At 44.0% G+C, this 144,179-nt stretch overlaps 2 protein-coding genes across 3 annotated transcripts; one reads left to right on the top strand and one right to left on the bottom strand.

Annotated features, from left to right (window-relative positions):
• Positions 1 to 23,157: 23,157 nt before the first annotated feature.
• NGLY1 (N-glycanase 1) lies at positions 23,158 to 82,113 on the bottom strand. 2 transcript variants are annotated; one of them, XM_024214552.2, is made up of 12 exons: positions 81,886 to 82,113; positions 80,277 to 80,391; positions 73,712 to 73,954; positions 56,024 to 56,186; positions 38,993 to 39,212; positions 37,743 to 37,864; positions 35,959 to 36,104; positions 34,843 to 34,953; positions 33,269 to 33,433; positions 31,737 to 31,925; positions 24,074 to 24,251; positions 23,158 to 23,548 (listed from the first exon to the last, which is right to left on the bottom strand). In XM_024214552.2, exons 1-12 carry the CDS (start codon positions 82,011 to 82,013, stop codon positions 23,373 to 23,375), a joined length of 1,956 nt encoding a protein of 651 aa, XP_024070320.1. In that variant the 5' UTR covers positions 82,014 to 82,113; the 3' UTR covers positions 23,158 to 23,372. The 2 variants fall into 2 exon arrangements, with proteins under 2 accessions (XP_024070320.1, XP_029766833.1); XM_029910973.1 differs by having other exon boundaries at positions 81,836 to 81,903.
• Positions 82,114 to 85,154: 3,041 nt separating this feature from the next.
• On the top strand, positions 85,155 to 93,507 carry OXSM (3-oxoacyl-ACP synthase, mitochondrial). The gene is made up of 3 exons (XM_024214550.2): positions 85,155 to 85,190; positions 88,743 to 89,759; positions 92,601 to 93,507. The coding sequence occupies exons 2-3, from the start codon at positions 88,774 to 88,776 to the stop codon at positions 93,001 to 93,003; spliced, it is 1,389 nt and encodes a 462-aa protein (XP_024070318.1). The 5' UTR covers positions 85,155 to 85,190; positions 88,743 to 88,773; the 3' UTR covers positions 93,004 to 93,507.
• Positions 93,508 to 144,179: the final 50,672 nt, after the last annotated feature.

Raw genomic sequence — 144,179 nt, 5'->3', positions numbered from 1 at the left:
GTAGCATGGCCCTATTTATTAAGGCTTTTGTAGATCAATAGAGAACCTTGAAGTAGGTCCAATGAATGAGAGGAATGAGTGCAGGTTGCAGAGCACTAGTGTACTATGTTCCCATCACCTCATCTTGCTTAGGAGATGGGCTGTGCTGTGTGTAACAAATGTATCTTCATTAACTTATCTAGACTTGGGTATTAAGTTATAGTAGTCCAGGCTGAGGTGGCAAACATCTGAACTACTATAGGCAGATCATTCTCCACAAATAATAGAATCTTCTTGATAGCCAGAAATAGAAGGTGATCTTGGCAACTGCTGTTTGAGTGAGCAGAGTCACAAGTGAGTGCACAGCCTCTGGGCCATTCAGAACTATCTTAACTACTGGAGGGGAGATGTTGGTTCCTCAGAGCATTTCTCTCTTCCTGTTAGCATTGGTTTTAGTCTTTCCTGGGGTAATCTTGTTCAAGTTGTTCTTCATCCGGGCTTCAGTTCCCTTCATGCACTGAGATAGCTGGGAGACGGTGCTGTCTGTGTTTGATGAAAGAGATACGTAGAGCTGCATGTCACTGGCATCACAGCTGGTTTGGCTCAGGATATCCCCCTTGGTTATATATATGTTGAGTGGTAGCATTACTGACTGCCCTGTGAGACTGACAGTGCTCTTGGGAAGAAGAAACAGCTGCCTATCATGACTTTTTGGGATTTGTTGTAAAGAAGTCATCCTAAATAAGTTTATGATTCAGTTGGCTCCTGCCAGAAAGAAATAGGTATAGTTAAATGTTACATTTAAAGCATGAGGTGAAATTTTCAGGGGAGTGGAATCTCTCTTAGGAGAGCCCCAATCCCCATAGACAAAATGGGTAAATCCACCAGCTTCTATTTTGTGGGGAAAACTTGACACTTATGTGTGAAATGTTTTTGTCCTTAAAATAATCCTCTGAGGTGACAAGCACGCCAAGTCCCACTCAAATCAATGAGACTTATGGTGTTCAGCACCTCTGAGGGTCAGGCCCTAAATTTGACCTTAATACAAACACATGGTCCCTATTGATTTCAATGACGATTGTGTGTTCATAACTGATGATGGAATTTTGATGTTTTTAGGCACTAAATTAAGCACTTAGCATAGTACTATTTTATATAGTAAGTTTAGCAATAGCTTTCATATTATAGACCAGTAAGATATTTTGTTAGTAACCATTAAGATCATGTGTTTATGGTATTTAAAAGTTTCAGTATGTTTTGTTATATACAGACTTACTATCTTTTGTAAATCATTTGAGTCTGACGGCTTTAGTTGCTTGCTATTTAATAAAACTGCTATTTTTTCTGTTGTTTTCTTGGCACCAGATTGAAGGGCAGGAAAACTAGTTTGATGTGTGCTGAGCTTGCCTATATCTAGAGCTATGTACATTCAACTATTCTGAAAACACACATTCAAATACTGGCATTTATCTGAATGTGTAATCCTAGTTCTTGCTTTCTGGAGGCTACATGGTTAAAAGTTACATGGCTAAAAACTATATAAATACAATGTTGTTTGAAATTTTAATCCAGAAAAATCATGATGTTAAGTTATAACATTGGTAACAACTGTAAATCTACCATATTGCACATAGCTGCAATAAGGTATAAGTGAACACCATGCATAGTAATACAAAATACTTACATTTACAAAAGGGAGGAGTTATGTCCTGATGTTTGTGCATTTAAAAATCTCAGTCAAAATGTGAATGATTATGGCGATCACTCGTTACCAAGTATCATCATCTTCCATGGGAGTTATGAGTCCTCAGGTGGCTAATAAGGCCAATCCTTGAACCACAAGTTCTCTTACAATGAGGGCAGATGTTTTCAGGCTCAGCCGGAGGCTGCTGACCATGACTGGAGACCAGTCTCTCCTTCCTCCTGCATCTCTTGTCCTCTTTGGCTTGTCGGTGAGCAAATTCAAAATGCAGGGGACCATCATGTAGGACTTCACTCCATTTTAAGCGATCCTGGGCAAGTGTCTCCCAGGTATCAATGTCAATATTACATTTTTTTAGGTTGTCCTTCAGCAAGTCCTTATAATGCTTCCGTTGTCCACCCACGTTACAGTACCCTTCTTTCAGCTGAGAGAACAGAACCTGTTCTGGGAGGCAATGGTCTGGCATCCGGACAACGTGACCAGTCCAGCAGAATTGCTGACGGATGATCATTGCGTCAATACTGGTGGTCTTTGCCTCTTCCAGAACACTAATATTGGTACGCCTGTCTTCCCATTTGATCTTCAGAATCTTACGAAGGCAGCGTTGATGGTGCCTCTCAAGGACTTTCAAGTGGTGTCTATAGGTTGTCCAAGTTTTGGACCCATACAACAGTGTTGGGAGAATAATGGCTTGATAAACAAGAAGCTTGGTGTCTGTTCGAATGTCGTGATCTTCAAAGACCCTGTGCCATAAACAAGAAAAAGCTACACTGGCACAGCTCGGGCGATGTTGAATTTCTGCATCAATATCTACTGTGACGTTGTGCAGTCTATATGGTTTTATAAAAACATGATAATAAGTGAATATAATGCAACTGGGATATGCTTTGTGCAAAAGGTCTCTTGTAAGGTATCATTACAAAGCTCATAATCTACTGAGTGTGATCATCCTATTTGTAGAAATGTACCACTCTTGTATCTAAAACTAGAAATATAAAACATAACTCTGAGGGACTATTGTAATTATGTAAAGTGTGGGCCATTAATGATGGTTTGGAATCTTGATGACTCCCATTAACCAGGACCATTGTCTGCAGATGGCTGTGTTTACCTGTTAGTCTTCCTGTATATGTGTGTGCTGGCAAGTGGGCAATGAAGTCTTGCAGTGACATATGATCATGTCACCTGAACTGGAATCCATCTTTAACCTGGTGCTTTTCCAGTGAGGGGGGGTGGAAACCCAGAGGGACAAAGGGTTCCCGCCTTATGCAAAAGATATATAAAGGGGTGGAAGAGAACAAAGGGAGAGAGGAGCCATCATGAAGAATCCCCTAGCTATCACCTGAGCTGGAACAAGAGCTGTACCAGGGGAAAGAATTGTGCCCAGGCCTGGAAGGTGTCCAGTCTGAGAAAAAGCTTACTGAAGCATCTCTGAGGGTGAGATTATCTGTATTCAGTTTGATTAGACATAGATTTGTGCATTTTATTTTATTTTGCTTGGTGACTTACTTTGTTCTGTCTGTTACTACTTGGAACCACTTAAATCCTACTTTCTGTATTTAATAAAATCACTTTCTACTTAGTAGTTAACTCAGAGTATGTATTAATACCTGGGGGAGCAAACAACTGTGCATATCTCTCTATCAGTGTTATAGAGGGCGAACAATTTATGAGTTTACTCTGCATAAGCTTTATACAGGGTAAAATGGATTTATTTGGGTTTAGACCCCATTGGGAGTTGAGCATCTGAGTGCTAGAGACAAGCACACTTCTGGGAGCTGTTTTCAGGTAAACTTGCAGCTTTGGGGCAAGTGATTCAGACCCTGGGTCTGTGTTGGAGCAGACGGGAGTGTCTGGTTCAGCAAGGCAGGGTGCTGGAGTCCTGAGCTGGCAGGGAAAACAGAAGCAGGGGTAGTCTTTGCACATCGGGTGGCAGCTCCCAAGGGGGTTTCTGTGATCCAACCCATCACAATCTACATTGGATGAAAGATGACTTCCAAGGTAGAAGAAATGATCGACATTCTCCAGTGCCACTCCATTGAGTCAGTCAGAATGTATTAACATAATTGCTAAATAACAGGTCTAATTTTATTTGATGAATGACAATACTGTGAAATGATGGTTGCTTATTGTATCTTTATTGGCTTAACTCTGAATGGAATTTAGAGAACACACTCGTTATGTACTTCAGACAACTAGAAAGTTTATTTATAAGAGGAAGTTTCAGGAAAGAATATCGTATTTGTGAGCATTGTTTTCTAGATGACTGCAGTTGTTTAACTCTTCACTGAATAATAATTTATATGAAGCAAACAAGATCTGGAAATGGCTGAATGTTAAACAGTTAAGAACACGCTGCCATTAATCACTTTTTATACTGTTAAACATTCCTAGCCTCCTGAGTTTTGATACTGTGTCAGTCCTAGTTACCGTACCACTCTCCTGACAGCTATATGTCAACTCAGATGACTGTCATATGCTGTTCTTGGGATGTTTCTTCTTTGTACTAATTCCTACCGTATTTACTGGGTGGAAAAGATTAAGTGTCTAAGCCAAGGGTTTTGTTTTAGGTTTTGTTCAGTTTTAGTCTGAATGCTCAGGCTCTGGTTCTCCTGTTCTGATTTTACTGTAACATTCCTATCTTGTCTTTCTACTAACCACTTCATACTTCCCTCCTTTACCACCGTAGACACTTCATATTTTCTTAGTACCTTCTTTTCTTCTTAAGTGGAAAAAGAAATCAAATTACCTAAGTCTTTTGCTGAAGCAAGAACATCTAGATCACCCTCAGTCCAGATTGACTGCCAGAAGCATCCCTCCCTCTGCCACGCACAAAGAATGTTGACTCCTCAACAGTCACCTATTGTTTTGGGAATGTTACCTATAGCTTCTCTTCTCATCTATAAAAGGCAGATAAACTACTCCTTTAGTCCTTAAAGTTAAGTATATGCTTCAGTGCTTTGTTGAATTTGGGCCTATGTCACTTTGCACTACCAGCAATTACCATTATACTTAGTGGATTTACTTCAAGTTATGTTATTATAAAAGATGCATAGCTATTTTCTTCAAAATAGATTGCCAAATGTACCACCTCTGCAGGATAGTCCCAGAATGTTTCACTCCATTCAGAAGTCCTGGTTTGGTAAGAACTCATGGAATTGAGTTATTCTAAATATAATGTCCAGTGAGAAATGAGAGAGACTTCTCTGAGCTGCCAGTCTTCCATCAGGATCTCCTCCAGACCTGGAGCTGGTCTCAGCAACCAGGTCCATGGCAGCCACCAGGGAGGGACGGGGAAAAGATCTCACGGAGCCCACAATCCCCAGCTCGGTGTTCAGGCGGAGTCCCTATAGGTGTGCCGGAGGTTGGTCCTGACAGGTACCACCAGGTTCGGAGATCTCCTGGACTATGACCGGAGGGACTGTACGGACTCCTGGGCACTCGGACAGAGCATGGGGCTCTCCATCCTTCTTGTCCCCTGGCGCATACTCCAGGAGGTGAGGGCAGCCTTGCTGACTGCTTCTTGGGCCTTCCTCAAGGGGGTCCTGCAGGAGGGTACTTCCTGTCCACCCCTTACCCCTGGCTGTCTGAACCTTGCCATTGGTCCCCTGCCCTGTGAATTCCCCCCCGGCCATCCCTCTGCATCACCCTAGCCTGCTGTGTGACTTCCTCCTATTGAGGGAGGGGGTGATTTTCATGAGCTTATGCTGTACAGTTCTCTGTGCAGTGCAAGACAATACAATTTTGGGTTTACACTCCAGAGGGGGTGTGCACTTGAGTGCTGAGAAATTCCCGATCTCAGTCTTCCCACGCAGAGCTGATCTCAGTGTCTGTGTCTTTCTGCAACTGGGTGTGGCCCTAACCTGCGTGTGTGTTGAAGGAAGCTTGAGGGCCTGGCTTAGCAGGACAGTGTAAGGGAGCCCAGGCTGATGGAACAGGCGGGCTCAGTGGTACCCCAGTACATCAGGTGCATCTTGGAGTGGGGGGTAACCAGTCACAGGCATAACAAAAACATGGATGTTTTCATCACTTCCCATGTAAACTTTTTAGAATAGTTGAAGTTAACTACTATATTTTTAAAGAACAGATTAAGATTTAACTCTTTAAGGCTTTTAAAACTGGCAACATTGCATGGAACTAACATACAGCACAATACCCACATATAAATGCACCAGTCCATCCACACTAAATGCAAGAGGTAGTCTCAGTATCTCTTTAAAGGCCTCTAGAAACTGACTAAACTATCCTCATGGTATTATCTGGAATGCTTACAGAACCTGTTGAACAACCCCATCTCTCTGGCACAGTTACATCCCTGGAGGCAACATCACACTTCTCATCAATCATGTGAGATCCCTTTATGAACAACATGAAAAATAACTATGTTTACTAGGAGTAGCACAGACTAAGGGCAGCTTGCCAGACTATCCAGACCTTCTTACTGGTCATGGAGTGCACTAGTGCCTAACTGATAGCTAGCTATCAGCTATGATCCAAGAACCACTCAATGCCAGCTGGCCATGGAGTTACAAAAATATCCTGATTCCAGTATGCACATTCTGGTTCACCAAAGAATGTCATGTGATGGGGCGCTGCCTCCTACCAGTTCTGGGGATTAGCTCTGCCAGGCCCATACCCCTTCCTGCAGTTGCTCTCTGTCCCTCCCTTTGTCGCTCTCAGTCCACAGCCCCTCTCTTCCAGCACAAATTGTCCTAGGCAGTCCTCTCTCCACTGCCTGGTCTGTGCCACTTCCCCAGTGTCTGGTAGGGGAACTCAGTCCCATCCTGTACTCTGGTTTCCAGCTCAGGGGCCCACCCATCAGCAGCTAAGGTCTGCCCTATCCCACACCTCACTGCTTTTTCCCCTGAGCCTTTCCTGGCTCTCCCTGCTCTCTGGATTTGCCAGCCCAAATTCCCTCTTCCCAGGGAGTAACAGTAGACCACTTGCCTCCAAACACACCTCTCTTCTACCAGGAGCAACTGCAGTATACTTCCCTACAGTCTCTTTCAGCTCCTGGGCTTTACACAAGCCCCTCCTGTTCCTGTCCAGCTGAGCCTCTCTAATTAATCCCTGCTCCCTGGCTCCTCCTCCAGGTGCAGCCCAGGAAGTTAATTAGCCTACCTCACCACTTTAACCCCATCAGGCTTGTGTGGGATGAACACCCCATCACAGATGGCTTAAATGAAAACCAAGGGCATACTGGTCATTACTATCATTGTGAAATACATGTACAGATGCTATGTAAGGAGTTTATATATAAATAAAATATACAAACACACATATATGTTATCAAGGCAGACTTGACAAACAGGTTTTCTGTCAGAGATGGGATGTTTATTCACCAGTCTCTCAGCTTAAATGTAAATTAAGTATTGTCCCATACACAGTGGGTCTCCCATTAACATCTAAACTGAATGCAGATGAAGGATTATAAGAATCTTAGATAGAAACAGGTAGAGAAACACAGTATGGGAAAAGAACCTTACCTTGAGATACACATCAAAAATTTGCTGGAGTATATTTGGGGAACAAAGAAGTCATCTTGGAAGTAAACAGGCAGTGCATTTACGTTCATGAAAATAGGACCACAACCAGCTTTGGTTGAAGACACTGTTAAAGGCTTTGGGTGAGATAAGCTTTATTAGACAGGAGGTAAGCCTAATAGTTAAATTTAGTCTCTAGAAAGCATGTTATGATTTTGTTTTATATGTGATCTTTTGTTTCCATTACCCTTACTCACTATCTCTTGAATCTTTGATAATAAACATTGTTTTTTCACTATAAATATATCTCAGTGCTGTGATATTAAGCTAGGTGCTCATCCTAAATTGAATCATACAAGCTGGTGTGTTCTCTATTCCCTTGGGGACAGCAGACCTGGTATTTTTGTGATGGTTCAGTGGATAAGTGGCTGGACACTACAGGGGAATGCTTCAAAGGGGTTCACGGACTCAGCTGCACCTACTGTTAACCTGCAAGACACAATAAGGGCTAACATAGCCCAGAGGAAAATGCTTGGGTGGCTCACAGGCTGGTGGTGCCAGGGAGCTGACTCCCAATTAGGCACAAGCAAGTCTCCCTCATGCTGGAGGCAAGGGGGTGTAAGGAACTGCCTCTGACAATCAGGCCTAGTGGTTGGAGTACAGGTCCCAGGTGGGCATAGGGTTGGGTCTGAGCCATGGCTGGTCCTAAAATTGAGATCTGGGGGCAGGCCAGGGTCAAAACCAAGATCAGAGTCTGTAGACAAACAAGAATCAGAAATGTAGCCAGAGTCCAGGTGCAGGCCAGAGGTTAAAGCTGAGTGGTCACAGTCCAAAGATAAGACAAGCTGATGTAAAAGCTGGAGTCCAGATACACACTGAAGATTGAAACCAGATAGTCAGAGTGCAAAGATGGGAGGGGGGGACACACATAGGCCCCACAGTCGCAGAGCACCTCCCCGGCCAACATCCTCCTCCTGGTATGATGGATGGCCACCTTGGCCAGTGCCAGGAGGAGGTTGACAAAGAGGTTTTGCGACTTCATGGGGCCACAAATGGGGTGTGCAAATATCGGGAGGTGTGGGGAGAAGTGCAGCCAGAACCTGAGGAGAAGATTCTGGAGGAGCTGGAAAAGGGGCTGCAACCTGGTGTATGCCAGGGTCTCCCTCATGCCACAGAAGGAGCAAGTGTCGGGGGGGGGGGGGGAGGGAAAACTGTGCCAGGTAGATAATGCACAGATTTTTGCCCCCCAGTTATGAATTGCACAAACTGGTTTAGAGAAAACAAAACCAAGTTTATTAACTACAAAGGATAGATTTTAAGTGATTATAAGAGTTAGCAAACTGATCAAAGTAGATTACTTAGCAAATAAAGCGAACATGCAAACTAAGCTTAATACACTAAAGAAGCTGGCTACAAGTAGTAATTTCTTACCCTAAATGTTGTTTTAAGCAGGTTGCAGAGTTTCTGGAAGACAAACTGCTCTTGCTTGCAGCTTAGAACTCCAGCTATTCCTTTCACAGGCCAGACACTTTCTAGCCTGGGTCCAGTCCTTTCTTCCCCAGATCAGCCTTAGGTGTTTTCAGCAGTCATCTTGGGTGGGGATTCAGTGAAGAACTGACCCTGATTAACTCACTCCCCAGCCTTAAATAGCATTTACATATGGCGGGAATTCTTTGTTTCCCAGTTTGATCCCCGCCCCCGACTAGTAGTAAAATACTAGCAGTCCAAGATGGAGTCCAGTACCAGGTGACATGATCACATGACTTTGCAGTGGCAAAGCAGCCATAAGTCCTCAGGAAGACCTCCCCGGATGTGGGAGATTAGCATCTTTAAAGTCCTATTGCTCTCCCTAATGGCCCATCCAAACTGATTGCATTCTATCTGGTGGGCGTTCCCCAGATCTAAACCCACTTGTAATTGTTACATAGTCAATATTCCTAACTTTAGATACAAAAATGATACATACATACAAATAGGATAATCGTATTCAGTAAATCATAACCTTTCCAATGATACCTCACATGACCCATCTTGCATAAAATACAACTTAGTTATGCCATATTCATATCACAACAATATCTCTATGAAGAATATTGGGCATAGTGTCACAATGCCTACTAGGAAACAATAGAAAAGTTAGAACTTTTTTGGGGAAAAAGAATGGGTGGGTCATTGAGTGGGATGAAATGAGTTAGCTAGAGGGTGGACTCAGCTGTCATTAGATCAGGGGTCAGCAACGTTCGGCACGCGGCTCGCCAGGGTAAGCACGCTGGCGGGCCGGGCCAGTTTATTTACCTGCTGACGCGGCAGGTTCAGCCGATCGCGGCCCCCACTCGCCGCGGTTCGCCGTCCCGGTCCAATGGGGGCGGCGGGAAGCGGCGCGGGCCGAGGGATGTGCTGGCCGCGGCTTCCCGCTGCCCCCATTGGCCCGGGACGGCGAACCGCGGCCAGTGGGGGCCATGATCGGCCGAACCTGCCGCGTCAGCAGGTAAATAAACTGGCCCGGCCCGCTAGGGTGCTTACCCTGGCGTGCGGCGTGCCGAACGTTGCCGACCCCTGCATTAGATGTTGAAGAGGGAAGTGAGTGAAGTTGTGGAATAGGTGAGAGGAAGAGGGCTTGGTTCAATAGAATATAGACTTTTCTGGAAGGTGAGCAAGGCATCTGATTTTATAAAACTGTCTGGTTCATCTTACTTTTCCCTTGTTAGTGTTGGATTCATTAGATTTTCTCACTTTCACATTTACTACAGTGCAAGTGGATGATAAATACTGCAAATGGGTGATGACTATTTAATGACTCCCAGACATCAGTGAATGAACTAGAATTTGCCACAAATGAGTTTTCCATTCGTATAATATTAGTATTACCATAGCATCTAGGTAGGGTGACCAGAGGGCAAGTGTGAAAAATCAGGACGAGGTGGAGGGTAATAGGTGCCTATATAAGAAAAAACCCCAAAATCGGGACATCTGGTCACCCTATATCTAGGAGTCCTATTCATGGACCAAGACCCAAGTGCACTAGGCACTGTATAAATACAGAACAAAAAGATGGTCCCTGCTTCAAGTAGTTTACAATCTAAGTATAAGACAAGAGATAGCAGATGGATGCAGATAGAGGAGTACAAATACACAGTGAGACAATGGATCAGCATGACAGGCAATGGTCTCAGCACACCAGCAGCCTACACCTCTGTAAATGTTGCTCCGGTGTGATTTAATGTGCAATTCTTGAAATGTACTAGTTCTAATTTTTCTTTAAAATAGGTCAACTTATGCTACATGATCTGTATCAGCAAATCTACATGTGTCGCACACTGAATTATGTTATTTCCTTTCCTTTCCCCTCCACCTACCCTATCTGTAGAATGATTTTTTAAATTTCTTTGAATCTGACTCACTCCTGTTTATTACCATATACATTGCATGTGTGTTCTGTGGGAAGGTGGACTTTGTGCTGGTGTTTTGGCACTGAATATTCACAAATGGCTGAGCTACATATGATTTCCTTATGATCTGTTACCGATACTGCATGAAAAGCAAATGCAATAAAATACAAAAACTTTACAAAACATAGACAAATTGCCTCGGGGCAGTGTTTCTTTCTGTTTAGTTTTTTTTTTTTTTTCTGTTTTCAATCATGGTTTTTTTTGGTCTGGGCAAATAATACAAGCAAAGCTTGTTATCCTCTGAAGGTTATTTATGCCAGGGTAGGCTGAATGCCTGTTCCTTTGCCTCATTTTGTCATTCAATAATTCCTTATTTATTAATAAAGAATTATATTATAAGACAGACACACCGTAAGTATCGCATTTTAAAAAATATCCTTGCAAGAAGAATTTTTTCAAGTAGACTATTATTGTCTAGTGGTAGGAGATCAGGTAGCAAAGGAGCTACATGTGGGAAAACAAAGTTCTGAACAGCTTGTGATTCATATGACAAAGATACACTTCTGCTTTTGCTATAAAGCAAGGGAATTGAGAACTGAAGAGGGACTACACGTTCTTTCCCTAAAGAATTCAGAATCTGTGATAGGCATCAAAATTCTAACAATGTGAAATATAGGAGTAAAATATAGATAGTAACAGCAAGTATGGCAAATCCCAAGGGGAGGTGGCCTCCTATCGGATAGAGCACCCCCCATACGGATCTCTGCTAGTGCTTAAGTGGTCTGTCTGGATATTCAGTTTATGTCCATCATTAGCAATCTTATTGGGCCACCAAAGCTTTTGATGCCCATGGGATAGCAAGCCATGTAGCTACATTCCCTGGTATGCATGCCCTGGAATCTGTTGGTCTTCCATTCGAATAATATGTCAATACTGAGAGCTGCCAAAACTGAACTACTGCTGTTGGAGGCAGTTGCTGGGTTTGGCTTTGAATATCCTAGTTTCTGATCTTGTCCAGCCACCTGATATGGAGCAGCTGACAAAGATGGCAAGAATAAAAAATGTTAATCTAGTGTTCTTCAGCCTTCCTCAGCATTCATATTTTATTCCTGGGGGAATTCTGTAATTGACAAATTTAAATTCTGCTCCAAAAAAAGTAAAAATTCTGCAATATTTTAAAATTCTTCAAATATTTTATTTGTCAAAATAACACAATATAATCATGCTGGTTTCAATTATTTTGGTAATTTAAATAAACTACAATACAACGGATGGAGAATGAGAGTGGGGAGCATTAGAGGAAATCCCCAAACCTCCTTTGTCTGATAGTAATGTAGCTAGGTTTGATCTTTATTTGTAGTTATGGCTGCATATATTTGTTGACTAATATGTTCAGTGTTACATCATAGGCAACCGAAAAGCAAGTGAGGGCTGGTGAATCAAAGTCATAATTTATATTGGCTACTGATGGTCTCCAGAAAGGTCAGTAGCAAACAGATCATGGAGCATATTTTGATAGGAAATGTTTTCAATCCAATAATTTAGACCAGTGATAATCACTAAAGCACCATAAACATTTATAAGCCATACTGTCCTTACAATAAGACTCCTTTACACCACTGTGGCAATATAAAGGAGCCTTAAAACCTTTACACCTGTTTTACACTCCGGGGGGATTCACAAAAACAATGGGAACAATTCACTAAGCAGGCAGGCTGCTACATTCTTCTCTGCCTGAGGGGACAGAGCCTGCCCCATACCTACCTGCTCAGCCACACCCAAAAGCCCTGCCTCTCCATGCCAAGCATGCTGCAATAGCATGCAAGGGGGACAGAATGGCTTTCTCTCACACACACGACTGCCCAGCCCCACCCCCACTGGTGATTTACGTCTCTACCAGCTGCTCCAGGCACCCATATTGATGGGCCTGAGCTGCCAGGGAGGGGTGCGTGACCACTCTTTAGGCTTCCCTTTGCTTCCCCATCAGAAGTCATTTTTCTGTGGAGTAGCAAAGAAATCTGCAGGGGACATGAATTCTGTGCCTGTGCAGTGATGCAGAATTCCCCCAGCAGTAATATTTTCAGTACTGTACAGTGGAGGTGGTATAACCATGGTTCTGTAGATTCACAGCAAGTAGGTAGTAAAAAACCAATCCTGAAGTCCTTACTCAGAAACTCCCATTAAAATATGATCCTTAGGTTTTGATCCTTGGTGAATGGTCAAATACTTTTACATTGAATTACTGATTTCAGTCACAATAGCTTTTCATACCAAAAAACGTAAAAAGTCATTGGACTTGAACTGTTTCATTTATAGGTATAGTGGTTTTCTTTGTAGGGTGCCATGACATTAATTTCCTTTCCTGCCTGAGAGAGTTGGAGTACTGACTTACTTTGCTGAACAAAAATCAGTAGTCATGTCAGTTTGCCATTCGATTTTCAACAACTTTTGAATGTAATCAGCTACAGGAACCAGTCTCCCCAACCTCTTTTTCTCTGGTATTTTGGGAATTCCAGTCTGTCATTTTACGTTTTGTTTACTCATGCTAGAGCTGCATAAACCATTACTACCCTTATGGGAGTTGCTGTACAAAGACGTAGGCAGCAAGTTCTTCTCAACAAACAAAACACCCAAACCAAAAACACTTTAGAACATCTTTAGTAACATACATAAAACAACACGGTTTATTTTCATACTAGATGGCATATTCTACAATGGGCATTATGTGAGGTGTGCCTCCTTGTGGCTGGATCTGGGAATTATGCCACATCGGGCACCCCTTTCTAGTAGTTGCACGCACTGTCACCCTTCTCTCTGTGTGATGCAGGGTGTGCCCTCATAATGACTTGGCCCTCCAGACAGGTCACTATACAGTCCCCTCCTTCCAAGATAAAGTCCCACTGGATAAGCTGTCCAATGCTGTTTCAGGCAGTCTGTTGTTCTGACTGCAGGTCCTGTGTCACTTTCCCAGTAACTGACAGGGGAACCCAGGCCTGCCTGCTACTTCAGGTTCCAGCAAGGGACCTATGCTTAGCAACCTAGGTTTGCTCAGTCTCAGTTGCTGTGCGTTGGGCTCCTTCCTACCCCACAGCTGTCTCCTTGCCTATCTCTGGGTTTACCACTGGTGCTTCCTCCATCCCCCCATGCCTACTGCACCCTCTAGGCCTTTTGTAAGACTCCCTATTCCAGGGCAGGACCCCAGGGCTTACTCTCTCCCGGTCTTCCTCATTGTCCCTGGCCAACTCCCTTGCTCTCTAGGGTTTGATTGCAGATCTCCCTGGAACTTCTTCCTTCTCGCTTTAATACTCCCCCAGCTGGGCTTCATCTGCAGTTAGTGTTTATCAATCCCTGGATTCCCTCCAGGTGTAGCATATAAGGTTAATTGGCCCCCTTTGACTCATATTAACCTGAGTTGTGGGGTGTTCAACCCACACAAACTACTTTTTCTGTGTTGTCTTTTATCTTTAGGAAGGGTAGTGGTGAAGTAGGGTGATTTCTTTTCTGTTTAAAGGCCTTATCCTGCAAGCTGCTGACCAGGATAGTTCAGGGTGCTCCAGATCTTGCATGATCAAGTCTAAAGGTTGTCTTTCTGGAATGACTTTTCTGTGTGTGTGTGTGTGTGTGTGTGCGCGTGCGTGCGTGCGTGCGTCCGTCCTTTGGACTTCTATCTTGATGCCTTAGTCCACTGAAGCTGGGGTGTAAATTTTAATGAGCACCACCATATTGCCAGGAGCGGCGCCAGGGTTTTTGTCGCCCTAGGTGGCAGTGCTCCTCCTCTGAACATTCAGGGGGCCTGGGGTCTTCGGCAGCGGGGATCCTTCTGCTCCACGTCTTCGGGGCACTTCAGCGGCGGGTCCTGGAGCGAGTGAAGGACCTGCCGCCGAAGACCCGGAGGGGAAGGACCCCCCACTGCCGAATTTCCGCCGAGGGCGGCAAAATGCCGCCCCCCAAATCCTGACACCCTAGGCAATTGCATAGGGTCGCCTAGTGGAAGCGCCGGCCCTGCGTATTGTGCACCAACTGCTCTGTGTAGACCCTGTTGGCATGCACTAAAAACACCTTAGTGTGTGTTAAAGGATCCACAGAGGCCAATTAGTGCACAACATTCTAGTGTGAATTAGAAATGTATGCCCCAGCTAGTGTGGACTAAGACACAGGGTTTTTTCCCTACATGGTGCCTTTCTCTGATTTCTGTTCATTGTCAAATACCTTTCTATTTGCTGAAAGACAAAAAGTTCAATCTAAATGATTGAACAGGATGCAATCCAGACAAATGTGTAGCTGTGTCACCCCTGCCCTGTCACTTGGGGTGCCCTTTACAATGCCTTGCTACTGTAGCCTCCAACCTGGACTGCTCATAGCCTCCACCATGTAAGTCGCTCCCAATTGTGACTGTGTATGCTGCAGTCGGCCAGCCACACCTCGGCTCTTACCAGCCTACAAGATTACCACAGGGTGACCACAACACACTCCTAGTCCCAGATTTCCCCCCAGAAATTTATGTCCTGTACTGCCCAGCCCTCTCCTGGACAGTATGACTGTATTAGGTCTATTATTCCTTTAAGGGAGTAATATGCATACAACTTGTTACCCAGACACTCTAACTTGAACACACTGGATTAGATAAAACCATAAAGTTTATTTACTACAAAAAGAGAGATTTTAAGTGAGTACAAGTAATGAGGCATAAAAGTCAGAACTAGTAACAAGCGAAATAAAGATAAAATGCTTACTTGTGCCTCACCTAACTATATTGGATTCAAAGCAAAGTTTCACATGCTTTCAGCAGTCTTACTGACCAAACTCTTTAGGTCAGAACCCCCCCCCCAGAGTCCAACGACTGCTTTCTTTGTCTCTTTAGGGGCAGTGAATGCGATGGGTAGGGAGAGAGAAAGGGGTATCTGCCCCTTCTTTTGTAGTCCTGTCACCCCTCTGAGAAGCATTTCCAGCTTGAAGCATGACGACAGGCAGTCTGTGTGGAAGGGAACTCCATGCTGTTTCTTTGCTAAGATGTAGATTTTTGCTTCTACCCCCTTTCCTGACAAAGAATGGCCACTTAGCAGGTAATGGCCCATCAGCCTTGTTTATACCTGGCTGAGGCATCAGCTTGCCCTTTGTCTCTGAGGAACTGGTTTAGCCACTCCCCAGACTTATCTGAAAAACATACTTTTAGTCATGATTTCAGCTTATTTTTATAATTTTAAATATAATGCTGCTACATGCATTTTATCATGATATTACTGGTCAGCAAATTGAGGCTTTAAATGATACCTCACAAGACATGGCTTGTACAAAAATTTTTACAATAGTGTATAGGGTGTGAACACAGGTATATTCTGGCACACCAAGCTTCACCAATGACAGGTAACTTGGAGACTGGGTAAAATCTCCACTGGGTTTCTTTCTGCATTACTGACCTCACTACGGTTCCCATATATCATGGAGATGATGTGCTTCAGTCAGCATGGCAAACTGTACAATAAGAGTGTGATCATTGGAAGGACTCCAGGAAAAGTTGTTTTTTGTTTATAACTTCTGACTCAGCATGTTTGAGAAAGAACTTGGTCACCCTTCCGTAACATGCCAACTCTTATAGTTGCACAGCTGCATCACTGAGTGAACCTAATTGTCAGATACCTGGCTTTTAACTTTGTGGCTTCTTTGATGTTAAGATTTTTCATCTCTGAGTCATGACATCCATGTACTGGTGTGTGTAGCTGGTGAACTGAAGGCTACATTCACCTCTCATTGTGCATGCCTAACTCCTTACCTTTTACTGAAGAATATTAACATAAGGACGGCTATACTGGGTCAGACTAAAGGTCCATCTAGCCCAGAATCCTGTCTTCCGACAGTGGCCAATGCCAGGTGCTTCAGAGGGAATGAACAGAACAGATAATCATCAAGTGATCCATTCCTTGTTGCCCATTTCCCAACTTCTGGCAAACAGAGCCTAGGGACACCATCCCTGCCCATCCTAGCTAATAGCCATTGATGGATCTATCCTCCATGAATTTATCTAGTTCTTTTTTGAACCCTGTTATAGTCTTGGCCTTCACAACATCCTCTGGCTAGGAGTTCCACAGGTTGACTGTGCAGTGTGAGAAAATTTGAGAATTTAAGGGAGCCTAGGGTAGCATCTCAAATTTGATGTTTTGTTTGGTTGTATATTGTATTTTGTTGTCTGTAATAAGAAGTCACCACAGTGTGAGAACTAGACCATGTCGTTCAGAGGCTAGGTCATCAGATCAGTTTCTGATCCTGCTGCTGCCACTAACATGCTGTGTGAATTTGCGTAAATCACTTCTACATGTGCCTCAGTTTCCTCATCTTTAAAATAGGGGTGATACCCGCATTTGTAAAGTGCTAGATGAGAGTTGATGGTGTTCCTTTCATTATCTGTCTAGTTAGCATACAATCCCTGTTCCATCATTTTGAGTGCAGGTGTTAAGTAAAGATATTGTGATTTGGTTTCTGCCAAGTCAACAATGACTATTTTTATTCTCTCAACCTCACCCACAGTTTAGACCCTTCACTCCTAACCTTATCATAACATGAGGCTGTACAATTCCAATATGGAAGCTGGTCCACATTAATGATCTACTAATACATTAACTGAACATCTGTCAGGAGACAGTAACATGGCCACAAATGAGGGCGGGGAAGGAGATTGGGGACTCCTGGTAGCTGACTGTCCTCATCACTGGCCTTCAAGGGAATTTCCATTGGTTTTCATTTCATGTTGTCAGAACTCTGCTGATGGGTGTTTCCAGGTTTCAGCGAGGGTACATACAGTCTGAGTGCCTGTTTTCATGTCATTGTACTGAGGAGACAAACATAGTTTATTTTCAGTGTTCTGTATTTCCTGATGTTCAGAATTTGGAGTATATTTCATTCTGAACCAATGTGTGGAAAAAGCTTTTACTGTTGCCTAATATGTAAAGGCAACAAAACATCATTCAGGATCAGCAGGGGTCATTTCCACTTTAGAGGACCGCCTGCTTCTCTATGTGAGCATTTAAGGACACATCTACATGACAAATTTACATCAGAATAACTACATCTCTCAGGGGTGTGAAAAATCCACACCCCTGAGTGACATAGTTATACTGACCTAACCTCCAGTGTAGACAGCGCTATTTCAACAGACGCGTGTCTCCCATCAACATAGCTACCGCCTTTCATGGAGGTGGATTAACCACACCAACGGGAGAAGGTCTCCTTCTGGGTGATTGGGGGATAAAATTTCAGATGAAATTCAATATTGATATGTGCAAATGAATGTACAGTGGAAAAAATAATCCCAGCTATACATACAAAATGATGGAGTCTAAATGAGCTGTTAACACTCAAGAAAGAGAGTCATTGTGGACAGTCCTCTGAAAAATATGCAGTGGCAGTCAAAAAAGCTAATAGAATGTTAGGAACCATTAGGAAAGGCATAGATAGTAAATCAGAAAATATCATAATGCCCCTATTTAAATTCATGGTACACCCACACCTTGAATACCGCATGCAGTTCTAGTCACCCCATCTCAAAAAAGATATATTAGAATTGGAAAAGGTACAGGGAAGGGCAACAAAAATGATTAGGGGTATAGAACAGCTAGGAGAGATTAACAAGATTTAGGCTGTCCATCGTAGAAAAGAGACAACTAAGGGTGGATGATATAGAAGTCTACAAAATCATGCATGGTATGGAGAAAGTGAATAAGGAAGTGTTATTTACCCCTTCACATAACACAAGAACCAGGGGTCAGCCAATGAAATAATAGGCAGTGTGTTTAAAACAAACAAAAAGAAGTACCTCTTCACACAATGCACAGACAACCTAAATACAAGTGGGTTCAAAAAATAATTAAATAACCTCATAGAGGATAGGTCCATCAATGGCTATTAGCTGACATGGTCAGGGATGCAACCTTCAACTGACAGAAGCTGGTGCTGGATGACAAGAAATGGATCACTGAAAATTGCCCTGTTCTGTTCATTCCCTCTGAAGCATCTGGTTCTGGCCACTGTTGGAGACTGGCTAGATGGACCATTGGTCTGACCCAGTGTGGCGATTCTTATCTTCTTATTGCCTGCAATGGGCTCCCTTCACGTACAGTGCCCCTGGCAAGTAGAGCCCTGCAAATCTGCGGATATCCACATTGGCGGATGTGGATATCCGTGGACCATGATTTCGGATCATGGATCAGATGCGGATATCCTAGGAACTTACAGCAATGCAAGATATTACTTTTTGTTACTTCTTTGGTGGCCACAAGTGACTGATAATTCCACAGCCCAACCTTGTTAATATTGTATTTTAACACAAAAAGACATATTATGATCAGCTGTAAAGAGATATGTCATACCAATAAGGCAAATACTATCCAAGAGAGAGGGACTTTCTATTCAGGTTGCTCATGTAAGTCTTTGAGTAGCAATGGCATTTAAAATTATGTTGCAAGTGTTAATTTGGCTATTTTTGTACTTATCAGAAGAACCTGTTTGAAAAGATTACTTTTGTTACATTTCCATGATGCTTTGAAGGTAGTGTAGGTATGCCATGTAGCTATATATTCATTTTTGTACACAATTACATAGAGTCTGTAATAGGTTGAGGTCCTACATATATTATGATTTGGCCTTGCAGCATTGGAACCTGTATTTTTTTTTCTGTTCACAACCCAAACTCTTAAAAAGCCATGTAAATGGTGACTTCCATCTACACATGGCCTAACAATTTCCCCATTTAACTCAATCAAGAACACACACCACAGTCGTCACAAATTGATACCCATACTTTTGAAGCACTTCATAGCATGGAACCTTTTTACCTTACAATATTTTAAGTCCACTCTAGCATAAGGTTTTGTCAAGGAATCATTGATGAAAGAAAGCAAGTGCTGTCACAGGAAGAAACTGGCATTTAAGTAAAAAAAAAAAATTGCCTTTTTAATAAAAATTGATCTGCACTGAAATGGAGATCAGAAAAAGAGGTCATTTAAAAGAATGTATTTGCTAAAGAGTTCAAACTATTCTGCCTTACAAAGGGTACTTCAGGGACACAAGAGGGAGTTCAATATACACCTTTACCCCGATATAACGCGACCTGATGTAACACGAATTCTGATATAACGCGGTAAAGCAGTGCTCCGGGGGGGCGGGGCTGCGCACTCTGGCGGATCAAAGCAAGTTCTATATAACACGGTTTCACCTATAACGCGGTAAGATTTTTTGGCTCCCAAGGACAGCATTATATCGAGGTAGAGGTGTAACTTTTGTATTTTACTTGTATTTAATCTTTGGGTTTCCCTCATCAAGTCTTTCCTAAAATAAGTATTTCTACTGATTGCTATTGCTATAATCAAAATGAAAGTAATACTTGAGTTGCAAATGTATTGTTGATTAACGAGGACTACAATATTTTAAATCTCCTCACTTCATTCAAACATTTTAATAGTGCACATTAACTGCTGCATTGCTTTGAGTGGATGACTCCCTCCATAGCCACTGAGACGGTCTGGCCAACCCAGAGTCCAAAATTGTGTGTGAAAATTGAGCAGGCATTACTTTCATCTTACTAATATTAAATCTGATCCACTATCTGCTTACCCAATTACCAAATATGGTTAGGGTTTTCTGGAATTCCTAATAACCCTCTTTTCAGTAACCTAATTATCTATATCTATATAGATATAAAATATAATAATAAAATTTAGGATATTGAAAAGAGAGGACTGTGTATCAATTTCTGACTTGCAATAACAACCCTATCAAGGCAGCAAAGATTACATAGTAGTAAGAGTTTTATTGTCCAGTATCACTAGATAGTCTTTTCTTGCTTATTGACTTCTAGTAGAATATATGGCCTGAACATTTTCTTTACTTGTTTTATCCTTAAATCTCATAACTAAGATCTGGTAGAAACTGACTAAATTTACATGGTTACAACACTGCAAACAATTTTGCCAATTAATTTTTGCGCTAGGTGAGTCTTCACATTAATTTTTCTGTAAAAATAAGTATATGTTTGGGGTTTTTTAAGAGCTCCAAAATTTAAATTAGGTTGTGAAATCCACATCTAGCTATACATTTCATTATTGAGATTATTCAAAAATTTTCACAGAAATACCAAGGCAGCCATTTTGGCTAACAATCACAATGATATCAATCTTAAAACTTTTGTGTGGGGAGAAGGCTACTCCTCTTACTAATGCCCCTTGAGAAAAAGCTATGTTAAATGTGGACTAAATGCAGGGCTAAGAAGCAACAGGTTCCAAGTTCAGAGTTACTAACTCCTGTGATTGCAAGTCTCTTTAAGGTTGTTTAAAAACAATTCATGACATCAGGGAAAGCTGAGGATTTTCTTGTAACTCAACATTAACTCCCAGTGTGTGCCCTTTGTGAGTGACACTGCACTGCTCTTGCTCACCAGGGGAATGGAGACCTGCAGAGGAGTATGCAGTCTTCTGCGGATTATGTCTGCCTCCATAGATGAAGGAGGTTGTGAGGCTTTGCTCCCTCCAAAATACACTTGGTCCTCCAAACCCATTCTGTTATGGTTCTGTTTTATAGGAAACTGTGATTTTTGGTTTGCCTGAGCATCATCCTGCAGTAAAGGAATATTTCTGCTTTTTATTAGTTACTGATGTAGGGATGCTTCATCACTTCTATATCAGCAGTCATCTTTTGTGTTACAAAACATTGCAAACCCTTTTCAATCCTCCTTATAATAAGCCCTGATTCAGTGCCATTAAAGTCAATGGGAGTTGAAGCCCATAATTTATAGAGAAATGGTCTTGTAACATGTCCACAAACATAATCAATTTATTTCCCCTCTTTACTGTGTCCTGATAAGATCCTCATTGCTACTAGTTTTCCTAATAGCTTTGTAATTCTTGCTGCTCCCGCTGTTCAAGCAGAATGTAGAATATTCTACTCTCAGTTTATTCCTTCTTCTTTTGAGTATTTTCAATTGATTCTACTTGATAATTAGTTCTTTCGAAGTCTCCTATCTTCTGTACAAACCCTTTTTCTACATGGACTATTTCCTTACCCTTTAGCTCTGTCTTATACTTTATTCCTCACTATAAGAACTTTTTGATTTTTTTTTCTTTGAAGCTACAGGTTAATCAAGGCATGATGTCACATTGTACTAGGTGTGCTTGGGAGTATATGTGTGTATATTAATATTGTTCTGTTAGGTGCAATTCTGTGCATTTCACTTGTGTTGAGTAGCTCAAGTGTTCTCTACATAGGGAGTGCAGAGTATCTCTTCCTAATCCCCCACAAATGATCAGTTTAAATCCTGAAGTCTCTTCTTAGTTTGCATAACTACACAGGTAATAAGGTAGTCCATCACTTTTTAAAATCCCAACACAGTCCTTCAGATGTTTGTTTGATTGTGTGTTTGGGGAGGGAGGGGAGAAGGAGACAGAGTTACACAATTTCTTAATAGTTCATGGAGGCTGTTGAAATCAAGCAATCACTCTCCAGTGGCTCATTATACTGCATCCACAGCACTCCCAGCCCACGACAGGCCATGGAGCTAGACCAGGACTGAAAATCGAAGTTTGATCTCCTGAATTGTAGTGTTGGTTGTGTTTGGGGCAAAAAGTTAAAAACTGAATTCTATGGTCTGAAAATTTTTACGCATCAAGGGGGAAAAAAAGCACCTCATGTGGGGGATCGTTCAGTGGTTTGAGCACTGGCCTGCTAAACCCAGGGTTGTGAGTTCAATCCTTGAGGGGGCCATTTAGGGATCTGGGGCAAAAATCTGTCTGGGGCTTGGTCCTGCTTTGAGCAGGGGGTTGGACTAGATGACCTCCTGAGGTCCCTTCCAACCCTGATATTCTATGATTCTACTTCTAGCACCAAATCTGGTGCATGTGACTCAGACTGACACAAGATAATAGCTTCTTAAAAAGTGATTATGATCTATCAGCTCAATAAGCAACTTAATAAAAAGGGGAATAAATATGGATTTATACAGTATAAAAATATGTATAACAAACTAGGCATTTTCCAGGATAAAAATTATGTGTTTTTACTCAATTTTAAATCTCTATTTTACATGATAGACCATAACAGAATTTCTAGGTACATGTTGAACATGACTTTCACATAAATGTATTACCCAGTATACTATTATACTCCAAAATATGTTTATTACTTAGACCAATACACACATATATCTAGGCCATCTTTAAAAACTGCCTTAATATTTATCCAAAGCTGCTTTTCTGGTGTATCATGTAAAATAATATTGTATCTTTTAAAATGCCTAAATAGTATGTAGATTTAACCACAGGAGATGTTAGAGGCTAATATTATCCTTTATACAAGTCTTTTAAAATTAAAAACAACATAACACATGCTGCCTACCAGACAACTAAGTGCAAATTTTAACTCCAAATAACAGCAGAGATTGTGAAACAAACCAGCCCCCAAATTCAAAGTTAAAACTGCTGTATGTGCCTCACTCAGTTTTGCTTTCCCATCATTATTTCCCCCTCTCACTATGAAGCAAGTTTCGGATGGAGCATCAGTTGTAACTCTGAATACCTTAATTTCCATGTTTTGGATGAAACACATTTTTACTTTGACATTTCCACAAAAATAAAACCTGCAAAATTCCAATGTTTCTCTATGGTCCATAGTATAAAATTTATTATTTTCATGATGGCCAAATTAAAACTGGCAAATGGGAAAAAAAATGCCAGCGGTATGAACTATGGTAATTGACAATCAAGTCCTCACATTGTATCCACAGCATATTTTATACAATAAATCCCTGTTGCCAATAGCATTTCTCCTCTGCTTAGATTCTCAGAGACCAATGAGTTTTATAATTATCTCCAAACAATTTTCTCCAGAGTTACTTAAGCTCTCTCTAAACAGCTGGGTGTGCTGCCATGCAATATCACCATCCCCTCCACTTAGTTCAGCTTCCAAAATAACTTCTGTTGCATCAGAGAAATCTGAATAGGAGCGAAGAATTTTATCTGTTGGGGGAGAAAAAAACCCCAAACAATTAAAGTTCTGCCACAGATCATTTATTTTGCTAGAATACATGTTCAAGAGGTAATTTGTAATGAACATTAAAGTGTTTGACTTGCAGATAATCAAATTATTATTTATTATTTGTATTGTGGTAGTCTCCAGAGGCTCCAGTCAGGATTGGGTGCCCCATTCTGCTACATGATGTACAAATATAAAGACAATCCCTGCTTTGAAGAGCCCATATATCTCCTGTATCCACGTCAGGTTTTGCTGGATCCTAATTTTATTTTCCCCAAATATGGAAAAATGTGGCAGGTTGGAGTTATATATTGATTGTTCTCACATATTTCCTTATCCTTGGCAAAAAGCCTGAGTGGGAAAAGGTTAAAATGCAATTGCATTTTAACTTTCTTTATTGCTTACATTGTTTCTCCCACCTCCACTTCCCTGCGTACTAGTGCGTTGCATTTGCATTAGCACTTATACCGCATGATTTAAAAATAAAATCAATCAGATTTCACACTTACCTCCAGTCAGATCAACTTCCGCTATGTTGGAGCGCAATCTCCACCTTATTCTTCCACTGTGAAACGTCTGACTGTTCGTTCTAATGGAAACATTGTCTATTTTTAGATCAACTGACCCACACTCAAACTTCCAGCAGATGTAAGCAGAGGATGACCCTTCTTTTCGGGCTAAATAAACCTAAATGGAAAAACATCATGGTTAAGGTATTGAAAGATGGATGCTGAACATAGATCAAATGAAATGTCTTTAACTGTTGTATAAGGGCACTAAACCTTGGCGTAAAAAAACTTTATTACGTTTTTTAAGTCATTGAAAAATAAGTTTGTACACAATAAAACTTTGCACAGAATCTCCTTCTAATACCTTATTCCTGTTTTTACCGTGATATTGGGTAACTGCACATTTTCAGTGAAGTTTACTTCATTGAAATAGTAGGGGAAGCTCTTTAATGTGCTGCGTGGTATTTTAGTGACGTAGACTCATACTGTTTTAAATATGTAGGGTTCTGCTTTTAAGTAAATACAATGGGCCAGATTTTCCATCCTGTTTTGGCTCCTTTGCCCTTCTATGGTAGCGCAAATGGCCTGTGTAACAAACAAAGAGATGTGTGGGACTCAACTGGTGCAGCTGGCTTTGTGCCACCCTTTCTAGGCCTTGGCATGCCAGGAGTCAGAGAGGGGATGACTAGCGTCCACTACATTCCAGCAATCCCAATCACTGTAATGATCCTTTTGGGGCCATCAGCAGCTGGCATATCTTGAGTAGACCTGAAGTTTCCTGCCTACATTACATAGCCTCCTTATTTGTGCTACCTATACATACTGCTACCCTTTACTGAAAGAACTGCAAGCAGTCTGAATCTAGAAGGACAAAATCCAGTTTACATTCTTACCCATGAATGCAAATTTTTTTTGGAAGATGGTTAGTGTAGACTGTAAGAAAGAACCTGAGGATACAAGGTTTTAAAAATCCAATGATTTTAGATGAACAGGTTCTTAGGTTGCTCCTTACATTGTGCTTATTAGCACCATGTGCTGCAGATGGTTCTGGGGGAATTTGGCCTATTAAATTCTAGTTTTCTTCAGTTGGTTCTAGGATCTAATTCTATGAAGTTTTACCTCAGGGACATGTTCGTTTACAGCACTGCACTATATAAGTAAGATGGCGATTACTGCTGATTGGGATACTAAATAGAGGATCAGCAAATCCACTTTACCTGCATCAGTTTGCCTTTCTTATCTTTCTGCTTTGCACTGCAGTTGGTATTTCTTCTCTACTGCTTTGCACTGCAGTTGGTATTTCTTCTCTACAGCTTGTGGACTGAGATCCATAGTTAGCTTTACGTTAAAAAACAGTTACCTACCTTTTGTAACTGTTGTTCTTCGAGATGTGTTGCACATGTCCATTCTGATTTAGGTGTGCGAGTGCCCCGATCACAGCTGTCAGAGATTTTCCCCCTAGTGGTATCCGTCGGCTTGGCGCTGGTGCCCCCTGGTGCAGTGCGTTCATAGCGCTGGTATAAGGGGCCCCCACCAAGCCTGGGGAAGTCTGTCTTTGTCTTTGACTTTGTTCATTACTTCCCACATGTTGTAATCATATCAACCCAGCAATGCCTGCTGGTTCGCTATCCTCAACTGGAGTCCCCCCATCGAATAGGCCTTCCTACCCAGAAGGTCCATTTTCCTGGGCTCCTTTGGATTGGGGGTAAACCCCGTCTGACCTTCGCGGTCCTTTTTGTTGGCAGCCGCCACAATGAGGGATCCCAGAGAAGGATGAGAGAACAAGAACTCACAGCCTTTTGCGGGCACAAAGTATTTTCCTTCTGGTCTCTGCTGTGGGTAGAATGGAGGCAGGAGTCTGCCAAATGGCCTTAATACGTCCCAAAATGGATTTGTGTAAGGGCAGGGCCACCTTCGCAGGGGCTGCGGCCAACAGAATGTCTAGGAACCCATCTGATGGTTCCTTGACAACTTCTGCCTGCCAAGATTAGAGGCTACCCACTTTAACAAGTCTTGGTGGGCCCTTATGTCATCCTGCAGCGGGGAGAGCCCCTTGAGCATGAGCTCGTCCTCTTGAGACGATGAAGAAGAGATGTGCACTGCCATAGTGTCCACTGCAGCCTCTTCCTGAGGCACAAGAACTTGGGTACTGGTATTGGTTCTGATACTGGCATCAGTACCAGGGAGTATCCCTTGCTTAGGCAACGGTGTTGGGACATGCTCTGGCATCAGGACCGGTACAGGGGGTTGGCTCCAGAGTTTCCCTGTGTGCCCCTGGTGCCACAACAGTCTCTGAGCGCACCAAGTAGGAGCACCATGAGCTGGTCCCTTGGCCTGGGGGAAGCCCCCACAGGTTCCAAAAGCCCCATTGTAGGGGTGCCAGACGCCATGGGCCCGGCGCCTTGGGTCATCCCTGCTCCCAGCATGCCCAATGGTACCACTGTCTGTGGGGGCTGACGCAGTGTCTCCCTTTGGTGCCGGTGTCTTGAATAGTCGGATCCCGAGTCCGGACTCGATGAAGAAGATGACGTGGAGGTGGAGGACCACGGTGGGGCTGATCGGTGCTGTGGAGACATCTCTGGCGAGGCAATGAAGGGGGTTTCCCCCTGGAGGCTGGTCTTGAAACTGGCTTAAAGGTGGTTGATGCTGCGGTGCTACTGAGTGGCGCCATTGTTGCTGCGTCCTGTCTCCCGTCTGGGCTTGGTATCGACAAAGTCATCAGCTCAATAGCAGCCGTGTAGGCTTCTGGGGTCAAAAGCACTACAAACTGGTCTGCCCGGTGCCAACCAGCTGGTTGGTTGAGCGCTACTGGGGTCTGTGGCGCCGGTGCCTCTGCCAGTGGTTGCCACGGTGCCGGGGAGGGAGAGCGGCCCAGCCTGGATCTCGCTCTATCCCAATCTGCTCGCTTGTCTCCCTTCAGTGCCAGCAAGCAAGTCTTCTCCCGGTGGCCTCGATGTTTCTTCTTTGGTACCAATGAGGAGGACCAGTGCCAAGAGCTCTTAGCCACCAGCGGAGCACTTTGTACTGACGCTGAAATACTCAGTGCCAAGTCTGATCTCTGCTCCAAGGCGGGTCTCAGCGCCGCCTCCATAAGTAGGACTTTCAACCTTGCTGCTCTTTCTGCATGTGTGCTTAAATTCCCAGAAGATGTTGCAGCGCTCTTTCCTATGACACTCTCCCAAACACTTGAGACAACTCAAGTGAGGGTCACTAGTAGGCATAAGCTTGCCACATGAAGAGCACTGTTTAAACCCTGGTGCCTGAGGCATGTCCCAGTACCAGGGGAGGGACAGAGCGCATCTCTGAGCATGGAGAGGAGTCCCAGTCCTAAACTATGACTACTTAAATGTACTGAAACTACTAAACTATCAAAATCTAACTATTTACAATGAAAAATAGTGGAAACCACTAAACCACTTTGCTCAAGACAAAGAGGTGAAGTTCCAACAGCTGCATGGGCAGTCAGAAGGGACCGAGGAGCTTGGGCTCGGCGGGGGCCCCTTATACCGGTGCTATGAGCGCGTGGCACCAGGGGGCGCCAGCACCAAGCCGACGGATACCACTAGGGGAAAAATCTCAGACAGCTGTGCTCAGGGTGCTTGCATACTTAAATTGGCATGGACATGTGCAACAGATCTTGAAGAAGAACTTTACTTTTTGAGTAGCCTTTGTTGGTTTCCTCTCCCTTCATTCCAAATTAAAGGATGAACCTATTTTTTTTCTTTTTATTTTTTTTATGAAGGCTTCTCTGGCTGAAGACTTTCTTGGACAGCTGTTTAGCTGGACTCCAACTTCTTAAGCTGTACATCTGCTCAAGTTAAAAGACTGAACATTCCACAAGGTGGCATTCTATAGATCTGCCACGTCATAGCTACAAGCCTGATGGGCATCTGGTCAGTTCTCCTACCCACCCCCAATTCTTCCAACTTCATGGAAGAGCTGCTTACTGCTGGTAAACTCTTCTTGCTCAGTCACACAAATCAGTGCTCCCTACTCCACTTGTTACATATACCCAGGGTAGAGAGCTGAGCAAAAGAGCAGATATATGTATTTGAACAGAGCACTCCCCTGATTAGTGGCTAGTTTTTTCACCTGACCCATATGTTTCTGGCAAAAATGGGAAGGCTGATTATATGAGTATCTGAAGGTGGGAGGTATAGCCACACTGTTAGTAGACGTGGGTGTCGCAACCCTATGCTCTGTCATGACGTCTGGATGGCCAATTGTCGGTCAGAAGGTCACATCGGTGTCATGTGCAGCACCTTGGTGCCGTGTGCAGCGCCTTGGTGTTGTGTGCAACACACTGGGGCTGTGTGACCATTCTCGAACCTTCCGCCTGGTGAATTGTGGGTCACATTCGTACCGTGTGCTACAATTCCGGCGTGCCGTGTGCATAAGCTTAGCGTGCCGGGTGCAGTATCTGTTTACATAGAGGGCACCAGCTCGGAGCCTGGTTGGTGTAGGAGCGGGGAACCAATCAGATGCTAGCACGAGCAAGGGTCTTCGAACAAAACTATGTCCCTCGCCTAAATCAGCAGGAGTGTCCACGTGTTAGCTGGAAGGCCTGATCACCCTTTCAGCCAGGATCTCCTCCGGATTTAGCCGACTCGTGTCGTGTCATCTCGGGTTACATCTCGTCATGTCCCTGGTGTCTGTACTGCTGGTCAGCTGCGCCTGGAGTGTGGTATGTACATATTAATTTTTGTAGATATTCTGTTTTTTAGGCCTTTTTTCTTTATGACTTGGTACCAAATCTCATGTATAGTGTATATAGGACGAATTATTACAGTTTACTCAGTTTTGTATGTTTGTTCTGGCTTTTCAGTAAGCAGTTGGTTGTAAATTATCTGATTCCTTGTTGTTAAGTGTACATAGACTGTTTTATATTACTGCCCTGGTGATATTTTTGGTTGGTTACTTGTTCCTATTTCAATTGAATTTGTGTTGTTAGTTCGTAAAGGTGCTCCTCCCCAGCCCAAGTTGTAATTCATCCCCCATTAATAAACGGCCACCTGTTTTGAATTATAATCTGCCTCTGTCTCAATTTTCCTCTTCCACTCGAATCCTCATTCGAACCTGTATTGGTCTCAGACAGTGGGAAGGCTGGGGAGTGCCTAGTCTGATCTCTTACCCTTCCCTGTTCTTCTTCCTCCACTATCCCACTCTGCTGCATCTTCTTTTACCCTTCATCTTCCACTCTAGCTTTTTCTCTCCTTTCCTCTTTGTGCACTTCCCCATCCTGTTCTCCCATGGTGCTCTGACAAGCTGTTGTATACAGGGTCAGCACAGCAAATTTCAGAGTGAAATTAACTTCTCTGGTAAGCTTCATTTTCCATTGTGGATAGGAGGCAAAGCCTGGCCTATGTTGGTGGTATGACTGGACAGAGGGAGCTGTCAGGCTAACAAGATGTTAGGGAGAGCAAAACAATAGTCACTAATATAGAATGCTCAGCTCCATACTTGGTGGTTGTTTGCTAGTAAATGTCTCCTTCCCCAGTTTAGCCTTAATTCCTCTCCCTCTTTAGATTTGGAGTGCATGATCCTTCTGTTGCTCAGTGTATCAGCAGATGGGAAGGGTTTAGGCAGGGTCTTCAATAATCTGGGTAACTGACAGCTTTTTCCCTTCTTGCAGATGGAGCTGTAAGGTTTAGCATAAGGAATTTTTTCCTTTTTGTCTGTGCAATGAAGAGATATGATATACTACAAAGTTATTTCACCACTGCTGAAAAAACAATTTAGACTCTTTGAAAAGAAGTATTCCTTATTAATACATGCAGTATTGTGTGTGTCCATGTGAACACAGGGGGAAGGGTATCAGAGGGGTAGCCGTGTTAGTCTGGATCTGTAAAAAGCAACGAAGACTGTGGCACCATATAGACTAACAGATGTATTGGAGCATAAGCTTTTGTGGGTGAATGCCCACTTCGTCAGATGCATGTAATGGAAATGTCCAGAGGCAGGTATAAATGTGCAGGCAAGAATCAGTCTAGAGATAACGAGGTTAGTTCAATCAGGGAGGATGATGCCCTCTTCTAGCAGTTGAGGTGTGAACACCAAGGGAGGAGAAACTGCTTTTGTAGTTGGCTAGCCATTCACAGTCTTTGTTTAATCCTGAGCTGATGGTGTCAAATTTGCAAATGAACTGAAGCTCAGCAGTTTCTCTTTGAAGTCTGGTCCTTTGAAGTTTTTTTCGCTGTAGGATGGCTACCTTTAAATCTGCTATTGTGTGTCCATGGAGGTTGAAGTGTTCTACAGGTTTTTGTATATTGCCATTCCTAATATCTGACTTGTGTCCATTTATCCTTTTACGTAGGGACTGTCCAGTTTGGCCGATGTACATAGCAGAGGGGCATTGCTGGCACATGATGGCGTATATAACATTGGTGGATGTGCAGGTGAATGAACCAGTGATGCTGTAGCTGATCTGGTTAGGTCCTGTGATGGTGTGTATGGATTGGTTCCTGAGTTAGAGTTACTATGGTGCGGTGTGTGGTTGCTGGTGAGAATATGCTTAAGGTTGGCGGGTTGTCTGTGGGCGAGGACTGGCCTGCCTCCCAAGGTCTGTGAAAGCGAGGGATCATTGTCCAGGATGGGTTGTAGATCACTGATGATGCATTGGAGAGGTTTAAGCTGAGGACTGTAGGTGATGGCCAGTGGAGTTCTGTTGGTTTCTTTCTTGGGCTTGTCCTGCAGCAGGAGGCTTCTGGGTACACGTCTGGCTCTGTTGATTTGTTTCCTTATTTCCTCGTGCGGGTATCGTAGTTTTGAGAATGCTTGGTGAAGATCTTGTAGGTGTTGGTCTCTGTCTGAGGGGTTGGAGCAAATGCGGGTGTACCTCAGCGCTTGGCTGTAGACGATGGATCGTGTGGTATGTCCGGGGTGGAAGCTGGAGGCATTAAGGTAGGCATAGCGGTCGGTGGGTTTTCGGTATAGGGTGGTGTTAATGTGACCGTCACTTATTTGTACCGTGGTGTCTAGGAAGTGGACCTCCTGTATAGATTGGTCCAGGCTTTAAAGGTAGGCATCCTACAGCAAAAAAACTTCAAAGGACAGACTTCAAAGAGAAACTGCTGAGCTTCAGTTCATTTGCAAATTTGACACCATCAGCTCAGAATTAAACAAAGACTGTGAGTGGCTAGACAACTACAAAAGCAGTTTCTCCTCCCTTGGTGTTCATACCTCAACTGCTAGAAGAGGGCCTCATCCTCCCTGATTGAACTAACCTCGCTATCTCTAGACTGATTCTTGCCTGCATATTTATACCTGCCTCTGGAAATTTCCATTACATGCGTCTGACGAAGTGGGTATTCACCCACGAAAGCTTATGCTCCAATACATCTGTTAGTCTATAATATGCCACAGGACTCTTTGTTGCTTTTTACAGGGGGAAGGTAGGCCATAAACTTTAGTGTTCCAGCAGGGTTCTTGTTATCTGCAGAGAAGTCAGTCATCCCATTCTGAAAGGCAAGCTGACTTTATTTCCAATTTCTCATATCAGTTAACAATCCTATCTGAAGCGGGACAGTAAAATCTGGCAACTCCAACTGAATCCTTAAGCATTAAGAGAAATTTGATGCAAAATATGCTTAGTAATATTAGACTTTATTGGGACTATTAATAATCTAGAAAATTCTACAGAAATTTCTTTAATTGCAATCCTTACCATTTTCCAATCCGTTTCAACCTTTCTCCATAGAGACTCCGTCTTCCACACACCTTTCTCCCAGCCAGTGATTTTTTCATTATTATTGGAAACTCGTGTATAGCTATCTTCCACTATATTGTAACTGAGGTGGAAGAGTTTAGACGTCTTCTCTTTCCCAGATGGAATAAAAATGACTTCTTTTCTCATCTGAACAAAACCAAAAACTATATATTGGTGTTTTGCAATATATTTGAAGGGATCATGCTAATTTTATTTTTGCTTTTTGTTTAGCATAAACATTTGGCAAATATATATATTTGATAAAGTAGATCGCCATGCCGTTATCTATTATATAAGCAGTATATCAAAGAGGTTCACAGTTCTTTATGAAAAACTGTACAGCAGCCAATCTAAAAATACTAGAATTTTTTTTTGCCATTGAAAAATGTTTGCCCCACCTTAGAAATTTTACATTACTTTGCTAGAATAAATATAAATCTTCCACAGAGAAAGGGGAAGTAATTTATTTTAAAATAACTAATACCATGAATCTGTCTACAGTAAATAGTTGTTTACAAAAGAATTTTCATGCTCGTTTATGACAGGGGGCTGCAGGAATTAGGTGTGTTAATCAGATTTAACAGACTGACAAAAAAGCAAATTGTTAAGCTATATTAAGAGAGCAAGCATAGCTCAATGACTAAGCTGCAACTTTCAGCATAACTATAGCAATGTACAGAACAATGCCTTTCTAAATCTGATAGGGAAACAAAAATAAAGGTGGGCTTTCAAAATTAAGGTTAAGTGTGAATGTCATAAAGATAATTAGAAAACAAGGGAAAATGAAGTATATGCACTTAAAAATAGATTTTTAATCATCCTTCATATCATGAGATTCAGTAGACAGAAATAAAGTCCCCTAAAATATGTATAGTTGAAATAAACACTAGTATCTCAAATCTGAGCATTGCTATGAAATCCATTAGTTCCACTTAACTAGCTCTAATTCGGTATTTAGATTGTCATCCTTTTTACATCAAATGACAAGATCACTCTGAAAAGGATGTGCAAAATGGCAGGAATAATTCATACCTTTGCGTACTGGCCTATCTAGAGGGATTGTTTTTAGGAAATTCTGTCTCTCCACATAAGGAATTAAGAACATAAAAAAACTCCACTTAGCCAAGAACCTTGAGGTTAGGGGGGATTATGTAAACATTAATTAATCTCATTTTGTGGGAGTTGCAGTTACACATTCACAGTGGGTTCTGATTTACATTTTACACACACACACACACACACACACACACACACACACACACACACGTAGAAAACTGCTCTCAAGCTTAATTAGATTCCCCAGAATTCTTGAGGCAATTCTCATCAACCTAATGTGTTGATTTCCCAAACACCTTAATTTCAGTTTTCTTAAATTTCCTGCTTTTGTTATGTTGTAGCTTTAATCAAAAGAATGTCAGTCATGAGCCTATAATTAAGAGACAAACAATTTAGACACCCCTAAAATGATCACCAGTTCACAAATTAAATACCTCTGAACCAATTTCATCTCTGGCTACTCTCCAAGCCATTGAACCAGATATCCTTCCACCAAGTTCACCAGGTTTAGGAGTTTTGGGAGAAATGAACTCAACAAGCTCCACAATTATCCTCTCCAGGAGCACTCTCTTTCTGCTTTCTGACAAGGATTGTTGTCTCTGTAATAATTAAAAAAAAGTGCAAAAAACCTCAAAGAAAAAATAATCTTTCAGATTAGTTCCAAGTGTATCTCAGTCCTAGAATGATACCATGCGGAAGTAAACATGAAAGAATCTAGATTTAAACTGATTGTTAAAACACTAAACTGAGATCACATGCATTAATATGCCTCAATCCTAATTGTATAGTTACTGCATGGCATCATGCAGTGACTTTAAAAAATGTTTGAGTGCCCTAACTGCATATGTCCACACCTTAATCTGTTTGGATTTCTTTTAAAGTAAACTCTAATTGAATTTCATGGTATTATAATGCATGTTTTTGCATCATTAAAACATCCTTGTAATGTATTTTATTCTAAATTACTGATATGTACTCTCAATCTTAATGTATTTTTTTGTCTGGGAATAGAAAAAAAACAGACTTGACCCAATAATCATATCTTCTACATCGTGGACTGTTCTGGTTACCAGAAGTCCTGGTTTGGTGAATAAGTCTAAGCATAAAAATCATATCATGCTTGAAAGAGTAGATTCACATTGATGAATGTCATTACAAATGCAGTATGAGTTGCATATTTTTAAGAAGCAATAGAATTGAGTAAAATCATACCATTACATTTCAAGATAAATCAAGTGAGCCTAAAGAAGTCTGGTATGTAGAACAAGAATTATTATATAACATACTTTTACCATATGATTAAAAAGGCTGGGTTTTCTTGAGAAAGTGACTTTAAGATGCATTGGACTGAGAGTCTATTTTTGTCTCAATGATTTCCATGTCAAATGTGCTAAGATGACATGTAACACTTCTTATTTCTTCATGGACAGTCCTGCAAGCAGCCTGAGAGTTGAGTCAGGCTGAGTTCTTCTCTCACAGCCAGTAAAATAAGTTCTGCAAAGTGAATTAGGCCCTCTCTTACAGCTATACAACCTTATGGTCTTAAAATTATGGTCTCATTGAAGTTGTGAAACTCAACTGTTTGCACAGGTATAATTGATTAAATTTATTTGACATATCTGTTGATGCACGAGAGAGAACAGAATCCAGCTCACTTTCTCTGCAGAGCCAACAGGAGTAAAAGGTAATAATTTCCTTTTCCCCAATCAAAGTAAGGAAATATGACTGACTATGCAGAGAACAGACTGGTATAAGTAGGTGACACTTTTACAGTTACTTCACAGAGGAGAACTACACTTTAAGAATTCTCAACTGACAAAACTGTTATACTGTGACTGGTCCTGAAGTGGTCTTATGTAAAATCAAAGAACGTATAAATAGCAACATTTAAATTCTTTGTAGTACACAGAGACCTTTATCAGGACTGGGCTCCCTTGTCCAAAGAATTTACATAGTCTGTTTCCAATACATGTCATTTTAACAAATCAGTTGAGGTAAAGCTACGTACCAGTTTATTAAGCCTCTCTATGGTTTCACGCAAAGCTGCTTCTTTGACCTGTGTCCTTCTAGAAAGTAATTCTTCGTGTTTACAGGAATATCTCCAGGTGACATCAACAACCTCAAGTATAAGTTGCAGAAGTTAAAAAAATACATATAAACTCTGCCTCTTAAATGTGTGTATTTTAAATAGACAATGTGATCAAGAGACTGTCTTCCCTTACAATAATCTAGTACAGGCGCGGGCAAACTTTTTGGACTGAGGGCTGCATCGGGTTTCGGAAATTGTATGGAGGGCCGGTTGGGGAGGGGGTCGTGGCCCGGCCCTCACCTCCTATCTGCCCGCTGCGGGACTCCTGCCCCATCCACACTCCCCTGCTCCCTGTCCCCTCACCACCCCCGGACCCTCGCCGCCCCATCCAACCCCTCCTCTCATTCCTGACGGTCCCCCCAGGACCCCTGCCCCATCCAACCACCCCTTCTTCCTGTCCCCTGACTGCCCCTGGAACCCCTGCCCCTGACTGCCCCCTGCCGCCCCATCCAATCCCCCCTCCTTCCTGACTGCCCCCCTGGAACCCCTGCCCCCATTCAACCCCCTATTCCCCCCCCCGACCGCCCCGACCCCTATCCACCCCCCCACCCCCTGACCACTACTTCAAACTCCCCTGCCCGCTATCCAACCCCCCCTGCTCCATGTCCCCTTACCACGCTGCCTAGAGCACCGGTGGCTGGCGGGTGCTACAGCCACGCTGCCCGGCTGGAGTCAGGCCACGCCGCCGCCACCACCACGCAGCACAGAGCACTGGGTCAGGCCACGGCTCTGCAGCTGCGCTGCCCCAGGAGCTCACAGCCCCACCGCCCAGAGCATTGCGCTGGCGGTGGAGCGAGCGAGCTAGCTGAGGCTGCGGGGGAGGGGAGACAGCAGGGGAGGGGCCGGGGGTGAGCCTCCTGGGCTAGGAGCTCAGGGATAGGGCAGGACTGTCCCGCAGGCCAGATGTGGCCCGCGGGCCGTAGTTTGCCCACCCTGATCTAGCAGATCCCATTAAAATGGTATATGATGCATGGCTTCTTTCTCAAGGCAAATTTGTATTTTTATTTCATAGCATATTATTATCCCTACCCCTACCTCATCCTTGGAGAATGCAATTACATAGGAGAGCTTCTTTCCCCAGCCAATCTCATAGAGAAGAGGTTTATCACAGACATTTTCACAAGGGTCACAATGAAGCCATCTCTGCTGGGATGAAGAATATACCTCACTCCACACATGATCTGCATGAGAGACAGGCCGAGGAAAACACTGAATGTTTTAGATGGGTTTTCTATTCTTACAGTTTGAGATATTTAAACTCTTCCAAATCAATTAAATGGGGAGCATAACATTACTCTTGAGGGCATTCTGTGCCAAAACATTAAATTCTGCATAAAAAAAAATTAAAAGGTCTGTGCACAATATTTTAAAATTCTGCAAGTTTTATTTGTCAATAAATAAATGCAGAGGCTCCAGCATGGCAGTGGGGAGCACAGGCCACTGGCTGCACAAAGGTTGGGAGATCACCCTGCAGCCTCCCCGCTCCCTACCCTGGGGACATGCACTTAGGGGTGAGGCTGCACCCGACCCTGACACAGCATAAGGCCTGGGCCTGCCCCAGAAACACCCTGGGGCACTGCCTCTCTGCGCGAGGCACACCAGGCGTGGGGCAGGCAGGCTCAACCAGGCAGGATCTAAGTGTGGAGGGGCTCAGTGTGGGGGGATCCAGGAGTGGGGTGAGAGGATTCTGTGTGGGACAATCTGGGTGTAGGCAGCTGAATGGGGGATCTAGGTGTGTGGGGGGGTGGGGGGCGGTTCCAGGTGCCATGGCAATAGGACTCTGCAGGGGCTTCCGGTGAAAGTGGTTGAGGTTCAGCAAAGGGGTCTGGGTGTGGGGGTCTCATCAGGGGGGTCTGGGTGCTGGGGAAGTGGGGCTTGTTGTGGTGGGGGTCAGTGGCATGGGGGTCTGGATGTCGGGGTACAGAGGGTTGGGCTCTTCAGGGTGGAGGTTTAAGTGCAGGGAGCTCAGTTAGGGGTGGTCTGAGTACAGCGGTGGGGGTTCGAAGGCAGAGGGTCTGGGTGTATGAGGTGAGGCTTGATGGGGGGTGTCTGGGTATGGGAGATTCGGATGCACGGGGGTTGGGCGGATGGGGGAGCAGCTCCCTGTACAATGACCCCTCCCCTGCAGCTGAGCGATGGGGGCAGGAAGCAGGGGAGAATGCTGAGCTTCCTGCAACTGGGGGAGAATCCTGGGGGTGAGTCTGACACAGCCCCAGCCACTCAGGGTAGGAGCCACTGGCTGGGGTGTCCCAGCCCCGCGGTGATTTACCTCTCCGCTGCTGCTCTGGGTGCATGAAACAATGTACCTGCGCAGCTAGGGAGTGGTGCGTGACTGCTCTTGCAGCTTCCTTTTGCTTCCCTGTCAGAGTCATTTTTCTGCGGGGAAGCAAAGAAATCTGCGGGGGATATGAATTCTGCACACACACAGTGGCACAGAATTCCCCCAGGAGTAATAACATGGAACTGTGAAGAAGGAAGAATGCATTTTCTGTTCATATTCCTTCAGAAACATCTCCTTTTAAATGTGAAAGCAAAAACAATGAATTCTGCTTATTTTTATTGAAAGTAGGAGAACCTGAATGTAATATGTAATGTAAGATATAAAGATTTCATCATGTTGAAAACAGCAGTCTAACTTCATTTATAGAATATTTCATGTAATCAGACAAGATGGAAATTTAACCTAGATTTTGTTCATAAGATACTGTGAAACTTCAGAGGTTACCAGTTAGCTAACATGAACACACACATCTAATGGTTGTAAATCCCATTTTTATGCATGCTTATACTAAGTTTAAGGTGTTCTAGAGCACTGATACCTGTTGAATCCCAGACATATCTAGCTTCAAATCCTATAGCTCTGCAGCACAGTGTAAAACAGTTAGCCCACTCTCCACAACGCCCACATCTTGTTTCCAGAAGTTTCTCAGGATTATTATACCTAGAAAAATTAAACTTTATTCATTGTAAATTATGTGCTTTGTACACGTTAATGGACTTTAACAGGAATATATATTTCCCTCTTCTAAATCTCTGAACCATTATACAGTAGAACCTCAGAGTTATGTACAAGAGAGTTACGAACTGACTGGTAAACCACACACCTCATTTGGAACTGGAAGTATGCAATCAGACAGCAGCAGAAAAAAAAAGAAAAAGAAAATACAGTACAGTACTGTGTTAAACGTAAACTACTAGAAATAAAGGAAAAGTTTTAAAAAAAGATTTGACAAGGTAAGGAAACTATTTCTGTGTGTTTCATTTAAATTAAGATGGTTAAAAGCAGCATTTTTCTTCAGCATAGTAATGTTTCAAAGTTGTATTAAGTCAATGTTCAGGTGTAAACTTTTGAAAGAACAACTATAACGTTTTGTTCAGAGTTATGAACAACCTCCATTCCCGAGGTGTTCATAATTCTGAGGCTCTACTGTAGTCCTCTTGATTAACAGGATATCTGTTCTCAGTGCCATTGAGTTCACACTTGTTGCTGAAGATGATTGTTGCACTGGACAAAATTAACATTTGGCTGACCATCTCCTTGTTTCTAAGAGAGCTAAAATTTACATGACTGTTCTTATTTTAAAAAAACTCAATGTAAGTAGGATTTTTGTACCCTAACCTTATTGACAGATGTCAGCACAATTCTGAAATTAGTACATATCTGTTGCTACAGTCAGCAGAAGTATGCCCTTTTGTGGGCTCCCAAAAAAAGTGCAATGGTTTCTTTCTTTCTTTTTAAAAACCACTTTGATAATGGCATTTATTAATTAAAATAATTATATACAGAAAATACACTTGGTAAGATCAGTCAAATATTTAGTATAAAAACAGGGCCCTCTTTTTAAATGCAATAATTTTTTTAAAATTAAGCATTCTAGGCTGATTGGTGATAAAATATAAATATCAGAGCCCACAACAACCCCATGGTACTGCTTAAAATGATCTATGTATGTATTATAGTAGGGTTTTCAATCTATGTAAAACAAAATACAAGCAACGACCTCCCAATAATTTACAAAATACACAAATACAAAGTAGAATTTTAGAAAATCCAAGGTTATGTGCTTACCTTGGGAATCTATTGCTGAACTGGCACTGGTTACAGTGATGATTTTCAACTTTGTTTGCATTCCATCTCAGATCTTCATCGTTAGGTGATAAGATACCTTTAGATTCTGTCTGACCACCACACTTGCTGCAAGGAAGGCTATTCACCCATTGGAAAAATTCACCCTTAAACCACTGCAAGAGCTCCAACAACAAAAAATCATCTTCATTCACATGGGTTCCTATAACATTAAAACATAGTAATTCAAACAACATTAACCAAGTTCAGATTCATTTGACCTTTCCAATATCTACATAATTACGATATCTGGACCTTTATCATAACTTAGAGTTGAAGTATCAACCATGAAATTATTATATAGATGGTATTTTTCAAAAAATTAGGTTTTAAAGACTGAATAATGGTAAATAATGTTTTTTAAAAAGACAAACAGCCAAAAAGAAATTAGAATAAGGAATTGAACAGAAAAGGATTGAACACAGAGAAATTTAGCATAGAACGTAATAACTCTTATATTTTTCCAAAGGTATGGAAAAAACGGTTACTCACTTTCTCGTAACTGTTGTTCTTCGAGATGTGTTGTTCATGTCCATTCCAAGCAGGTGTGTGCGCGCAGTGTGCACGCCAGCTGGAAGGTTTTCCCCTAGCAGCGTCCATAGGGTCGGCCTGGGCGCCCCCTGGAGTGGTGTCTTCATGGCGCACAATATAGGGCCCCGCCGACCCTCCACCCCCTCAGTTCCTTCTTGCCAGCTACTCTGACAGAGGGGAAGGAGGATGGGTATTGGAATGGACATGAACAACACATCTCGAAGAACAACAGTTATGAGAAAGTGAGTAACCATTTTTTCTTCTTCGAGTGATTGTTCATGTCCATTCCAAGCAGGTGACTCACAAACCAAAGCTCAGGAGCTGGGGTCGGAGTCATGTACAGATTGAAGCACCGCCCAAAGGCCGCATCGTCTCTGGCCTGTTGTGTAATTGCATAGTGCATCGTAAACGTATGTATCGAGGCCCACGTAGCTGCCCTGCAAATTTCCTGAGTGGGGACTTGAACCAGGAACGCCGCCGAGAAGGCCTGTGCCCTTGTGGAGTGGGCAGTAATCGTCGGGGCGGGCACCTTCGCCAGGCCATAACACTCCCTAATGCAAGATGTGATCCATGACGAGATACGCTGAGAGGACACAGGGAGACCTTTCATTCTGTCCGCCACAGCCACAAAAAGTTGGACAGACTTCCGAAACGGCTTAGTTCTTTCTATGTAGAAGGCTAAGGCTCTACGTACGTCCAGTGAGTGCAGCCTGCGCTCCCTATCGGAGGAGTGTGGCTTGGGTAAAACACTGGGAGGAAAATGTCCTGGGCCATGTGAAACTGGGAAACAACCTTAGGGAGGAAAGCAGGGTGAGGGCTAAGTTGGACCTTGTCCTTATGAAAAACTGTGTAAGGGGGCTCAGACGTGAGGGCCCTGAGCTCCGAAACCCTCTGAGCCGAGGTAATTGCTACGAGGAAGGCAACCTTGAACGAGAGATACAACAAAGAGCAGGTGGCCAGTGGTTCAAATGAGGGGCTTGTAAGTCTGGACAGGACTAGATTGAGGTCCCAGGCTGGGACAGGCTGACAAGTGTGTGGGAAGAGCCTGTCCAAACCCTTGAGGAAGGGACTGACTATAGGGTTTGCAAAATCGAGAACCCATCTGAGCTCGGATGGAAGGCGGAGATGGCGGCTAAATGGACCCTTATTGATGACAGGGACAGATCTTGATGTTTTAGGTGCAGGAGGTAGTCCAGTATGAATGGTATGGGGGCGAGAAGAGGCGACTGATGGCGTTGCTCCACCCAGATGGAGAATCGTTTCCACTTGGCAAGGTACGTTGCCCTGGTGGAAGGCTTTCTACTACCCAGGAGGACTTGCTTGACCTGGTCCAAACATGACAGCTCCACGGCGCTTAGCCATGCAGCATCCAGGCTGTGAGGTGAAGGGACTCCAGATTTGGGTGCCGGAGTCTGCCTAAAGTGAGTGGAGCCACTACTGACATTTCTAGGAGCGAGATGAACCAGTGTTGGCGCGGCCACGCCGGCGCTATGAGTATAACTCGAGCCCGGTCCCTGCAGATCTTGAGGAGCACCCTGTGGATCAGCAGGATAGGTAGAAAAGCATAGAGCAGGTGGCCCGCCCAAGAGAGAAGGAAGGCATCCCCGATGGACCCCGGGCTGTGACTCCTGAGGGAGCAGAATGCCTGACACTTCTTGTTGCCACGAGTGGCGAAAAGGTCTATCTGGGGAGAGCCCCAGAACCGGAAGATTGAGTTCACCACATCTGGACGAAGGGACCATTAGTGGCCCTGGAATGTCTGGCTGAGGCTGTCCGCCAGCGCGTTCTGAACCCTTGGGAGGTATGACACCTGAAGGTGGATCGAGTGTTCTACGCAGAAGTCCCACAGTGCGAGGGCTTCGCGGCACAGGGGAGAGGAGTGTGCACCCCCTATTTGTTGCTATAGAACATCGCCGAGGTGTTGTCTGTGAGGACTGAGACACACCTGCCCGTTATGTGGGCCTTGAAAGCGTAGCATGCCAGATGCATCGCTCTCAGCTCTTTGACATTGATGTGTAGAGCGAAGTCCGTCTGAGACCAGAGGCCTTGAGTCCTGAGGTCCCCTAGGTGAGCTCCCCAGCCCAGATCTGAGGCGTCTGTCACCAAAGAGAGCGAGAGGGCTGAGGGATGGCAAAGGGCACTCCCACGCAAACTACTCGCGGGTCGAACCACCACAGAAGGGAGTCCAACACAGGGCGGGGCAGGGTTACAATGCAGTCCAGAGCATCTCGAGCTGACCGATACACCGACGCTAGCCAAGACTGGAGTGAACGTAGTCTGAGCCTGGCGTGCTGCACTACGTAGGTGCACGCAGACATGTGCCCCAGTAGTCTTAGGCAGTTCCTTGCTGAGGTGGTGGGGAACTGTCTGAGGCCCTGTATGATATCCCGAAATGAGCAAAACCTGGCTTCTGGGAGGTACGCTCGGGTAGAGTCCAGGACCGTGCCTATGAACTCTATCCTCTGCACCGGGGACAGGGTAGATTTCTCCTCATTTAGGAGAAGACCCAGTTCGAGGAAGGTCCTTCTTATAAATTCTACCTGAGCCTCCACCTGGGCTCTTGAGCGTCCCTTGATTAGCCAGTCGTCGAGATAGGGAAAAATTTGTATCTGGCGTTTGCGCAGGAATGCCGCAACAACTGCCATGCATTTCGTGAATACTCGGGGGGCGGTCGACAGTCCAAATGGGAGGACAGCAAACTGATAGTGGCCTCTGCTAACCACGAATCTGAGGCAGCGTCTGTGATGTGGGACTATTGTGATATGAAAATACGCATCCTTCACGTCAAGGGCGGCGTACCAGTCTCCTGGATCCAGTGAGGGGATAATGGAGGTTAGTGAGACCATGCGAAACTTGAGTTTCTTTACATGCTTGTTGAGCTGTCGCAGGTCCAGGATGGGTCTGAGGCCCCGCCTTGGCCTTCAGTATTAGGAAATACCAGGAGTAGAAACCCTTGCCCCTTAGCTCCTGAGGAACCTCCTCCACTGCCCCTACCGAGAGGAGGGACTGCACTTCTTGAATTAGAAGTTGCTCATGAGAGGGGTCCCTGAAAGGGGACGGGGAAGGGGGTAGGTGAGGTGGGGGGGTATAGAATTGGATGGAGGACCCAGCAGTCTGAAGTAATTTGGGACCAGGCACGGTAGGTAGAAAGGGGATAGACAGGATGAGAAGGTAAGATGGGAAGGATCGGGGGAGGGATAGCTCAGTGGTTTGAGCATTGGCCTGCTAATCCCAGGGTTGTGAGTTCAATCCTTGAGGGGGCCATTTAGGGATCTGGGGCAAAAATCTGTCTGGGGATTGGTCCTGCTTTGAGCAGGGGGTTGGACTAGATGACCTCCTTAGGTCCCTTCCAACCTTGAGATTCTATGATCCAGAGATCGTACTGGAAAGCCGTCCTCGACCGCACCCTCAAAAGGGTGGTCTAGGCCCAGGTGGGGGTTTTGGCTGGCCAGAGTTTTGCCCAGAGGAGGAAGGTTGTCTCCTCCTAGTACTCCTGTTGCGCCAATGCGGAACATCCTGGTGGTTTTGTGGTTGATAAGGCTGAGGGGCAGGCTGAGGCCTAAAATGCCGGCGCTGAGTAGCCAGCGTGTGAAGTCCCAGCGATTGAAAGGTAGCTCTCGAGTCCTTCAAACTATGAAGTCTCTTATCTGTCTTTTCAGAGAAAAGAGCTGATCCTTCTAAAGGAAGGTCCTGGATGGTCTGTTGGATCTCGTGTGGTAGTCCAGAGACCTGCAGCCAGAAGCCTTGTCTCATCACTACCCCTGTGGCCATCATGCGGGAGGCTGCATCCGCCGCATCCAGAGCCGCTTGTAGCGATGCTCTGGAGACCAGTTTCCCCTCCTCCACGAGTGTGGAGAACTCCACCCGAGTTTCCTGGGGAAGGAGCTCCGCAAACTTAGCCATAGACAAGCAGGTGTTATGCCCGTAGCAGCTTACTATAGCCTGCTGGTTGGCTATCCGGAGCTGCAGGCCCCCAGTCAAATAGACCTTTCGGCCAAATAGGTCCAGTTTCTTGGTGTCCCTGTTTTTTGGGGTGGAGCCCTGAAAACCTTGGCGTTCTCTCTGATTGGCCGCATCGACCACCAAAGAGTCCGGGGGAGGGTGGGTATAATGATGTTCGTAACCCTTAGAGGGAACGAAGTAGTGGCGCTCGGTTTTCTTGGCGTAGGCGCAGTTTTCTTGGGGTTTGCCACAGATTCTTAGATGTGTCAGTTATAGTTTTAATCAGTGGCAACGCAACCCTGGATGGGCCGGAGGGGGCCAGGATATCAACGACAGGGTCTACATCCTCCTCCACCTCCTCTGCCTGTATCCTCAGGCTTTGGGCGGCCCACATCAGGAGCTGTTGAAGAACACGGTTGTCCTCCAGAGATGTCAATGTAGATGTCCCTGCAACCGCTTCATCAGGCGAGGAAGAGGATGAGAGAACAGGTAGCGGGCTCTGTTCGCTATCCTCGGCACCCCTGGGGTCCCTCGGCACCCAGTGTTCAATCCGTGGGGCCGGAGCTGATGGAGAGTTCGGCATCGCTGTTGGTGCTGGGGCCGACAAGTCCGGCAGTACTGAGGTTGACAGTGTCGGCTGGGTTCGAACTGGAGCCTCCAGCGGTGCCGTTGTCTGGAGAAACGGTGCCGGAACTGTCTGAGCCAGCGGTGCTGCTCCTCCAAACGGCGGTGCCGGCGCTGACTGTGGGACGAAGGATGCCAACAACACCGATGCAGTTCTGGACCGCGGACAATGGACTTGGCCCTGGCTCTGATAGTAAGCCCAGGGTGTCCAAAAGGGCTATTGGGCAGGAGGATGCCATTGTTATTGCCACGGTGCTGGGTATGATTGGTAACGACCTGGACCTCCTGCTCCGCGGCCTGATGGAGCGATTAGAGTCTGCCTCCGACTCCGAGGTCTCCGAGTTGGGGCACCGATCGTTGGCGACTAGGCGATAGGGGGCGCGCGGTTGCCGGCGATTTATCCGTCATTTGCGGGGAGGACGGCACTGGGAGGCACATCAAGTCCAAGGCTGCCTCGAACGCCTCCTGTGTCGATGGTGGCTGTATGTCCCCTTGGTCCGGTGACCGGGGGGTGGGGAGGGGTTTGGTTTGGACTCGACTGGACCCCGGCCGGGGCAGGAGTCAACGAAACACTGGGCGGGAGCAAGGAGGAGCGGTCTGTCCCAATCTGCTTGTGGATGCCACCGATTCTTTACGTTTCGGGAGGGGTGAGCGGCACATCACTGGCCTCTTCTTTTTTACTGGCACCAGAGATGGTGAGCGGTGCCGTATTGAGGCAGACCCGTGGCGGTGCGGTGGGCTTTAGAGTCTTTAGCCGGGCCCATTTTGTGCGCCGTTGGTGCCGGAGCGCTGCGCACCGAGGAGGAGGTGCTCGGTGCCGGATCAGTGGGTCCTGGGTTGGACTGTGGCCGCAACGCCGCCTCCATTAGCAGGAGTTTTAGTCTCTGCTCTCAGTCTTTAAGCGTTCTGGGGCGGAAACCCTTGCAAATGCGGCACTTCTCCTTCTGGTGACTCTCACCAAGGCACCGCAGGCAGGAAGAGTGAGGATCACTCTTGGGCATAAACTTGCCACAGGCCTCGCAGAGCTTAAACCCCGGAGACCTGGGCATACCCGAGGAGGGGGAATGAAACGTCCTAACAACCAACTAACTATAACTATAGGGAAACAACTATTAACAAACTGAGAACTATATACAACTAAGATCTATCAGACACTGCTAAGGCGCTTGCTGCGAGAGCGAGAAAAGTTCCAGCTAGCCGTCACTGGCGCTAAGAAGGAACTGAGGGGGTGGAGGGTCGGCGGGGCCCTATATTGGGTGCCAGGAAGGCGCCATTCCAGGGGGCGCCCAGGCCGACCCTACGGACGCTGCTAGGGGAAAACCTTCCGGCTGGCGTGCACGTGGCGCGCACACACCTGCTTGGAATGGACATGAACAATCACTTGAAGAAGAATAGCTTTTAAGCAACGAATAACAATTGTTTTAACTCCTAAATCCCAAAGGTTTTTTTGTTTACCAGAAGCTAGTGGGCAAAAAAATGTGCCAAATATGTTTAGTACGAACAGACTTTTATAAGTTGTACAGCACTGTGCATATTTTCCAATAATTAAGGTTTGTGAACAAAGTTTTGAGTTCATTCATAATTCATTCTTAAGCAAATGTGTCCTTTCAGTTCAACTTATCCAAACTAGAAATTTGCTGTCTGGCCCCATATCTTTCTATTGTCCAGCCAGTTCCCCTATGCTTGAATAACAGAGTCTTCTGTCCTGTTTTTCTGTCTATTTGCAGCAGGTGTTAGAGCCTTCTCTCCTACTGTTGATATCTATCATCTGGAACAGCCTCATTGCACCTAATTGACTGATTTTTAAAATCCAATTTTGAGACCCATCTCTTCTTTGTTCTGATTCCTCACCACCTTTAACTTAAAAATATTTTGAATACTATGCCGAGTCTTCCTCTGTCCCCCATTCACAAATGTTCTCCATAAATCTGACATTTGCTCCTTCATAACCTAGATCACATCACAGTCACAGACGTTAATGCCTATACAATATTTTATCTGTTTGCTTGTTTGCATTTACAAATTGGACTAACTGTAATGTGATATTTTTATAACAAAGATGCTATACAAAACCAAAGTTGCACCCTATTTTCAACATTCTGAAAAAAAGATGTGGTGTGCAGAGATGATCCATGTTGATGAACTAGAGTGATTCATACTAAATGAGGATATTGATATAATAGGCATCCCAGAAACTTGGTGGAATGAGAATCATAGAATCATAGAATATCAGTGTTGGAAGGGACCTCAGGAGGTCATCTAGTCCAACCCCCTGCTCAAAGCAGGACCAATCCCCAGACAGATTTTTTTGCCCCAGATCCCTAAGTGGCCTCCTCAAGGATTGAACTCACAACCCTGGATAATCAATGGGACACAGTAATACCAGGGTACAAAATATATTGAAAGGTCAGAACAGGCTGTGCTGGTGGGGGAGTGGCACTATATGTGAAAGAAAGCGTAGAATCAAATAAAGTAAAAACCTTAAATGAAACAAACTGTACCATAGAATGTACGATAGAATCTATATAGATAGTAATTCCATGCTCGAATAATAAGAATACAGCAGTAGGGATATACTACCAACCGCCTGACCAAGATGGTGACAGTGACTGTGAAATGTTCAGGGAGATTAGAGAGGCTATAAAAATAAAAAGCTCAGTAATAATGGGGGATTTCACCTATCCCCATATTGACTGGGTACATGTCACCTCAGGACAGGATGCAGAGATGAAGTTTCTTGACACCTTAAATGACTGCTTCTTTGAGCAGCTAGTCCTGGAACCCACAAGAGGAGAGCCAATTCTTGATTTAGTCCTAAGTGGAGCACAGGATCTGGTCCAAGAGGTGTATATAGCTGGACTGCTTGGTAATAATGACCATAATATAATTAAATGTAATATCCCTGTGGCGGTAAAGTTAGTTAAACAGAAATTAAAAGGTACAGTGCCAAAAGTGAAATCCCTGCAAGCTGCATGAAAACTTTTTAAAAACACCATAATAGAGGCTCAACTTAAATGTATACCCCAAATTAAAAAACATAGTAAGAGAACCAGAAAAGTGCCACTGTGACTAAACAACAAAGTAAAAGAAGCAGTGAAAGGCAAAAAAGCATCCATTAAAAAGTGGAAGTTAAATCCTAGTGAGGAAAATAGGAAGGAGCATAAACTCTGGCAAGTGAAGTGTAAAAATATAATTAGGAAGACCAAAAAAGAATTTGAAGAACAGCTAGCCAAAAACTCAAAGTAATAGCAACAAATTTTTTAAGTACATCAGAAGCAGGAAGCCTGCTAAACAATCAGTGGGGCCACCGGACGATCGAGATGCTGAAGGAGCACTCAAGGATGATAAGGCCATTGCTGAGAAACTAAATGAATTCTTGGCATCGGTCTTCACAGCTGAGGATTCCCAAACTTAAGCCATTCTTTTTAGGTGACAAATCTGAGGAACTGTCCCAGATTGAGGTGTCATTAGAGGAGGTTTTGGAACAAATTGATAAATTAAACAGTAATAAGTCACCAGGACCAGATGGTATTCACCCAAGAGTTCTGAAGAAACTCAAATGTGAAATTGCAGAACTACTAACTGTAGTTTGTAACCTATCATTTAAATCAGCTTCTGTACCAAATGACTGGAGGATAGCGAATGTGATGCCAACTTTTAAAAAGGGCTCCAGAGGTGATCTTGGCAATTACAGGCCAGTAAGCCTGACTTCAGTACCAGGCAAATTGATTGAATCTATAGTAAAGGACAGAATTGTCAGACACATAGGGGAACATAATTGTTGGGGAAGAGTCAACAGGGTTTTTGTAAAGGGAAATCATGCCTCACCAATCTACTAGAATTCTTTGAGAGGGTCTTCAAGCATTTGGCCAATGGGCATCCAGTGGATATAGTGTACTTAGATTTTCAGAAAGCCTTTGACAAGGTCCCTTACCAAAAGCTCTTAAGCAAAGTAAGCTATCAGGGGATAAGAGGGAAGGTCCTCTCATGGATTGGCAACTGGTTAAAAGATAGGAAACAAAGGGTAGGAATAAATGGTCAGTTTTCAGAATGGAGAGAGGTAAATAATAGTGTCCCCTAGCGGTCTGTACTGGGACCAGTACTATTCAACATATTCTAAATGCTCTGGAAAAGGGGTAAACAGTGAGGTGACAAAATTTACATATCATATAAAACTACTGAAGATAGTTAAGTCCAAAGCAGACTGCAAAGAGCTACAAAGGGATCTCACCAAACTGGGTGACTGGGCAACAAAATGGCAGATGAAATTTAATGTTGATAAATGCAAAGTAATGCATATTGTAGTTCTCTGAAAACATCCACTCTGTGTGCAACGGCCATCAAAAAAGCTAACAGAATATTGGGAAGGAAGAAAGAAGAGCAGCAAAATAGACCTTGAACTTCAGAAAAGCAGACTTTGACTCCGTCAGGGAACTGATGGGCAGGATCCCCTGGAAGGCTAATATGAGGGGGAAAGGAGTCCAGAAGAGCTGGCTTTATTTTAAAGACGGCCTATTGAGAGCGCAGGATCAAACCACCCTGAGGTGCAGAAAGAATAGCAAAGATGGCAGGCGACCAGCTTGGCTTAACAGAGTGATCTTAGGCTAGGTCTACACTACAGCCGGGGGTCGACCTAAGATACGCAACTTCAGCTACGTGAATAGCGTAGCTGAAGTGGCGTATTTTAGGTCGACTTACCTGGCTGTGAGGACGGCGGCAAGTCGACCGCTGCCGCGCCGCCGTCGACTCCGCTACCGCCTCTTGCCGCGGTGGATTTCCGGAGTCGACGGTAGAGCCATCAGGGATCGATTTTATCGCAATTTCATTAGACGCGGTAAGTCGATCCCCGATAGACCGATTGCTACCCGCCGGATCGGCGGGTAGTGAAGACGTGCCCTAAAACACAAAAGGGAAGCTTACAAGAAATGGCAACTTGGACAGATGACTAGGAAGAAGTATAAAAATATTGCTCGAGCATGCCGGGGTGTAATCACAATTGGAGTTGCAGCTAGCAAGGGATGTGAAGGGTAACAAGAAGGGTTTCTACAGGTATGTTAGCAACAAGAAGAAGGTCAGGGAAAATGTGGGACCCTTACTGAATGGGGGAAGCAACCTAGTGACAGATGATGTGGAAAAAGCTGAAGTACTCAATGCTTTTTTTGCCTCCATCTTCACAGACAAGGTCAGCTCCCAGACTGCTGCACTGGGCAGCACAGTATGGGGAGGAGGTGAGCAGCCTCCTGGTTAAGGCAGGGGTGGGCAAACTACGGGCCGCGGGCCACATCCAGACCATCGGACCTTTTAATCTGGCTCTCAGCTCCCGTCAGGGAGCGAGGTCAGGGGCTTGCCCAACTCTGGCACTCTAGCGCAGCTTCCGGGAAGCAGCCGGCGTGACCTCCCTCCGGCTCCTACATAGTACGTGGAAGAACGGCCAGGGAGCTCTGCGTGCTGCCCCATCCGCAGGCGCCGCCCCCACAGCTCCCATTGGCCGTGGTTCCCAGCCAATGGGAGCTGTGGGAGCAGCCCCTGCAGACAAGGCAATGCGTAGAGCCGCTGGGCTGCGCCTCCGCATAGGAGCCGGACGGGGGACACGCTTCCAAGAGCTGCTTGAGGTAAGCGCCGGCTGGAGCCTGCACCCGAGGCCCCCCTGCGCCCCAATCCTCTGCCCTGATCCCCCTCCCGCCCTCTGAACCCCTTGGTCCCAGCCCGGAGCACCCTCTTGCACCTCAAACACCTCATCCCCAGCCCCACCCCAGAGCCCGCACCCCCAGTTGGAGCCTTCACACCCCCCACCACGTATCCCAACCCCCTGCCCCAGCCCTGATACCTCTCCCACCCTCCGAACCCCTCAGTCCCAGCCTGGAACACCCTCCTACGCACCAAACCCCTCATCCCCAGCCCCACCCCAGAGCCCGCACCTCCAGCTGGAGCCCTCACCCCCCCTCCCCGTACCCTAGTCCTCTGCCCCAGCACTGATCCCCCACCCACCCTCTGAACCCCTCGGTCCCAGCCTGGAGCATCCTCCTTCACCCCAACGCCCTCATCCCCAGCCCCACCCCATAGCCCGCACCCCCAGCCGGAGCCTTCCCCCCTCCCACACCACTCCCCCAATGTTGTAAGAATTCATGGCCCGCCATACAATTTCCATACCCCGATCTTTGAAAACTCGTGGCAATCGGGGGAGATCCTGGATGATTGGAAAAAGGCAAATATAGTGCCCATCTTTAAAAAAGGGAAGAATAATAATCTGGGGAACTACAGACCGGTCAGCCTCACCTCACTCCCTGGAAAAATCCTGGAGCAGGTCCTCAAGGAATCCATTTCAAAGCACTTGGAGGAGAGGAAGGTGATCAGGAACAGTCAACATGGATTCACCAAGAGCAAGTCATGCCTGACCAACCTGATTGCCTTCTATGATGAGATAACGGGCTCTGTGAATATGGGTAAAACGGTGGACGTGATATACCTTGACTTTAGCAAAGCTTTTGATTCCGTCTCCCACAGTATTCTTGCCAGCAAGTTAAAGAAGTATGGATTTGGATGAATGGACTATAAGGTGGATAGAAAGCTGGCTAGATTGTCAGGCTCAACGGGTAGTGATCAATGGCTCGATGTCTAGTTGGCAGCTGGTATCGAGTGGAGTGCCCCAGGGGTTGGTCCTGGGTCTGGTTTTGTTCAACATCTTCATTAATGATCTGGATGATGGGATAGATTGCACCCTCACCAAGTTTGCGGATGACACTAAGCTGGGGGGAGAGGTAGATATGCTGGAGGGTAGGGATAGGGTCCAGAGTGACCCAGACAAACTGGAGGATTGGGCTAAAAGAAATCTGATGAGGTTCAACAAGGACAAGTTCAAAGTCCTGCACTTAGAATGGAAGAATCCCATGCACTGCTGCAGGTTGGGGACCAACTGGCTAAGTGGCAGTCCTGCAGAAAAGGACCTGGGGATTACAGTGGATGAGAAGCCGGATCTGAGTCAACACAGTACTGTAGGTGGGGGGGGAACAGGGGAGCGGCCGCTCCCGCACCGAGCACAAGTGGCGCCTTTTTAATTTTACTCACCCGGGAGCGGGGGGGAAAAAAGGCGCCACCCGCTGCGGCGCTTTTACTGACGGGGCGGCGCTCCGGGACCTTCACTTGCTTCGGGTGTCTTCGGTGGCACTGAAGCTTCATCGCCGAAATGCCGCCGAAGACCCGCGGAGCGAGTGAAGGTCCCGCCGCCGAGGTGACGCCAAAGACCTGGAGCACTGCCCCGTCAGTAAAAGCGCCGCAGCGGGTGGCGCCTTTTTTCCCCCCACTCCCCCTCTTCCCTCCACCTGGCTACGCCACTGAGTCAACAGTGTGCCCTTGTTGCCAAGACGGCTAACAGCATATTGGGCTGCATTAGTAGGAGCATTGCCAGAAGATCAAGGGAAGTGATTATTCCCCTCAATTCGGCACTGGTGAGGCCACATCTGGAGTATTGCGTCCAGTTTTGGGCCCCCCACTACAGAAAGGAGGTGGACAAATTGGAAAGAGTCCAGCGGAGGGCAACAAAAATGATTAGGGGGTTGGAGCACATGACTTATGAGGAGAGGCTGAGGGAACTGTGCTTATTTAGTCTGCAGAAGAGAAGAGTGAGGGGGGATTTGATAGCTGCTTTCAACTACCTGAAGGGGGTTCCAAAGAGGATGGAGCTCGGCTGTTCTCAGGGGTGGCAGATGACAGAACAAGGAGCAATGGTCTCAAGTTGCAGTGGGGGAGGTCTAGGTTGGATATTAGGAAAAACTATTTCACTAGGAGGGTGGTGAAGCACTGGAATGGGTTACCTATGGAGGTGGCAGAACCTCCATCCTTAGAGGTTTTTAAGGCCCGGCTTGACAAAGCCCTGGCTGGGATGATTTAGTTGGTGTTGGTCCTGCTTTGAGCAGGGGGTTGGACTAGATGACCTCCTGAGGTCTCTTCCAACCCTAATCTTCTATGATTGTATGAATCATTAAGAAAGGGATAGATAATAAGACAGAAAATATCATATTGCCTCTATATGAATCCATGGTACACCCACATCCTGAATACTGCATGCAGATGTGGTTGCCCCATCTCAAAAAGATATATTGAAATTGGAAAAGGTTCAGAAAAGGGAAACAAAAATGATTAGAGGTATGGAACAGTTCCATATGAGGAGAGATTAATAAGATTGGGACTTTTCAGCTTGGAAAAGAGACGACTAAGGGGAGATATGATAGAAGTCTATAAAATCATGACTGGTGTGGAGAAATAAATATGGAAGTGTTATTTACTCCTTCTCATAACACGAGAACTAGGGGTCACCAAATGTAATTAATATGCAGCAGATTTAAAACAAACAAAAGGAAGTATTTCTTCACACAACGCACAGTCAACCTGTGGAACTTCTTGCCAGAGGATGTTGTGAAGGCCAAGACTATAACAGGGTTCAAAAAAGAACTAGATAAATTCATGGAGGATAGGTCCATCAGTGGCTATTAGCCAGGATGGGCAGGGATGGTGTCCCTAACCTCTGTTTGCCAGAAGCTGGGAATGGGTGACAGGGATGGATCACTTGATGATTACCTGTTCTGTTCATCCCCTCTGGGGCACCTGGCACTGGCCACTAATGGAAGACAGGATACTGGACCTTTTTAGCATTATACAAATTAAAAATGTTCCATAAATGATTCAACTGAATTAGCATCTACTGCTTATATACTGGATATGCTTTGAGTCTATTTTACTGCTACCTTTTCTCTGAGCTGTTTGCCAGAAACTAAATGAGGTAATTTCAATCGAAGGACAATTTTTCTTTCTGTTGGTTAGTGGTGAATATAATGATGCCCCTCTATGGAAAGAAAATTGCTACTATTACATAAATATTGTTCTCTGAGTTCATAAAGTAAATCCTGCATAAAAATAATGACAAATATGATCTGTTTCAACAAGAAATGATTGTTTGAAAATACCCAGATATCACAGAAGTTAAAAGTATGCACAATTCTGGTCAATTTACATTGCTAATGCCGGTGGCCAATGAGGATAAAGACAAGCATTGTAATCTCTTGTTCAAATGACCATAACTTTATCAGAGTAGTCTTTATGAGCCAAAATGCCTATGACTTTTACTTCTTCTTCAAAATCCCAAAGGTTTTTTGGATCTGCCTGTAATAACTGTTCTCCGACAGCAATGGTAATTTCTCCAGGTGGCTGTCTTAATACAACAGTGACAGATTTACAAGGAAACAGGAAGGGTAGATTATTTCTCAGCAACAGTAGCTACTCCCTTCCATACAGCCCATTCTCAATGGAGTCTGTCTTTCCATACAGCTTTTAAAATTAAAGTTAACACACTACCTCTGCTTTTAAGTTGTCATTGCCTAACAAATGGCAACTTTTTCCCCATATTCTTTTACACCTGAGTTTAAGGTGCAAGGTCTGAAACCTTGAGTGCTGCTTTGGACACTTCAGCTGTAGAAGCTGGGATCACATGAATACAAGCCCCATCCCCCTTAAAGCAGAGTGGATAAAAATCATTATTTTAAAAAAATATCAAAAACATCAATTTTTTGGTTTAAATCAACTGTTTAAAGTTAAATAATATTTATTGTTTACATGTTACTAGTTAGTTCTTTCCCTCCATTTTAGTTTCAAATTGCTATAGCGGATGTTTTGTAGTAATTTCTTTAGTTTCCTAATTGTTAGAAGAATTTCATATTTTACTTAGTGATTTCTTTCTTTTAGGTAATTCCATACTTTAAATGCTCAGTGAAAACATTTTAGTAATATTATTATGAGAACACAATCTCACACATAAGACTTATAAGCGAATACCCCATCCTGTATTTGTAGGGCCATACCAAATTCACGCTCCACTTTGATCAATTTCACGCTCATAGGATTTAAATCTGAAATTTCATGGTGTAATTTTAGGGGTCCCAAAAATGAGTTGTGGGGGGGAGGGTCGCAAGGTTATGTAGGGGGGATTATGGTACTGCTACCCTTACTTCTGCACTGCTGCTGGTGGCTTTGCGGCCTTCAGAGCTGGGCAGCTGGAGAGCAGCGGCTGCTGGCCGCGAGCCCAGCTCTGAAGGTAGAACTGCCGCCAGCAGCAGTGCAGAAGTAAGGATGGCATGGTATGGTATGGTATTGCCACGCTTACGTCTGCACTGCTGCTGGCAGTGCTGCCTTCAGAGCTGGGTGCCTGGCCAACATCTGCCGCTCTCCGGTTGCTCTGAAGGCAATGCAGAAGTAAGGGTGGCAATACTGTGACCCCCCCCTGCAACTCCCTTTTGGGTCAGGACCTCCTATATGAGAAACACTGGTCTCCCCCGTGAAATCTATAGTATAGGATAAAAGCACACAAAAGACCAGATTTCATGGGGGGGAGACCAGATTTTACAGTCCGTGATGCATTTTTCGTGGCCATGAATTTGGTAGGGCCCTATGTATTTGTAACCAACATAACCTTGTAATATACTAAACTTCCACAAGTAAAGAAAGCTGAAATTCTCTGATACTCTTCCATCAGGGTATACAGTTTGAAGTCAATAGGACTTAGGAACATAAGTCACTATGGTACTTTTGAAAATCCCACCTTTTGGTGCCTAAATCTGGGTATGGAAGGCTAATTTTACACTCCTTTTTTTTTTTTGGAATTTTTTGGCTTGTGTGCATAAAAATTCAAAATAAATTTCTTAACATCTTGAAAGTCTAACTTTTCACTGTTAAAACTGAAGCAGTTTTGTTTTGCAGTGACAAAGATTTTATGCCACAAAGAGTAGTTTTTATTAAAAATACAGTTTTAGATTCTGATGCTGCAAACACATGCATGCGCTTCACTTTAGGCATGTAATCAAAAGGATTATTCATGTGAATGAAGTCACATACTTGTTTTCAGGATCAAGGCCTTAACTTCCATTATTTTGGTTTTTGCCTATTGTATTTCTATAAAATTTAGAAAAGACAGACTACCAAAAGTGGTGTTTTAAAAAGAAACAGCATTTGTAATTTAGTTCATTATACATTTTAAAGTAAAGTTAAAATAGAACAAGTTTTCAAATTAATTTTACACGGTCTCAAGATGACCTGAATCAATGATTTAAAAAAAATAAACAGTGATTTTAATCAACGATTTAAATTGCTTTGCCTTTCCTTAAAAACAAACATTTATTATCTTCATTAAACTCCAGATGCAAGCAGCTAAGCAATATGTACAGAATCCTGCTGCCTCCAATGCTATTTGCTGCTAGTTCAGAAATCTGGATTCAAGTACTGTAAATTTCCTTTGCTCTCTCATCCCACCTCCTTCCCCAGCCATGAACAGATGGACAGCAGATGGACATAAAAGAAAAGCATGTAAAGGAAGAGAAAATACAAAATTTAAGATATCAGTGAACAGAGGATGAGGAGAGGACAGATGAGAATGGAAGACAGGACAGAGGGTTAATAAATTTAAGAAATGGTTCAGCTGAACTGAATTTATGAAACCTCTCAAAGCCCCATCTGTACAGAATACAGACTTTGCTTCAGCCCTGTGCACACATGAATTTTGAATCCATAAGATGTGCTGGTACTCAACAGGTTAATCTAAAGGACAGAAGAAATGTGAGCCTCAAAATTTCATCTAATATGATTGTAAACAGAGAAAACAAACCTAAACTGAGAATTAGCATTAATTCTCCAAGCCCTTTTCTTTTTTGACAAAGATGATAAACTAATAGAATAACATGGCATACTACATACATTCTGAATACTAGTGTAGTTTAAAACTAGTACTCTGAACTCACAAAAATATGACGACAATCCTAGTCTATAAACATGCACATTATGCCCAAATGTTTAACCTAATATTTTTAGTGTCTCATAAATTGTCAGAACTAATACCTTCATCCACTTTTTTGGCTTGTGCTAACTTTTCTTGAGCTCTCTCTTTCAATGCTTGGACTGGAATAGAAGCCAATGCTTTCTTCTGAAGAGACTGGTTCTCATACACTTGCACATGCTGAAAGTTTGATTGAAGGGTTTTAAAGAAGATTGTTTCAGCCTCCTAATATGGAAAAAATATAGGTATTATTACAATCTATGCAAACCATTTTCTAGTAATTGGATGATTTCAAAACATCTGGTCTTGGTTCATTAATGTGTAAGCTTGTTTGTATATTTATTATAGAGTTTCTGATCATGACTCCATAGTTAAGGTTGCATTACAGATTTCAGTTAAAAGGAGTTTTAAACTGTAAAAATATGAATAACATGGCTAAAATTAAAACACAGAATGTAAACTTTGAGCACTATTTGAATTTTTCATGATGGTTTGATTGAAAAATGGACTAGATACAGACAGGGCCGGCTCTAGGATTTTTGCCGCCCAAGGCAAAAACAATTTTGGCCGCCCCCTCCCCCCTCCCCCGTTTTTTAATTACCCCACCCCCGGCCCCGCCTCAACTCCGCCCCTTCCCTGCCTCCTCCCCCCAGGCTCTCAAACCTGGGAGGGAGGGGGAGACTCCGAGTGGCAGCGGCGCGCGAGCGGCACCGGAGGTGAGCTAGGGCGGCTGGGGCACATTTTTAGGGGCGGCATTCTGGCGCCGTCCATGCCGCCCCTAAAAATGTGCCGCCCCAAGCACCAGCTTATTTTGCTGGTGCCTAGAGCTGGCCCTGGATACAGAGAGAAGTAAGAACTCAAAAATAACCCTTTTGGCAATTTTTAACTGGATTGTCTCACTTTTCTTTGTATGCCCTTTCCAAGGAATCTAAAATACTCAGATTGTGGGATCTGTCCTTTGTGCACATTGTTGCTCCTCACGTGCTGATTCCCAGAGTACCAGTTATACATAGCTGTGCTTGACTAGAGAGCGTTTTATAGCTTTTTAGCCATAATGGAAAATGTATGTGTCAAGCTGAAGCTGCTGAATTTGACAACATAGCAGCCACAGCACAAATAATGCAGTGAAAGAGAGTGAGTTAGCATACCTCTATAACCAAGGGGATAATTCCCTGAACTAGGAAGGAGGAGACCAAGAGTTTAAAGCTAACTGTTCTTTGTATTTCCATGCAAGTCACAACCAGCAAAGAGCTGCTGAAAAAACCTTTATTGGAAGTAGTGATGCCTATTGTTAAGGCTTCTGAGCACTTCTTGTTATAAGACCCTGAGTGCTGGAATGAAACTCAGGAGACCTGGATTCTAATCCCAGATCTCCCACCCTCAGTTTGTTCACTGTAGCAGATTGACTAAACCAGTTTTGGTTATTAACCACTATAATTTCTAACCACTATAATTGCACTCCCCTCTTGTTGGGATTCCCTCTGAAACCTCCTTCCACTCGGCTTTCCTAGAACTTAGTTCAACTTCAGATTCTGTCACTCATATTTTTAGTTGGCATACAGCAAAGCTATGCTGAGATGATCACACTCAAGCATAGTGGGTTGGTATAGGGCAGGAGTTGGCAACCTTTCAGAAGTGGTGTGCCGAGACTTCATTTATTCACTCTAATTTAAGGTTTCGCGTGCCAGTCATACATTTGAATGTTTTTAGAAGGTCTCTTTCTATAAGTCTATAATATATAACTAAACTATTGTTGTATGTAAAGTAAATAAGGTTTTTAAAATGTTTAAGAAGCTTCATTTAAAATTAAATTAAACTGCAGAGCCCCACGGACCGGTGGCCAGGACCCGGGCAGTGTGAGTGCCACTGAAAATCAGCTTGCTTGCCGCCTTTGGCACGCGTGCCATAGGTTGCCTACCCCTGGTATAGGGCATACCACACATCCAAAGTTACACTGCAAACCTCTTTCTTTATATACATTTATACATTATATTGCATTTACTATACATTGCATCACATATTTTGGGATTGACTTTGTAGGAAACAATCCCTGTACAGCACACACTGTCCATACATGATTTACTCTTTACCTCATCTTATATTCCAGGCTCATTTTAGTTAGTTATTTTATCCATTATAAATGGTTTCCTGGGGTTCCCCCTTATTTTAGCTAGTACAGACATCCTGCTTTCAGCCTACTGATCCTAATCCTGTCTCCCAAAAAATGAAGCCTCACCCATGTCCAATTAGTCATGTCAAGCCAGGTCTACACTTTTCAGAGCCAAGTACAGAATCCAGGATTCCTGATCACCAATATTCTACTGCTGACTAGTAAACAGTTGTGTCAGCCACTCAGAAAGCACATGTCAAGTTCTCATTCAGTGACTAATCCACAAAGTGGCTAGCAATTATTAGCCACTGAATTGGCCTAAGATAGCAATTTGAAGATCAAGGGGTTCAAAGCCTGCTGCTGATTTATACGGGCAGATGGCACTGTGTGGTTCACACAGTGAAAAGACTTCTTTTAACTTTGTACTTAAATTCAATCTATAAATTATGGTGGGAATCAACAAAATATACGTTTCACATTTCAGCTGTTTGTCACACATTTTGCTTGTATGATGCACTAGTCAATGTGTGGGTTGTGTGCCTCTCCATGCCCGAGGCTCTGAGTCTGATAGCTCTGAACTTCAGAGGCTAGTTCTTCAGCATAAACTGTAACCGTTCATGTTTTTAGCTCTGGAGTTCAGCCCTGGTGTCAATCACGATGGTGGTTGTCACATATTGGCAGGTTTGAAGGTTGAGAAGCATGCTCCAGGCATATCATAGCCTCTCACACCCTTCAGGAGGGTCAACATAGTCAGGGGCAGCTTTAGCAACACAGCTTCTCCTTCCAATTCCCAAGCAGCTGCAGCTCCCTTTCTCCCTGCTTCTTGGCAGCTATCCACTGAGGTACCCTAAAGCCTATATAAAAAACCTAGGAAATCAACTAACAAAACAATGTTTAGTAGCAATTAAGGGCACACCCCAGCCACTTAGAACCTTAAAAGCATGGATATAAGAAGTTACGGTAGAAGTCTCTTGTATGCTCTGCCACCTTCATTGCCTACAACACAGTTGATAGTGGACTCCAACACACCATAAGGCTTTCACTTCCTCATCCAACAAATACCCAAAAGCAATATATGTCCCAACTTCATCAAACTTGCACTCTTAGGGATATGCATATTATAGGCATTAGTAACAACATTACTAATTTTCTTTCTTGTCACCAGGGGGAAGGGTGTTGGACAGTTATTCTAAAAGCAAGACTAAAGCATACAGCAAGGCCAGCATAGTCCTAGAGCTGAGGTGCAAGCGATTTGGCATTGACAAAAGTGGTTCATGGCCATTGCCACAGTCACAATGGATAGGCTTTACATACTTCTTCCTTTCTGAGAGAGAGCTCAGATTAGAGGTCCATTTTCCCATACTGTATGAAGGAAATAGGAATGGGACTTAAGGAGCATGACCGTGTTCATTTTTGATAGGGCCCCTGACCTGGTCACTATGCCCCCTGGTCCACAAATTATGGAGTATCCCAAGATTGGGTGTATGTGTGTCAGTCATCAGTTGATGCAGAACTCATATAAGTACCAGGGCATACAGATACTCATGTCCTTCTGTTTCATCTATTTGTTGTGTGGGATAGGGTGAAGATTACTGGGGTAATGGTGGGAGACTATCAAGCTCAACATTGCATTTTCAACTGTCTCTTTTGGCTCAAGAACTGGCAACATGGCTTGGGGCTGGTCTCCGCTGGTGCCATCTAGCTGCTAGATTTGAGACTTTAATTCCCCCTACCCCCCATGCACATTTACTAACAATGAAGGATCAACACTGAATTAGCCTGCGTGGCAATTCCCATATTATTCTGTCTACTTTAGCCTTCCTCCCCCCACAACAACCTTATGTTTTGTGTGGCTGTTCACATCCTTCCTTTCTCCTCTCCCAGCTCCAATAAAAGCCAAACAAATAAATAACCCATAAATAAATTTAATAAAAAATGTTCACATTAAAAAAAATGAACAAAACAAAACTGGAGATGGATATTTGAATGATTAATTTCAGCATGCTTTTGGACTTCAGACTTGTGTTCTTATGCCTCAACATCTATGGTGTCTTTGCTGAGATGCTCCTTCCTTATCTCACATTTGCTGTCAGACTGCATCTGTTCCTTCCCCTCTTTTGTATAGCTTTTTTATGGCTCTGCAGGAAGGAATGATGGTTGAATCAGAGGGCTCCTCCTTTAGGAAGGATTATAGGGCACAGTATGCTTCAGGGGGCTTTCAAGAGGGTAGCAATTTATTGGCCTGCATCATAGATGGCCTTCACCTGGGGGACATGGTTAGTTTTGGTGCATGACCAACTTATCTACAATTTCAGCATCAGCACTCGCTCATATACATTAAACCTCACTGTCCCTTGGCTTATAGACATCAATGTGGTCGTGGACAGGGACATTTAAGCTACTAATCTAAAATAAATGGGTCTGCTGCCTCCACTGAAAAAGGCTGTTACATCATCTGTACTACTCTATTAGGCAATCTGCTGTTAGTTTGGTTAGATACATGCAGACTGGTAGTTGCCTGATCAAAAATATCATCAAGTTATGAAAGCTTTTTGCCCATTCAGCCAGGAGCTGTGGATGTTGATGCAGAAGAGCATCCCTTCCGATTACCTCCAACTATTGGGTCTGAATGAAGTACATCTCTTGGATGTTGGGAGCTGATGTCATTATTTCCATGGTTTATTTCAGTGCAATGTTCTACTGTTTCTCTTTTTGGCTTTCATATCTAGCTAGAATCCAACTTCTATAAACTCATTCTGTGTCCTATACATAGAATTATATATTTCTGAGATTACCTGTTTGTCCTAACTCCTCCTTAATGATTTTGTTCAATCTGGCTGTTTCCTAGGAAGATTCTGTCCTGAGTTATTGGGCTCACTTTAAAACAAAGTCCTGTGTAACAGGATGGTTTGCTCCTTCAAAGGTCAGAGCATCTGGGGCCAGAGGCTCTTTAACAACAGGTGTTTGGGCCTCGTAGAGGTGTTATCAGACCCAGCTGGGAAGGAGTCAGGTGACAGTTTGATGAGCCTCTGATTCCCATAAAGGCTGAAAGAGCTCAGTTAAGGAGAACTATAGAAGCAAGCTGGTGCTTGTTCTGGGGGATGCCCAAGCAGACTGTTTCTAGACTGGAGAAGAGCTGCCAGGAGGAAAGCCTGTGGGTCGGGGAAAAGTTGAACTGCTTTTTTGGGAGATCTGCTAAAGACTGTCAATACAACCAATAAACAGTGCTCTGACAAAAGGGCCTGAACAGATGCTAGGCGGGGCATTAATCCTTTCTGTGATGGGGAGACAAGTCAACAGACTACATGCTAAGACTCTTTAATAAGGTATCTAGATTACAGATGTTATTGCTCATGTCTGGACTGTATGAGTATTCACAAAGCACTCATTAAACTCTCCGAAGTCCTGTCACAGTATGCACTATGCTCACTGCTAAAACTAGAATTAACTTCCTTGGGGCAATCACTTATTCAATTGTTCTTGGTAAGTAATCTGGAGGGGATAGTCCCTCGACATTATAGGCAGCAGCAGTTTCTCCCTGCAGAATGGAATTTAGAAGTTTATCAAAGCAATTCAATGAGCTCTAGGTCCTGTGCAGTCAGATCTGATTCTCAGCTGCCATTCAGTGTTCCACTGACTGAGATGTAAACTTCTGGCAAAAATTAAATAGTGCTGAAGTGGATTATCTGGATTTGAGTTGTTGGACATCTTGCATTGGCTTTCGTCTGTTCTGAATGACTTGCAGCCAGATTTACGTTCCATAACATATGGAAGCACGGTTGGTTCCTCCAACCATTCTGTGGCCTCTCTCTCTTGTTTTGATCAGCTTCCTGTGACTTTGAGTATGACTTATTCTTGCCATTTACATAGAGATTTGGTGTCATATGGCATCAGCTATCTTGAAGGAATTTCTTGGTGTCTCCAAAGGATTCTCAGCTCATGACCTTGGGAAAGTTTTTGATTCCTTGAGAGATATTGTGCTGCCTCAAGGAGTTGTCTTATTACCAAGTGCTAGCTTGAGCAGGTATTATCTCCATGAGAGATGGTCCCTTAACTTGAGTAACTTCTAACCTCCAGGAATGTCTCAGGTGAGCCACCAGTATTTCTGGAGTGCATCTGATTGGGGATGGCTACATTTAGAGATGTATTCCAGAATGTTTTGACTTAAGTGTCAAGAGATGCTGCAACCTCTTTGACATTTTAGTGTACCATATTCTGAGTGCTAGATAGCTTGTTCTCCCCTCAGTGTGTCAAGCCCTGAAGGCGTGCCATGGTGGTAGTTTCAGCATCGTTCATGCTCTGTAAATTGACAAGGAAATTTAATGCTGAAATCTATCTCTGCACTTTGACCTAAAAACAAGACATTCTAATAGGCACGTGTCAGTTTGAGTAATTTAAGATCAAGTAGCAGCTGAGCATGTTTCCTTTACTGTGTAAATATAGTTAGAGTTCTACACTATTACAGCAAAAAAAGATATGCAAATTAGATGTCAATTGCAATTAACTGAGGAAAAGTGCTGTTTCCTCCTGGCACAACATGCAGCATTGATTGTGTACATTATGGCTCTTTCATAATGTGGGTTGTTGAGCCAACCAATTGACCTTTAGGCAGAATAGTGTGCATTGCTGGTATGCCTCTCAGGAACTGCTGAGCTTCACTGTTTGAAATATGTAGATAAAATAGAGTTCCAATTCAAATATAGGTACTTGTATCCATGGATGCCAGGTTTGTATAATTTTTGGTGGTGCCCAAAATGGGTCAAAGCAAAGCTGTCCCCCCCCATAGGATGGACTAGGGCAACCACCCCGGGCCCCACGCTTTGGGGGGCCCCGTGCTTCAGGGGGACACAAGGTCCAGGGCGGCCTGGAGGTTTAGCAGGGTCCTGGTGCCAGCAGCAGCAAGTGACCTGGCCCCAGCCCGCCCCGTCCCGCTCCACCCTGGCGTCGCTTGGAGGAATGACATCATAGCTACAGATTTGGGACTGGTTAGAGGTCGTCTCAATGGACAGTTGTCTCTCTTTCCCAGCCAATCAGATTGGTCTGGAGTAGAACTACGGGACAGCAATTTTGTGAGCATTCTAACCTCAGATCACATAACTTTGACTTTAATAAGGATGGTTTTGGGGCTTTTTTTTGGTGGCTAGCAAGTTCTACCAATCAAACACTGGAGCCACTGGACTTTAAGAATGTAGCATTCTTACAGCTTATTGTTTAAGACAATGGCAGGTGAATAACTGTCTTCAGCATGAGGAAGACTTATGCGAAAGCCTCAGAAGTTCACTAAGCAGACAAAATACCAGCTATGCAAATAGTAGGTAATATCAATCTCAGTATCAAAAAGGAAACAATGTTTGTGGTGTTGGCCTTTTCCCTTAACTTAATTTTTTGGGAAGCTGCATGTACGAAGCACTAGTAAGTCAAGGCAATATTGTGTTATGATACCTCCTCATGATGTTCAACAATGTAATTGAAAGTGACTCTATCTAAAATGACTGCATAAGATAAGAGTGAGATTTCACCTTACATAGGGAACATTGACTGTCTTGCAATGGGTGGGAAGGCCACCTGTTCACACAGGCCTAATAGTGAATATTGGATCAAATCAACCTGTCCTATCACTTAAACCCACTCAATTTAGCTGCTCTGAATGGCCTCTGTTCTCTAAGCCTCCAATATGGCATTTGTTTTCCACTAAGCTGGATATAAAGAGGAACTGATTTATATGACTATAGAAGCAACTCCCTGTATGGGCTCGGAGCTGCAGACTTTTTTCTCCATAGCTCTATTTTCTCCTCTCTCACTAGTATGGTCTGTTTTTGCTGCTTTTCACTCAAAATGATCATATTTTCAGAGTTATTTTATTACCTGCTGCCTATGCTGGCATCAGACTTTATGCTGTTTCTTATTGAAGTTGATTGGGTCTTGGAGAGAGTGTCACAAGTGAGCAGAACTGTTAAGGTCAAATGCTGTCATCTTGGGTCATGCAACCTCAGCATTTCTTTATTCACCTCCTGTGAGTTCAGTATGTGCATCTCTCACAGAAGAGAGATGTGTGGATTCCAGCATTCCTCCTTCTGTCCACCACCCCAATCCTCCTGTAGCTCCCATGCCACCGGATCAGTTTATTCAATACTTCTAATGCAGCCAAACCGATTTGAGTGATGACATCATAAGCACTTTCAGTTCACTTGTGCAGATTTGAGGAATGCTCCTCTGATCAGCACTCAGCTGGGTCTGAGGTTAGCATGTTTCAGACAGACTGTTTCAAACAGAGCAGGGAGGATTTTTTTCCACAGACCCTTGTCTGGTAGAGGATACTCTCTGGCCAGGACCAAATGCTGTGGCTGAAGAATGCTCAGGTGAACTTGATCATTGTCTAACTGGCTGCTTGTCTATCTCACATGCCCTAATTGATCTCCTGGTTACAAATTTTTTCCTGATATCCAAATTAAACTTCCATTTGCTTGCATTCATTCCATTACAACTAATTAGCTCCCCCCCCCCCGCGCCTTCCTACACAATTCCTTTACATCCTTCCAGTATCTGGAGATTATTTTCCTCTCCTCTTAGTCACTTGGCCAACCAAGTTATACATATCTTGTTTACTCACTCTAAATAATTACTTTCCCCCCCTTATTTTAATTGCTTTTCTTTGAATACTTTCCAACTTAACATCTTTCTGGTGATAAAGCATTTGGACCTGGACTCAACACAGTAGCTGTGGTCTCACTGCTGGTGTATGTAGTACATCCTTGGCTCCTGCTAAGGCTGATGATTATTCGGTAAATTAGAGCACACATGGTCATTTTTAGCATAAGTCCTCTTTCACAAGTGCCTTTAATGTACTAAATTAACTGGAATAGGTAAATTGTCTGCCAACAAACCACTGCATTAGGCAGTTTAGCACAGGGACATAACTGATACACAAGATAGGAAATGCAATAGTTATATAGAGATTGAACTTGTGAAAACACCTTGAGCATGATTAGATGCATTAATAATTTGTCACCATGAAGATAAGAAACTGCAACTTGCTAAGGTAAACAGAATTTGCTAATGGGAGGCTTGGTAATGAAGTATGGAACCTTTTACCATTCACTAGTCAAAAACTGCCTAAATGGGCAGTGATCAAGTGTTTTTCAGGCTAAGAAAGCTTGTTAACTGAGCTGTCCATGGACTACCTACAGTGGAGTTGCATCATAGGTGCATTTAACTTACGCGATTTTAACTATACGCGCTGGGCAGAACAAAAAAAACAAAAACAAAAAAAAAAAAGAGAAAAATAAATACTATACCTGTAGTGCGGGCGATTTCGCCTGCCATTCCATTCAATGAGCGTTTGACTATACGCAATTTTCGCCTTACGCGCTGACTTCAGAACCTAACCCCCATGTAAGATGTGACTCCCCTGTATTTGCTCATCAAGTATGGTTGTCTAATACAATGCTTTCCCACTTTTTAAAGCTATGTGTATGCCCCACTTGTCTGACATTGTATGTATGTTTTCAGTTAGTCCAGGTGTAAGCAACCTATGGCACGCTTGCCAAAGGCGGCATGCGAGTGTTTTTCAGTGGCACTCACACTGCCCGGGTCCTGGCCACCAATCTGAGGGGCTCTGCATTTTAATTTAATTTTAAATGAAGCTTCTTAAACATTTTAAAAACCTTATTTACTTTACATACAACAATAGTTTTAGTTATATATTATAGACTTATAGAAAGAGACCTTCTAAAAACATTAAAATGTATTACTGGCGCGCGAAACCTTAAATTAGAATGAATAAATGAAGACTCGGCACACCACTTCTGAAAGGTTGCCGACCCTTGAGTTAGTCACTGGCTCGCCTCCATTTCTGAAAGCTTGTCGGCAACGTTCTAGGTTCTCAGAACGTTGTACCTTGTAATAAACAGAGCGTGATGTTATAGCTAACTAGACAGGGGACCAAGATGTGTTGTATGGTGAACCTTCTACTCTAATAAGGAAAGATGGAGAGTTTTTTGGTATTGAGCTCAGAGGTGAATATAGGAGAGTATGGCAGGTCGCTGCTGCCTGTCATCTAAAACCAACCTGCCATCTGGATGCAAGGAAGATTCTTGTATGTTCCTTCCTTCTAGAGGCAGGTGCTGCTCTGACATATACTTAATGAGTGCACCCAGGATTTTTTTTTTTTTTTAGTAGCATATCTAACTAAACAGGAATTAATTCAGGCCTGTGCTATCAAGGAGGTCAGACTAGATGATCACAATGGTGCTTTATAAATATAATGGATGAAGATGGGAATTGGCCTCCCCCAGTCAGTTTCGCTAAGTACCACTTAACAGCAATTACACCCTGCTACACTGATAGCACCTTCTTTTCTAAGGTAATTAGCTGAGGAATTTAGCAAAGTAGTAGTTGAGCAGACAAAAGCATTCCCTGCCCTCCCATTTGGCATAGCAGGACAAGGAAAGAGAGATGGGAGAATTAAGTTAAGGGCTGTCCAGCAGGCAGCAAGTCATTCAGTTTTTGCTTTTCCAGACCAGATTTTTGGTTGCTCCAGTTTTCAGCCAATAGACTTTTTCCTGGTCTAAAGTGATTACTATTTGATAGTTATATGAGGAACTATATAAAATTTGTGGTCACATGAAGAGCCTCTGCAATAGCTAAGGTTTCATGTCTGGGCATGAAAACTAAACTTATGGCAGAGGCTGTCCTTCCAGAATATGGTTAAACACACTCAGGGAAGCATGCAACACTACTGCTGAATCTTTTCTGAGACTAGCGCATTCTACAGTGGTGCTAATCTAGCATTTTTCATTAGCAGTGAGACCCCTATGTATGTACTCCTAGGGGAATTCTGTGCCGAAAAATTTAAAATTCTGCGTACAATATTTTAAAATTCTGCAAATTTTATTTGTCTAAATAACACTACATAATCATGCCAGTTTCAATTATTTTGGTAATTTATTTCAAAACCTGTCAGCAAGTATGTCTGTAACAATACACAGAGACACAAAAATTCCCCCAGGAGTAGAGAGTTAAAGAAACCCCTATGACAACACAGTTCCTGCTTCTCTGCCCCCTCCATCCCAGAGCCCAGCCACGGGCCCCCCATCCCAGATTCCTGTACCCCCTCCCCTTCAGAGTCCAGCTGCAGGGGCCCCCTAGCCCAGATACCTGCACCCCCTCCGAGCCCAGCCATGGCCCCCCCATGGATCCAGAAGGAGAAACAGCCTGATGCTGGGTCCCAGGCTTGCAAGGAGTTTCCTGCGTGCCGCTGTCTCCTTCCCTCAGGGCGTGCGGGGAATTGCAGCTGCCAGGAACCCTCTAGCTCTCTGCCCAGCAGTGTCTTCTATGTGCAAGCTGGGCTCTGCCAGGTCCAGCACCCCTAGTGGCGACCAGCAGCACTGCAGCCCATTTCTGTGTGGGAAAGGAAATTCTGCACAAAAAACATTAATTTCTGCAAAATTCTGCATTGCTCAGTGGCGCAGAATTCCCCCAGGAGTAATGTATGGGAGACCAAGAAAAAATGTGACATTGTAGTTGGGTAGGAGAATCCCAGGAAGATAGCTTCCTTCATAGCCTTATTCTTAAACTCGGGAGTGACCCTTTTGCTGCAGGACAGTACTACAGGACCAGTCCGAACTTTTCATAACTATTGAAACAGGGCGGAACTGGTTTCGCTCTTCCTGGAGCTCATCAGCTGTAGGTAACTGGTTTAATATAATGGGCCAAACTGTGCCCTGATTCACCTCAATGCAGTTGCATGGAGCATAAGTCATGGTAGAATTTGGGAAGCACGTATTCTCCACCCTCCCAGGGATGGCATGGTATTGACCAGAGAGAGTTTTCAAGCAGTAAAATCATGGTTTTTACCACCCTGGGAAAAATTAGTTAGTCCCAGTTTAAAACATTTTCTATTTTAAAAACGGTTTCATTAATGCACACCACACTACACTTAGTCTTAGTTATATAGTCAAATTGTGGTGACATAAGGCAGTAGATTCATAGATTAATTTATGGTTACACAAATAAGTAAAATGGAAGTGGGTGTAATACTAATATATGTAACTAATACTGAACATCTGAATGTCTGTATACATTTTGGTTTGGTATTTTCTCAAGGAAGTTACAAGTCATGACTCATTTCAGTTTGCAATATTATATAAACAAAAGTCATTATATGAAAATGACAACAATGCTGAGTTGTAGGGCTTGAAACTTTAAGCAATCAGAAGCATGCAGAGTTGCAGACTGCCAGTGCAGGTCCATTTGGCCACATAGCAGTCTGCAGCAGAAGAACAACTTTGATGTAGTAGATAGACCAAGCCTATTCCTCAGTTTTAAATGGATGTATCCAATATTTGAAAAGATTCATTCTATGCTTGCTGAACTTGCTGGACATTGGTAAAATAATTGCATCAGATTTCCTGTTTAAGGCGGTTTTGCCAGTGCCCTGTCCTAAACTAGTTTTCTCCCAGGAAATTGCCAACCCTGTACCCACACCTCATGGCCTCATTAGAAGGTTTTTAATAACTTATTTTAAAAAGCCTGTTTCAGTCTGTAAATGGCTAAATATTGTAAAGTTTTTGAAAAAAGCTTCATTTATAATTTAATATTTTATTATTGTATTCAGAAGATGTTCCATCCCAGAAACAAACATTTCAATGCAATCATATGCACTGAGAGGTGAAGGACAAAAGGAATCTAGGACTCCTGGTGGTGTACAGATTTCCAAATGGAAACACGGTCAACTTTCCTACAGGTACGTACAGAGCTGCTGCTTCCCACCCTAGTTCTGGAATCCCCAGATTCCATGTCTACAGTGACCAACCTTCACAGACCACCTCAGTAATACAGTAGCACTTGACCTCATGGCCTATGTGGAAACACTCGGATTTTCACAGGCATTCCCTGAACCTATATATGCAACTGGAAATAAGCTGGATCCTATCTTAAACCTAGGATTTGGTACTGGAGACATCAACATACCACTCTTTTGGTATGATCATCACCTCATCTAGGCAGAGATCAGAGCCATCCTGCTTTCCCACTAGGGGAGTGAGCATCCAAAACTATTCCAGCCCTGAAAATTCCTAAAGTCTGTAGGTTTTCAACTCACCCTAGGAAAACAAGCCACCCAAACACAAGGCAAGGGTGCTGATGAGTGAGTACACCAAAACAATCACTTGTCCACTACCCTGGCTCCAAGCCATCCATTTTCCCCCCACACAGACCCTAAAGATCACCAAGAACTATGGCAGGTGAAGTGCAGAAGCAGAAAGCTAGAAAGCGAGTGGCACAAAGATCATTCTGAACCTGTCCGGAAGCAGCACAAACAACAGTCACAGGACTGTGCTACTGCAGTAAAGGAGGCAAAACAAGCCATCCACTTTTCTGCAATGAGTGCAACAGAAGCACAACCAGCTGAACTATTTTGCAGCAAACTGTCTAATCAGCCCATACGGTATAGCCCAGACATCAGACCCAGAACTGACCACTGTGAAGAGCTCTCACTGTATTCCACTGACAAAAATCAATCAAATGTGTATGGAGCTAACTGGGAAAAAATTCCACTTTGACCAGAGAATATTATCTACCCCCACCACCCTTGACTTTGGCTCCATCACTCAAGACAAAGCTCAAGAATTCCTAAGAAATATTAGAGCCACAATCTGTGAAATGAATCCATATCCCTCCTTATGGAAATAGTCAAGCCTCCTTCAGAGAAACCTCTACCAAGCTCCTGGAAAAAATACAATAGATCACACAATCCTCAAGAAGCCAACACTCAAACCCTGAAGATCTCTCAAACCACCATCATGTCCCCAACCTCCTGTTCCTGAGCAAAATAATTAAGAAAGTAGTAACTACCAAGTGCCAACATCCTGGATGCCTCACAATCAGGTTCAGACCAAGGCACAGCATAAACTGCTCTTATGGCACTAAAAGATGATTTCTTCATGGCCATGGACATGAGTCTTCGGCTCTTGTTTGACTCCTTGTTAAGCCTGGATGATCAGGTAACATCACAATTTCCAGAAATGCCTTCTTTCACCCCCAGCTTGCTAGGAAACATCGTCCCTTCTTCCCTGATGAGCACCTAGCCACAGTAATCCATCTATTTGTCACCTTCACGTAGGATTCCTGTAATTCACTGCAGCTGAATCTGAACGTGAAGGCTGTGCACAGACTCCAGCGGTACAGAATGCATTTGCCCACCTTCTCCATGGATTAAGACACTGAGTACACCCAGGCCTGTGCTCACGTCGTTCCACTGGCTCCCAGTCAGCTTTTGATACCAGTTTAAAGGCCTTGATCCTAATTTTCAAAACAATCAACAGATCAAGCCGCAGCTACATCAAAGACCAAATGTCCATCTATGAAACATTGCAACAGCTGCACTCTTCTTTATGATCTACATTGTCCCAGATCAGGATGAAGCATCTGAGAGCTGGGGACAAAGCATTCTCTGAGAGGACCTGGCTATGAAACAATCTTGCAGAGATCAGGCAATCTAGTGTCTGACCATCTCCTGAGGGAGCAGGCCTTGACTTCAGCTGAGCATTGCTCTATCCAACAATAGGTAGCTGAATGCCCGTGCCACAGGTCATCAGGGTAGCTGAGTAATATAAGGTGCTGCGTTCAGGTTGCAGCCTCCTCCGGAGGTATGGGTTTGTATCCCATCCCAACATTATAGGAACGCTCTCTCAGAGAGGAAGCTTTTGCACCATAAGTGACACTTGCAAGTTGAACACCCCCGCCAACTCCTTCCGTCCCATCACTTCCACCAAAAAAAGCCTACCCAAAACAGAATTCTGACTGTATAAAGGGTGAAGAGAAAGAAAACCCATGAATCTACTAGAGACTTTGCTAATGATTTTACCTGGAAGATGCTCAGATCCTACACCAACGTGAGGCAGTATAAAACCCTAAGGTAGGTAAGTAGATAGAGGTAATATACAAAGAACATCTCTTTGAGAATTAAGCCATTTGGTACTTAAATTATCTAGGTCCTTTTTGTAAATAAGGTAGAACAGAAGAGCTAAAGTCAGGACTTCTTGGGTTTGGTTCTACCATTGGGTGAACTTAAGTAAGTTACTTAACCCCCACTGGGCTTCTGTTTCTTTATTTGTAAATAGGTATAATACTCTATGTACTGGCATATTATAAGGTTTAATTAACATTTATAAAATCAAATAATCTGAAATGAGCTATACTATTAACGATCATTGACCTTTTTACAGAAAAACTGAGTTTTGCGCATCCTTGGTGCCTTTTCTAACTATAGTCAAACTGACTGCTTTCCATGTGAATGGACATTACGCATACACTGACGGATAAAGCTTAAAGATCTGATATTCACCTGCAGCTTCCATTTACTTCAGATGGATTTGTGGGTGCTCAGCACTTCTGAAAACCAGGACCTTAAATGATCTTTTCTGGGTTGCTTTTAATTAGCTCATGAAGAGGTTTGTAAATCAGCAGAAGTTCCCTGAACGTTTGAATGTCAAGAATGAGAGTAAGGACAATTCGGACAATTATGGTCCATCCTCTTAATCTCACATGCAAAAATTGGATTCACTTTGTCTGAAGGAAACCACTCAAGAGTAGATTGTTGTGAAAGTGAAATGGGCTATATTCAACATTTGAATCACATCCCAGAAAAGCCTTCAGGGGGGAATTAGTCTCAATGTATGAATGAGAAAAAATGAGATAGAAAAGAAAGGGGCTTTGGTTTCAGGCACTGGAAAACTTTTAGGGAAGGTTTCCATCTTAAACAAACTGCTGGCAATGAAGTTAAAACGGGTGGTGGGAAGAAATTTATTAGAGAAGATGGGAAAACAGAATAAAATTTTAATAAGCAGAAGTCAAGTTACATGTTCAGTAGCATGGGAATCAGTTAGCAACAAACAGTTGCAACAGAGAAAAGGGAAGGAGGGAAACTAGGAGTAATTTTAGCTAAACTAGATATATTAAAATAAGCACATATTTACAAACATGAGTCTGTTCATTTACCAATGAGAAGCTTAAAAGCGAAAATGGATGAACTAAAATGTTTGGCATTGGGGAAAGGACCTCTACATAACTGACACTTTTGAAACATGGTGGAATAAGAACCATCAATGGGATACTAAAATTCCTTGCTTCAAAAACTATACAAAGAAAGGATGGTTAGGTTGTTTTCCTGAGAAAGATCCTGAAGTAAAACCGTATATGGCTATATATGCAAGATCTTAAAAATATGAATACAATAGTGGGGGTATACTATCAGGTAAGGATATGATTTTGTTACGGAGGTCATGAATTCTGTGACTTTAACGGACCTCTGTGACTACTGCCCCCACCGCAGCCCCCAGGACTGGAGCAGCAGCCGACGGGACTCAGCCGGTTAGTCCCTGTGTCCCTCTGGTATTTTTAGTAAAAAAGTCAGGGACCGGTCACAGGCTTTAGCGAATTTTTGTTTATTGCCTCCGACCTGTCCGTGACTTCTACTAAAAATACCGGTGACAAAATCTTAACCTTAACTATCAGTCTCTAGATCAGAGCAGCAATGATGAAGTTTAAGACAGTTTAAAGAGGCAATAAAATCCACAACAGTAACAGCAACATCCAGCCAACCCAATATCGTACAATGGTTGAAACATCACTTAAACACAGTTTGGAAAAAAATTTCTTTGGACAGCTTGTTCTGAAGCATACAAGCGGAGAAGCTATTCTAAACACAGTCCTTAGAAACAGACTTGAGTTAATTCAGGAAGTGTAACTGAAATTTAAAGAATGGGGATACGGATTTTTAAAGAACTGAAGTTAAAAAAACCAAGATTACCTGAAAAGCTAAGCGTCCTCCATACTGATTCCACTAATGTTAACTTCTTAAGAGTTAGTCTTAGACAATGTAATACCCCAGGGCAAAGCATAAAAATATCCTACAGGGTACACTTCCACAATATATAGTTAACCAACTTGTGGAATTCACTGGTGGTCAGTAGAGAGCTGGCTAATCACACGATGTTGGCTGTCTTCATTTCCCGCTGGTATATTACATACAAACCAGTTAAAAATACATAATACCTTCTTAATATTTACTTCTTGATGTAATTGCTGTACACAATTATGTATTTATTAACAAACGAATGTTATGAATGCAAATACTAGGGAAAGTGACCCATAAGATAAGAAGATGGGTCCACACTATGAAAAAGCGGAGAACCTCTTGCCTATCACAAACAGGATTTTTTTTTAAATTTGAGTTTTCTTCTGAACTATTCTGCATAGGTCATTCTTAGCTAAAAGTTATTGAGCTGGATGGACTGTTGATTTGTGGAAATTCCATTGTTACTTTGGAAAAGTTTTCCATCTAAAAAACATACATTCAGTGAATTGCACACTCAAAGACCTTTTCTGTTGTGTCATTTGTTTGTGCTGGGCCCATAGCACATTCAGCTGTAAGGCTGGATGTAGACAAAGAACTTCCACAACCTCATTAAGGTAATGGGAAAAGATGTTCCCAAGAAAGTTATCAAGGGAATCAAATTTTCAGCTGTCCCCAGTATTCTAGTTATTTCTACTTCTGCCCTCATGAAAGTTTCTCCAAGTCTTATAAATACAATCCCTTTTACAGGATAGGTATTATAAGAGGGTTTTAAAAGGTGCTTACCATTGCAGCAGATTGTGCAGTTGATGTTTGTAGTTGCCTATTGACAGGGATTGGGGTTGAGTCAACAGCTGTTGAAGACTGAGGTACAATAGGCTGCATGCTGGTTACAGTTTGAGAAGATCCTGATCTTTGGGTTTGACTTGATTCACTTAATCTGCTATTTCTCTCTCCAGCAATCAGATCTCGGATTTTGTGTAGTTGTTCAATTGAGGCTTCCTTAGGAAAAACAAGATGAGTTTCTCCCTGAAATGTAAAAAACATAGAAAAGTTAATTTTTCTGTATTTAGTGCATGCAGATAGAACAATGCAGTTTAACCCTTTCTCTGCTGGCCTTGCTGCAGAGAGAAGAGGCATCCTTATCCATAGAGACCCAGGGAAACTGGAACAAGATCTCAATGTTTCTAAAAGAATTTGCCTATCTTCAGGTTGGATTAAGAGAGGAGGAGAAAAGGGGCCTCATGTTTTTATTTTTATCTTATTACTCCATAAGTAAGGGGAAGTGTCCAGTTTCTCCTCTAAACAAGGTCTTGTGCAGTAGCTGTGCAATGGGAAGGCTGGTAAGGAAACTGCCAAGCCTGAAACGAAACCCAGAAGCAGTGAAATGACCATGGTGCGAACATGAAGAGTGCTGAGCCAGAACAGCCTAAGCGAGATGGGGTAACTGTAACTTGGATTTCTTCCCCTCTCCAAACACCTGAGAAAGATGGACTAGCATACAGAGCTGGAACATACACACCCTGCAGATGGCTACTGAAAATAAGTTTGTGATCTCCAACCTTGATTACCACAACTTGTATAGAGATGAAGCAGCATACTCTCAAAGCTCTAACTCATACAAAATACAGCAGCAGTTTATCCAGTAACACAGGTTCCCAAACACAATCACTGTGGAGTTCAGTTATCTACACAGATTTTCCATTTAATACTGTGTCATTCAAGGTGTTATCCTGGACCTCTTCATGAGATTAGCCCTAGAAACCTGAGACACTAACTCTTCCTCTGCAATCAGGCTCTCCCGTGACAGCTACTTTCCATCAGGGCAGTTATAATATGTGACCAATAGAGGGAGGCTCAGAAGTGCAAAAGACAGAGCTCCCACCAGCACTGAACATAGATTAGAGAACTCAACCCCACAAGAGATAAGAATGACAATGGAACTAGCCAAATTCAGCTCTGAAAGCAAAACTTGTTTTTTCAGTTTAGCTTTCCCTCAAATATTCCATACACAAATTAAAACTAGAAGCTATTTCTACTTCTATTTCTGCTACAGTGCCATATTAGCACACAAGGGATGAAATCCTGGCTCCACTGAAATCAATGGTAAAACTTCCATTGACTGCAATAGGGCCAAGATTTCACTCAGGATGTTTTTTTTACCTTAACTCTACAGATTTAAGATGATGCTTTCCTTAACTTTCATGTTATTTGGCACTAGATATTTATGGACAAAGTAAAGATATGCAAAATGAAAGGAAAAGTGCTACTTAAACTGCAAGTGGCCAGAAAGTAGAATCTGATGGAGTCTCCAGTCAAGCTCAACGGATGAGCTAATCACTTGTTTCAGGCCCCACAACAAGACCATAAACCAATTCTGGATCTGCAGCTCCAGGTGAAGGCAATTGTAGATTAACATGCACTGCTTTTAGCTTTATGCCTCGCACATTTCTCCTTGCTTGCAGCAATTCAGATCATGCGTTAAAAGCTCCCCGATGTTGAGGTCAACTCTGCAAGATTGGTGTTTGGCCCCTTTCAGTGTTTTTGTAACATTTTCTTGGTCTGCCTCTAAAATGCGTTCCAGTCTGCAATTCTCTGTAAAAGACAGCCTTTGGTATTCTACTGTCAGACATGTGGACCATATGACCACAGCACCTCAGTTGTGCTCTCACTATAAAAGCTTAAATGTCTGATGTTGCATGCAACACTCAAAGACCTCGGTGTTTGGAATCAAATCTTGCCATTTAATTCCAGTTATCTGCTGTAGAAATCGTAGAGGGAATTTGTCCAAGCATTTTATGTGGCATTGATAAGTTGTCCATATATTGCAGCCATAGAGGAGAGTAGTGGTGATGATACATAGTGGTAAACATCAATTATGGTTTGCCATCTGACACGGTGTTCATGCCAGAGACAACGCTAAAATTCTCTGAAGGCATCACTGGCTGCACCAATACATTTCGTAATGGTATTGTCATCATTGTATTTCAAAAAACAACACTGTGTAGGTAGCAAAATTTATCAACAACCTTGAGTGGTACATAGTCAATAGGCAACAAGAGCAGTTGCAGTATTTACCAGTGGAGCCTGGACTGTCACTTCTGTCTTCTTTAGGCTGATTGTTAAGTCAAAATATTTTGCTGCACATACAAAGCAATCAGTGAGCAACTGAATGTCCCTGAGGTTATGGGCCACTAAAGCACAACCATCAGTGATAGCAATTCATGAATAGTAATCTTCATAACTTTTGTCTTCTCACACAGGCAATGCAGACTTAAGACACCTCCATCCATATGGTACTTCATATAAATACCACAATCAAGGTCTCTGAATGCATCTATTAGAACAGCTGCAAACATGATGCTAAACAATATTAGGGTAAGAACACAACCTTGTTTTACTCTTTTGGTGACAACAGAGGAAGCTGAGAAGCAGCATTGGTCAAGGACACGAACCTGAATTCCTGCATGAAAAGATTTAATAATGCTGACAAACGTATAGGGGGAAAACTGAACTTGTGGAGTCCACAAGCCTTCTCAATTTACAGAGTCAAAGGTCTTAATAAGATTGACAAAAACTACATATAGGTCTTGATTCTACTCACAACATTTCTCCTGTATTTGCTGGAGTGAAAAGATCATGTCTGAAGTACCATGCCCAGGACGGAAGCCACGTATGCCTAAACGCCAATCTTCTCTGCAAGTTGGTCAGTTAGTTAGTTTCGCATGACTCAGGCGAGTATCTTTCCTGCAGTGGCAAGAAGTGAGATGCCACGATGGTTATCGCAAGAAGCATGACTGCTTTCCTTTTGTAAAAGTGGATAATGTTGGCCTCTTTCAGCTCCTGTGAAATAGCCTCCTCTTCCCAAAACTTTAAGCAGAGGCCAGTGAGCTTCCTGATCAGCTGCCTTCAAGTCCTACAATTCTATGTCCCTCACATTTGAAGATCTCTGCAGGAATACCATCTGTACTTGATCCGTTGCTGTTTGACAGCTTTCCATACTTCAGATATATTTCGTGGAATTGAGAGTTGGTCTAGAATTGCAAATTGTTCAAGATCATCAAGTGCTGATGCTAATGTGGTGTCTGGGCAGTTCAGAGCCTTATTAAAGTTCGCCTCATCATTGCAGAATTTGTCCACGATCAGTCAGTGACAGTGAGTCATTTATATTCCAGATGGGGGTAGCCCATTAGATTGCAGGTCATACAGTCTTCAGCTCATCAAAAACCTGTTTGGAGTCTTTGTCTGTTACTGATTGAAGGTGGTTGGCTTTCATTTTCCACCAGCTATCTTTCATGTGGCGAAGCTTAGTTTGCACATTACACTTTATATGTGAATAAGCCATCTTTTTTAATAGATGAGTTTTTATAATTTATCTATGTGTGAAGAACATGCATGGATCTCAAGAGTTGCTTTATCTCAGCATCATTTTTGTCAAATCATTCCTGATGCCCCCTCTTTAGATGCATTGAACACGGTTTCCTTAAAAGATGACCAGACAGAGTCAGCATTTATTATGTCTGACTCAAAGTGTGATGAGAACTTCATGAAGTTTTTTAAACAAGCTTTGTACACATGAGCTCAGATTTTAACACATGCACACTGAGCGTGGGTATTGGAGATTGACAACACCTGCGCTGTTTCAACTGGAGGATCAGTGTCACTTTACATCTCATGAGCTGACATCAGACTGCATGCAGCTCCCTGCATTGCAGAGGTGATTTTGACATCCCAACGATTGCCTTGGTATACAATGGAAGATGCATCCATGTTGTTTTGCATTTCACTGCTTGTTGAAATATCATGTTTGTGGTGACTAGCTAATTCTCCATGCACTTTTGTGAGGAATAGCGTGCCATTTGTACCCACACCTCATTAACCAATTTATTTTAGGCAAAGCTTTGTGATTGCAACCAACTCGGATGTTAAAATTGCCTAGGATGATTAATTTGTCGCACCAATGAGCTGAGTTTATGGCATTGTCAAAGTCTTCATAGACTTTTTCTTTGACAGTGTCAGAACATATCATCATCGGTACATATGCACTAACTGTTACATGACATGCAGATGTCAAGCTGAGGTGAAGGACAATAAGGCAATCATTTATTCCTTTTGGTACACAATCAGATGTGTGCGTGCAATAGACATCCAAATAGCAAAGCCCACTCCCGATAGTCTCCACTCTTCTGCGGACATGCCTATCCAGTAAATGTGTATCCAGCACAGACCCCTTCAAGTTGGGACTTGCCTGGGAGATGTGTCTCACTTGGTGCAGCTATATCAATGTTGCATTTGGCAAGTTCTCTTCCAAGGAGTGCAGTGTACTTTCCAAGCCCACCAACATCATCAGAAAGAGTGCAGACATTTCTAGGTTGCAAAGTTCAGTGTTATGTGCGTGATGCTGCTTTTTACGCACATACTGCATGACCAGCTAGTCATAGCATACTAGTAAATTGATAATGGAGTGAGATATTTAGGGATCCATTTCTCCCCTTTCCCTGCATTAGGGAGAGCAGCATTATCTTTAAAGAGGGCTGATCTGTCGCATGAGAAGGATATGGATTCCAAGATCGCTCCAAGTCAACAATAAACAACCATCATGCTGGCGCTGCCTGACTGCATGTTTGTGACTAGGGACCCCCTGTTCCCATCACCACACTTTCCTGTCACCACAGGACATTCAAAGAACAGAATGAGTGAAGAGATAGCAAGGAATAAGGGCTATGGACCTGCACAAAGAATTGTTTAAAGTGGTACTAGGTTGTGCATGATTAGTCACACTCTCGTCCTTAAAAACAATGAGGAGTCCTTGTGGCATCTTAGAGACTAACCAATTTATTTGGGCATAAGCTTTCGTGGGCTAAAACCCACTTCATCAGATGCATGGAGTGGAAAATAGAGTAGGCAGGTATAAATACACAGCACATGAAAAGATGGGAGTTGCCTTATCAAGTCGGGGGTCAATGCTAATGAGCCAATTTAATTAAGGTGGAAGTGGGCTATTCTCAACAGTTGACAAGAAGTGGTGAATACCAAGGGAGGAAAAAATCACTTTTGTAGTCCTTGTTGCCCATTTTGTCCACTGGTGCAGAAGACTGCAACGCGTGGATTAACAACACAGGTCTTTGCAAGGTGCAAGTGAAACAAAATTGAGAAAATTGCTTGCAGAACCCACTGAAGGCCAAAGTGACCACAGCCCAATGCCCGGGCTGTGCAGCAGTGCCAAAGACAGCTTGCTAACACCACTGCAAATTGAAGCAGAGCGTGGCTGTTCCACTAAAGTCCATGGGCCATGATTGGCTAGCAGGTCGGACCACCTCAGTTTGAATACAGACTATACCTTCTCCTTAGACCAGCTGCCTACCAGGGCTAAGGAGTCTGGTTAATCCCAATAATGGACTTTTTGGCTGATGTCTACCTTCTGACTTCTGTCCAGTTGCAGTGGCTCTACCAGGAGTTAAACTACTACAGCAGAGGTGGGCAAACTACAGCCCACGGGACTGTTCTACCCGGCCCCTGAACTCCTGGCCCAGGAGGCCAGCCCCCAGCCCCTCCCCTGCTGTCCCCCCCCCCCCTGCAGCCTCAGCTCGCTCACTCCGCCACAGGCACAATGCTCTGGGCAATGGGGCTGTGAGCTCCCGGGGCAGCACAGCTGCAGAGCCCGGCCTGAGCCGGTGCTCTGTGCTGCATGGTGGCGGCGGTGGCGTGGCCTGGCTCCAGCCAGGCTTCACGGCTGTAGCGCTGCCAGCCACCAGTGCTCCAGGCAGTGCAGTAAGGCGACATGGAGCAGGGGGGGTTGGATAGAGGGCAGGGGAGTTCAGGGTGGTGGTCAGGGGCAGGGGTGTGGATAGGGGTCGGGGCGGGAACAGGGGGTTGAATGGGGGCAGGGGTCCCGGGGGGGCCAATCAGGAATGAGAGGAGGGGTTGGATGGGGCGGCGAGGGTCCGTGGGCGGTCAGAGGACACGGGTCCCAGGGGGGTCGTCAGGGAATGGGGGGGTTGGATGGGGCAGGAGTCCCAGAGGAGGGGGAAGGGGCAGATAGGAGGTGGGGGGCCGAGCCACAACCCCCTCCTCTAACCAGCCCTCCATACAATTTACGAAACCTGATGCAGCCCTTAGGCCAAAAAGTTTGCCAGCCCCTGTACTACAGCATAGCTCTCAAGGTCACTGGACACACAAGCCTTTCCACCATGTTAAGGTGCAGCCCTAGAGAAGGCCCTATAGCTTTGCAATTGTAATGTTAAGCGTGAACCAGAAGGAGGACAAATCACCTATTATACTGTAGATGTAACTTCAGCAGTGTTCTAACAGGATAAAACAAACCTGGAAAACAAACATCTAGAATACTCACCTCTTCAAATCCCATTTCAAACAAACATTCAACTGCTCCTCTGACAGGTAACAACCTAGTCGAAAACGCTGGATTTCCAATCCGAATAGACCTATATTTTTCTTCATTTGGGTGTCTGATAGGAATTTAAAAAATTAAAACAATTATGTCATCAGCTAAAAAACTTGGAAACTTACAGTGTGGGTAATGACACCTCTCACTGGATTTTTCAGGGTGTTAACATTTTTTAGAAGCTAAGAAACTTAGACTTGCTTTTCTATACAGAGTGTAGGCAGCCCATGAAAGGTCATTTCTAAATCTACATCCTACAAAAAACTTGACAAAGGTTAGGTCACTGCTGTGCTGACATCACTGTTCATAATACTAAGGGTATGTCTACACTACAGGATTAATCCGAATTTAGATAATTCGAATTTGGGAAACAGGTTGTATAAATTCGATTGTGCGCGGCCACACTAAGCACCTTAATTCGGTTTTAAACCACATTAATTCGGTGGTGTGCGGCCACACTACCCCATTAACTTAAACACAGTAATTCGGTGGTGTGCGTCCACACTAACCCTAATTCGAATTAACAAAATCGATTTAGGCTCTACTCCGTTCGTCGAGGTGGAGTACAGAAATCGATTTAAAGGGCCCTTTAATTCGAATTAACTGGCTCTGTAGTGTGGACGGGTGAAGGGTTAATTCGGATTAAGGCAGCTAAATCCGAATTAAAGTCCTAGTGTAGACCAGGCCTAATACTCTCCATTGTTTCCTTGTCCTCCCCAATCTGTCTTACATTTACATTCGTACTCTTTGGGCTAGGGGTCCTCTTTTTGTGTGTGTTTGTACAGCACCTAGCATAATAGGGTCCTGCTCAATGACTGACTAATTTGGGATGAATGGCCATTTACTGTACACTCCCCACCATGTCCCACATAGCAAAATACTGTGCAATACATGAATACCATGATGCTAGAATACCACAGTGATAGGCACCATTTAAACACCCAAACCGCCCACAGACTGCACGTGCACCTGGGGGACAGGTGTGAAATGCACAAGACCTGCACCCTCACGGTGGGAAAAGCCACTGACTCATTCAACGTCAATCTCCTGCCCTCACCCTGTCCAGCCCCAGGAGATGGGAGTAAAGGGCTGCCAGGTGGGCCCGTCCAAGCGGGTGCCAGGGCAGGGGCGAGGAGGCAGGTCACAAGGCCTAGGCCCAGGCCCAGCAGGACGTGGCAGCCAGAGGGCAGCCCCGTGCGGACACAGCAGCGACACGCTGCTTGGGCCGACACGGCGTGGGGTCGAAGGGGGAAGCTCTGCCCCCCAGCGGGAGCTCTGCTCTCTAAGGGAAAAGCGGGTGCAACTGACCCAGCGGAGGGCAGAGTTCTGGCGGTCAGTGACTCAGCACAGGCTGGGCTAAGCCACCGCCTCCCCTGCTGAGTCAGCAGCTCTTCCCGCTGGGTGCCCGGCCCGAGCTCAGGTCGTGCCCTCCCGCGGCACCCCCCGCCAGCCCGCAGACCGTGAGTCCGAAGATTTATACCCGCCACGGGGACGGTGCCCTGACTGACCCCGCTCGGCGCCTCCGCCGCAGCTTCGCGGGCCCGTCCGCCCTGCTCACCTGAGGATATTGTCCGCGTAGGTGAGCAGTAGCCGTGAGGCCTCCAGAAAGGTGTCTCGGGCGTTCTGGCAGAGCTCACTCACGGCTCGAGAGTGCAGTGGCGCGGAGGGACCCCCCGCGGCCGCCATCGTGCTACTTTCCTGGGGGCGGGGGATGGGAGGGTGTCCTCCCCAGTGAGCGGGCGCTGCCGTCTAGCGTGCGCGCGCCCGCTCGCTTGCTCCCAGATCCGGGACCCGCTGAACCACCCAGCGGCTGAACGTGGAGCGGGCGGGCAAGTTTCCCTTTCAGTTTCAACAGCGATTATAGTCTCTCAGTCAGTGCCTTCATAGCTAAATTGCATTGAGTTTTTCACTTAACTCTAGGACTCAACGTCTTTGTTGTCTATGAACAATATAGTGCCTCTTTCCCCAAATTTACCGCACATCAGCTGAGTAAATTTTGAATTTTCTGAGAATTTTCAAATAAATCTGTTAGATTGAGTAACATTTAATTAAAAATGGGTCCTTTAAAAATATATTCTGGTGAGTCTCGCCCTTTTTTACCCCTTTAGCTAAAAATGTATTTTATGGGTCTGATTTTCAGATGTACTAACCTTGGGCAGGTTTCAGAGTAGCAGCCGTGTTAGTCTGTATCCACAAAAAGAATAGGCAGTTTCCCTTGAGGTTGCGGTGTGTAGCCTCTCTGAAAATCAGGCCCTAGGTGTATGTAGTGTACAAAATACAAAATAATTTGTCTTGGTCAGTTTCTACATGGTGTGGTCTGATTGCTTTGCTTTTAAAGTAATGTTGAAGCTGCTTATCCTTTTCTAATTCTGTGGTCCTATAAAGCCCTAAAATGGATAATGTGCAAGTACCCTGACTAAGCCCTGGCTGGGATGATTTAGTTGGGGTTGGTCCTGCTTTGAGCAGGGGGTTGGACTAGATGACCTCCCATCAGTATGGCACCCCATTTAATAATTTTTGCCAAAAAGCAAGTACCAACAATGTATACATATTTCACTTTTGTCTGTTTGCATTGAACCTCTAGGGCAGGGGTCGCCAACCTGTGGCTCCGGAGCCACATGTGGCTCCTTGTATAGGTACGACTCCGGGGCTGGAGCTACAGCCGCCAACTTTCCAGTGTGCCAGGGGATGCTCACTGCTCAACCCCTGGCTCTGCCACAGACCCTGCCCCCACTCCACCCCTTCCCACTCCCTCCCCTGAGCCTGCCGTGCCCTCACTTCCCCCCCACCCCCCGCAGCCTCCTGCGCGCCACAAAACAGCTGATCAGGAGGTGCGGGGAGGGAAGGCGCTAGCAGCGGGGGAGCTGATAGGGGGCTGCTGACGTATTACTGTGGCTCTTTGGCAATGTACATTGGTAAATTCTGGCTCCTTCGCAGGCTCAGGTTGGCTACCCCTGCTCTAGGGATAATTGTACACACAAGTTTCTTCAGATTCTTCTCCGAAAGATCACCAGGGTCTTTGAACTAGAGCAGCTCATTTACACACTTGAGAAACTTCCTCCTACCAGATAATATGCATTTACAGGTGCTTTTATCCAAGAAGCTCGTAGTGTTTTATAAACACAGCTTGGTTTATTAATCATTAGCACCCCTTTGAGGTAAAGTGATCCCCATTTTATAGATGAGTAAACTGAGGCAAGAGCACAGGGTGAGTCAGTGAGTTTATTATAGGCAACGCAGATAGCAACATCCATCATTTTAACGTTGCCTGGACACTTTCCATTATAAAACCCTGTTTTCAGTTGCTTATAACTTTGCCAAATGTAACCATTTGGGCTGAAATTTTCCATGCCGGGGTGCCAGCCTCAGGCTGAACTATTTTTGGAAAATTTCAGCAAAAACAATTCTGTTGTTTCTCAGAACAAAATTTTATGGAAAAATGTTTTGCCCAAATCTGTGAGATTTGTTAAAAAAAAAAATCTTATGACCATTTTGATGAGCAACTCTAGTGCCTCCATACTTTGGAGTAAGGACATGAAATTTGGTGGGGGCAAGTTGCCCTGGTGTCAGGGATGTGCCTTTTTGCCATCCCCATGAAAATCTGCCCAAATTTGGTAAAGTTATGAGCTTCTGAAAATCTCAGTTTGCACGCGCTCAGGGGAGTTTGGCAGCTCACGTCTCTGAAGATTCTATCTGCTGTGGGCAGACTCCACCAGAGGGATGCAGTCAGGCTGAGCAGGACTTTCTCAGTTGGTCCTCCCAACAGTTGGAGATTGCTGAAGTGCCAGGCACAGGAACTGAGAGCGAGGATCCTGTTTTTCCTGTGCTTTTAATGCCTCCCTGCTGGCATCCAGGCAGAGAGGAGGAGGAGGAGGAAGCTTAGCTACCTGACTGGAATATGGAGGAATAAATTGCCAATCCAAGGGAGTTGGTGAAGTGGAGAGGGTGGGGGTGGGAGAGAGAGGACGGGGATGTGACACTCAGGGATCTGGGACTGGAATGAGGAGCTGATGCAGGAGTGGCATGTTAAAATGGGACTGGGGGCACGGACATGCTGTGCAACCTTAATTTGGTCCCCTTGTGCATATACTTTATGATCCTATGTAACTGTGTAATTAAAGACTATTTTTGTGAAAAGCAATATTAATTCTAGCATTTCCTAACTTCAGAATTTGTAACCCTAATGTTCTTTTTAATATAGTTTTATGTGTGTAATACTAAATAAGATGATGTGAAAAAAAATAAAGTGAGGGAAAGTGAATTTTTGAGTTCTTGGTGCTCTCTTTTGCATGTTTTCTATTTCTGGATGTGACTTTTTCCAGAGTGCTTGGCTCTTTTTTTATTAATTTCCTTTTCAATATAACTTTATTCTGTGTGGTTTTTTAAAATCTCTATGACTCCTCCTTCTAGGGCTCTGCCTTGCTGTTTTTGTTCTGACTCCTCTTTTTGGTCTCTGTAGATAATCCTAATAGCTCTTCGATTCTGCTCACGCTGTGCTCTAAGATAAGTAGGGAGAATATTTCCACCACCTAAGAGCAAATTGAAGAAAGGCTCCGCTTATTGTCATGGGTGGGATTCTAACCGGTGTCGCAAGCAGAGTCTGTGAGATAAACACACCACCCATCTTACCCTGCCCCAACCTCACAGATAAATAGGCGAAAGCGAAGGAAGCAGCAGGTCACATGCCCTACCAATCCAGCGCCGATTTCTAGATTGGTGCCGGCGCTTCTGACCAATCGAGGAATCGGCAGTCGATTATCAAGTTGTCGAGGTTTGAGACCCCCCTTTTTTCCTCACGTGGTTTAGCCCACCGCCATTGGAGAAAGGGAGGGAGACAGAGCTGACCACAGAGGAGAGGGGGAGGTGAGATACAGATATGCGAGGAATGGGCCTGTTTCCGCGCCTGTCTCCGGGGTGGGATGGAATGAAAGAAGGAGGTTCGGGAAGGGTGCGGGGGGAAGGAGCTTGCCCCCCCTGGAAATGGGCCAGGGCTGTTTCCCCCTCTCCTAGATACTAGGGGCGGGGAGGTTGCCCCCGGCTGGAGCGCGGCTGGGGCGCGGGGAGGGGGTTGTACTCACACCCAGGAACAAGCCGGGAGGCTGAGCGGCGCCCCCCGCCCGAGCCCCCCAGCAGAGCTCTGCCATTGCCGGTGAGGGAGGCGCGGCCCCAGCGTCTCCTGTGCTCGCCAGTCCCCTCTGCCCGCCAGGCATCGCGCAGCGTTAGAGCTTGAGCTGGGCTCACTCCCCACAGTGCGTGGAGAGAGGCCTCCACTCACTAGGCTGTGTAACCGCTTCCCTAGCCCCCAGGTGTTTACAGGCGTGAGGCTTGAAAATCCACCGTTGTTTTCAAATAGGGGTGCTAATTTTGGTTGGATGTATTCATCCCATGGCATAAACTTTAATTAAAGATTAATCTTGTATTCCTGGAGACTCCAGGACAATCCTGGAGGGCTGGTAACCCTATTTTCAATGCTGTGCCTAGGGGCTGGCAGTGAAGCCAGGGGAGGGAGCAAAACGGTAAAATATCCCCTAGTTTTATTCAGTTTGGAGGGCTCCACTCCTCCTTTGGTGAATCGTTGAGGTTTACCCCCTATAACAAAATAGTCTTCTGTGTAATAATCTCAGCTACTCTAGCAGTATTGCCAACCCCAAATGTTAAAAAAACATGAGTCAGGCACACCAAAATCACGAGATTGGCTTTAAAATCATGAGATTAAGTAAAATAATAGCTTTGGTGTTTGTTTTGTGTGTGTGTTCTGCTTTACGAGCCTTTAGGGTGCACTGGGGGTCACACATTTTGAAGCTTTCTCGACAGCCAGAAGGGCTAGAAACTTGTTGGTATTGTAACACAAATAAATAAGAGCCTTCACTTGAGTATCCCTCACTTTGCACTTTTATAGAGATTTATACTTTCAGTAGGCTGTAAAAAATATTAACTAATCCTGTGATGGCCCTTAATGTTAGTTTAACATTACTTTATTTCTTTTTATAGAACATTAATAGCCATTAAATAAAGGTGGTGACTAAGCATTGTTTTTTCAGAACGTACCTTGTTATAAGGTTTATTCTGACAATATATTCAGTGGTTCTCAAACTGTGGGTCAGTCGGGTCACTGGGGCTGACTTAGGCTTGCTGGGGTCTGGAGCCAAAGCCCGAGCCAAACTATCCAGGGCCAAAGCTGAAGCCCGAGCCCAACTGCCCAGGGCCAAAGCCGAAGCCCAACAACTTCAGCCCTGGGCAGCGGGGCTCAGGGTACAGGCCCTCTCCCCGTCTGCTGGGGTGGTAGGGCTCCCTCTTTGGCCTTGGCCCCCCCACCTGGAACAGCAGGGCTTGGGCAAGCTCAGTCCCCCTTTCTGGGGTCATGTAATTTTTGTTACCAGAAGGGGGTTGCGATGAAATGAAGCTTGAGAAACCCAGCGTATTATGCCACATACTGAAGTCTGGCTGACAAATATGCTGACTGTTGACCCACAGCAGAATATAAAAAGGAAAGCAGCAGCCTTGAAGTTACAACATGCTGCTGCTGTGAATTTAAAACCAATAGTGTTTTTCAGCCTGTTGTCACAGGAAATAAAATTACCGTACTTTCAGTTTTTCCTTCCACTCATTCCAACTGGAAAAGATATTTACCAAACTTGAAGAAGCTACATGCAAAATATAAAATAGGTTTCCCTGTCCTTTCAGTGCTCTTCATTTTTGCCTTTGGCCATATGTATGAAGGGGAAACATTATAAGAAAAAAGTGAGAAAAGTTCTACTAGTACTTGTCCTTGGCAAAAACAACAACAAGGCCAACATCCAAAATATCTAGTGTTATACAATCACATGTTTTTATGCATATAAAATAACATCACACCATTAAACATTTGGCACAATAGAAATAAAGGCACTAGAACCAAATGCTGTCACAGGATTAATACTCGCTGTTCAAAAATAACCGTCGAACTCTATCTAGCAGCAGGAGTACGTAATAGCATTCTATTACAGTGATATTATCTCCAAGTGCAGTTCTCCTTGGAAAAATTATTTGGTAAAAAAATGGCATGGGGTTCCAAGTTTATTTGTTTCTCATGGATGTCAAACCAAATTTGCTCCATTTAGAAGAGAAAGTGGTTATTTTCTAATTGGAAGCCCTGCAAACTCTACTTGGACACTTAATAGTCAAGTTGGGTTATTTCTTTTTTGAGTATCATCACGGGTAATAAAGTTCCTGCAAGCCAAATAATACCCTCATGAGCACCTACACAACAGGAATACAAATTGCCAAACCAGATCAGACCAATAGTCTAGTATCTAATTCTTTAACAGTGATCAATACCAGATTCTTCAACTGACGGTGCACTATAACATTAATATAATAATGCAATGTTTTATGATGCTAGATATGGTTATTTTCAAAGTGAGAGCTATTAATCCTGTCACAGCATTATATTCCAGTGCATTTATTTTCACTATACCAATACAACTAATGGCATAGATGTCATTTGATGAAGGCAAATACATTTGATTGTGAGACATATGGTGTTTTGGAGACACTTCAGATAATTGCTTAAAAAGAGCAAATGGCCATGTTTCATGGCTTTCTAAATCGCAACTGTACTACATTTTTAATAAATGTAAATTAACTACTTCATATGCTCAACAGTATTTTGATATATACTATATGACTAAATAACTTTTTTCCCCAATTAGCAACAATTTAAATTAGGGACTAATTTATAGAATGTCATGATCTAAATTTATGGTTAAAGTTTAATCAAACTATCTCAAATGTGAAAAATCTGATTTTATTAAGTTGTTAAATCAAAAATGGCTTGATAGAGCAAAGGAATTTTTGCACAATATAAATGGATATTCATTCAAATACAATGTTAAACTAACATTAAGGGCAATCAAAGGATTAGTTAATATTTTTACAGCATATTGAAAGTATAAATCTCTATAAAAGTGCAAAGTGAGGGATACCCAAGTGACGGCTCTTATTTATTTGTGTTACAATACCATCTGAGATTGAGGCCCAAATGTAATAGGTGCTGTACGAACATGTTGTAAGAGATCCCTGTCCCAGAGAGCTAACAATCTAAATAAACAAGACAGACAAAAGGTGTGAGGGGAAAGAGAGGCATAGAGCGGTGAAGTGACTTGCCAAGGTGTCAGATCTGTGGTAGAGCTGGAAACAGAATCCAAGTCTCCCAACTCCCAGTCTAGTGCCCCATCCCCTAGACCATGCTGTCTCCCGTAAAGGTTATGATGAGGTCCTTAACTTACTGTAATAAATAGCCACGATAGGGCACAGGGAACACCATTCTCTGCAATTTAGAAAACACATGCATTTAAAAGGCAAGTCCTAATTTTACTGTACCTTAAATGCTTTTTACATCAGCTATTTCATTGTTACCTTTTTTACCTGTTACAGAAACGTATTTCAGGTAACCCTGGTCTCCACCATGATCTCACAGTGCTTACCAGATTTCTTAAAAATTGTAAATTTTCATCACCGGAGTCCCAAATTACATCAGTGTTTAAGAAGTAGCAAAAATGGTTTCAGCACCAAGTCACTTTCCAAACGTCAAAGGCGAGTAGTTGTCACAGGTATTGGTTTAGTGTCTCCTCTTGGCGTTGGGACTCAATTCGTGTGGAATCGCCTTCTCCAAGGAGAAAGTGGGATTATCTCTCTGGATGGGGAAGAATATACAAGTGTTCCATGTAGAGTGGCTGCTTGTGTGCCAAGAGGAAATGGCAAGGGTCAGTTCAGTGAAGAAAACTTTGTGTCAAAATCAGAAAGCAAATCCATGTCTTCTGCCACTATCATGGCCTTGGGTGCTGCAGAGCTAGCAATAAAAGACTCTGGCTGGCATCCACAGTCTGAACTGGATCACTTAACTGCTGGTGTGGCAATTGGAATGGGAATGGTTCCACTGGAAGATATTTCCAATACAGGCTTGATGTTTAAAACAAAAGGTTATAACAAAGTCAGCCCATTCTTTATCCCTAAGATCTTAATCAATATGGCAGCAGGTCAGATCAGCATTAGATACCAACTGAAGGGGCCCAATCATGCTGTATCAACCGCTTGTACCACAGGAGCACATGCTGTTGGAGATTCCTTTAGATTTATAGGCTATGGTGATGCTGATGTGATGTTGGCTGGAGGAACAGAAGCTTCTATTAGCCCCTTGTCTATAGCTGCATTTGCAAGAGCTCGGGCTCTCAGCACTAACTTTAACTCAAGCCCTAAACTGGCATGTCGACCATTCCACTCACAAAGAGAAGGATTTGTAATGGGAGAGGGTGCAGCTGTGTTGGTGTTGGAAGAATATGAACATGCTATGCAAAGAGAAGCCAGGATCTATGCAGAAATTTTAGGTTATGGACTCTCTGGTGATGCTTGCCACATAACAGCACCTAATCCAGATGGAGATGGTGCTTTTAGGTAAGAATTTGTAGATTAATTTGACAGATAAACTATTAAGCTATTATTTTCTGTTGGTCAATATTCTCTGTAAATTGTCTAGAGAAATATTGTGCACCTCAGCATGAATACCATCCACATATCTTTTAACTGATGTGGGAGTGTTTAAAATACAACGGTAAGCAGATTTTCAAAAAGCCTGAAAACTTAATCTGAACAGTGGAAGATTTTTGTAAGGTTTTATCTTATTTTTCTTGTGGGAAGGTAGTCTCACTAGATTCAGCCTTATGTAATATTATGGAAGCTTTATTGAATGTGGAAAATATTTCACTTTTACTTTTGAAATACACAGCTTTCACCATAAATGACTCCCAACTACAGCCAGATGTTAAAGGCTCTCTGAATACAATAAAACCTTTTGAACCTCTGTATTTAAGAGGAGAGATATTCAGCTATGAAAGCAGGTAATGCTGCTACCTGTGTTCTTTAGGAATGCTATTTAATTAGCCCACATTGAACTTCCAAATAGTACATTAGCAATTGTGTAGTAGTTGGAGAATGTCAATTCCCAGAATAATTACCTTAGATATTATCAGTGTGAATAGTTAAAATGCTCTCAAAAAGATTTAGGACTTGGTTTGAACAAGTTCCGTAGATGTGTCTATGCTAAGCACATGGTTAAAATAGAGACATGTTTTAAGTATCTTGCTTTGTTGGGGTCTTAATCCAGACTCAGTGCCTTCAGTGTGATATTGGTGGAAAAGGTTAGAGTTGGTGGATGTAGACAGCAGAAATGCACTTTGGATTTTCACTTTGGTATGTCCTCAGATCTCTATTTGACTAGAATTAAGATATTTTCATGCTGTAGGCTGACTAAATGTCTTATTTTTTATAGTATAGTGCCATTTTTCAGCAATCTTTTGCCAGTCTTACAGTAAGCCTGCTTTTACATGGGATATCTGTGGAAAAGAAGGTATGTTGCTCTATCCATTACTGAAACAGAAAATCTTCTTTATGAAGCTTATGCTCTAATAAATTTGTTAGTCTCTAAGGTGCCACAAGTACTCCTGTTCTTTTTATGAAGCTAGTTTACACACAGTTTATATCTTTTTACTGTTTCACTGTTTTGACATTTTATGTTTATATTGTGTACATAGTGTAAATACCCTATAATTAAATTATCAATGAAACAACTTACCTGTATATATTTATTTACTGCTTGAGAGCCTTGTGTAGGCTGACTATAGGTCATTGCTAAAGATCACAGGTACAGTAGTAGCTTTACTAGCCTTCAGAGTTTATGGTAATATTATGCTAAAAATGTTACATATCAGTTCAAAGTAATGGTTTTCATAGCAGCTGTGATGCCCTTTGTGCGTATATCATATTATTGTTACCATATGAATGGTCAAAGAAAAAGCGAATATGGTAAAACAATCCAAGAATACAGACTAAATAAAAAGTGAAAGCATGGATGACAGTGGCACCTAATCAAAGCTAAACCTATTTGTCAATAATCTGGGTTTGCTGAGTGTGCCTATGTGAACCAGTGCATTGTACTGACCCCATTAGAATTATTATTGTAGTAATAGTTCATAGTCAGTTCAGTTCTTCTGTTCTTAATATACCATGCCTCCCAGGATTTTTTCCTTTGTAAGGAAGAACTTCCCTGGCAAGGAAATGGACTAAATGACCAAACAGGTGGTTCTCCATATTTTATGTTGTTCTGATGTCTGTGTTTAATACCATATCTTTGCTCGGTTAACAGATTTTAAAGAAGAAGACTAATTTACCAGTTTTCTCTTTATAGTACTTGATTCATACTTAATTGCTTTAGACATTTATTTAGAATTTAAGACATTTATGATGAGATACTGAGATTAACCATGAACTTTCTCTCAAATTATAGATTTTTTTCACCACTGAGCTGATATGATCACACATTTGTAACACAGTTTTCCTATATGCATCTTATAATTGTGGCAGAATATGAATTAAATTCACAACAGGAAATAGAAAATTTTATATTAAACATTTTAAATTATGAATTGTTATATATTTTACGTTAGCAAAGAAATCTGAAATGTATACACTACACTTATTACTGTATATCAATTATTTGCTTCCCAATTTATATAATGTCAAGGGCATATAGTTTCTGTGAGATTTTCCTGCCCCTCTGGATTTTTTCTAGGGGAGAAAGCAATTTGCAGTAAAGTTCTGAACAGTGGTGAGGATGCGTCTAGGGATGTTGTGAGCAAAAGGGAATAATATAAACATGAGGGACAAAAAATGTAAAAATTAGGAAACTTTTTGTTTAATTTACTATGATCAAGATGGTTACTGTAATCACTGAGGAAACTCTGCTTTTGACCTGGTGGCTAAACTAGAGAAACTTCAGCAGAGGGTAATTGAAGTTGTAAAATAGTTGGGAAAAATAATTTAAGATAATAAAACTTATTTTAGAAGGAGAATGATTGACCTTTGGATTAAAAACAGACCTCTAATGGACAATTATATCTGTGACCTGTGGCTTTATTCATTATATCCCCTTTTTCAACCTGTGGTATAACAGTTTTTCCACTGTAGACTTTAATTCCAGTCAATATATTCTATAGAAGAATAAAATATTTAAGATGACCAAGATCTAAGTGTGTATATTATTCTTCTGTTGCTGATAAAGTAAATGAGTCTCATTCTGCTCTGCCTTGCATCTTGTGTAGTCATTTATATTGGAGCAAAATGCCTGTGAAATGTAACCATTCTGATTTTAGCATTTAACAGCCATTTCCACTCTGAACAGATGGCGGTGACTACAAAAGACAGCGGGAAATCAAGCTCTCTATTTTTCTTTTTCCTTAGATGTATGTCTGCAGCAATAAAAGATTCTGGAATATGTCCTGAGGATATAACATATGTCAATGCACATGCCACTTCTACGCCACTAGGAGATGCTGCTGAGAATCAAGCCATCAAGAGACTTTTTAAAGAGCATGCATACACTCTTGCAGTTTCCTCAACAAAGGGAGCAACAGGACATCTCCTGGGGGCTGCAGGGGCTATAGAGGCAGCTTTTACTGCACTATCCTGTTACCATGGAATTTTACCACCTACTCTCAACCTGGATAGAACCGATCCAGACTTTGATCTCAATTATGTTCCGCTAACAGCCCAAGACTGGAAAAGTGAAAAACGACGCATTGCTCTCACTAATTCATTTGGCTTTGGTGGTAGTAATGCAACACTGTGCTTTGCTAATGTTTAGGTTACAGTGTGTATGTGTGTGTAAATACTATAAATGCAAATTGGTAAATGCCCTGAAAAGTGATTTGTGGTACTTCATTATGTTTTGTTGTACTGTAACACTTTTTACACATCCCTTTTTATTCAGTCACATTGGAGACTTGCTTATTTTTTTCTTTTTTAAGTCTTACAGTCCTTACCTATTTATACTTCAGACTACAAAAGAATGAGTATTGCTCCTTTAGAGTCTGATCTTCCAAATGCTAAGTGCTTTCTTTGATTTCATTCACTTCACTGGGAGGTTAGGATGCTCTGCACTTGGCAGGATTTAGTCCTTAATATTGCAACTCCTGTTTGATCAACAACCCCATTCATCTCATTCTCCCCTTTAAGATATTGTTTGCATTACTTCCGGTTATGCAGAACTTTGAAATACCAAATTCAGCACTTTAATTAGGAATGTCTTATTTTAAAAAGAAAGGTATTAAAGTTGGAAATGCTCTAAAATTTTATATTAAATATTCAAAAGTACATACCACTGTTAAAAAAAACCTATTAATTGCTCTTTTTTTTTTTTTTTTTTAAGGTCAAGAATGTAAAAGTAGAATCTAAATGGAATTGTTCTTGCGAATGGTTTGGTAAAGATGTGGCTCAGTTAGATAGAAAAATAAACCTATTTCAGCTATTCTAAGTGAGGGGGAATCTGTCAAAACTGAGGGCTTTATTTACATCAGTGCTATCTCTTTTGCAACATCAAAGAAGTAGACTCAGGTGAATTGCCTTTTCCTCAAAGGATTTAACAGTGAACAGAAATTTATTTGATTTGAAAGCATGATGGTTTTGTCTTTTCTTTATATGTATTGGTAATCCTGATTTTGTTTTACATTTTAATAGAAAGATTTAAAATAAATAAAAATTCCCCTACTCTGTTTGCAGTTCAAATATTCCAGATCCTGTCTGTCACTGACATCTATTTTAATTTTCCATGATAATTGATATACAAAGGTATATAGCATAAATAGTGAAAAGTAAATTATATTTTCAAAATTCAGTTTTAATAACCTGTGCTGTTAATGTGGGCTATATTGCCATTGAACTCAATGAGTGTTAAGTGAGTTCAGCACCTTGCAAGTTAGGGTGCATAGGAACGCAGCTTCTGTTTTCTAATAATGTCATGTTTATCTTGACAGTGTTCCTTTAACTTCATAAACAGAGCTTTTTTGATGCATTGAATTCAAATGAAACGAAGTGCTGAATTTATAGCTGCTGCACCCCTTACATGGTAACATCATTTTGAATCTGTCAGTTTGACTTTATAAACAACTTAGTTGTTCAGTTAAAAATGAATCAAATATAAAATTTCACTCAGAAATATATTTACCTTAGAAACTTTTTTTTTACACTTGCTCCTCACATCATTAGTACAAGATTTGAATTCAAAGACCTTCATCACGATGAAATTACTCTGGTTATACATGTGGATATCTATTTAATTTAGTAAATGAAAATGAGGTTAAACAGTCTCACAGAAAGACAGATGGAAATTTGTCCTTCTGTTGTGCTATAATGCCATGTAATAAGGTAGAACTTTCTTGTTGGATCAGAAAAGTGGTCCATCTAGTCCAATCCTGTCTCCAGCAGTGGCCAGTACTAGCTGCTCTGGGGCAAGGTGTACGAAATCTTGCAGTAGGCTGTTATAGGGAAAATTTCTCCCTCCACTCCCAGTTCTTAAAGATTTGCATATGATATAAATCATCAGGGTTTATGTATCTTCCACATTTTTTTTCATATTTACTATTATAATTCTAGATAGTCTTATTATAGATATAAATGTCCAGTCCTTTTTTGACTCATGCTAAGCTTTTGGCCTCAATGATATGCATAAAAGGACTGTTAAGTGCACAGAAATATTAACAACAGTCATTGAAAACAAAGGCTTTAACTCATGGTCTCCTGAATACATCTCTCTCTGAATACATCTTTGTGCTAGCTTACAGGATATTTTTAGTTTAGGAATTACATAGAGTGCTTTTTGAATAGATCTCAGAGTGCTTTACAGTAGTGAGTAAGTATCATCCCTATTTGGTTTGGTGATAGGGAAACTGCGGCACAGAAAAGATAAGTGACTTGGGCCAAGCTTACATAATTGAGAACATTACTGGAACTGGGAACAGAAGCCAGGTTTCCCATTTCAGTTACTGTGACCTGTCCAGACTGCTAGTTAATGGATGAAAACATGGATCCTAATGAAAGTTGTATTGATTCTCACAGCTACAGTTATGCACCATGTCAAGTTATGGATAACTAATTTATGGAGAGATAAAGAGTGCTATATGAGGATGGACAATATTTAACAGTAAAGGGAGAGAGATGGAGGTCCTAACATGATTAAATGTACAATTTTTAAGAAGTGTTAATAGTGAGCAGTACAAGATACTGCTGAAAGAATAACATTGAATTGCATTATTATTTGTATTACCATAGTACCTAGGAACCTAGTCATTGACCAGGACCTCTGTGTGCTAGGTGCTGCACAAACACAGAACAAAACAGCATCCCTGCCCCAAGGGGCTTACAAGTGTCAAAATCTGATAGATGCAAATGTGAAAGTTGTGTTTTAAAGCAAAAGTTGTAAGTATAGTGCAAGGTACCCACATTATGCCAATACTAGTAACACATTGTTCACTGTGCCTTTTTACTTAATTAGGGTAGCTCTTTTATATACTCATTGCACTAAAATTACTTAGAAATGTTTATACAGCTGAGGGAGGCCCATTAAAAAGCTGGAACCCTGTATACTGTATGAGAATTGATGATGGTACAAGGTATATTAATGAACTAGTCCCCTCTTAGCACCTGCTACATTTGCAGCTGTCTTTCCTCCCTGACATTGTTTTTCCAAATATTGTAGACTTACAGACTTTTCCGCACAGGTAATGTTCAAAAGTTTCTTTCTTTTCATCTTTGCTATAGAATTTATCATTTCTTCTGAGATGTGTTACTGGAAGCACCTTAAATCCAGGCAGTGAGACTTGATGAAGAGGTACATAATTATAGGAGCTTTATTGATCATGTCTCCACTTCTGCACTGCAAGAGTATTCACACAGCACTGATAATGCTCATAAGAAGAACATAAGAATGGCCATACTGGGTCAGAACAATGGTCCGTATAGCCCAGTGGCTCTCAACCTTTCCAGACTACTGTACCCCTTTCAGGAGTCTGATTTGTCTTCTGTATCCCGAAGTTACACCTCACTTAAAAACTACTTGCTTACAAAATCAGACTTAAAAATACAAAAGTGTCACAGCACACTATTACTTAAAAATTGCTTAGTTTCTCATTTTTACCATATCATTATAAAATAAATCAATTGGAATAAATATTATACTTACATGTCAGTGTATAATATATACAGCAGTATAAACAAGTCATTGTATGAAATTTTAAATCCTTCAAAGGGAACGAACAAAATAGGGCAATTATCGAGTGATCCATTCCCTGTTGTCCAGACCCAGCTTCTGGCAGTTGGAGGTATAGGGACGCCCAGAGCATGAGGCTGTGTTCCTGACCATCTTGGCTAATAGCCATTGATGAATACATCCTCCATGAACTTATCTAATTCTTTTCTGAACACAGTTATACTTTTGGCCTTCACAACATCCCCTGGCAATGAATTCCACCAGTTGAGTGCTTTGTGTGAACAAGATCTTCATTATTTTTTTTAACCCCGCTGCCTATTAATTTAATTGAGTGACCCCTGGTTCTTGTGTTATGTGAAGAGTAAATAACACTTCCTTCTTTACTTTCTCCACACCATTCATGATTTTTTGTGACCTCTATCATATCGCCCCTAATAGTTGTCTCTTTTCTAGGATGACCAGTTCTAGTCTTTTTAGTATTTCCTCATATGGAAGCTGTTCCATACCCCTAATTATTTTTGTTGCCCTTCTCTGTACTTTTTCCAGTTCTAAATATCTTTTATGAAATGCGGCAAGCAGAACTGCATGTAGTATTCAAGGTATAGATGTACCATACATTTATAGAGTGGAATTATGATATTTTCTGTTTTATTATCGCTCTCTTTCAAAATGATTCCTAACTCTAGTCAGGCATGGACTCACCCCTGCAGCGTCTCCTGCTGGTCGTCTCGGGAATTAGCTCACCAGCCTCTAGAGCGCCCTCTGCAGGCCTGTGATCCGCCTGTCGTTGGCCCCCCGTGTCCCTCCCAGACCCCGGTGCCCTTGGCTTAGGTGCTGCCCCCTCTGGCAGTACCCCACTCTCTCTCTGGGTCTCCCCCCCCCCGGGGCACCCCCCCCCCCCCCCCAATCCCCCCCTTTTGGGGCCCCCCCCCGCCCCCCCCCCCCCCCCCCCCCCCCCCACACCCTGGGGCAGACTGCAGTTTATCAGCCAATCATCATCGGCAACAAGGGGTTTGGACTGGCTGCCTTTACCCTCCCTCTGGCTGCCCCTGTGCAACCCCAATACCTATTTGGGCCTAGGACCAGGCCCTGCAGCCTGGGGAGTTGCTGGCCTAGGGCTTCCCAGCCCCCTAGGCCTTTCCCCAGCCCTGCCTTACTCTAGGTCATCGGGTGAGCTCCCTGCAGCCAGGGCTGTCTCTCTCTCCTGTCAGAGAGAGACTCCTCTGCTCTGGCTACCCTGGCCTTCTTATAAGGCTGAGTGGCTCAGTTTGGGGCATGGCCCCAGCTGCAGCCACTTCCCCAATCAGCCGGGGTTTTGCCCCTTTTCACAACCCCAGCCCTCTGCAGGGCTTTTCCAACCCCTTCAGGGCTGGAGCGGACGTTCACCCCGCTACACAAACATTGTTAGATTTTTTTAACTACTACTCCACATTGAGCAGATGTTTTCAGAAACTATCCTCAATGACTCCAAAATCTCTTTCTTGAGTGGTAACAGCTAATTAGGCCCCATAATTTTGTAGGTATAGTTGGGATTTTCCCCCCCAATATGCATTACTTTGCACTTAACATTGAATTTCATATGCCGTTTTGTTGCCTAGTCACACAATTTTCTGAAATCCCTTTGTAGCTTCACAGTGAGCTTTGGACTTAACTATGTTGAGTAATTTTGTATCATCTGCAAACTTTGTCACCTCACTGTTCACCCCCTTTTCCAGGTCATTTATGAATATGTTGAACAGCACAGGACCCAGTACAGAGCCTTAGGGGTCTGCTATTAACCACATTCTATTGTGAAAACTGACCATTTATTCCTACTCTTTGTTTCCTATCTTTTAATCAGTTACTGATCCATGAGAGGACCTTCCCTCTTATCCCATGAGTGCTTACTTTGCTTAAGAGCCTTTGGTGTGGAACCTAGTCAAAGGCTCTCTCAAAGTCCAAGTACACTGTATTAAGTGGATCACCCTGTGACGTTGCACTCCATGTGTTTTATGGAAATATGCGTATGAGTGTAAATATAATGTAACTGGAATATGTTTTATGCAAAAGGTCTCTTGTAAGGTATCATTACAAAGCTTATAATCTACTGCGTGTATTCATCCTATTTGTATGAATGTATCATTCTTGTATCTGAAGCTAGAAATATGAAATATTACTCTGAAGTCCTATTGTAACTATGCAAAGTGTGGGCCATTAATGGTGGCTTAGGATCTTGATGGCTCCCATTAACTAGAACAATTAGTTGTAAATGGCTGTTTACTTGTAAGCCTTCCTGTGTTCCTGTGAGTCAGGCCGGAAAGAATGGAGGCTTGGGAATCTCTCAGGACATGTGACCATATCACATGGTACCATCTTAAACCTGGTGCTTTTCCATTTAGAAGGAAGGGTGGGAACCCAGAGATTCCCGCCTTGTGCCAAAGCTATAAAAGGTGGTGGAACGGAACAAAGGGGACTGCCAGTCATGAGAAATCCCCTAGTTACTACCTGAGCTGGAGCTAACAAGGACTGCACCAGGGGAAAGGTTTGGGCCCAGACTAGGAAGGAGTCTAGTCTGTGAAAGAAGCTTATTGGAACATCTCTGAGGGTGAGATTTACCTGTATTCAGTTTCTTAAATGTATTAGGCTTAGATTTGCGTGTTTTGTTTTGTTTTGCTTGGTAACTTACTTTGTTCTGTCTGTTATTACTTGAAACCACTTAAATCCTACTTTTTATACTTAATAAAATCACTTTTGTTTATTAATTAACCCAGAGTAAATGATTAATACCTGGGAGAGCAAACTGCTATGCATAGCGCTCTATCAATGTTATAGAGAGCAGACAATTTATGAGTTTACCCTGTATAAGCTTTATATAGAGTAAAATGGATTTATTTGGGGTTTGGATCCCATTAGGAGCTGGGTGTCTGGGTGCTGGAGATAGGTAACTTGCTGAACAGTTTTTGATTAAAGTCTGCAGCTTTGGGGGCGTGGACCAGACCTGGGTCTGCGTTGCAGCAGAGTAGCATGTCTGGCTCAACAAGACAGGGTTCTGGAGTCCCAAGTTGGAAGGGAAAACAGGCTCAGAGGTAGTTTCAGCACATCAGGTGACAGTCCCAAGGGGGTCTCTGTGACCGAACTCGACACACACCCTTGTCCACATGCTTGTTGAGATGCTCAAAGAATTCAATAGATTGGTGAGGCATGATTTCCATTTAAAAAAGCCATGTTGACTCTTCCCCCACGTATCATGTTTATCTATGTGTCTGATAATTCTGTTCTTTGGTTTCAACAGTTTGCCTGGTACTGAAGTTAGGCTTATCACCTGTAATTGCCAGGATCGCTTCTGGAGCCTTTTAAAAAAATCAGCATTACATTAGCAGTCTTCCAGATGCTGATTTAAGCAACAGTTAGTAGTTCTGCAATTTCATATTTTAGAACTCTTGAGTGAATACCATCTGGTCCTGGTGACTTATTACTGTTTAATTTATCAATTTGTTCCAAAACCTCCTCTATTGGCCCCCTCAATCTGGGACAGTTCCTCAGATTTGTCACCTAAATAGAATGGTGGCTCAGGTATGGGAATCTACCTCAGATCCTCTGCAGTGAAGACTCATTTAGCTTCTCCTTATGGTCTTATCTTCCTTGAGTGCTCCTTTAGTACCTTGATCATTCAGTGGCCCCACTGATTTTTTCACAGGCTTCCTGCTTCTGATGTACTTAAAAAAATTGCTGTTAGTAGTTGTGTCTTTTGCTAGTTGCTTGTCTCATTTTTTTGGTCTGCTTAATTATACTTTTACACTTGACTTGCCAGAGTCTATGCTCTTTTTTGTTTTGCTCAGTTGAATTTGACTTCTAATTTTTAGAGGATGCTTTTTTACCTCTAACTGCCTCTTTTATGCTGCTGTTTAGCCATGGTGACATTTTTCAGGTCCCTTCTGTTTGGTCCTTTTACAGCCTCCTGTCCCAGCGTGCACTGGGCTTACATGAAAATCTGGAATAGAATCTTTAGGGAGTAGTCTGTTTAGTTGTTCCAAAGTTTTGGTCTGGACTATTAGGTGGGTATCATCAAAACATGACACTTGGGATCTGAATAAACTATGCAGAAAGGAAAAGAAGGTTAGTATTGGCAGCTGTAGTAATCAAAGAATGGAGAATAAAGCCATTCAAAATTGGGAAGCCAAAGACAATCTTTCAGGAAACAATAGTACTTAAAAAGGGGGAAGGTGGAAAACATATATATAACTAAGAGAAAAAGAGTGCGGGTGGGGGATTGAGTCTAGAGGTATACTTGGGAACTGACTTTTTGATACTGTTTTATAGGATCTGGTAGGGAGCATTCTGGGAAGGTACAACTGAAAGATAAAGGATTGGTCTATACAACAAACTTACGTTGGTGTAACTACGTTGCTCAGGGGTGTGGAAAATTCACATCCCCGAGCAATGTAGTCATACCGACCTAGACAACACTATGTTGGCGGGAGGGCTTCTCCTGTTGACATAGTTACCACCTCTTGGGGAGATGGAGTACCTACGCCAACGGGAGAAGCTCCTACCTCCCATGGGCATAGGTAATGTATTCATTAAGCGCTACAGCGGCACAACTGCAGTGATGCAGCTGTGCTGCTGCAGCACTGAAAGTGTAGTCAAGCCCCTAGTCTGTCTCCTGATAGCATCAGCAGATATCCTAGTTACCTAGCTCTTTGCTAGTCTTTCAGAATATTGCTGTCATGATAAGTGAGGCCATAGGTGCTGGAACTATGGGTGCTGAGGGTGCTGCCACACCCCCTGGCTTGAAGTGGTTTCCATTATATACAGGGTTTACAATTTGGTTCAATGGCTCTCAGCACCCCCTCTATAAAAGTTGTTCCAGCACCCATGAATGAGGCAATGGGGGAAAAGGTAGACTTCAACTGTTCAGTATATTAAAAGACATTTCACAAGATTTCTTATTGGAAATTCAAATCTAAGCCTTAGATCTGTGTAAGTGAAGCAGGATTAGCATGCTGGGTTTAAAATGCAGGAAATATAGGGTAGCCATACTGTAAAACAGAGGTGGGCAAACTATGGCCCGTGGGCCACGTCCAGCCCGCGGAACCCTCCTGCCCGGCCCCTGAGCTCCTGGCCCAGGAGGCTAGCCAGCCCCTGGCCCCTCCCCTGCTGTTCCCCCTCCCCTGCAGCCTCAGCTTGCCCCGCTGCCGGTGCAATGCTCTGGGCGGCGAGGCTGCAGAGCAGCGGCCTGACCCGGTGGTCTGTGCGGCACGGTGGCATGGCTGGCGCCAGCTGGGTGGCGCAACTCCCTGTCCTGGTGCTCTGGGCGGCACGGCTGTAGCGCCGCCAGCCACCGATGCTCCAGGCAGCGCAGTAAGGGGGCAGGGAGCAGGGGGGGTTGGATAGAGGGCAGGGGAGTTCCGGGTGGTGGTCAGGGGGCAGGGGTGTGGATAGGGGTCAGGGCGGTGAGAGGGTGAGGAACAGGGGGGTTGAATGGGGGCAGGGGTTACCAGGGGGCAGTCAGGAATGAGAGCAGGGGTTGGATGGGGCGGCGGGGGGCAGTCAGGGGTAGGGGTTCCTGGGGCGGTCGGGGACAGGGAGGAAGGGGTGGTTGGATGGGGCAGGGGTCCAGGGGGGGCAGTCAGTGGGTGAGAAGCAGGAGGGGTCGGATAGGGGGTGAGGACCGGGCCATGCCTGGCTGTGGGGAGGCACAGCCTCCCCTATCTGGCCCTCCATACAATTTCGGAAACCCGATGCGGCGCTCAGGCCAAAAAGTTTGCCTGCCCCTGCTGTAAAAGAACATTTTAATGCTGGAAACAGATTACTAGTGGGATATAACAAGGATTAACAGGATCACAAATGCTCATATTTTTATATTATATTATTTTTATTTTTATTATTTTTAAATTATCATATTTTTATATTATCATATTTGTCTTAAATTATACTACTGAACAACATGATTTTTACATTTTCTCCTTTTACTAAATAGAGATGCAGAGAGAATTAGATTATTTCAGAAGCTGAGCAAGTATGGAGAAATGCAGTCCAAAAGGGATGAATGAATACAAAGTCTGAAAGAAAAATGCAAGGGGTAATATATACTGATCGAAAAGTGCAATTGAATACTAATTAGAAGAGAGTTTGGGGAATTATCTAATAGCAGCAAGAAAAACAAACAAGGATCTGGGTTGCATACCACAGAAGACAGGAACAAATAAATCAAATATGATATTAGTATCTACTGCTAATACTGCATATGATACCCATAAAGGAGTTAATTTGAAAAAGCCTGTAGCAATGGCCCAGATTTTTGGAAAGTTGTAACCCATGTGTATTATTTTATTTCTGTTAATAACTTTTTCATTTTATGCACTTTTAAATGAACTTGTTCTGAATCATCTCTTTGCAACTTCTACCCAATCAACTGACCAGTGACAACGTGCTAATTGTTGTTTTACTATGATACTTGCGTGCATAGAAGGGCAAATAGATTTCTTTGTGTTACTAGACTAAGAAGTGAATAAATGGATTAACTTTTCTAGAGCAAAATGCTTTCTCTTAAACCAAAACAGGCACCCTATTAATATAGGGATTAAATAACCTAGGATTTGGAGTTTAAATATAAAAGCATTGCAATACATTCTGGAGTATGTTATTCATAGTTTTATGTGTGTGACTTCCAAGGGTGAAAGTAAGTCCAGTGACTTACCGGTACGCTGCGGCCAGCTCTGGCCCCCAGAAGGGGCGGGGCCTAGGGCAGAAGGGGCGTGGCTGAGGGAGTCAGAGCCAGCCCCAGCCCACCCTGTAAGGTAAGTACCCCCCGCCACTGGGGTAGCAGCAGCAGCCTGGGGCTCCGGGGGCTATTTAAAGGGCCCAGGGCTCCCCTGCTTCTACTGCCCCGGCCCTGTAAATAGCCGCGGGAGCCCTGGGGAAGCGGTGGGGCTCCAGCGGCTATTTAAAGGACTGGGGTGGCAGAGGCAGCTGGAGCCCCGGGCCCTTTAAATAGCCCCTGGAGCCCCTCGCTACCCCTGGGCTCTGGGGGCTATTTAAAGGGACCGCGGCTCCCCTGCTTCTACTGCCCCGGCCCTTTAAATAGCTGCGGGAGCCCTGGGGAAGCAGCAGTGGGGCTCCGGCAGATATTTAAAGGGCCGGGGCGGTAGAAGCAGCAGGAGCCCCGGACTTTTTAAATAGCCCCGCAGCCCTACCGCAGGGCTCCAGCAGTGGGGCTCTAGTGGCAATTTAAAGGGCCCGCGGCTCCAGCCCCTGCTGGGATCCCCAGGCACTTTAAATTGCCCTCCGGGCAAGCCGGGCTGCCCCGGTATGGCAAACCAACTCTTGCCGGTACGCCGTACCGGGGCTTACTTTCACCTCTGGTGACTTCCATCTTTTAATTACTGGTTTAAAATGGTGTGATACATTATAGAAAAACACACTCCAGAACTAAGTTTAAAGTTAATTTAATGTGCATCTTTTGTTGACTTCATCAAAATATTCACACTGCCTGCCCCACAACACTGGAGAAAGAATTTTGCAGCTTGGATTGGATATGCACATGAACTCTGTAGGTGACAATTTAAATTTGAACTGGATTTTCTCTTCATTATGGCACAGGTGTGCTTTTATGACTCCTTTCTTGGACTCATGCATCCATATCCTGAATATGCAAAAAGAAGAAATACTGTTTTTTTTCTTACTGTGAGTATGTGTGAATTTTTGTGAATGAATAAAAGGGTTGGGGTAGATGCTGTGTAGTTGTTATTGCTGTTTGTATATTTTTTTATTAGCCTCAAATAACAAATCCAAGTAAGGTGCAGGAAGGCTGTTATCAAATATTTGTAATCTCCAAGTGGTAGAAATGTACTTAAGACAAGAATTTAACTTAAGCTATTTGGAGAAAGGGATTCCCAATTAGTGAATTTAAGCGACATATTCTTTGAGAAGTTTTTTTCCAAAAGAAAACCTATTCCTATGTGTGATCCCACAGTGTCAAAAGGAATACTTAGCTGAGTAAATACTACTCATATGAGTAAAAATGGCAGAATCAGAGCTTTAACTGACAATTATTCAAACAATTACACCTGTTTAATAGTGCATTGGGCTCTCCTTGCTTAATTTTACTTTTAGTCCCTCTAAACAATACAAAAAATCATGTTAGGTGAATCAATTTTTGAAAAGCGTATTCAGCCTAAAACTTTGATTGGTCAGTGGGAAAAGCATGCTAATACCATTCTGTAAAACTATTGTTAAGTCCCTAAATACTCACTCTTTGGCAGGGCCGGCTCTAGGATTTTTGCCGCCCTAAGCAAAAACAATTTTGGCCGCCCCCCCCCCCTTTTTTTATTACCCCACCCCAGGCCCCGCCCCAACTCCGCCCCTTCCCCAAATCCCCAGCCCTGCCTCCTCCCCCCAGGCTCTCAAGTCTGGGAGGGAGGGGGAGCAGCAGCGCGCGAAACAGCTGTTTCGCGCGAAACGGCCGCTCGGGATCTCCCCCTCCCTCCCAGGTTTGAGAGCCTGGGAGGGAGGAGGAGACTCCGAGTGGCCGCGGCGCGGGCGCCGCTTCTCCCCCTCCCTCCCAGGCTCTGAAGTCTGGGAGGGAGGGAGGAAGGGGGAGCAGCGGCGCGCGAAACAGGTGTTTCGCGCGCCGCGGCCGCTCGGGATCTCCCCCTCCCTCCCAGGCAGCAGCAGCGGAGGTGAGCTGGGGCGGCCGGGGCACATTTTTAGGGGCGGCATTCTGGCGCCGGCCATGCCGCCCCTAAAAATGTGCCGCCCCAAGCACCAGCTTGTTTTGCTGGTGCCTAGAGCCGGCCCTGCTCTTTGGCCAGTGCACTTTGATTTTTAAGATGGGTTCAAGTAACATGGATTTTTTGTAGTGTAGATTAAAATATTTTTATTGTATATCATTCTGATTGTGGGGAACCTTAAGGTTGCTCCTCAAACCACTGGGACACTTAATTCAAAACAATGAAATCTGTTACACAGGCAATTAACTGGCAGATTTTAGATTCATTACCATTTCGTGGGAGAGTGGAAAAGAATCTTTGTCATGTTACAGCAGTGTCTCAATCATTGGAAGTAAAGCTGCCTGGTGGAAGGCAAAAAGAAAAGTTGTTAGTTTTCAATTCTCTTTGAAGTAGTCTTTTACGTTTATATCCATTTCAATGAAATCAGAAGGGGATTTGAAGATTGTCAGAGGATGTAAATATATATATTTGTTGAAATATTTTTGGGGAATGGATTGTAGTGCATTGAAATTAAGCCCTAAGGGGAAATCTACATGATAAAAGGTATAAGAAGTTGCATTTGCTTTTGAAGTATGATCAAAAATAAATATCCTGCAGGAATGGATTTTTGGATAGGACAAAATGCACAACATTCTCTTGGGGCTGACTGACATTTAGGGCAATATGAAATAATGGATGGTACAAATTTACTAGTAGGTTAGATGTAAGTGCGGATTTGTTCAGTGTGAAATTTTTTACTTGGTAAAGGTTTATATTAACTGCTGTTGGAAAAATAATAAGATAATATCATCAACGATCCCTGCCAGAGGAATTCCCATTTCTAGGGCAAAACCCTGCCCTTCTGTTAGGAAACCATGCAGAGCCAGAGTTGAACATGCCTGATACAGGAGCCATCTTTCTGTCTCTTGAGCACTATATGGAGAGTTCCTACCTTGTTCCTATATGAAGGGATGACTTGCTATGACCTTCACTATCCCACACCACAACAAAGGGCAGGACTTAGTCCTGCGGTACATGCTCGCTTCTGTTCTGAAGGGGAAAAGACGTGTTGCAGTTTTGATATCAAAGAGAGACTGAGTAAACAGGCAGGGCCGGCTCCAGCATTTCTGCTGCCCCAAGCAAAAAAAAAAAAAAAAAAAAAGCCGCGATCGGCGGTGGCAGTTCAGCGGCAGGTCCTTCGCTCCTAGAGGGAGTGAGGGACCTGCCGCCCCCGAATTGCTGCAGGTGCTGCCCCTCTCCCTTGGCCGCCCCAAGCACCTGCTTGTTAAGCTGGTGCCTGGAGACGGCCCTGTAAACAGGGAAGCTCCCTTTTGCCTCCCTCTCTTTTCTTTTTCCATCCTCTGTCTCTCATTTCCTTCCTTGCCTGGTTTAAATATTGTTACCATTGTATCTTGCTATTTGGAAAAGAAAAACTTCTTGCTGTATTTAGTCAGTTTTAGTCTCAAAGCCTTATGATTTTACAGCAATACAAATAATAAATAAAAATAGCTTGGAACATAAAAAAAAGCTGCAGATAGCTAGGAGATACATGGTGTTAAATGCTTTCATAAAACAAGTGGAATGGCTTTTTGTGCTGCAGAGAGTGAACCATTAATTTTTTTTAGGGGAAGGGGAAAAAGCCTGATCAGACTAGTTTTTCTGGATTGTCTACATTCAATGGATTTCCAGAGCACCACCCAAGCTGCCTTTTGCAGACTAGAACAGGAAGGATGGTTCAATGGTTAAGGTGCTAGGCTGGGCCTTAGAATGCCGGGGTTCAATTCCTTGCTCTTCCTATGCTTAGGTGCTGAAGTCTCAGGTCTAGTTCCACTCCGGTCCACAAAACTCCTGCCAAACTCTGTAGACACCTAAACTTACTCAGCACCTATGTTTTCAGAGTGAAAGTTCCATAGGTGCGAAGTTTCAGCCTCTGGGCACGTAGGTGCTAGAGCAAAAGGTGCCAGGGGTGCTGCTGCACCCCCTGGCTTGAAGTGGTTTCCATCATGTACAGGGTTTACAGTTTGGTTCAATGGCTCTCAGCACCCCCCACTATACAAATTGTTCCAGCGCCCCTGTCTGGGCATGCATACTGCTGCCTCACTTTAGGCAACCAGCCACCTGTCTCCCACATAACCCCACAGCGATTCACAAACCAGAGGAAGATAGGCATTTGGCCGCCTAAGTTGGGTGTGGGGCAAATCCAGTAGACATGCTTAGGCACCACCTACTAGAATGGGTCCCATTCAAAATCTGGCAAGAGGAGGTGGTGCTGCCCACCTTATAACTTTTAGCCCAGTGGTTAGAGCACTTGCTTGGGATATTGGAGACCTGGATTCAGTTGCCCCCACTCTGCCTGAGTCTAGGGTGACCAGACAGCAAGTGTGAAAAATCGGGACGGGGGTGGGGGGTAATAGGAGCCTATATAAGAAAAAGACCCAAAAATCGGTACTGTCCCTGTAAAATCGGGACATCTGGTCACCCTACCTGAGTCTGAGAAAGGATTTGAACAAGGGTCTCCCACGTCTCAGGAAAGTGCTCCAACCACTGAGCTCTGGAATATTCTGAATGGGGCTCCCTTGGTCTCTCTCAGTGAAACTGTTCCACCATTGCATAACTAATGAAAGCAGGGAGACTGGACCCAGGGGGCTCTAACCGCTGGCCTATAGAATCATTCTCTCTCTTCCTTTGCCTGGCCAAATGACTATTTATTCACAGCAAAACAGTCACTGGGCTTGAGAAAGAGCACATGTGAGACTGACTTTGAGGTCCAGTGGTAGGAGCCATTTCCTGAGTAGTAGTAGACCCCTATTCCAGGCCTTTCTTCCCCTCTATTAGGGAGAATTGAATCTGAGTCTCCCACATCTCAGCTGAATGCTCTAACCCCTGGGCTAATAGTTATAAGGCAGGTACTAGTTCCCCTCCCTTTACCACAACCATTTTGTGTGGAGTGAGGCAGGTTCCTAACTCTTTTCCACAAGGCACACTTTGTGCCTAAGCTACCTGACTCCAGACGGCTGATTCCAGTTCATGGATCGGTAAGTGGACATAGGTGCCTCCCGGCACTCTGGAACAAGGTGCCTACCTTCAAGAGACATCCTTGTTGTCGGCCTCTCCATTGTCAAGTTTAGGTGGCTCCCCTCCTAGCATGCTGGCTGTTGTGGATCCCATTCTAAGGCACCCATCTCTCCCCAAGCACTGTATGGGGATCCTAAGCACCGGACTCAGCTTTGTGGAACACAGCGTTATTCCTGTGATTTTCTAGGCACCTCCATGATGCTTAGCATTGCAACACTTCAGTCCCTTCATGGATCCCACACTTAATGTTTCTGTGCTTCAGTTCCCCATTTGTAAAATGGAGGTAATAGAGGATAAAACATTAAAGATTGTGAGGTGCTCAGATACTATCGTAACCAGGGCCAGATAAGTACCTAAGCTAGATAGATAGATTTTGCGAAGTAAAATATATGGAGGTTGCAGTTTGCATTTGCCAGAGATAGAGAATAGTGACAAAATATCACTTTGTTGGGTTTGTACTGGATATTTCTACCTACATGGAAAGCACTCTGAACTTAATGTACATCGAGTTCTCTGTGTGAATGAGGAATAACAGGTTCTCTGTATTACATATTAGCTATACACTTCAGTCCTCTCTTTGAGAAGAAAATAGGGTCCTTATTGATTTCTGAGAATAGCATCACTGGGATAAGAAACATAGATGAAAGCAGTTGCATAACCCAAGCAAAGCATATAATAGATTCTGCCAAGGCAGTAGACATCATTCCAACTTCTGTAACAGGGGTGATTAATTTTAGCCTGCTAGAAAACCTATTTTCTACTAGCAGTCAGTGAACTGTAAAGAAATGTGTCAGTATCCATTCCTTGGAATCTCAGTGTCTCTGCGTAGGAGGCACAATAATTTTACTATGACAACTAATATACAGGAATACCAGCTGGTAATATAGAAGACTATTGCAGCAAAAGGTGAAAATAGGACTAAATAAAAGGGGTTGAACAAAGATGTATGTTTATAAAAAACACTGAAAATACAAAATGTCAGGAGTAACCGAAAAGGAGAGGAATGGTTCGTGATACAGATTTTATAATTTTTTTAATGAGTTGATGTTAAATAGCTGAACATCTAGAAGTTCACTATTATAATTTTACAGTGTCATCATAATGTCAGCATCAGGATATCAGAAAATGTCAGTGGAGAAAAAAAATTAACCTAACTGCATGTAAGTCATATTGCCATTAGTATAGACAGTGATCTGTCAGGGTTTCCATTATAACTTCCTGTTTTCGTGGGTTTAGAACTCTATCAAAATTTGCTCTGGGCTGAAAGATGGCATTACCATTATCCTAGGAGCACAATTTATTTTTAGAAAACAAATTATCAAAATAATCCAGTTTGCCGAGGAAAGCAAAAGTAAATGACTTACTGATTTTTGGAAACTCTGTTGGTGCTCTTGCCACTGATTTGATATCAAATTTTAATATAAAGTTTCCAGGTGGTTAGTTCAGAAAGAGCTTCTAAAAAGAATAAATAACCCTGTCAACTATTTTAAGAGTTAAACAGGAGCCACCACCACCTCATTCAAGCCCCTCCAAAACCTTCTCTGATGAACCCCACAAGAAGTGAGTTATTGGCCAAGCAAAGTAAGGCCTTATACTCAACTTGATGGCTTTTGTCTGTATATAATAGGATAACATTTGAACTCCACATCCAATCAATTCCAAAATCTCAGGGAATATTCTAGACATCCGTGGGCAGAACTCTATTGGTTTTGGTGAAAACTGGAAAACCGGAATGGGGAAGTGGGGGACATGCAGAGTCCCTGCCATCTGGTTATTAGACTCATCCACTTTAACCACCTCAGTAGTTGTCTATAGGTAGGTGAAATAACTGGTTGATGGCAGCCATTAACACATTCCAGCATAACAGTATTACCAATTTTAGATCTGCCCACACAGTTTAAAATATCTCTCAGACAGAAATAAAAGAAATTAATGGCAGAGGGAAGAGGAGAATGGGGGCACACCCAGAGCCTCTGGCATTGGCAGCCATGAGAGAACTGGGGACAATGGTATTGTGGGAGAAGGACATGGGGGGCATACAGAGCCCCTGCCATAGTGGGGATGGGAGAATGGGGGGCATACAGAGCTCTTGCCATGGAGGGAGGGAGAATGGGAGACCTTGGTATGAGGAGTACAGAGATCCCTGGGCATGAGGGAGGGCAGGTGCTGCAGGGAGTCCCTGGAATGGAGTGGGATGGGAGGGTGGCACAGAGGGAGCTTGTGCTCGGTTCATTGCATTGGTGGCAGCATTTAAAAGGTTTGAAATGAATGCTTGGCCAACGAAGATGGGGTCTTGACGCTGCTACTTTGCCAGTAACAGGAGGGGTCTATGTGCTTTTCTGTGAATTTTACAAATATGAATACTTACTCTGTACAACTTTCTTCCCATCCACACTGTGGGGTTACAGACTGCAAGGAGACTTATAAGTGGACTCGATGAAGGAGTCTGAATCAGAGCCGGGAATAAATGCAATGAATTCTTTGTTCTCTGTCCCATACCTAGTCAACTAGACTCCACTATCTCAGCTGTTCAGGATAGGAGTCAGTTCAGTTGTAGGCATCTGGCTACAAGAGGAGGGAAGCTTCTGTGTCATTCCAGTTTACTTTAGATATTTGCCATGGCGAGGCTCAGACCTTGTATCGAAAAATCCCCAAGCTCTGGGAAAGCTCAGATACTGCTCTGGTTCAAAAATCTCACAGCTGAGGACCATCTCTGATTTGATTCCTGTGTGGGTTTTGCTTTGATGTCCGGATCCACTTCTTCTGTATAAAAACATGAGGGATGATTATACGTGAGAAAGAGAGAGAGAGACCACAGAAAGAAGAGCCCGTTTGGGAAAGCAAGATATTGAGTGGGTATATCATAGCCAGTGTCTGGTTTTTGACAAGGCTATCCATACAATAAAGCCAAGTAAGATATGAAACTACTGCATGTTCTTCTTAATGGAGTAGGCTGGATGGAGCTTATGAAGTTGATTATTTAATTCCTTTCCTTTCCACAGAAAAGCAACAGGAAAATGACCTTTATTTGAACCATGCTATATTAATTTTGAAGAGTCTTTTATAATAATATTTAAAAGTCAGGAGGACTAATTTGGCTATCAAGACTCTTAGCAAAATGTCCATTAGGGATTTTACTGCTTTAGCACAGACAGGGAAGAGGGAGTCTATGGTAGCAGCAGGTTTAGAGGCATTCTTAGTCTCGCTCCTCCCCAGCTCAGTAATAGGAGAGGCAGGACTAGGGATGGGAATGAAAACAAGTGACTCCTTCATTCTGTATCAGGCAGATAAAATTCCCCCTGGGAACCCTGGGAGAAGGCATGCCAGAATGACAACTACTGCAACCTTCAAAAGGATGCAGAATGCACTTCCTCCATGCCAGCTTTGGTGTAACAATACAGAAAGGGTGGGGCCATCACTGGAGGCAATACCCTCCACCCTCCTACTTGCTATCTGGGGGGAAAATGCAGGTGTGCAAAGAGGAAGGGGCGGAGGGAGAAGAAGACTCCTTGGGCCCTACCTCCCCCATACAGGACCAGCAACAATCTGGCCCCAGAAGTTTAATTTTATAATGTACGTTGTGCAAGGGTTCCCCCCTCCCTTTATTTTGGGTGTTTATACAGGATTGGGACAGCACTTGTCTGTATAATAGAAAAAAAGAATGAATTCCTATTACACAGAGATCCCTAAAGGAAAATGTAGTGTCTCTGAATTGAATAGGAACCAAACTGTCTTGCTTCCGAAACTCAAATCTACTGAAACCTGGCAGTCATCTCCATCTTTACTGGGTGCTGTGACTGACAGTCCTGGAGAATGAGGTAATCTGTTTATCCAAAGCACAGCCATTGTGTTTGTACCAGCTTCTCTACACTGTCCCTCAACCCTGACCTAGAGCAACAGCCTCTAAAGGTGAGAGAGTAATTCAGGCTTCGTTCATTAGTCTTTGGCCCCCCTCAGACTGTCAATGAGGGGGCCAGTTACAATGGTTATATTTCAGATACAGTGTGGACACCTGTCTCCATCTCTCTGCTTACCCTCAGGGGTGGAGAAGAAAGGGTACAAGTGGGGGATCAACTGGGCATGGGCAAAGGTGCCAAATACCTGCCTACCCACACTACAGAAGCCCTTAAATGTGGTTAAAATACAGCTTTGGTTAGGCCTACATAGGTCCATTTCAGTCACTACATCTCAGCCCTTTTCTCACAAATACAGGCTAGATCCTACCTTGTTATCACAAGATCATAACCAAATCAATCACAGTTATTCTAAACAGAGAAAACCATGCTATCTTTGGGCAGAATGAGAATGACCACATGATGGCACCAAAACCTCAGTAGTTGGGTGGCTATATGTGGTATAGACTGACTCGGAGAAGTAACTGATCACGTTTCACCTCAATTTAAATAATCACTTCTCTTTAACACAGCAACAACCATGGCATTAGCTATAGAGAAGGAGAAGGGAAGGGAGATGAGAGAGAGGAAGAAGGAATACTGCAGTAAGCAAATTTAATAAAATCTCTCCCCTCCTCCCCCGAAGAAAGCTCATTTCACTCAGCCACATGAGTATACAGCAGCCACAGGCCCATCATACTAACTGGAGAGGCTTGGGAGGGAGTGAGACCTGGGAAAGCTGTATTGCTATAAAGTGAAGAATGAGAGGTATTGGCAGAGCTATGAGTGGTGGAAACTCTGCCAGTGAACTTCTTTTCTAAGGATCAAATCCACCCATACACATAAAAGAAAGGGAAAAAACAAGATTAAAGAGAATAGAGATGGCCTAAGGTATGAAATGTCTCTGAGCATAGGTGTTTGCAGAGAGATACACCCCTATAGTTTCCAGCCCTGAAGGAGCTGTAAGGTTTGAAAACAAAACTTCTGCCATGTTATTGAATTTCTGGCACAGACATTGTTTAGAAAAGGAAATAAATCTCTGTATACTTGAAAGGCTCATTTTCAGAAATAGTATCCAATAGAGCATGTGGTCTAGTGCCTTATTGTGCCTCCGAATCCCCCATATTTGGAGGTTCCTTAGTCTCCCCGACTGTGAGACCTGGACACCATACAAATGGCATATCAAACAGCTAGAGGCCTTCCATATGCGGTCTCTGTGTGCCATTATGGGGATCTGCTGGCAGGACAAAATTACCAACCTGGAGGTTCTCCAAAAGTCAAATGCCATAAGCATCGAAGTCATGCTGATAAAAGCTCAACTACACTGGGTTGGACACATCATTAGGATGCCTGAATATCGACTCCCCAGAACAATTTTCTATGGAGAATTGGCACAAGAACACCGGAATCAAGGCCGCCCCAGAAAGCACTACAAGGACAAAACAGCATACACTTTGTTGCAATAAAACTGAATGATCTCGAGAAGGCTGCATTACATAGATCAGCATGGCAACACACAACACTCAGAGCTTTTCAAGCCTTGAAGAGGACAGAAATCATCGATTGTTAGTTTCAAGGGGAAAGCGTCATACTACTGCTATAGCTACCAAGATGCTCACCAATGACTTTGTCTGCCCAATCTGCTCACGAGCATGCACGTCACGGTTTGGACCACAGAGTTACTCCAGAATCCACAAAAAGAGATAGTATGAAAATGTCATCGTCGAACTGATGGACTACACACACAGTCTCCAGGGAAGATTGAATATATATCTCTCCCTATAAATTTCCTTGCTGTCAGTTTTCATCATTAATATTTTAGCACCATTAATTTCCTGCAGAATACCAGATCATTTGTTAAACAGAAATAGAGGTAGCCTTAAAGTTCTTATCAACTAAGTAGTGAATGTGACTCCATCCTTAAAGTTACTTATTACGTACTTGTTTCCTTCCACCTCCCTCTTCCTCTCTGCTCCCTGGAGAATTTCTCAAATTGCTAAGCTTGGTGTTCTGTAATGAAACAAAAAGAAGAGTCTTTAGGGGGAAAGAAAGAAATTTCAAATCACATTCATAGATGAATGATGATACATACTGCTTAATAATCAGCTAGAGTGAAAGAGAAAAGCAGATTAAAGACAGCAAAATTGCAATAAATTCTGCCAGATCTTTCCTGTCTCGTACCTGATTTTAACGGTGCTGGAGAAACCAACCTTAAGTGTTGGTTTAGAAAATCATCCAAATGTTCAGGGTGGTTATCTGTCTCCCTGAAAACTGAACTGATGTCTTTTAGAATTTCATTATGGGAAGTTCCACTTTTGAAAGTAACACCACTGATTGCCTAATTCTATGATGTCCGCTCCAGAAGTGCTGTACCACTTTGAAGAATGGCTCTCCCTTCAGAAATGCTGTGGAAAATTACAGCCACTGACAAAAAATGTATTTACCATTAAAGATGGTATCGTGTATACCTGCCAGTGCCTATAGCAACAGATGCTAATTCTGAGTGCCTTGTAAGCCAGCAATTTTCAACATTTTCCTCATCAGAGACGAAATCCTGGGCTTCATGAAGTCAGTGGGAGTTTTGCCATTCATTACAATGGGGTCAGGATTTCACCCCAAGTTACTGTTCTTCTGTAAGGATGTAAAAATTTCTCAGAAATCCAGTCACTCCTTCTGAGTGTGGCTACTGGAACAATTGATTTGCAGTTTGTAAAGTACAAGAAGCATCTTGAGATAGAAAGAGAAGTGAGGGATTCTTTTTTTTAGACATGTAGGCTGCATTACCAAAAGAGCACTCCTCCTCTGTACTTTTATGCAAAACAACATATTCAGGACACAAGCCTGACTTTTTAGTGAAAAGGGACAGAGAAGCCTTATAACTTCAAGTGCGAATTAACCCTGCTATATATAGAAAGGAATATTTAACAGCCTGACTTCATCATTGATGACAAGAAAAAGATTTACTCCCTCATTCAAGCCTCTTTCTACATTGAAACAGTCATAGAAATGGCAGGTGCAATCAGGGAGACAAACAACTTCTTGTCAAGCAAAAGGTTGGCTTTATTATACAGACAGCTAGAGCCAATTAGAATGAGGTAAAATAGACATCTTTGTGCTAAGTGGTATTACCACTACCCCTGAAATGTCTGGGGGAGCCAAGAAGCCATGGTCTTCATTCTCAGTCCTTCACCTTCCTCCTCTCTTCTGCCCTTTGATTGACAGCACCACATCTGGAGGGAAAAGTAAGCCATCATATCAGCTTCTGCCTTTTGTTATTATATTTTTCTTTATTGCAGTGGTGCCTAGAAGCCCCAATTGAGATCATAACTCCATTGTGCAAGGTGCTGAAGACACACATTCATCTTCCACCCTCCATCCAGCTTCTAATGATCAATGAACTACTCAATTAATCTGCTAAAAATTATTCTAAATGAGTTATTGACTCTTCTCAAAGCAGCAAACACTCTAACTCTCAGGAGAATGGCAACAGCCAACCCAACTTTTCTCAGTCCTATATTTGTGAAGGGTGGGTGAATCTTGATATTAAGAACCAATCTTAACATCTAAACTTAATATACTTGGCCTGCAGTGCTCCTCAGATGAGAATTTTAGGACCCTAAGTTCTTCCCACCTACTTCATACATAGATAATAGGTTATAGGCACCCTAGTGTCTGTGATTATAATTATCTGGCTAGAGGTGCTTTTCTTTGTAATCATTATTTAGGGTTAGCACTAAGAGGCAAATAACAAAACAGATGAAGTATTGAATTCTGAATACTAATTTTCAGAGAGCTGTCTGATTTAGGCCCATTGCTGCTGCTGGAAAATACAATAGATATTTATGGAAGTAGTCTTCAATAGGAAAATACTTTATTTCACTAGTATGTCAGGCCTGAATGTACCCTGCACGGCATGTCATTCGGCACTCTAGGGATTAGAAAGGTTTCTATAGCGCGGCTACATTTCTCAACATTAAAAAGCCTTTCAGGTGAGTAATTTCTCTTCCCTTAATACTACCTTTTGAAGCTAATCTTCTCTTTGCTTAGTTTAATATTCTAGTTTGAACAAAGATTGATTGGGTCAGAAAGAGTACCAAAAACAAGCAGTTAGACTTCGTCATTTGAAAATGTTACTGGTTCAAATTCATCTCCTGTGTAACTCTAAATCTAAATGTGATTTACATTATGTGTGTCTGATTCTGCTCTGGTTTGCCAGGTGTAAATCAGGAGTAATTCCACTGGAGTGGAGTTAACCTAGTGTAAAACTGGTGAAAGTATTGAGTGATCAGAACCAGGCCCTGTAAACCTAATGTGCTTTCCCCCAAGCCCCAGTATCTCCAGCTCAGTACTGTAAATGAGCGATTAAAGAATTTGGAATTGAATAAATAATTTTCTGACTCTACTAAAAGTCTCTGAACTTGGTTCCAGTGAATTGGTTGTAGAGCAGCATGTTGCCATGAGGGAGAGCCTGCATTTGGAAATGACATTCGGATCTCCACCTATGAAGAGGGGCTGTGTCACAGAAGGGAGGTGGATACCAGTCACTATCTTCTACCGTAGCACTGTCAGTTTTGTGTGTATCCAAGAGGTCTGGCTGGAGAGTAAGTTCTATTATAGCATTTGACAAAAGAGGGAAAGGGAGAAAAATTTGGACATAATCAAGATAGTTGCTCATCCACTGGCAATACCTCAACCCCACCCTACATTCAATGATCTGCTGCAGAGCTCAGCTTGTGAGCACAAAGACTTTGCGCTGTCACCTGGCCCTACACAGAGCAACTGCACTGGTTCTTTTAAGATCAGTGCTCTCTGCAGCTCTCACTTGGTCTGGGGATTTGGCAATATGTGCTTAGGCTATTTCACCTGTAGCAGAAACAATCACAAGATATTTAATGTGAAAGGGAGACTCAAAGCCATTTGAATGTGTTAAGAAAATTATACACACATATAAAATAGCTAGTAAGGAAAAATCATTAAAGTAATCCCACTTGTATTCCTGTGATGTGTGTGTCAGATTAGTAGTGTTTACTGTGTGTCAGATCCTGGTATCTGGTCACAGCCTTTGTAGGCTATTATTATTATTTAGTATTTATATAGCTTCAACAGAAAGATATGAAGAAAAAGTTACTTTACTTTATAGTCTGTACAGAGGAGTAGGGGAAGGAAGCAGCAGCCAATGAAGTAATTAAGAATTGTGCTTTTCTTGCAATGTATCCATTCCACAATTTTTGTGGCTGGATTTTTTTTCTCACCACCTATGTGGTTAATTTTGGATGGGGTTGAGCTAGGGTCTGTGCCTTCAGGAAGATGTTCAGGGAACTTGTTTTAAGAGGGAACTTGGCGGAGGAGAATTTTTCCAGACTGGGTCAGGAAGAGGAGTTATAAGAAGATATATCCATTTGGAAGAATGGACGGAAGAGGGAGAGGACAACAAAGGGGCAATGATTCCAGTAGCTTGGGCAGAGAGATGGGAATGAGTGAAAAGTGATGAGAGCAGAGAGGAAGTGAGCGGCTAAATTCTGCAGGGCCTGGAAGGCAAGTACAAGGAGCTTACATATGAGGAAGAATACAAGGAACCCCCACTAAAGGGATTTGGTTTCCATGGGCTGTGCGCAGGGGAGCTTATGGAATCCTTCCTACTCCCCCCAAATGGGGGCAGGATATGAATTACCTGTAGAGTCCCTCTGGAGATATCACATCAGTCTCAAGCTGCATTAGTGTCCATCTTGCACTGTGTAGCCCCTACATATGGGATTCAGTCAGTGGATTTTCTTAGGTCTTATCTACACCAAAAAAATGGCACAATTTGAGCAATCAATGTAACTGGTTATGGTCTGTGCTTGTCAGCTAAGCTCAACTGCAGTCAGTACCTGTTTAGCTGAACGAATTACTGACAAGCATTGGCTGAAATGGCGCTATTACCTAGTGTAAACAAGGCCCTAGTTACACACTCGCGCCTCCCTGGCTTGCCCTGAAAATTCCCATTCTCTACAGGCTCACTGGCAGGGACTCCAGGTGTAACCTCTCTGTGATCTGGTCCCTAGCTGAACCTCATAGCCTTCTGCAGCCTGGATTTGGGTTGGAGGATTTAGCCTTCTGTCAAAATTGCTCATTCAGTTAAACAGTTATTTCTACAATGTTCAAGGAAATGAATGTAAAGTAGCTACTGGGACATCAGACATAAGGCATGGAAATACATATGAAAATGTACATATCCAGCGAAAATGTAATATTTCGCACAAAATACCTTGAGATCCTTATCTCCAAATCTGAAATTAGGGTGACCAGGTGTCCGGTTTTCGACTGGAACACCTGGTCGAAAAGGGATCCTGGTAGCTCCGGTCAGCACCGCTGACTGGGCTGTTGACTGTCCGGTTGGCGGTGCCATGCAGTGGGGCTGGCAGGCTCCCTGCTAGCCTCCGCACTGCGTGACTCCTGGGAAGCAGCCAGCATGTCCGGCTCCTAGGCTTAGGGACGGCCAGTGGAGTCTGCGTGCTGCCCCACCCTCCGCCCACAGGCGCAGCTCCCATTGTCTGGGTCAGGGCAGGGGACGAACTAGCGCAACTCATGAGCGCTCAGCGGCTATTGAAGGGTCGTGGTATGTGCCTCTCCCGGTGCTGCTGGCCCTCTTCTCCTCCTCGCGCTCCTCCTGTGGCTGGGCTTGAGCTGCAGCACGTGCCCTGCAGCGAACCGCAGTCTGTCGCCCTAGCGCCGGCACCCCGGAGTTCGAGGTATGTATCCCCGTCTCTGAATGCTGAGAATGGGGCTGCTGGAGGGGAGGGAAGGAGAATGAGACGAACCCAGTGCCCAGCCCTGCTCGACCACATCAGGGAGTCGGGACAGGCCCGGCCCGGCAGCACTGCCAGGGCCATCCTTAGGATTTATGGGGCCCTGTGCAGTATTATTAAACTGGTGCCCTTATGCCCGATGGCAGCCTGGGCTCGCATGTGTATTTTAGATAAGGGTGGTCTTTTAAAGGATTTATTTAAAAAACTATATATCTGAAGATCCAAGCATTAAAGGCTAAAGATGAATACTCAGATTGTGCATCTAAAAATCTATGCAAGGATTTTTTAGAGATGTGATTTTATAATCTTCAGCAACACACTAATGAAATATTTTTAAAGCAAATTTTAAACTAAGGTCCTGTAGACTAACATGTTCTGAGTAAATATTACAGTAATGCACAACTGTTTTTGTCAGTAAATTCAGAAACTGACAGTATATACCTGGGCGTTGGCAAATGCCTGTTAAATGGTTTCATTACCACTTGAATGGCTCTTTAACAGTTTCAATGTTGTGCTAATAGGTCTGGCAGGCTGGAAGGCTTTTTCATTTTTAAGATCCCCTCCTGAGGAAGACTCCCTAGGCTGTAGCAGCCAGCTGTGGTGGGAGCCTGCAGGAAGGGTCAGAACAGGGATAGGAAGAGGCTGGAGGGTGGACACTAATTTTCTGGTGCCCTACGCAGCCATGTATGCTGCGTATGCCTAAGCAGGGCCGGCTCTAACTTTTTTGCCACCCCAGGCAAAAAAAAGCACCGCCCCGCCGTAAGACCCCTCCCCCGAGCACCGCGCCACCGAAACCCCCCCCCCCCCCCCGCCCCCCGCCCCCACCCCCCCCCCCCCCCCCCGAGCGCCGCGCCATCCAAACCTCCGACGAGCGCTGCGCCGCTGCCCAAACCCCGAGCGCCGCGCCGTCCAAACCCCTGTCCCCCGCCGAGCGCCGCACCGCGCCAACCTCCGCCCCCCCACGCCGCGCCGCCAAAGCCCCCCCCCAGTGCCGCACCGCTGAAACAAAAACAAACAAACAAACAAAAAACCTCAAGCGCTGCCCCACTGAACCAAAAAAACAAAAAAACCCGAGCACCCCCCGCCACCCCAAGGTTGGCCACCCCTTCCAAGGTGCTGCCCCAAGCACGTGCTTGGTCAGCTGGTGCCTGGAGCCGGCCCTGTGCCTAAGGATGGCCCTGCGGGCACAGCAGCGCTGCAGCCCCCTGGGCGAGGGGCCCGCAGGCAAGGGAAGTCTCCTGCAGCTAAGGTGACCAAGTGACAGAGGGAGGGGGATGGAGTGAGTGGGGGTTGAGGCCTTGGGAAGGGGCAGGGCAGTGGGCGGGGCAAGGGTGTTCAGTTTTCTGGAATTAGAAAGTTGGCAACCCTAATCTGAATAGTGATCTGAAGCTCAAGGAGACAAAAAAAAAGACATTTATTTTCTTACACTACAATGGACCTGTGATCAGAGGCGTAGCGAGCGCCCTCCGTACCCTCCGACCGGAGGGGGCCCCGCAAGGAAGGGGGCCCCTAAAAGTGGCAAAATAAATACCGCATTCCAGTTTCTGCATTGTAAGGGGCCCCGCCCGGACATATGTTCGGAGGGGGCCACCGTTCGGAGGGGGCCACGTTCTTTGTTGCTACGGCCCTGCCTGTGATAACAGTTTGACTACATCACCCACCTGCATGTGTTCTAAAAGTGGAAAACAATCTTGGAGTAACCATAAATATTTGAGCAAAGCCTTTACAGCCCTCCTGCTCCTCTGGCGGACCAGGAAGAACAGGTACTTTCTTCCTATCACCCTCTACTTTCACACCTCTCATTTTTTGGGGGCATTGTTTTCAGTGGCAGGCAAACCTAAACATTTTATGTAGATCCCTCAAAGCTCAGGTATTCCTTTGGAACCTATCCACATTTTTTCAGGTCTCCCTTCTTCACTTATTCCTAGATTACAAGGCCAGAAGGGATCATTGTGATCATCTAGTCTGACCTACTGTATAGCACAGGCCAGAGAACTTCTTCAGAATAATTCTCAGAGCATCTATTTCAGAAAAAAAAACATTCAATCTTGGTTTAAAAATTGTCAATGGTGGAGAATCCACCACGACTCTTAGTAAATTGTTCCCATGGTTAATTACTCTCACCATTAAAAATGTATGCTTTATTTACCACTCATCCTTCTCCCTATCCTATCTATATCGCTCTTCCCCCGACCTGATCTCAGCCTTTTGTTACCTCTACCTTCCCAGATTCCTTCTCCTCACCCGTACTGAGCCCCTGATTCACCACTGAAAATATAACTCCTCTTTTGTAGTCCTTATCCGGCTTCTGTTTCTTGGCTAGATCTGGGGGGGAAAAGTAAAAAATTTGACAAGAATTTTTAAAGTTTTTTTTTTACTGGTTTTTCAAAATTTAATCTCAATTTTTCTATTGTGAAAAAAGAGTTGTTTGGAAAAAATGAAATTTTTAGCCTAAAGTTTTGTTGAAAATTTTCAAGTTTAATGTTTTCTTGAAAACTTGAAATTTGGGACATTTTGACTAGCTCTTGCTTAGTGATATCTTCCTGGTGATGATGGTAGGTGCTTCTCAGGTCTGTTGCTCTCAGTGCTGGTAACTGACTTTTCTATACAGATCTAGTGTAATCTAGGACTTGCTGCGGTCAGAAGTACTGCAGAAAGATATTTACCTACAAAGGTTTAATTTCAAATACTTTATTTTATTTTTTCATATTTTTGTCAGAAGGCATAGCTCCCACAGACCCAGGAGAAGCCCAGGAATTCACAAAACTTGAAGGCAAGCAACCAGTCCTGGACTCTTAATGGACTTCTTATATTGTAGGAAAAGGTCTGTGTGCAATTTGGGAATTAGGCATAGGTTCCGATCTAGCTTTGCCCACTTTGAATTCATTTATGTTAATATATCAAGAGTAAGTGGGCAAGGGAGCAAGAGCAATAGCTTAAGAGGTGAATGTATGTAAGATCATAGGTGAAGTATTCTCATCCGTGAGCAAGCCTCCAAAAAATATTGGCTGAGGCTGCTTAGCTGGTACATACAAAACCAGAAGTGGCCACATGTGTGATACAGAACACGTGGTACAGCTGCTGATCCTCTTGCAGTACATGCATGTTCTTTACTTGCCACGGATCCATCACAGAAAGGAAACTTCACAACAGAAAAAAGAAACCTTATTTTCTTCTTTCACTGCTCTCCTGATTTTCTGGAAGTTTTCATTTAAGGATAAGCAGGAGTGCTGAATGTCAAAGAGACAAGACTTCATCAGACTCCCTTATTTAATCTGGGTTTTTAATTAGAGATAGGCGAAAGAGTGTGGAAATAAGAACTGACCAGAAATTTCATCTAGAACTCAAGTGAATTTTTTCTTGGTCGGAAAGGTGTAAGTATTAGATAACATTCCTACCATTGCATATTCAGTTTTTATTTGTGTGTGCCTCTGTTTGCTGGTCCCACATGGGATCAGAAGTAAAAATGCTGAAATGCAAGTAGGGTGACCAGACGTCCCGATAAAATCGGGACCGTCCTGATAAAATTTTGTCCCGATATCCGCCGGCAGCACGGTTTTATTTATTTATTTATGTATTTATTTATTGCTCAGCCGGCGGGCACCCCCGCCCCATATTTTCTTCCCCTCATCTGGTCACCCTAAATGCAAGAAAGGTTTTCCCTGGGGTCTTACTGGCCCCACCAGTACAGAAAGCACTGAAAATCTTGTGAGAGCAAGGTTTTTTTAGGTGCCTAGAAGAAGGGCCAGAGATGGAGGAAGACAACAAGGGGGTGGGGTGCCCAGTTTTGAAATCTGGAAAGCATCTGAACTTAACAGAGCTCTTCAGAAGTCTCTTCTGTATGTGCAGCTGGGACTAAGAGCGGCCTGGCATGGAGAGCTTTCCTTTTTGTTCTTCTCCTATCTTTCTCGCTCTCATTTTTATACTGAGCCCATCACTGTGGTTTCTGGGTGTCTCACAAATTTACCATGGCTTTTTTGTTCTATGGGGCAAAGGCCAGGACACATTTGAACCCTTTATTTTATTTTGTATGAATATTAAATTCCCTTGAACTCTCTGTAGATATTTTTAGCTGTGTTATATGTGTGGCAATGAATCTGCATATTATGCAGCAAGTTTAAATTTAGCATGACAGTCTGGCAGGCACAAATTTCACACAGACCCATGCAACATTGTATCTGCCAAACTGACACTAATAACTGCCAATTATTGCACAAAGAGAAGCTGCTTGTTCAAAATATAAGACTCTTTCACTGTAATAAAAATCTAAGGTGAAATCCTGGCCCCACTGAAGTCAATGGAAGTTTTGTCATTGACTTTTCTGAGGTCTGGATTTCACCCTTTAGCTATAAATTTTGAACAGAAAATTGAATAGAGAAGATATTTACTTACAAAGATTTAATTTCAGATACTTTATTTTATTTTTTTTCATATTTTTGTGAAGTAAATGAAGTATTGTCGACTTTTCTCAGATTTACCCAGAGGAGACTTCGATTCAGACTAGAGCTATTTTTATATTAAACAAAAATTACACCCTCTCTCTCACTACACAAAAAAAGATAGAGACTCTAATGTAAGGCCTCAAAGCCTCCAGCCAGGATTATGAAAGAGTGGTGATATCTGTTAAATAAAAATTGGTATAATTTATTGTGATCCCTGTTTCTAATGGTGTTGTTTTGTTTGACTTTTTCATGTTCTGCTTGTGGGTGAAATCCTGGTAAAACTCCCATTGGCCTCAGTCGGATTTCACCTTGTATATTTTATTATTTTTATTATTGTATTTTAATCATGCAGTGCCTGATTTCACATTAGCATGAACATTGGCATTATTCATTTTATTAAAATTATTTATTAATATTGGTCAGAGTTTCCAAACTTGGATGCCTAATATGGTTTCTGCAGAATTAAAATTTTCTGCAGGAAAATGTTAATTTTCCTGAAATTTTTCAGTTTTCCACTGAGGAAATTTAAACGAAATATTTTATGTCATGTTGACCCACATCAAAGCATTATAGTTTGTCAAACCTAGTCAAATGCTTTGTTTCAGATCAATTCAAAATTAATCGGTATCCATCTGAGTTGCTGTGGTGCTGCATAGGAATTGTAGTTCAGGTGGTTCTTGTCCCCGTTTTCCTTGCTGGGCTGCATTGCCCACACACAGCAGCTCAACCAGAGGAGAGTGTGCAGTGCATCTGGGAGATGTAGTCTGGCTGGGGAACCTGGTCCAAGTGGGAAGATGGGGGCAGAAAAGACCGAACCTACAATGCGTAGTCAAGGGTATTTTTAGTAAAAGTCGTGAACAGGTTATGGGCAGTAAACAAAAATTCATGGCCTGTAACCTGTCCATGACTTGTACTATATACCCCTGACTAAATCTTGGGGAGGGGGGCGGCCTGGGGGGACACCACCGGTGCTTGGGGTGGGGGGGGGGGAGCGGGCCCTGCTGACGCTGTGGGAGGGGGATGGGTGTTGGCATATGGCCAGGGACCCTCGCTGGTGCTGGGGGGAGTGGGGTTGGCAGAGCTGGCAGGCTCCCTACCCAGCTCCGCGCCTCCACGGAAGTGGCGACATCCCTCAGCTCTGGCGGAGGTCTGGCCAGGCTTCTCTGTGTGCTGCCTCCTCCCTGAGCGCAGGGTCTGCAGCTCCCATTGGCCGGGAAGTGCAGTGCCTGCAGGCGGAGGCAGCGCGCAGAGCCCTCTGGCTGTGCCTCCCCCTAGGGGCTGAGAGATGTCACTGCTTCCAGGGACCCCCTCCCCGAGGTAGGCGCTGCCCGAAGCCCTCTGCTGCCGAAGTCCCGGAGGTCATGGAATCCATGATTTCTGTGACCTCTGTGACAAACTTGCAGCCTTACTCATGAGATATTGCAATGGCTCAGGTGGATGCAGTTTAATGTCAAACCATACCTAAACAAAGTATTTTGACATTTCCAAATCAAAATGTTTTGAACTTTTTATTCAGTGAAAAATGTCAATATTTCAACTGTTCATGCCAATTCGAGATGAAAACAAATGTCAGCATATCCAAATTTCCCATGGGACAGAGATTCTGATGTTTGATCAGCCCTATATTTCATGATATTGTCAAATCCTTGTTTTAATTAACTGGGTTAGTTGTGAGTAAAATCAAGAAATTAGAGCCGACACACTGTGCTTTCCCCCATATTACTGAACCTTTTTTAAAATTTCTGGTTTGGTTTTAAATGAATTGCAATTAACGTTGATGTTATTTAACTCTTTCACCTGGAGACGCCACTTCAGTAGCCTGCTGGAGCTGCTCATAGATCAGAGTTGCAGCTAATCCATTCACCCTCCTGTTCCCCACACACACACTCCACACACATACCCAGCCTTTAGGTTGCTACTTCAGCACTCTCGGCATGCTGTGCTTTGAGCTCACCCCATGGCTGACTTTCCACCCTGCCCTCTGTTCCATCTAACAACCTCTTTTCTCCCCACTCTGTTTGTCACTCCACCAGGCATCCAGCTATGCTCTTGGGTTCATTGGGCCAAATGGACTCTGTCTGGGTGTTGAGCATTGCTCGCCTTTGCAGAATTTCTAACTGTAGGTCTTATAGCCTTTGTTCCCATTGTTCTGCTAAGTTCTTGTGGCTTCTGTTATTTTAGGGTGAACAGAGCTCCTTTCCTGTCTATCTGCAAAGACATTTCTGAATGATCCTCTCACTGAGTTTTACCCATTGCACTTTCATGTACTGCTGTGTCAACTAGATTAACTGATTTGTCCTTTTTGTTTCTGCTTGTTTAAATGCTATAATCAATCTGAAATGGAACAATTCACAGGTTCTCTTTAGAGCCGGTTGAAACATATGGTGTTTCATCAGAGCTGAAACCTTTCACAGAGGTGTACTGGTTTCAACTAAGTTTGCATTAAGGAGAGTGAGGTGAGGGGGGAGAGTGTGAGAGAGAGATTTCGTGTCACACTTGATTGCTTGGTGGTGAAGGCACTGGCCTGAGCTGTGGGGAGCCCTGTTCTGCCTGATTCAGACTGATCTGAGATGAAAACCTCTGCCAGCAGGGGCGGCTCCAGGCACCAGCGCACCAAGCGCATGCCTGGGGCGGCAAGCCGTGGGGGGCGGCCTGCCGTTCGCCGTGAGGTCAGCAGTCAGCCTGCCTTTGGCAGGTCCGCCCGTCCCGCGGTTTCAGAGGCAATTCGGCGGTGGGTACGCTGAAGGTGCGGGACCGGCGGACCTCCCACAGGCATGCTGCCGAATCCACATTACCAGCGGACCTCCCGCAGGCGCGCCGCCGAAAGCTGCCTGACTGCCATGCTTGGGGCGGCAAAATACATAGAGCCGCCCCTGTCTGCCAGTGGCCTACCCACCAGGGTACACATATACACACCCCTTCCCAAATCAAATGGTTCAGGTTTTGGTCCAAAAATGGACATTTCAACACAATTCCATTTTTGCAAAAACTTTTGAAAGGTTTTGTTTTTGTTCCAATCTGGAAAGAAAACATATTTTGAAATCTCAGAAGTAGTTGTGAAATAGAATTATCGTCCTCTGGTCAGCTCCAGTTCTTACACATATATTCTTTTGCATAGAAATTGCTGACGAATCACTAGCCTCCTACAGCAACATTACTAGTGTGTATTAAACCAGCAAACAAATCTCAAGCCTCTTTGTGAATGGTGCTATTAATGATGAAAAGAATTTGACATTAAGAATACAGATTGGATTTGTGGTCAATTGGCTGTGGTATGTGTATCATTGTTGTCTGCTGAATTGTTGTCTACAACCTTCTTGTTGAGCTGCTAGTGTGTTATTATAGCAACAGAGGGTCCTGTGGCACCTTTAAGACTAACAGAAGTATTGGAGCATAAGCTTTCGTGGGTGAATGCCCACTTCATCAGACGCAAGTGTTATTATAGTAATAGGTAGGGGTGTGTGAATTTTAAATGTTGAGTGACTGGAATTTTTTGGCCCCATAGCCGTGATTGGAAAATGTACTGGTCCTGCAAAGTGTTTTTATCTTTGGAAGTGTGTGGAATATCAGACTTTTACATCACATCTTTATTATAAACATTATGCTTTTTCTCCTTCATTATATTTCCAAAGTGAATTTAGCAGTCTCTATAGACCACTAGTTAGAGATTGAGGGCATGCTTTTCAGAAAGTTGAAGCCCACATGCATTTTCTATGACTATTTTATTTCAGCAATTTGCACAATTGTGCTTGCAAATTGGGCATTTTTCACTCAAATGGGTATCTGTGAAAGGGCTAACTCATTGCTGGCGCCTCCTCATGGTCAGGAGTGGAGTAGCAGCTCTCTCTCTCTGCTGGGGTCTTCTGATGGTGGCTGCTCCACTTCCACAGTGGCTTGCCTCTTTCTATGACTAGGCCTTCTGGCAGGATCACTTCAAAGTCTCTCCATTTCTAGGGTAGTCCATCTTGAACAAAAAGCAAGAGGAATTAACACAAACTGAGTTAGTAAGAGATAGAGGGGAATGACTTCCTTTCAGGGTCCATCAGGATCTGGCCCTTCCTTCCCTTAGGGAGGGGCCTTCAGGCAGTGATTGTCTGGGAAGCTCCTGCCTTCAGTCAGCCCTTTCCTCAGGAGCAGAGGACTGAAGGCCTAGTCTGTTCGCTTCCCTGGTCTGCCTACAAGTGAGCTGCTCTGCTCCCCTTTTAAACTCCTCCCCCAGCCTGTTCATGCCTTGCAGGTGTGGTGGGATGGAGCTGGCTGAGCCAAGAGCAGTTCCTTAACCCTTTCTTGTCCATTGTGGGGTTTGTATATCCCATTGCAGTATCAAATGCCAAATTTGCAGCTTCAGTGAGAATATGCAACCTCAGAACCTTATAGGACTGGACCTTCACCCACCAACTCATCCTCTCACTAATTAGTGAGCAAAAATTCCAAAATGTCAAAAGTTATAGATACTTTTAATCTGTCCATGAATCTGTTACTCCCATGGCAGCTGTAATTAAATATGCAGCCAGACATTCAGTAGAAGGACTCAATGGAGGTCTGATTCACCTGAAACTGTATGCTCTGTAATTATCTATCCTCGCACATTTTGGATAGTTAATCCATTTTTTTAATATCTGTTGCATATATAATCTCTTCTTTTGACACACTAGAATCCTCTTAATTGGCACAGACCTTGGTGGAAACAGAAGTGGTCCAATTAAAAGCAAAATCCTAGATATCTAATGGAGCATCTTATCTTATTTGCAAACTGTTTCTGGTGAGCAGACGGGCTACCTAGTGAAGCAGTGGCTATGTCTGAAATTTATTCATTGTATAACACATTGAATCTGTTTCCTGGCAAATGTACCAACCTGATATGCTTCAGGGTGCTGATTAAATTGATTTCACTGTATTACTAAAAAATTCTTGCTTAGATAGTAAGGTGTTGAGTTCTATAGAAAAACCTCTCTTTTTCCAAGTCTTTACCTCACTTATTTCTCTGCAAATTTTAAGAACTGCTCTCCATAGTAGGTGCAAAATAATATAAACCCACCTTATATCTCCTTATCCCAGTATTATTGAAATAATCATTTATATAGCACCATAAATGTACATGGGACAAAACAGTGAAAGTTCTTGAAGGACTGGCAAATGAGGAATACAAGTGAAGACAAATGAAGCAAACAGAGAAGAATTTGGCCATTAGAACTTGTATGCTTCATGAAATAAGTTGGTTTTTGTTTGTTCCTTGAAGAAGGAAAATAAAGTAATTTGGTGTAAACTAGCAGGGAGATTATTCCTGTTAGCTGGTAAAGAGGAAATGGGGGTAAAGATGGAAGTAGAGGAAACAGACAAGGGAGGAAGCTTGGGCAGAATTAATAAAAGTTGCCGGAGTGCAAGAAAATAGGCTTTTCTTTTTGTTTTCTTTTCACTGGGAAGTTTCTTCATCTATAAATCCAAGATGATGTATTTTTGTAATGAATTGTGTTCATTATTTTTCCAGTAGTATACTCTATGCTGAGTTTAGATACTTATGGATCTTTAGCTGATAATTCATAGGGTCTTGCCTTAATAAGGAGCTATTCCAGTTTTAACCTGTGGTGCTTGGTTTTTTGTCTCAGCTTTCTGGGACTTTAGGATTAGTATGATAAGATTAAGCAGTGATGTAAAGAAACAGTTGTTTTATTGAACACTCGCTTCTTGCTAGAAGTCTGCAATACATAAAACCTAGTGATAGTCGTGAAGTCATTTCCCAGAATCACTGAGTCTATGTAAAAACCTGGACTGAAATCCTGGCCCTATTGAAATAAATGTGTGTTGCCATTGACTTCACGTTCCATCCTAGGGGTAAAATCCTGGCCCCCACTGAAGGCTTTGGACTTTGGCAAAACTCTTATTTACCTCAGTAGGCAGTGGTGCTGGAACTAGGGGTGCTGGGGGTGCTGTCGTACCCCGTGGCTTGAAGTAGTAATAACAAACACCAAATACATGGTTTCCATCATCAGCACCCCCACTATAAATATTGTTCCCGCACCCCTGTCAGTAGGTCCAGACTTTCACTGTGGGATGGATTATGAAAGAAATATTTGCAAAATATTACTACACATCTGAAAAGGATTCTGCATGTTAGTTTAGGTAACAGTGAAAGTCACTTGGGAAAGCTTCCTTTTGGGTCAATGTAGTCCTCTATCTCTTTTGTATTTGAAGCCTACAGCTATTTGGGATTATTTATTTTACCATTCAAGAATGAAGATACTCTTTTCCTTGCTTCCAAGATAAGAGCTTGGAATGCCTAGAGGCTATGTTAGAGAGAGAGAGAATATTGAACTAACTCACAGACCATTTGTATTGTACTCATTTTAAATCTTCCATGCTAGCTTATATACATACAGTATATCCCAAATGTCGCTGAGACATTGTCGATCTTGATCCAAGTATCCTATGCAGTGTTGCCAAGTCTTACAATACTTGGTATTTTTCTTAAAGCTCCAGCTCCTTCTGTCCTATATTTATGTGCAGGGCCGGCTCTAGGTTTTTTGCCACCCCAAGCAAAACATTTTTTGGCTGCTCCCCACCCCGGCCCTGGGCTCTCCCACCCACCCCACCTGCATCCCCTGCTGCCCCAGCGCTGGGCTCTCCCCCACACCCCAACCGCACCCTCTGCCGCCCCAATGCTGGGCTCTCCCCCCCACCCCACCCTACCTGCACCGCCTGCTGCCCCAGCACTGGGCTTCTCTCCACAACAGTGCTGACTCCGCCCGCTCCCCCCTCGCCTCCAGCCGGTCCAGCGCTGGCAGGGTCGGGGTAAGCAGCGGGGCTCCCGGGCCGTGCCTCAGCCCAGGGTCCCTCCAGCCTGAATTTAGGTGTCATGATGATCTTTAATCTTGTGTGATTCATTTGTGAAGATTCTTTTTAAAAATCAAAAAGACTTATTTATTACCCTGCACAGTCTTTAACTGTCAGTAAATGGGTGAAACATTGCTCTTACTAATTATACATAAGAACTGATTTCCAGTCTGCTGTTGAAATATTTCCTTCCACAGCAGACATGGCAAAGTAGCACCCTTTGTGAACATCACAATGCCTTAAAGATCTTATTAAAAATAAGCGAATTTATCTTTACAAAATTGTGTATATATGTTTGCTTGATTTAACCTGGAAATAATTCTCTTATTTCATTTTCCTAGTTAATAAACCATTAGAATTAGCTACAGGTGTTGTCTTTGGTGCAAGGTCTAGGGTATCAGTTGATCTGGGGTAAGTAACTGGTCTTTTGGGACTGGAGCAACCTGAATATTTTGTGATTTGTCACTAAGTTCAGCTGCCTGGGTGGCAAGACAGACTGGAGAGTGTAAGAGGATTGTCTGTGACTCCATGGTAAGACTGTTATAGTGATCCAGGAGTTCACATTAGAGAGAGAGAGAACATAACACCAGTTTGGGGATGTCTGCCCTGTTTTTGACAGTCTGCCCTGAGATAGGTAGTCATGGTAGTGAGCCATTCCAGACAGCATGACACACAATAATAATCACACATTAAAATACATGTATTTGGTTTGGTTTAACCTAATATCCATTAATATGAATTAGCAGTCATGAAAAATCTCAAACACAACGTTGCATTGGGTATTTATTTATTTATTTTGTTTTATTTTTGTATTCAAGAACATAGGAGTTATACTTAGCACTCTTAACTTATATGATCTATGTATAACTTCTGCTGTCTGAATCAATTTGTTGTATCCACCTGTGATGGCTTGTATAGACCCACACTAGGGAACCAAGGGTTAACAAGGCCCCACCCAGCCACACCTTCTGGGCACACTCTCAGTGGAGGCAGAGCTCAAAAGGGAGTGGCCCATCTCAGTCAGGGTGCACAGAGCAAGGCAGAAGTCCTATGCTGGTAGCTCCTGCAGAAAGGCTGCTGGAGCTCCACACTGCCTAGACCAGACCCTGCTGCAGAGCTACCACTGACCCCTGTGGAGACCAGGAATGGATGACTGTTACTAACAGAGAAGAGCCTCTGGGTCAGTGAGATCTACCCCAGTGAGTTCATAAATTGGCCCCTGTTGCGACTTTGGAGGGGGCTGAGAACGTGGTAGGAAGTGACCCAGGGAACAGGCTTGGTGGTATCTGCCCTTCAGGCTGCATATCTGACCGGCCAGTCATAGTACCTTGGGTTGGAACCCAGTGGAGCAGGGAGCACCTGGGTTCCCCTATGGCTTGGTGGTATGGCTATGGACCCTCGCCACTAGGTGATACTGCTGGTCTTGGACATCAAACCCCCCAACACCACCATATTTCGATTATAAGTTCTTCAACTCTTTGGGGGAAGGGAGTATCTCTTTGGCTATGTCTACATTTAATGTTGCCAACTTTCTACTCGCACAAAACCAAACACCCCTGCCTCACCCCTCCTCTGAGGCTCCGCCCCTGCCCAGCCCCTTCTCTGAGACCCCGCCCCCACTCACTCCACCCCCCCCCCCCCCGTTGCTCACACTCCCCAGCCTCACTTACTGGCTCATTTTCACGGGCTGGGTCAGGGGACTGTGGTGTGGGAGGGGGTGAGGGCTCCGTCTGAGGTTGTGGGCTCTGGGGTGGGTTTATATCCAATTGTTCTTGTGTTCACATTGGCATTTGTGACGTTATCAGGTTAAATATGACCATGTAGATCATTGTTGCTACCCCTGTTATATAATTGCAACAAATCAATTAAGTAAGGTGTGTATGGAAAGGATATGATTTGCTGAATATGATTATGCTATTTGTATGCATGTATCATTTTTGTATCTGAATTTATGAATATTAACTATGTACCTATATTTCGAATGTGTTTGCTCATGTAGTAACATCCACAAGGTATTTAGCCAGCACATCGTGAAGGGACTATTCAAGTTAAATGGCCCATCAAGGAACACTTAACTCCCAGTGGACCATGGAAGATGCCCATCCACACCCGATGGACTTTCCTGTGAACATTCTAACTAGAGTATGGGTGATGGCCTTTGCTATGACTAAACGAAGCAGGCACAGACATGTGACTTGCCCAGGTGAGTCCCAAATCCATCTTGTTACCTGTAATTTTCCACAAACTAAAACAATGGGTTTCCCTTTCACTTGGCAGAAGCTATAAAAGGCCCTGGAAATATCTCCATTTTGCCTCTTTCCTGCTCCAGCCTCTGGACTATGGACTTATACTAACCAAAGGACTGCGGACCTTCCAATGATTTGGAAGCAACCAGAGACTTAACAAGCCAGCAGTTTAGTCCATCACAGCTACAAGCCTGATCCAAGAACCTTGCCTTTATTGTATGTATTTGATCCCTTTAACCAATTTTAACTCTTTTCTTTCTTTCTTTCTTTAGATATTAGATACTAAGGGATTGGCAACAGTGTGATTATTGGGTAAGATCTGAGTTATATATTGACCTGGGTATGTGGCTGGTCCTTTGGGATCAGAAGAAGCCTTTGGTTGATGAAATTGGTTTTAAAGAACCACTCATCATTAAATCTAGTGTTTTTGGTGGTGATGCAAGGACTGGAATACCCAAGGAAACTGCTTTTCTGACTTCTGCCCTATTTCTCAGCAGTTTGTCCTTGAGCAGTTTCTCAGTTGTGACCCACTGAGGCATGGTGACAGCACTTAATTTAAATACTCCTCTCCCTCCTTGGTATTTATCTCTCTGATGTGTATATATACAATGGCAGCTGGTGAAAATATTCTTTCAGGGAGCTGAGTCAGCCTTGCTCTCCCCCCACAGCAGCACTCTCCCATTGACTCTTGCCACTTGCAGATTCGGAGGACCCCATTGCAGCATTACTTGACTCTTGCATCAATGCACAGGCAGGGCCCTACCTCAGCCCCACTCCCTTCCTGTCCCTAGTGTGACTAGACACGAGGCTGGCAGAGTGGCTCAGAAAATAGATTTGGGGGCCTGAGCCCTCTCTAGCCCTAGACATCTACTGCCTATGTGTACATACTGTAGCACTATGACTGTAGTGCATTATAAATGATTTGTTACTGGCATTAGTTAACTCATAGTCATGTGACATCCTTTTCTTTTAGTTATTTCAATTGCCTTTAATATTGTTAACCTTGACATAATGTTGAATGGCTTACAATTATGGTTTTGACCCAAAGATCATTCAGTATTTATGGACTGATCTCTCAGGAATAGCCAAATGATTTCCTGAAGAAGAAAAGTCCTGAAAATGATTCTATGAAATCTAATACACTGCACTAGTCCCCTGCTTTGCTCTCCATCTTTCCCTGGGGTAACCTTACTTGGGATGAATTTCCATCTTGGTGCAGATGACTCATAGTTCTAGTTTGGGCAAAAGGGGCATCTCATTGGTTGCTAGTCTTCAGAATTGCTTCCCAGCCATGCAGAATTGGACTGCTAATATTATTCTACATCTTAATGCATTTCAAGACTTAATTTACTATGTAACTTCACTCACTCCTGTAAAATAGAGTCATCTTGTAACTTACGTTGAAATATATTCAGCCTTCATTCCCATGGAGTCACTCAGATAATATTTTATATTTTAAAACCAATTTATCTGACACATTAATGGCCATCTATTAACATTGATGCAATATTGCAAAAGCTTGGTCGTACCCTCTCCACTAAGATTATGCAGAAACGCTTATTCACTCTTGTGTTTAGCCATTTTTAGATAATTGCTGGGCTACTCATGTCACTGCCATGACTGTATTTTGCAGGAACTGAGAGTGCTCTTTCACTCTCAGTTCCTGCAAAATACAGATGGCCAGTTATTAAGAGGGTTGCATAACTTGATTTGTGAACTTCATTAGCTTCTCTTTAGACCTCAGCTCTAAGCTTACATATTTCCCATATTTCATATAATTAAGTTCCTGCACTTGTGGGCATCATTTTGAAAAGTAACATGATAATATCTCTGAGATCAGGATTAAGACCTTAATATATAAATTTCTTTTTTTTAAGAGAGGAAACAAAATACCTTTATTGAAACTCAGATTTAAATATACATGCATCATAATAGGTAGGAAGATAAGGCCCAAAAACAGAGATACTAATAATGATTAGAGATACTAATTCAAAAGGAGTGTGAAGAAAAAACAAATGTAAATGAAGTACACCTCTACCCCTATATAACATGACCCGATATAACACGAATTCGGATATAACACGGTAAAGCGGTGCCTCGGGGGGGGGGGGGGGGGGGGGGGGGGCGCCCCCCGGGGGGGAAAAGAGGTGGGAATAAAACCGTTTCCCCCTAAACGGGGGTAAGATTTTTTGGCTCCTGAGGACAGCGTTATATCGGGGTAGAGGTGTATAGGGTTCAGAGTGTCACTTTAACACTTACAAGTCTGATTTTTTTCCTCTCACACCAATGTAAATTAGTAATAACTCCATTGAAGCCAATGGTGTTACAATAGGTAAGACTGAAGAGAAGGGAAAATAGACCTATAATTCACCTATAATTCACTAAAGACTGTCCAGATGGCTTTGTACATCTCAGTTGCTAGGTTTGTTTTTTTTCTTATAAATCAGGAATCCAGAGGTATGTAACTCAAGAACTGTTTTATGACACAAGAGCAGAGACAGTGGCTGGAGATACTCAAAACATAATAGTTGGCTAGCCATTCACAGTCTTTGTTTAATCCTGAGCTGATGGTGTCAAATTTGCAAATGAACTGAAGCTCAGCAGTTTCTCTTTGAAGTCTGGTCCTGAAGCTTTTTTGCTGCAGGATGGCTACCTTTAAATCTGCTATTGTGTGTCCAGGGAGATTGAAGTGTTCTCCTAGCACCTCCTTTATCAGCCTCCATGCAATAAACCTCGATGCCAACTCTGCCCACATATCTACACCAGCGACACCATCACAGACCTAACCAGATCAGCCACAACATCACCGGTTGATTCACCTGCGCGTCCATGAATGTAATATATGCCATCATGTGTCAGCAATGCCCCTCTGCTATGTACATCGGCCAAACTGGACAGTCCCTATGTTAAAGGATAAATGGACACAAGTTAGATATTAGGAATGGCAATATACAAAAACCTGTAGGAGAACACTTCAAACTACAAAAGCAGTTTCTCCTCCCTTGGTGTTCACACCTCAACTGCTAGAAGAGGGCCTCATCCTCCCTGATTGAACTAACCTCGTTATCTCTAGACTGATTCCTGCCTGTATATTTATACCTGCCTCTGGAAATTTCCACTACATGCATCTGACGAAGTGAGTATTCACCCACGAAAGCTTATGCTCCAATACATCTGTTAGTCTATAAGGTGCCACAGGACTCTTTATCGCTTTTTACAGATCCAGACTAACACGGCTACACCTCTGATTCAAAACATAATGTGGACATCCTCATTACATACTGACAGCATAGAAACTTTCTTAAATCTAGTGAAATAGGCAGGGTATTGATTCCTTTCCTGAACTGTCTAATTGAATCTGCTAACTCAACAGAACAGCCATATTTTAGAAATACTGCTTTAAGGACAGCATTATTAGACAGACAGTAGATGGATGCAGCATTACTTTTCTTTCCACATTTGATTCAGCAACTCAAATTATCAAGAATGTGGTTAAACTTCAATTGATAAAATGTTACAACTTTACATTTTTGTGTGTCATGGGTTGGAGAGGCCCCGCACTGGTACTGCATGGGTTAACCCTTCATTCCTAGCGGAGGAAGCCCCGCAACTGAGGCTCTGCTGGGCGTACTCCAACTGGAGAACAGGTATAAAAGCCTGTGGAGCTGCTCAGTCGGGGCTGACCACCGGAGGGGAAGGAGGCATGCCGCCAGCTCCTGGGGAGGGACAGCCTGCGCTCAAGGATCCAGAAGCCAGCCAAGCCGAGACGCGCTCCGACACCCAGATGGAGCACGTCGCCACAGGGGAACAGAGTGGAGGACCCCTCGACAAGGAGGGCCCAGAGGTTCTGGTAGGAAGTGACTCAGGAGAACTTTAGAGGAAAATGGCATTAGAGCTGCACAGGGGCTCGGCATGTTTCGGGACGATCCCCACCGAGCCGGTGTCAAGGGAAACTTGCCGCTACCAGGGCCCTGGGTCGGGACCCGGTGGAGAGGGCAGGCCCAGGTCTCCCTAGCCTCCCCCAGCCACTTGCCCCCTCCTATGGGAGTAGCTCATTACGGGAATTATATGAACTCCAGCTGCTAGGCCGTGCTACCCCGCTTGCGAGGGGGATTATATGGACTCTGGCCATTGGGCCACACTGCCCTGACACTTGAGGCGAGCCACATGGACTCCGGCTGCTAGGCCACACTACCCCACCTGCGAGGGGGGTTTATATGGACTCTGGCCACTGGGCCACACCGCTCCGACACTGGGAGCGAGTTATATGGACTCAGTCAGGCTAGTGGGCCCTAGCAGCTGAAGGGGTGATTGCATGGGGGGAGGCCATCAGGCCGCATCGGGCCACCCACAGAGAGGCAAGCATGCGAACTTAGGAGTGGCGAGGTTCCGACACCCCATTTCCCCCCCACTTGCCCCAAAGGGGCAGTAAGGTGCCAGGCCCGCTACAACTGGTGGAGAATGCGGGTAATGATCAGGGCCTGAAATAAGGACTCAGACACCCAAGATGGAGCCAGAGAAGCTCCTGAAATGGCTGCTGGACAACCAACAGCAGCAGGCGGCACAATAGCGGCAAGCACAGTTGCTTCAACAGCTCGCAGCGCAACAGCAACTGCAGGTGGTGTAGCAGCAAGAACAGCAGCAGCAGCTGATTCAGGAGCTGACTGCCCAACAACAAGCAAACCAGGAGCAACTATTTCAACAGATAGCAACTTTGCTAAGACACGCACCAAGTCCTCCCCCATGCTTGGCCGGGGGCGGGGCTGGGCATGGCCTCAGGGGACTACCAGTGCGACTAACAAAGATGGGGTCTGGGGACGACCCCGAGGCCTTTCTCGTGACTTTCGAGCAGGTTGCAAAATCGCCGTCCAATGGCCCACCACACATTGGGCCACTATCTTAGCCCCTTACTTAACTGGCCCAGCACAATCCGCATATTGCAACCTCAAGCTTCAGGAGGTGCTGGAGTACTCTAAGGTCAAGACAGCCACCTTGGACCAAACAGTCATCAACCCTGAGACTTACTGCCAGCGACTTCGCCCAGAGCGATACCCACCAGGGGCCAGGCCATGAGCCATGGCACAGCGAATCCGCGACCTCTGTTGGCGGTGGCTAGAACTAGAATGCCGGACGAGCGTTCAAGTAGCCAAGACCATGGCCCTAGAGCAGTTCCTTCAGTCCCTAGCTACCGGGGGGAAGGAGTGGGTGCAGCAGCACTGCCCGAGAACCTTCGCCGACATGACCTCCCTAATGGAGGATTACATGGCAATGGAGGGAGGGGAGAAGACTGGCTCCAAATTGGGGAACTCGGGTGAATGGAACCCAACCCCGGCACAGGGGGGCATGCAAGGTAGACGGGGGGAGCTCCCGTTTGTATACCCAGCCATCGGAGACCCCACCAACCTGTAGTGCAACAACAGGGGCAAACCTCACGCAGGGCCAAGATGACTCGTCGGGAATGCAGAGCGCCCCCCAAAACACCCCACCCGGAGAAGGAAAGCGAGACCCGTGTTACGAGTGCGGACAGATAGGGCATTTCCGGAGGGATTGCCCATACATGGATTGTAATTGTGGCCGCCGGTTAACGCGCCTGGAAGTGGGAGCCGGGTAAGATCATTGTACTGGTGAAAGTGGATGGGATGTCTACCGTGGCCTTGCAGGACTCAGGATGTAGCCAGACATCAACAGCAAGGCCCCCATTTTGAGATCCATAATGACTTACTCTATCGGGTGGCCCAGGAGGCCCAAATGAAAGAAGACCTGCACCAACTGTTGGTCCCACCACGGTTCTGGCGGAACTTACTCCACTTGGCTCATTCAGTGCCTTGGGCTGGACATATGGGGAGGGAGAAAACACTGCAATGGGTTGCCCAGAGGTTCTTCTGGCCGGGCATCCATCAAGAGGTGCAGGATTACTGCACCTCTTGCCCCCAATGCCAGAAGGCCAGCCTGAAAGGAGTACCGAAAGCCCCCCTTGTGCCCTTGCCAGTGATTGGGATGCCCTTCGAGCGGATTGGCCTGGAGTACATCCTCGTTGTGATCGACTATGCCACGCAGTACCCAGAGGCAGTACCTTTACGAACCACCATGCCCCTGGTCATTGCCAAGGAGCTCCTGCAGATCTTTGTCCGTGTCGGTCTGCCACGGGAGATACTGATGGACCAAGGGACTAACGTAACTTCTAGGTTGATGGTGGAGCTATGCTGGCTGTTAAATATCCACGCCCTTAACACCTCAGTCTACCACCCTCAGATGGATGGTTGGGTAGAGAGATTTAACGGCACCCTGAAAGCCATGCTGAGAAAATTCATGGAAGACAACCCTCGACACTGGGATAAGTAGCTCCCAGTGCTCCACTTCGCCGTGCAAGAGGTGCCACAGGCTTCCACAGGGTTCCCCCCCTTTGAACTCCTCTACGGGAGGAAACCCCTGGGAATCTTAGATCTCCTAAGAGAAACATGGGAAGAACAGGAGACCCAGATCAGAGGATCCGTTCAATATATCCTCCACCTGTGAGAGCAGCTCCAGGAGTTGGGAGCCTTGGCACAAGAGAACCTGGTGCAGGCCCAATGTCGTAAAGAGGCTCGGTATAATAAGGGGGCGAAGATGAGGAGTTTTGAGCCTGGGGACTGCGTCATCTTGTTGCTACCTTCCTCCGAATCTAAGCTGTTAGCAAAGTGGCAAGGCCCCTTCGAGGTGACCAGACGAATAGGGCCTGTTGACTACGAAGTTCAGGTGTTGGGGCGAAGGAAAGACACTCAGGTATACCACATGAACCTCCTCAAGGCTTGGAGAGACTGGGAAGGCCTGATTGCTCCATACCCTCCAGAACCTGAATTGGGGCCGTTGGCTGGCAAACCAGTGGAGCCAGGGGAGGCAGCCATAGGCCAGGAGCTCGGCCCAGTACAGCAGGAACAGGTATGACAGTTGATAGCCTTCCCCACTGTCTTGTCAGCCCAGCCAGGGAAAACCATGTTGACCAGCCATCATATTGCCACCATCCCCGGTCACAAAGTGAGGGAGAACCACAGCTCACTCCCCAAGAAGATGTGGGAGACTGTGCGGAAAGAGCTCAAGGTGATGTTGGCCCTGGGAGTGGTCAAAGAGTCAAGGAGTGAATAGCAGAGCCCAATAGTGCTAGTTCCCAAGCCGGACAGAACTGTCAGTTTCTGCATTGATTTCCGTAAGGTCTCTCGCTTTGATGCCTATCCCATGCCCCTGGACGAGCTGCTGGAGCGACTAGGCAAGGCAGAATTCATCTCCACCCTAGACCTGACAAAGGGATATTGGCAAATCCCTTTGACACCCGCTCCAGAGAAAAGACAACTTTTTCAGCACCATTCGGTCTTTACCAATTCATGATGATGCCTTTTTGGTTGCATGAGGCCACAGCTACCTTCCAGCAGTTCATGAATCAAATGCTGAGCCCCCACAGTTCATACGCCATGGCGTACATCGATGACATCGTCATTTACAGTACCAACTGGGAGGAACATCTCCAGCACCTTGCCAATGTACTACAAGCTCTGGGCAAGGCAGGCCACACCATAAACCCATCCAAATGTCACTTGGGCCAACGAGAAGTGACCTACCTGGGCTATACAGTGGGACTGGGGAAACTACGCCCTTTGGTAGATAAGATGGAAGCCTTGAAGAACTACCCTACTCCCATGACAAAAAGGCAAGTACGGCAGTTCTTAGGGCTGGCCGGATACTATCGACGATTTGTACCTCATTTTGCTATGCTTGCCACCCCCCTGACGAGATGCTCCCAGCCAAGGAAGGTCCAGTGGTGGGAAGACTGTGAGAATGCTTTCTGTGCCCTGTGGGAACGGTTGACCCGGGAGCCAATACTGACACAGCCCAACTTCACAAAGCCCTTTATCCTCCAGACCGACACCTCAGAGGTAGGGCTGGGAGCAATGCTGTCGCAAGAAGTGGGAGGAGAAGAGCACCCCGTTTAATACCTAAGCTGTTCCCCCGAGAAAGCCAGTATTCCACTTTAGAGTGGGAGGCCCTTGTGGTAAAATGGGAGGTCGATGCCCTGAGGTACTACCTATTAGGAAACCCCTTCTCCTTGGTGACTGACCAGGCAACCCTCAGATGGATTAATAGCATGAAGGAAACGAATGCACGGATCATGTAGTGGTACCTATCCCTTCAATCCTATTCCTTCCACATGGTACATCGGCCAGGGAAGGCCCATGGGAATGCAGACTTCTTTTCCCGAGTCAGGGAAGAGGAAGGGGAGGGAACGGTCAACGATCAGCCGGCCCCGGCGGTTGTTTTAAGAGGGAGAGGTGGAGAGGCCCCGCACTGGTACCGCAGGGGTTAACTCTTCCTTCCTAGCAGAGGAAGCCCCGTCCCTGAGGCTCTGCTGGGCATGCTCCAACTGGAGAACAGGTATAAAAGCCTGCGGATCTGCTCAGTCAGGGCTGACCACCGGAGGGGAAGGAGGCACGGTGCCAGCTCCCAGGGAGAGACAGCCTGCGCTCCACGGTCCGGAAGCCAGCTAAGCTGGGACGCGCTCCGATGCCCAGACAGAGCATGTCGCTGCAGGGGAACAGAGCGGAGGACCCCTCGACAAGGAGGGCCCAGAGGTTCTGATAGGAAGTGACCCAGGGAAAGTTTAGAGGAAAATGGCGTTAGAGCTGCGCAGGGGCTCGGCGTGTTTCGGGCGGATCCCGCCGAGCCAGTGGGAAGGGGAACTTGCAACTACCATGGCCCTGGAGAGGGCAGGCCCGGGTCGTCCCTCCCCCCAGTCACTTCCCCCCTCCCCCCCGGGTCGGGAGGGTGGCTCAGCATGGGAATCATATGGACTCCGGCTGCTAGGCCATGCTACCCTGCCAGTGAGGGTTGATTATATGAACTCCGGCCACTAAGCCACACTACCCCGCTTGCGAGGGGGATTATATGGACTCTGGCCACTGGGCCGCACTGTTCCGATGCCAGGAGTGAGTTATATGGACTCCAGTCGCTAGGGCCCACTACCCTGACTAGAGGGTGATTGCATGGAGGGAGACCATCAGGCTGCATCGGGCCGCCCACAGAGAGGCGATCACGCGAACTTGGGAGTGGCGAGGTTCCGACACCCCATCCCTGCCCCTTGCCCCAAAGGGGCGGTAAGGTGCCAGGCCCGCCACACTGTGCCTGATACAAAAAGAATATGCTAGGTAAATAGCTGATGACTAGACAATCATCGTCTTCAGAATTCTGTATTCCTGGCTTTCTGACCAGTCTCTCTCCTAGGACAGAAGTGCTATTACTGATACATTTTTGTGAAACACAGATATGTTGGAATATGGATCCTCTAGAGGGTGTTACAATGGGGTGATAATCTGTGTAATATCAGAAGTCCTGATTCAAGAATTGTACTGTAGGCACATGAGCAGTCCCATTACTCCAATGGAACTATTCATGTGCTTAAATCTAAGCACATGTTTAAGTGGTTTGCTGAATATGGCCAAAAAGAGGAGATGTGGAACGTATATAATATCTGATCTGAAAATAAGCAAGTGAAATGTCCAAAATCCTTTAGGAGGAAAGGCTGCCAGTTAAACTACTATAATAAGGACAGTTTTTAAACACTTGGCACTCAGTGCTGAAGTCCTTACTCAAGCCAACTCCTAGAGACTTCAGTAATTTACTTTGAGTTAGGGGTCAGAAACTGACTATAAACACTGGAATGGTTCCTTCCCTTTTATCCTTAGCATCCTTGATGCAGACACAGAATCAAAATGAGGACAGACACATGGATGGATTTAAGTGGCAGGCTGCAACTTTTAGTAAACTTTAACCCCGGAGAGGGGCACTACATGCCCATCACCCATACTGTCCTATAACCGGCATCTCATTGGTTCCAGAGCAGGGGGTACAGGGCTCTGACCATATAACCTGTAACTCAGGCTAGGGTCTCCTCAGTCTACCCCCCAGGACTCAACTAATGAAAGAGCTCCACATGGCCCCTGTGTCAGGTTAAATCCTTGGAGCTGGAGAATGCTGGCCAATCAGCACCCCTTCCCCAAGCTGGCCAATGGGTCCCAGCTCCTCCCCCGCCCTCTTGGGAGTCTCTATCTGGTGTCCCTCAGGAAGTGTCTCCTTCCTCACTGCAGGACTGTCCCCTTTCATTGCTAGCCCCACCAAGTTCCCCACCCATTGAGGCAGGTGATTGGCACTTCCTTTCGTGGGAGTTCCCAAAACAATACTCTACTTTGGCTTTCTCAGCTTGTGCCTCTTACTAAGTTGGGGTATAGATTTTTCTCAGCCTTTAGTAGAAAGGGAACGAGCTGCTACTGCTCCTGCTGACAGCTGAGGGAGACTTCCCATTACCCTGAGCGGCAGAGTTGCTGTTTAGTATCCAGCTAGTTCAAGTTCTAGCAGTGACTGAGTCCTTGTACATTCTAATAGCTTATTATAAATTTAATGAATACATTTGCAAAGCAATCCATGGGGACGTAGCCACACAATCACTATTAATTTCATTGAAAGCCTTCTGGCTCAATTCCTACTTCCATATCATATCTTGTTTGCAAACATATATAGAAACTTTTACATTATTTTTAGATTTCTGCATTCTGTATTTATTTTATAGCATTTTGTTATCTCATTATAGATGTGTCTTAGGAATAAAACTGGAAGGGGAATCTAAAATGAAATAAATCATAATTATTTCATATCCCCAAGTCCATACTGGAGATGCTCACTGTTCAGTTAGGTTTGCTTAATAAAGCATTTCATTATCATTTTCAATAAACGTTTACTAATCAGGCCTGAAGTATTTGTAAATTACAGCAATCTAAAATGAAAACAATGCATGTTTTAAATGTAATCTTCCTCTGTCTGATTTTTGTCCTTTTCTTTTATAACTTCAGAAGCTAGAGCAGAGAAATTCTATGAGGTACTCGAAAATCTTTCACCAATAGTGCAGGAAGAAGATATTCAAATTCTTTACTGATGTCTCATCTGCTTCTAAAAGGTAAATTTTTAAGGATGAAAAATAATAAAGAATTTACCTATTGGTACAAATGTAACAGAGGCCCACCACTGCTCCAGTCTTCTCTGCTTCCCACAGACCACTGAGAGATTTTCCTTTTTGTAGACACCACCGTGCAGTTTACTTATAGTGTTTCCCTCCACCACCTTTACATACTAGAACAGTCATGGTATTTCCAATGTTATCCAGCTTCACTACCCCTTCTCCTCAAGGGGGTGGGGGGAAGGAAGGTAAAGGCAGTGGTGCTGGAACAATTTTTATAGTGGGGGTGCTGAAGGCAGAAACTATGTATTTGGGTTATTACAACTGCAAGCTAGGGGGTGCAGCAGCACCCCCACATCCCTAGTTCCAGCACATATGAGTAAACATGTCTCTGCCCAGAAAATTCTCTCTCTCTCTCTCTCCTGCTTTTCCCTTCCTCTTTCACTTCCTGCCTGTGCTCTTTTATCTAATCTCCTTGTTAATGGGCTAACTAGTTCATTAGTTTCCTAACCCCAATCTAATCTGGTAATTAGGAACGCCTCTCCTTAATCGGGTCCTGCCTGGGGCCTAATTGGTTAACCAGAGTGCTGGTTCAGTTGCTGATTCCCAGCACTCTGTCACAACAATGCTACATCTACACTACAGCACTTACAGCGGCGCAGCTGCACCCATGTAGCTGCGCCGCTGTAGCAGTTGTGGTGGAGACGCTCTAAGCCGATGGGAGAGAGCTCTCCTGTCACCTTACTTACTCCACCTCCCATGAGCAGCAGTGCTATGTCGGCAGGAGAAGCTCTCTGACTGATATAGCGCTGTCTCCACCCGTGCTTAAATTGGTAT

Source organism: Terrapene carolina, unplaced genomic scaffold (genome assembly GCF_002925995.2).
Source record: "Terrapene carolina triunguis isolate 2854851 unplaced genomic scaffold, T_m_triunguis-2.0 Scaffold84, whole genome shotgun sequence".
Lineage (NCBI taxonomy): Eukaryota > Metazoa > Chordata > Testudines > Emydidae > Terrapene > Terrapene triunguis.
Note: the sequence above shows the minus strand (reverse complement) of the source record. Positions and strands in the feature narration are given on the sequence as shown.

Bases quoted from the DNA above. Each gene is read 5' to 3' on its own strand.
- NGLY1 (XM_024214552.2), bottom strand. From the start codon at position 82,013: ATGGCGGCCGCGGGGGGTCCCTCCGCGCCACTGCACTCTCGAGCCGTG. The intron at 39,213-56,023 runs GTATTAGTTCTG...TTAATGTTATAG, and splicing joins AGCCAAAAAAGTGGATGAAG to GAACCCATGTGAATGAAGAT. The intron at 34,954-35,958 runs GTAGGGGTAGGG...CTTATACTTGAG, and splicing joins TTGCATTCTCCAAGGATGAG to GTTGTTGATGTCACCTGGAG.
- OXSM (XM_024214550.2), top strand. From the start codon at position 88,774: ATGATCTCACAGTGCTTACCAGATTTCTTAAAAATTGTAAATTTTCAT. The intron at 89,760-92,600 runs GTAAGAATTTGT...CTTTTTCCTTAG, and splicing joins GATGGAGATGGTGCTTTTAG to ATGTATGTCTGCAGCAATAA.